Raw genomic sequence first — 121,896 nt, forward strand, 5'->3', positions numbered from 1 at the left:
ATAACAACATGAGAGTTGTTATTTTCTGCACTGGAATGTCATCTGGTTAGCTTTTAGTGGATGTTAAAACCTGTCAGTTATCTGAACACACACCACCCTTCAAGTCATTAAGAGAGTGAAAATGTCAAGACTATGCTGGCCATTTATAGTTTAAAGTCATTCCAAACAAATATTATGTTTTTATAGTTTTAGTTTATAATAATCCAGAACACACAAACATATGAACTCAATCACATATTGACCTTTAGCTAGCTAAAATAACAGTGAGCAATTAGTACTAATATTAAAATAGTTTGAATTAATTGATAAATAGAATAAAATAAAATAAATCTGTAATAAATAAGTAAATTCCTGTTGTTTGCATTCAGACTAAATATTAGCAACATTAAATTCCTGTTGTTTGCATTCAGAATATACCAGACTAGACAAATATCAGATACAAAACTATGTCGATACATGCACAGAGCATAGGAAAGAGCCTCTGCTCACCTGTTGGTGATTTTTTTTCGTTTCTCTTATAAGTTTTAAACATCACAACATGATGTTTTCTATTCAAAGCCTTCAAGCTCCCTCCTCTATCAGGCCTAAATTAGCAGATGTGACCGAGTCAGATATTGAAAATCTAAATCCACAGGGCATGTTAAGCTGATCAGCAAAGCATTGATCCTAGACCCTGACAGACGTTTGCATTATTCATTCCACCAGTGACAAACAGACAGTAAAGCTTTCGTTCTTTCGTCTGGGCAAAACCATCCACAGTATTCTAAAACTCCAAAGCTCTGACCACATCACTGCAAGCTAAAAGCTGATTATGCACTCTGATCTGAAAGGTTTTCTTTTTTGGGGGATATTGATTGTCCATCCATCACCCTGACACAGGCTTTCTCCTTTATTCCTTCACTCATAGGTCACATTCAGCATCAGTGTGACATCTAAGGGCTGCCCGAAAAAAGGCAAGCCTGAGACCATCAAAATAAAACCCCTGGGATTCACAGAGGAGGTGGAGATTACCCTCCACTTCATCTGTGAGTGTGAATGCCACAAAGATGGTATCAAGAACAGTCAACTCTGCCACTTTGGTAACGGGACCTACGAGTGTGGAGCCTGCAAGTAAGTCTGTCAACATTTCCACCACTCCATGTCCCATATTTAGTCTTACTTTGATTTGTGTTAACAATCACAACCTTTCCCCGGTCTCAGGTGTAATGATGGACGTGTGGGCAGACGGTGTGAATGCAGCAGCAATGACGTGGCCACAGAGGACATGGACCGGACTTGTCGTAAAGACAACGGTACTGACATCTGCAGCAACAACGGAGACTGCGTGTGCGGCACATGTGAGTGCAAGAAGAGAGACAACCCGGAGGAGAGGTACAGCGGCCAGTACTGCGAGTGCGACAACTTCAACTGTGACCGCTCTGGAAACAAACTGTGCGGAGGTGAGTGCGACAGCTCTGCAGAGGATAAAAACAGGATTTACTCAGTGCGGTAGAGACTGTTTAATGCACCTGGGATGATGTTTAGGAAGAGAAAAGCCTCATTAAAGCTATTATTTTTTGTCTCAGGGCATGGACGCTGTGAGTGCAGAGTGTGTATCTGTGACCCCATGTGGACCGGAAGCGCCTGTGATTGTTCTTTGGACAACAGCACGTGTTTGGCCAGCAACAAGCAGATCTGTAACGGAAGAGGAACGTGTGAATGTGGCACCTGCAAGTGTACTGACCCCAAGTTCCAGGGTCCCACCTGTGAGACTTGCCCGACCTGTCCAGGAGTCTGTACTGAGCACAAGTAAGTCGATATGAAGACATGTCAATGAATTTGGCCATATATTGTGGTGTAATTTTAAATTTAAAGGATAAGCTCAGGTTTTATTAAGTCTGTCTTAATAAATATGCATTAGTGTTGAACAAGTAATGGGTTACTGTAATCCTTCATCCTCTACATAGTGGCAATAATCTATCCGAGCAACTATGCTGTAACAAGGTCTATGCTCCAGCACTCTGAATCTTCCAAAGTCAAGGTCTTTTCAGCACCAAAATCCCCTCTTTGTGTTTCCCCGGATGCTGTTTCCTTCCTTAGGCGGAGGGATATTTACTGGTAATGGCATGTAGGTTTGTTGCTGCTGTGACTGCCACTGCTAAAATGTGTATTGAGGAGAACTTTAGCCTGACTATTTATACAGTATATATAGGCAGGCTAAAGAGAGAGAACAGTTTAGACAGAAGAGGAAACGTTAAAATGTTCAATACTGGTGAAGACCAGTTCAAAAAGTTCAAGGACTAAGACAGTCCAGGATTTCACAAAAGTATTTTAAGAGTCGGTTCACTGTTTTCTCTCGTTTAGAACGGTTCCCATAAGTGCTGCTTCGGCATTCTCGACAACTGTTTGTCATCAACTGATCATCCAGTCCGCTTCACACACAACACTGCACTGCTTTGGGTTCTCAGCAATACTTACACATGAAATTGATGGAGATAACGGAAGGGTAGTAATACTCTCACTGAGTCATACTGTGGGTTGTCTGTGGCAACGCTCAAACTGTAACTACAGTCGTCTCAGTTTTATCTCAGATCAGGGCGGGGGGCACAGTGTCAGAATTTGTTCCGAGTAGCAAGGACAACAGAAAGAGATGTTGCTGTTAAAGTTGTCATTGTCTCCATTATTATGGGTGGAGGCAAATATTTTAGAGACAGATGTCTGAAAATCTGGGTAAAGAAAGCTAAAACATCAGTTTTTTACGTCACTGCTCATGACTAACAACAACACCCTGTTCTCTCCAGAGAGTGCGTCCAGTGTCGGGCGTTCGGCACTGGTGAGAAGAAGGACACGTGCGAGAGAGACTGCAGCTACTTCAACCTGATTAAAGTGAAGGACAGGGACAAGCTGCCCCAGCCCAATGACGCCACTTACCCCGTGATGCACTGCAAGGAGAGGGACGCCAACGACTGCTGGTTCTACTACACCTATGCTGTCAACAACAACACGGAGAAAGAGGTCCATGTGGTGGACACGCTGGGTAAGCAGGAAGCCGGGCGAACATGAACCGGGGTGTGGAAGGTTTCTGTTACAGGGCCAGCTAATTACAGGGGCTGTGGTGGTTAGGCTGCAAAAATAGGTCATTTGTTTATTCACATACAGCCACGTGATGCTGTGTTTTTCCCATAGTCTTGTTATTTTTTGCGCTGTTATTTCAAGCTGCCTAAACTCTCCGCTGCACCCTGCCTCGTTTCAGACTGCCCCGCCGGTCCTGACATCATCCCCATCGTGGCGGGCGTGGTTGCCGGCATCGTCCTGATTGGCTTAGCCCTGCTGCTCATCTGGAAGCTGCTGATGATCATCCACGACAGACGAGAGTTCGCCAAGTTTGAGAAGGAGAAGATGAACGCCAAATGGGATACGGTGAGTGTTTGGAGCTTTGACTGGCTCCAGTGAAAGACGAGCAGGATAAATATTTTCTGATTTTTGGCATTGGGTTGTTTGAGCAGTTAAAATGTGGAAAACAGGTGTCGTTTGGCCGCCCGCTCTCTGTGAATGTGAAGATCATTTGTTGTTCTTAGCAGCAGATGAGATTCACAGACTTACTGATACCATTACAAAGTGTCTCGCTCTCATTGTGTTCAGTCTCACAGCTGCAGAAACAGATCGAATGTGTTGCTTTTGAGTGGCACTCAAAATAAAGAGGAAAAACGTCCGGGCCTGAGTGGACTTTTTTGGGAATGTTATGCACACTGAGCATAGCTGGACTTTTTCCGGGGAGTGGCCACAGCTCCTCCCCTCCCTGCTTCTTCCCCTCTAGCATTATCAGCCAACATCAATATGACAGAGGACTGGATTTCAGCAACGCCATGTGCAGTAACATGCCTCCACCTGGTGGTGGAATTGTGTCACATCCACAGTGTGCGTGGGTTTGACGCTGCAGATGTTCCTGATCAGTGCTGCACCCACTCTGTGAGCTTTCAGAGGGTCTTATTACCATGGGCAGGGCAGCCTGTGTTTCACAATCCCTGTAATTTAAAGAAATGAGACTCTGTCAGTGAATCTCTCACTAACCTGGGTTTCCTGACAAGATAACAAAGCCACCACAAGGAATTTGAAGGAAAACTGCATGAGCTCCTTCCTGTGCTCTTCTAGGGTTGCAACCACACCATCCTGACCCCTCAAGAGGGTGTCTGCTTTTAGTAAATTCAAATGTATCCCAATTGAATCAAGGTGACACACAATCTGGAGTTGGCTCTTGTTGTCTCTTGCCGAAGGTCAGCAAACAGCACCACCATGACTGGATTACTAAGAAGGACCAAGGCTCTCCAAGAGGCACAATGGACTCCAGAGCCAGAGCCTCTGTCCCCAGTCAGAATAGAATTTCTGTAACCAGGTCTGATCTAATCTAAGAGTGATCTAAGAGTGTAAAGGCTTCAGTAAAGCTACATGAAATTGAATATAGCAAGAAAGAAAGACTGTTTTCATGGTTTTCTTTGTACATATGCAGTGTATGTTTTAAAGTGTTTATATATGGCAGCACAGTGGTGCAGATCTGTTGCAGCCGGAACAACCTACTGAAGTTCAGGATCTGTTTTCAAAGACCAGCATTATTGCTTATACACTATTATTATCTTAGCATTATTTATACATAGATGAATGACAAGGAGGGAGGGAGAAAGAGGAGAATGACATGCAAAAAAGGTTCCCAGGTTGTCCTGAATAAATAGAAAGTGCACAAGATCTACTTTTTGATCAGGAACACATTGTTTTCATCCTTATCTCTCGCATTCTGTTTCTCACAGTATTCCTTTCATCTCTCAGTGGACCTTATTCATACTTCACTCTCGTTATTCTGCCTTTATTATTTATGAGTATGATGATTATTATTATTATTATCATTATTATTCTTTTTATCTGTGTTGTTCTGTTTTTCCTGCTGAACTCTACTCTGTCCTCATTCTCCGCTTGTAGCAAGAAAACCCCATATACAAGAGTCCTATCAATAAGTTCCAGAATCCAAACTATGGACGTAAAGCTGCTGTCCTTTAAGTTTGTATTTCTTTTTCCTTTCCACTTGGTTTTCCTGCATGGGCTGATTTACGTGTGTCCTGATCGCTACTTCTTTCTTTATTTCACCTGCCTTTTAAACCTATCAAGTTAAAGACAAGCGTAATATTGCCTCCATAGTTAATAAAAGGCATGCATGAGTGTGCTGTGACAATCAATACAGCTGAAAAATCAGATGACAAGTGTCTTCTTGACACAAAGCCTCTCTGGTAGGTGTGTTATGTGTTTAAATATGACGCCTAATTTGTACCTCCTGATATTTGGTATGTTGTCACAAAAGCATGACTGTGTGCTCAGTGTGATATAAAAAAATAACAGGTACAGTAAACGATGATACAAGTATTCTGTGTGATTTGGTGAAAATCTAACTATCTTTGCAGATTGCTTGACTGAGAAATAATAACATGATCATAACTTCATTTTTTTTGCTTTGCAGGGTGAAAATCCCATCTACAAAAGTGCTGTCACGACTGTGGTCAATCCCAAATATGAAGGAAAATGACGGCATCACAGTTTTCAGTGAACTCTGCTATCAAGTATCCGACAACTGCAGTATTTGCCGAGGGGTTTGGGGTCTGAGGGGAGCTTAATGTGGAATTTATGTTGTTTCTTCCTGTCGCTTTTACAATTATAATGTACCACACGGCCACTGCATCTGTATTTTTACTAACACTTATGATTTATATGCATTTGTTGTATTTTAGATGTACAGTATACAGTATGTGTATATACTTTTAAGTTGCATATTTGCAGAAATGATGACATGAAGGTGCTTTGTTTTTCCTGCCACAGGACTGGTATGGGTGGAGGATTTAGCTTTGTTTTTTTTTTAACAACACAATGTGGACTCTATGGATACACAGTATATGTACAAGAACTCCTCAGCTTCTCGTTCTCGGACACTTCTCTTGTCGTTCACTCCCTCTTCTCGTCTCAATGTGCACTGACTTCCTTTTGTGTTTCTGTGACAGGACCTGAGTTTTAATATGTAAATTGTCAGCCATAGCAGCACATTAATGTCGATGTGTGTGTATATATTGAAGAACAACTGCAATAGGAATAATATTTTAGCATTCAACTGAGATTGGACAGTTGTGTTGAATGGCAGTGTGTGTAAATGTGGTTTTGAACTGCAGCTTTGAAACATCCAGTGTTTGAGATTTGTATGCACTCTTCTTATTATTAGGAGTAAACACACAAGATGAAGATCAATGTCAACTATCATTATTTGAATTGTTGACATGCTATCACAAAGGGACTGTAAACCACTTGTTAAAATTATGAAATCGTGGCAATGTCGAACAGTCGAAGGATTTGTATAGTTATGATACAAGTTGCTATTAACTAATGAACTATTGTTGTATTTGCTAACTGCAGTAACTTTATTACTCATTCTCAGGTCCTCTCCTGTGTTTGTCAAGTACACCAAAAATATGTTGTTCTGTTCAGTGAACTGGTGAGCTCATCTCTGTGAGTCGGTCTTGTTAGTTCCCGTTTGTCTTGGGTTTTTTTTAGACTGAATGAGAGTATTTGTTCAAACGTCTCTGAAATGCTTTCACACCCAGATGCCTCTGAAGTACCACACACAAGCCTTTACAGTATTGTTTTCAAAGTGCCTTTTATTTCAATACCATGTTCTCTCCCAATGCTGTTTATGAGTTATTTATTAAATAAAGTACAAGTAAGTGTCTTTGTGTCTCTCTGTGTGGTGAACTATGATTGTAAGATAAACCCCTAGTGTTCTAAAAAAGCAACATTAATCCCTCAATTTTTTAAAATAGTGAGCCTGAACAAGAGTAATGACGCATCAAAGCTGAAGACTAGAGGCACGCTAAGATACTTTACACTGAAAGCTGTAACAGTTGCATCAAATCAGGCTATATTCACAGCACAATGCTTACTTTTACTCAAACATCTGGAACATCACACAACATGCATTCCTGCCATATCCCGCCATGGTTTGTATTATGGTTGGTCACGAGTGTTTTTACTACTGAAAGGTTTATTTATAGGGCTCATTCAGAGGAGGACAGGGTGTTTGAACTGAAGACAAATGTGTGTTTTGTTGAAGATACAATGTACTGACAGTTTTACTGTATCGAGCACCACCCTCTTAAATAACTATTTAGTATGTGTTATTTCTAGCATGATAAACAGGATGATACTGAGGACATATAATAATAGTCATATTTCTGTTGTAACAGTAACCAAAAGACAATAAGTTAATGCACAGTATGTTATGACGGTAATAACAAAAATGTGTTGGAATGTAATGAAAACAATAATAAAACATATATTAAAATAAGAACCAATGAGAATCAACAGACTTACAGTGATGTTATGTAATGCTTGTAGAAACACGATGGGTTCAAGTTTTTGTCCCACTATGAAATAAAGCAGTTTCAGTTTTCAGGTTTATTTGTCATATGCAGGTTAACACATGGTCAACAATACAATGAAATGTGTTGGACGAGAAGAACAGGTTATTAACTGTGTGTAAGATCAAAATAAAGTTAAGAAGTAAAACAATACAATTCATATTTTAGGTCAAAAATAATCATATGAAATACAAAATAGAATATGAAAAATATAAGTTCAAGTACGTGTCAGTGTTCTATACACTGTACAGGTGTGACAGTGTTGTATCAAGTATATACAACAGGTATGTCCAAAGTATGGCCCGGGGGCCAATCACAGCACAGTCAGATTTCATTCAGCTGAACCTTCATTTTTTATAATATATTATTTATGGCTGGAAGATTTGTCTTTTTTGGTTGACATAACAAAGCATCTGAACCTCTGAGGACATTATTAACTGCTGGTGTTATATATCTGTAGATGTGACACAAAATATTACTTTGTGTATGTTAAAGACGAGCAAGAGTGAAATGTTTAAACTTAAATGTTAACAGACTTTGCATTACTCATAATAAGTCATGATTACAGTAAACATGAGGTGAAGATTTGTATCAACTTCATGCAAGTTTAATACAATTTATTCTGTTATCTGACTCCAGATGTGAAAGAAAGGAAGAACTGATTTTTAGATTTGTTCACGCCTGACTGGTTTAGATTTGGTTACATTGTCATTTTTTAAAATAAAATAAAAAGATAATTGTGACAGTGAGAACAAAATTGTTACAGAACATTTTTCTGTAACTTTTATTGTTCATTTCTCCATTTTTAAAACATCAGTATTGGCCCCCAGACAAAATCTAAAAATAATAATAAACACGTTTATTAAACACACGTCACACAGTGCCTGCTCAGTTGCGTAATCACGAAACGGAAGTGCCAGAGAGTCACACCGGAAATGGTTGGAGTGAGCTCTCTCACTGTCACAGTATCTGTGGTCTGAGCTGTAAACACAGCGCAGCTTCACTCGGGAGCGTTTTTAAAACATCCACCGACACTAACACCGCTCGCTGTGAGGGGAACATGGAAGAAGACATACTGACGACGCTGAAGATCCTGATCATCGGAGAGAGCGGCGTGGGGAAGTCCAGGTGAGAGGACGAACAAAACGATGTCGTGGCTTCGCTGCTAACGTTAGCTGGCTGGCGTTAGCTGGAGCAGACAAACAAACAACGCGAGGCTCAGTTACGCACTTTGAAACCACACACAACACCAAACTGCCTTTTTCCTCTCGGCTTTATTAAAAAAACAACACAAACAGAGCACGCTGCTCGGCTGTCGGGAGCTAAAACGAGGCTTGTGGCGTGCTAGCTGCCCAGCTAACACCAGCTAGCCGTGCGTGACATCATCTTTGCTCATCGCTGCTGGGAGATGATGTTGTAATCCAGACCACGTCTCTGCCCGTGTGCTGACACGCTGATCGTTACGTAAGCCGTACCTGTGAGGCCACGCTGAGTGGTAGCAGTCACGGTGCTGTTGCTGTGGATAATTGTGAGTCCTGTTTTTAATTCAGATCAAGTGGTTCACACGTCGTTGTGAACACAGCAGCACACATCTACATGGAAGGAGTTCATCTGAGAGGTCATGCCTGAGTAATGCTGGCCTCTCTGGATGTACCACACACTTGATTTTTCCATTATGTGGTAATCAGAGTTTCCTCGTTAGCGACCACAAATCAGCCTAATATTCCAAACAGAGTCTAATGTTTTCACCAACATGAGTCTGGCAACGCACACCCGAGCAAGCACGCCAGCAGAGAGCTGGGTCAGGTTCGCCATGACTGTGGCGGAGACTGCATGAAAGAATCCTGATAGCCGTCCTGAGCCATCAACCATCACATTGCACGCTGTGGTATCGAATACAGCGCTGCCTTCCATGAGCAGAACACAGCACATAGGTAATGAGCTGCCCAAAGCTTTTGGGTTTTTTTTCACTCACTGGACTGTCTGGCCAACACACACAAAAAAAAAATCTCACAGCGCAGACTGATGACCAAAGCCTCGGGTTCTGAAAGCAACAAACTGCCTGTAACACGAACCACAAGAAAAGATCCGAGCCAGGGCGCTCTGCGTCGTGATCAGCGAGGATCGAATGCAGTTTGGGAATACCTTTCATTCTGGATCGCCTACGTTTAGGTCCAGAAGGTTGTAAGTAATCTCAAGTGTACTGATCCACACTGTTTGCATCCGAGAATGTGAGCAGACAGTTTCCCCGGCATTAGTCATTTGTTACTCTGCCCTCAGTTCTTTCGATCCTATTTGGATAATTTATTGTTTACAACACAACTATTATTTTAATCCCCGCGTCTGTTTTTATTCTTTTACGGTAGAAATCCATTTATTTTTCTTGTTCACATATTCTGCTGGTAGTCGGCTGCGTGTTGACTGAGCACAGATGAGGCACAGAGTTTATGCCAACACCATAACATAAACCAAGTTGTGCTTATGTTTCCAGAAAACAGCGAGAGTTTCGGTGGCCAGCTGTGCACTGCCTGTGAGTGCATCGCTCCGGCCAAGGGCGTTGTTTCCAGAGAGCAATTTTGTATTATTATTAAATAGGCTTTTTGCTTAATACAATAAACTAATTCAGACTATGATTAGTTTCAAATGTCCTCATTTGAATAATCCCGAGCCAGTTGTGCTATTGTCAAGTAGCTCCACTGACTGGGCTCATTTTTTGAGTAGCATACAGATATGTAATTTGTTTCCCTGCAATCTGTAGAAGCCCTTAAATCATCAGGGAGATGTCTGCCTGGCAAAGAATACACTAGTTTCATTTTACCTGAACAAATGACCTACACAGAACACATTTCTGACTTGGCGCTCTCCGTGCATAGCTCATCAGCTCATTGCTCCAGCATCCCTCCTGATGGCCCATGAGGAAAAATAAGAGAATTATACTTGGTCAGGGGAAAGGAGTGAGCTTATCCACATCATCAGCGCCGTGATTAAGGCCTATGCACTTGATTAGTCATAGTTAAGAAATGAACCTTGTCCTCCCGGCCCCGCAATCTAGCGGTGATATCATCCGGAGCTTGTATGCGAAATGCAAGTGAAGGACAAAGTGATCAATAGAGATAGCGAATTCGATAAGTCTGGTGCCGTAGGACACGTTAGAGCAGACAGAAACATGATCCCAAACCTACGTGGAAGAGAACAAGTAAAAAAAAAACTCAAAAAGCTGCTGTGTTCGTTAGTGATTCATAATGAGTCTTAATCCGCTTATTTTCTCTTTCCTGTCAACAGCCTCCTCCTGAGATTCACAGATGACACATTTGACCCAGAGCAAGCAGCAACAATAGGTGAGTAACATGTCTGAGCTGAGGTACAGCAGCACACTCTAACCCGAGGGATTGAGTACAAACAAGGATCTTAACTGATTATGAGCAGCACGTTTTGGTTACTCATGGAAAGAGCTGGAAATTAGAATCATATCCGCTCATATGAAACATTGATTAATAATCATACCTGCATGTGTAAGAATGCATATAAACATACACCACTGTTGTTACACCTCCAATACAGCAGCTCAGCCATCGACTGTACCTTTTTTAAAAGTTGACACTGTTAGAGATATTCATTTTACTGTAAGTTTATTATTTTGAGGTTATAGTTTGTGTTTAACTGGACTCCTTACTGCTGTGGCCCACGATGCGAATCTGACCTGTGGGTCTTTGCTCCGTGTCATTCCCCGTCTCTCTCTCTCTCTCCGGTCACTCTTCAGCTGACTCAATCCAACAAATCTAGAAAAGCCCCAAAATATCTTAAACATATTAAATATATTCTATTAATTTATACATGATACGTGTTGATGATGTCACCTTATTTACAGAATATTAGAGACGCATTTTAATACACTAGAGTCCGGTACAACACAACCACTAATAAGGACCACAGTAATAAACTAGGGATGCACCGAAATGAAAATTTTCGTCCAAAACCGAATAAAAATTAAATAGTTGGCCGAATACCGAAACCAAATATGAAATGCGGTTGTTAAATTTTCCACAATTTTTTACTATTGCATAAATAGCCTAGAATAAATTTGTAGACATGTTTTTTCAAAGAAAGTAAAAGTTTATTTAATATCCTTCAAATATTCCAGTAGAATTTCCAGTTAGTATAATTATTATTTCATTTATACTGTTAGAAAGCCCATGTTGTTTTAATCACTGTTAATTTGTTCTTGAAAGAAATACTATTTAGTTTTATTATATTTCCGGTGAATTTCCATTTTTCCCACGTTCATGAACGCGTTCATAGTCATTCCGACGGTCTTTGAATGCACCTCGCATGTGTGAGACGCTGTAGTTTAGAGAGAAGTATATAACTCTGCTAAAGAGCAGTGTATGATGTATTTCTTGCCTGTGTTTTTCCAATATATATTTAGTAGCATCTAGCAGTGCATTGCACATTGCTGCCCCCCCTCTATTCAACCTCCTGTTTCAAGTGTGAAGGAGAAAGAGCGGCTGCAAACTATCTAGAGCCAGTGTTTAGTTTGTCCATTCTGGGCTCCTGTAGAAATATGATGGTTCAACATGGTGGCCTCTGTGGCGCCTGTAGATATATTTAAAAAAAAAAAAAAAAAAGCTCATTCTAAGGTAACAAAAACGTGATGAACATGAATTCTTTTCAAGTGATTTATACACTGATGAAAACCAAATTCTGAATATTATATTCCATTTCTGCCTTACTCTGTGAGCAGAGTCCAATAAATCTGACACCCTGGATGTTTAACATAATTATGTCTATTATAATGACATAAACAATAATCAGCCAGATTGTCCCTGGAGCTCTGTTAATATTACAGTGAGTTGTCACTGAGGTTGCGGACGCCAGTGATCAGTCTGCACACCAAATGCTCGCGGCGTTAATTGGCACAGAGCGTTCATTATGTCTGTCAGAATATTTGTGCTGTCCAGTACATTGTCTGCAGTCGGAGAACTTTACACCGCTCCTGCAGACAACAATGACTGCAGCATTCACTGAAGTGTTCTTCATTCCTCTTGCTCGTCCACAGGTCCTGCTGAGGCTGCTGGCTGTACCGTACACTTTACTGACCAAAAAAACGACAAGCCTTGTCCTCTGCTCCAGAACTAGATCTGTTGCAATCAACACGCTCGCCTCTCGTGCCGATTACACACCCAGTATTTATTGCAAATCATTTAAAACATACTGGATACAACATGGAGCTGAGGTCACCGTGCACTATTTGGTCCTGTTATATAGGAGGCCTGTTAACGGAAGGTATGAGCACTTGGCGAGCTGGAAGTAAAAGTTACCGCGCTACCACACGCCCTCGCAAGCCGCGGACCTATTTGATTTATTTCAAACTTAATGAGCAGTTTGAAAGCAAACTCTACAGCAGACCAGACCATCCATCTTATCTGGTGGGATGGTGAACTTAGCGCTACATTATTTTTTACAAGTGGACGTTTTTCCAAATTCTGCGACATCTGCAAATCATATCATCTTCTTTGAACCATATAAATCATTTCAGACACCAGGGACACACCTGTTCTATTTTCAGGTGGTCTTGAGGCTGTAACAACCCTAACAGGTTTATGTTCATTTAATTAATTATTCAGCAAGATTCATAATTTTATTGACGAGTTTGAATGTTAGTTTTCTTTTCTACCCCGACTCGTTTGATTTGCATAGAGCTCGTAGTTCACAATGCTTTCTTTGTTAAAACAACCAGAAGCACGGATTCCAAGGCAGGTTGAAACTGTTTTGGGTATTTTTTTTTTTCAAGGTCAAGGCTTGGATCAGAACTGCTTTACTTGGCCAGCTGGGAATCTTTGCCAAACAGATGTCTTTATTGGAGTTAAGCCTCCCTCATTGACTCAGGTTCCCTCAGATTCAGACAGAAATCACTTTTAATCCGGTATCTGAACTCGTGTTCATCCTTAGCACCCAGAGCGCTTCAACCACGGTCGTATTCCTTCGTGTGACAATAGCTTTCCTCGTATGCTGTCACATTGGCACACAGCGCGGTGGCCTAAAGTTGTTGATAGTAAACTGAATATGTTTGGGTTGTGGATAGACAAGACAAAGATGTCACCTCAGGGAAATATTTCAACATTTCCTGACGCTTTATGGCCCAAACAACAACTCGATTCATCAAGGAAGTCCCCGACAGATTAACAGCTAATGGAAATAATCGGCCCTAGTCATTACAAAAGCGTTCTACCTTTTGTAGCAGGGTGTGTTGTGCTGCTCTCTGTGTATTTATTTCACATGATTAAGGGTTTGCAAAGCGAGGTTTGGCCCGCAGAGATCAGCCCAGCCTTGACTTCCAGCGGTAGCGGCGTGTTGTTGTGTCGTGATATAACAAACAGATGCTTTACTGCACGTTCTCTGGGACGAGGCCCGTCTGACTCCGCACTGACTTAAAGCAGGACAGACCGCTCCCGGTTCAGGGAAATGTTTAAGTGTAAACTTCTCTCCGCATGCGTCTGGCAGCGGTATCTGAGCAACCCTGCTGGACCGGAGGAAGTGCTAGTTGTTGTGATTGACTGTGTGAACCGACTGTATATTTGTGTGGGAGTGTGTGTGGTACACACATACTGCGCGTCGTATATCCTCAGCCTGTCTTCATGTGCATTTTTTTTCTCCTCCTCTGTTTTGGCTCTGAAAAAACCTCCCCAGCCCAGATGTAAAAACAAGCCCATCACAAGTGGACATTTTCCTGGTAAATCTGTCAGTGGATGCTTAAACTCAGGCAGATATGTCATCCAGACACTGCACGCTCTGCACACCGAGGCAATAGAGGAGATTTACTTGTGGAGGGGAAGGGGGACAACATTGTTATTTTCATGTAAATGTGTGTTCCTTCGGGACCTGGCAGGAGCATTTAGGGGTGAATCATGGTCCTCTGAGCCGATCCACAGGTGCTGGATTTTTATTATTTATCTTGTTGAAAACAGACCTGTATTGGTTTCAGCTCAGGACGTTAAACCACAGCGTCCCTTTGTGGCGCACATGAGCGCACCGTCACACCATCATTTAAGTGCAGGACATGGGATGGGCAGGATGCCAGTCTGAAACGCCGGGGTTAGCAGGAGTTTAGAGCCGCTGTGTGGTGTGTGTGTGTTTTTACAATTCATCACGGTAATTATAGCAAAGATATATATTAGAAGATAAAGATAAAGATAATATTCTTGTCCAAAGAATATAAGAGTCGCCATATTGGGACTAAAATCATGACAGCATGAGTGATGGACTGTTTTTTTTTTATCATTATTGTCTAGGTGTTGACTTCAAGGTGAAGACCATTTCCGTGGACGGTAACAAGGCAAAGCTGGCAATATGGGTAAGTGACAAACGCTCCACAGTAACACTCATGAAACAAAGACGTGGCTCTCGTCTGTCAGTCAGCGCAGAGGGATGAACCACCAGACTCGGATCTGGCTATTCCCCCGTGTGGCCAGAAGATGGCGCTTACGCAACACCGTCTCTGCCCTCGTGCTCCCTGAGGGACACAGAGGAGTCGCTCTTGTTGTTTGTCAGTCTGCTCCGCTTTTCCTGCTGTTTGAGCCACAGTGTTTTTCCCCCCCCTGTGAGTGTGTCCAGCAGCGCTGAGCTGAGCTGAGCTGCTCTTGTTTTGCAGGACACTGCAGGACAGGAGCGCTTCCGAACCCTGACGCCCAGCTACTACCGCGGTGCCCAGGGAGTCATCCTGGGTAAGCCAAGCTGCTGATGCCATCATTGTGTGTGTGTGTGTGTGTGTGTGTGTGTGTGTGTGTGTGTGTGTGTGCCCTTTTCACTTCAGAGTCAGGCCCCTGGTTGTAAAGAAAGTGATGGCTTTTCATCCTGTGACCCACACGCACACACTCTTACCTCTCTCTGGAAGTTAGTTTATACCCTTAAGTCCGACTCCTCATATGGACACGCGTGTACAGTATGTATATGAACACACACACACGCACACACGCAGGAACTAAGTTAAACCTCTTAAACAGACTTCCTCTGCAGCCTATGGTTTTTGACCACTCTAATGATGTATAGAAACACAAGGCGCCGTGCTGTAGCACTGGGATTATGACAGATCCCCATGTGATATTACCGGAGGATGTGTTTTTAGTTGATGTCATATTAGTTTAGTTGTTTGTTTAATCTCAGTTTGTTGTATTATTTCCTCAAAAGTTGAAACAAATCATGATTATGGGAGCTTTTCATTAAAAACACAAATTTTTTCCACAGTCAGTCTTCCTTTAAACCTAAAGTGTGACATGTGCAGTGTGTGTGTGTGTGTGTTTGTGTTCACCTTCAATCTAAGCAGCTCTTGTCCGTCTGCTTTGGCGCAGTGTATGACGTCACGAGACGGGAAACCTTTACCAAGCTCGACAACTGGCTCAACGAGCTCGAGACGTACTGTACGAGGAACGACCTCGTCAAAATGCTTGTGGGCAATAAAATCGATAGGGTGAGTGTGTTTCTTACGTGTTGCGTGTTAAATGTTTGCATTCCCGCTCAGATTAGCAAGGCTGTTTGATTAGAGAGCAGCAGCACAGTGTGAGTTTTGAATCCACATTGTCACACACAGTACTTTATGTATCATTACTAAATATATTCCTACTTTTTTTTAATGTGTTAAATATTCACTGTTTTTGCAGAGATTTAAATTATTTTACCATATCGAGAGAAGCAGATATATAAAGTGACTTTGTATAAACATATTCTGCACAAATATGTATCTCTAGCTTAGTTTGCAGCCTTTTGACAAATTACAGAACTAAATGACGGTGGCAGACCCACTTTCATATTTTTGGCAGCTGCTACTTCACCAGGATACCAGAATCAGTCAGCGGGGATAAAAAAAAAATGCCCACTAAGTAGAGCATTATGAATTTATTGTGTCCTGTTCTTTGTCTGTGAAAATCACTTTTCCTCTCTGCCCCGTGACGACCACAGTAGCTGACAGCTCCGCCCGGCAGACCTCAAATAAGCCATTACCTCTCTTTTGTTTTAGGAAAACCACGAGCTAGACAGGGCAGAAGGGCTGAAGTTTGCGAGAAAACATTCCATGCTTTTTATAGGTAAGTCAGGAGGATTCCCCGCTCTACACAGACCTGCTGGGCATGAGTTACAGCAGACTATTACACAGGGGGGAAACCGATTTTGAAATAACTATCATACTTGCTGAGGAACGCTTGCATAGTTCTATATATAAAACAGGAGTCATGTATCATCTTCCATGCGCTCTCGTCTTTCCCTGTGCTTATTTTTCAGATTTGTCAGTAAAGGAGCTGAAATGACTTCAACTTAATCACCCCGTCTTTATCTTCATCAAGCACTGAACACCATTTGTTGAAATGGAAAGATTTCATTCGGATGTTTCCAAGTTTTCGGAGGCATATCCGAACATATTCGCTCTGATTTGCTTTTTGAATAAGATTTATGTCTTTTATCAGACGGTTATTACTACTCTAATGTTTCTGGATGTCATCATGTTGGGGAGCGGGTGTTGACTGTATCCCCCTAACAACCTTCTACAGTTCAGTATTATTATCTGGGGCTGACGGTTATTGTTGAGACACTTTCCACCACTGGCCCGTCCACACGATGACATCTGGATGCAGACATTAACAGTTGTTGTATCTGTGTCTCATCTTTTCTCCCCCGTTTCCATCCTCCTTCTCTTTTAATCCACCTCTCATTTTTCTCTTTCTCCCTTTTGCCATGTTCTCCTCTCCCCCCTTCACTCCTCTTCCTCCTCCCTCTGTTATTTCACCCCCCTCTCTACACTTTGTTCCTCCAGAGGCGAGCGCTAAGACCAGGGACGGTGTTCAGTGTGCGTTCGAGGAGCTGGTGGAGAAGATCATCCAGACTCCCGGCTTATGGCAGAGCGAGAACCACGGCCGAGGAGTCCAGCTCACCGACGAAGACGCGGGAGGCGGCGGCTGCGGAGGCTACTGCTCCCTGGTCTAGACAAACGCACACATGCACAACACATTCTCTCTCACACACACACACACACACACACACACACACACACACAGACACATATACACATACACACTCCCTCCTCAGACAGTGGAGGTCTGACTGTCTCCCCCTCTGCTGAGCTGTAAGGGTTGACCATCCACACACTCTGTGTTCACACAGACACTACTTTTTGCACACTTTCTAATAACGACGCTGCGCTACAGTGCGAAACGCAGCTCAGCCTTCCTCTTCATGGAATTAGTGTGAGGTTTTTCTCTCCTGTTTTTGTGCAGTTTTTAGGGACCTTGATCAAAATATTAACCATTCTCAAGTCATACAGTGATAGCAGTGAAAGGAGTGTGAGTGTAAACCAAAGTTAGTCAGGCATATGGCTTAATCTCTGAAGTATGATAATGAGAATGGAAAAACAGTTTTGACCAGAGGTCCTCTCTCGTCTCCAGCATGCTTATTGTCCTCTGAGCAACATGCCTTAGCGAGCACATCTGTATCAATGCAGGGCCGACTTCTCTCCAGTGTTTGTCCTCCCTCTGCTCTGTATGCGCTTGATCCTGATCTGCCCCCCAGACTCTATGAACTTTATGCTGCTTTTGGAGAAGCTTATCAAGCCAAGCCATCCCACTAATCTCAGACAAAGGTTTGGATCACGTCTCTTGTTGTCCACACAGCTGCCTCATTTCTTCAGAATATAATAGAGTTACCAAGTGTCTCGAATGACGTTTTACTACTTTTATTGATTTGGACTTCAAACCTTTGGTGGGTTTTTTTTGTTTTTTTTCTCCTGATGAGTGTATAAATCAAAGAGATTGGCACCAGCGAGCTTTCCACTGGGTGCAGAAGAAGAGGGAGCCTCTTAAAATTGCACGCCTTTGTTGTAACGAGTTGCTTTAATGGAGTGCGACTTACTGGCAGTCCCTCACTCAGACAGATAATATCAGTAATATCACTAGCACTGCTATGCTCTTTCATATTGCATCCCTTTGACTAGACAGCAACAAAGGAAAAGTGTTCAATATTAGACAGGGCAGTGAGTCATAAGGGTGTTTCCACTGTATTTGGAAAATCAAAGAAAAAGCTGCGTGCTCCACTTCACTAATGTATTTCACAGTACTCCTATCTGTGTTTGTATCTGAGAAGAGGTTTTAAGTGTACTCAAGCCCTGAACGCTGGACATGTTTGTAGTATACGGACGCTTCTGTATGTTCTGGGAAATGTAGTTCTGATGGTGTAAACGACATGGATTCAAGCATGTCTCGTCACATATTGATTTATTTTATTTTATTTTTTATCTCTTTTTAATTGCATGGGAAACTCTGCGTGCCATTCTTGTTTGTTTGTCAGTGAATGGCCTCTGGACTGTTCACTATAAACATTTTAACTTATACTTAGCTGAGATAAAACGTTGCATACAGGTTTACCATTTGAATTTAATGGTATAATAAAATAAAAAGGAAGTAGGCGCTTATCCATTAAACTGGTATAGCTGTCTTTTTTTGTGTTCAGAAATATGTTGAAACGTGTATACCTTGTAAATTGTGTGTATTTTAGGAATTTGGTGGGATAATTCCTGTATGAATTGTAAAGCTGAATGTATGCATATTTCAATACAAACCGCCCTATGTATTAAACTAAATAAAATTCTTTTTTTAAGTGAATACGTCAGTGTTGAAGCTTTGTTGACTCAAAGAGCCAAATGAAAAATACGATGCTTTTTCTGCAGCCACTCTAAAATCCAAGCCTTCAGCAGAGATGCCCAATAACTCTGCTGTCATCATTGCCGTGTTGGAAATGTCACTGTTAGGTGATGGGTTTTTCACTCAGCACCCCTCGCATTCCTCTGTCCTCAGAATAAAGAGTTGTGTTTAAACAGTGTCCGAGGAACCCTCAGACCCCAGACGTGTGATCTATCTAAATCATCTTTTTGGCAGACTCCTCAGGAAACACCACCGCAGCCATAACTCACTCCACCAGTGCTTTAACTGGGATGTGCATAATTCCTGGGTGATTATGAAAGGGCAAGGGCTGGCAGCGAGAGCGAAGACTCTTCCCCTTGTAGCATATCCCTCATCTCCTGCCGCAGTCCAGGCAGCCGTCTGGAAATATGTCTCAGTCAAACAACAACGGACGCATACGGCGTAATAATGCCTTCATGTGGTTCAAGCATGTGCTGAGCTGCAGTGCTGCTGTTTCCTCGTGCCTACTCTGGAAAAACATCAGCTACTCAAGGGGCTGAGCTGACAGATTCTATATTTTTTGAGAATAATTTGTAAAGCTGGTCAATTCACATTCCTTTTATTGCCACATCATGAGAAGTAGAGCGGCCTTCCTAAAACCCCCTTCACTGTGCTTTGAAAACTGAACAATGATTCTTATTTGGTACACTGGAAAAGTCATTTTAAGCAGAACTGAGTGGAAAACAGTAAAAAATAATCACAAGTCATAAAACAGAAGGAAATCATTCTATCAGAGATTAAGGAACCTGCAAAAGGTTGGCTCTCTTTGTTTGATAAATGATTAAAATAATCGGTTTACAACATTGTTGTGAATTGTTTTTAAAAAATCATTATTCATTTATTATTATTATTCAAGCAGCTGTGAATGTAGCTGGAAAGCGGAAGAGGCAGAACTGCCAAGATGGCGGAGGTCAGTGCCACATATCTGAGTTTCAGAGCGGCACTACAGAAGCCTTCGCGACATCAGCATACACTGTCCTTTTATTTATACTGGTCCCATCCCTGTGGTAAATCAGTCTGAGATGTCAAGAATATTACCAAGGTAAGCAAGCATTAAATGAGAGTGCATGCACCACGTAATTGTATTTATTTCTTCAGATGTTCCTTTAATGTTTTAAAAATGTTTCTCCTTGTAAGTTTGACCTTATCAGACAGCTACAAACTTATCAAGTCTACAGCCTAACATGTCCACAATGACAATACTAACGTGTTGATTTTTAGTAGGAATGTTTGCTGTGCCACCTTAAGAGTGCCATATTAGAATGCTTATATTTACTAATTAGTACTAAAGTCATTGGAACACTAAAGTGAGTTGACTTCATCCTCTGAGGAACAGAACAAAAACAGACATTGCCATCCATCAAACACAACAAGATGAAATATTGTTTGGCTGACCTGGTAACCCACAGATACATGCAACTAGTGTCAAATGTGTTTTTTGGGCCATACCCCTGGCTGCACAGCAACAACAACAAAAAGGAAGTTGTTGTGGAGATGGAAGGGAGGATTAAACCCTCTTCTGCAGACTTAGCAACATGCCAAACTCCCCGAACACTCGTGTCCTGCCCCACCTTGTTGCCTCAGAAGCCTGGGAGCAGCTCTGCAGGGGCAGCTTGATGGACTGTTTTCTGTCTGAGCATCCAGCCAGGCAATAAGCTAACAAGGGCCGATCTGGCTCTCATTAGCACAGTCTTGTCTCCCTGCTCCTCTGCCTGCCGCAGTGGGCCGGGGCCGTATGGATTAGTGCTCAGACGAGCCCCTCAGTAGAGCAGTCATGCTGTCATGTGTAAAAATATTACGAGACGTCGGGCATCGTTTCATAAGGTGTCGGGTTCCCAGACGTCACTCACTTTGTCATGCTCATTGCCGCTCTGCTATCAGGTAATTGTTTTGCCATGCTGACTTATAAGAGCAAAGAAGAGAGTGAGAGGGTGATTGGAAAGATCATCCTCTGCCACAAGCACCTGAATAGTATATTGTGGTGAGGAACTAATATGTTCACCATAAGGTCAGCCGTGTGATAATGAGAATGTGATAGTGCCGGGTGCAGCAGGCCTTTCCCAGTGTCCTCTTTAACAGAGTTCTTGGATAAGAGAGCAAGGCCCTCAGGTCTTGTGGTTCAACCTTTTGGAACACAATCAAACTTCTCTTCATCTCCAGATGACCTTCCTTATTCTGGGCAAAAAGGCTCTAAAGGTCTGCAGACTTTTGCACTGTTTACGTTCTGAGGTGAGGTAGAGGAAAATGCCCCTTTGCTCCCGTTCTTTCCTTCCTCTAAAGTCGGCTAAAGCCGAGCTCTGGCCTCTCTTAGGTTACCCTCCAAGCACCAGAAGACTGTGAGGTAATGAGCGGCATGCCCAGAACTGATGGCTCTGTCACTGCAGGTGGAAACACTTTGATTATGTGGAACCTTGTGTTTACATATTTGCACCCGTTTACATTTAGACCCTTTGACATTTCATCAGGCAATGGAAGCGTCCTGTTTCAGGACTGGGTGTCCTTTGGGTTACAGAGAAGTCAGTCAACCCCCCTTTCTCTTGACTCACTATGACAATCCTTGAAACTTCTTGTGTGGGCCTGACTGAGTATTTTCATATTAAACAATATTTCAGCTAAGAAGACTACCTGAATGGTCATAGTGTTAAATGTGCAGAGTAAAAACATCTTTGGCAAGAAGTCCTATCAGGAATTACCCTGGATTCTGTCAACATAGAGGCTTACCCACATCCTCAGAAGCAGCAGGCCTGTATGTGTACCCATCAATCACACCAGGCCCCTATAACTTAATAAGAACAGGCCTCGGGTAAGCAGGAAACCTCTATCCCTGTTTGGTGTGAACCTCTGGCCTCGGGTCCATGTAAGTCAATTCAGCTAGTAATAGAGCTGTAATTGAGTTTCCTCATATTTGATACTCTGTCAATCTAATTTAAACCTAAATGATAGTATTGTAACCCACTCTTGTTATTTTCAAAAACATGGCGCCCTGTGTACATGCCCTAAAGAAAGCAGGAGACAGGGACTCCTCACCCTCCAAGAACAAACTCCTCTCGCCGTAGGGGTTGCTTTCATCCCGGCCTCGAGTTACTGTGGCAATAAGCACAAGGGCCAAAGACAGAGCAGCAGTGGGGGACTGCAGAATGTAGAAACAAAATGGAAGGATGAGTAACTTCATTCATCATCCCACCAACCATAATTCCTCTCGTTCACGGTACTCATGCCCTGTGTGGCATACCTCTGGCCACACGCCGCTTCTCTTTCTCGGATTCTGCGGTTCTGTCGTCATTCAGTGTGACAGGACACCCAGCCGGGTCTCACTCATGCTACCGCTAGAACATGGAAGCAAATAGCCATGTACTCAGACCATTGACTTCTATAATAAACTAATCACTTTGTATCAACATGGCTGGGTGTAAGCTTTCCACATGCCTCAAACGTTTTCATGGACCGGCCGCATTCTTCGAAAGCTGTGCTTTGCCCCTAGTGAAAAAAAAATCCACATTAATAAACTGCCTTTTGGGTGAGATGATTGGCATGTATAGAAACAAATTCATTATTTTGTATAAATAATCTGTCCCCTGTGTTGTAATTGCACTGCTTATTTTTCTTTGCCAAGCTGATCACGATTTTGGGGTTGGACCAGAGAATTTGTTGTAAACCACCAAGACTAAAGACCCCAATTTCACTGACTTTGAAGAGACAAGGAGGTCTGGAAGATCCACTGTTTCTTCATAGAAGCTGTTTTTCCACCAGGCCAGACCTCAGCCTGGCAGAGTTTAAGGACAGAGTTCAGAGTCTTGAACTCTTGGCACTTTCTTTAGGTCTCGCAGCGTCTTGTAGCTTGAGACCTTAACCTTATTACACATCCACATAACTGTGTTTTTTTCCTGTACATTTGCAGTCCTTTGTGCTTTGGATGTAACCCGAGTTTAGGTTTATTACTGGAAACCACAGGAAGCTCAGGCCCTTTGACTGTATAGTGGACAATTGAATTTGAAAACACAAAGCCAACTTCTACATCTCCCACCCTCCCACCAGCAAGCTAAAGTCAAATAAAGGAAATTATACCCAGGTCACACAAACACAAAATACTTCACATGTACGTGGGTTTCATTTGATTCAGACTGCGTGTATCCACTATCCACTTTGTCGCAGGATTTCCTTTCAATCAGATTATGTAGAATAACAGAGGCGTGACAAGTGTTTTGTAATCACATAGCTTGCGAGAGTCATTTAGTTGGGTTCAAGTGCAGGTATTTCTGTCTGTCTAATGGCCTGAAAGAGGACATTGTTTGATCTCTGGTTACTCAAAGCTGCTTAGAGATCAAGTAATGAGGAAGCCGATCTTTTTTCAAGGTCACTCTAAGTCAGCATGGCCCAAAATACACGCAGCTCAGCTTTGTTGTCATGTGCTAAAGGAGATTTTAAAAATGGCATTAACACAAAGGAACTCCAAATCTGATCAAAATGGAAATAGATTTCTGGAAGTTTTATATTCCAAATAACCATTCCAAAAAAAATCTTCTATCTGCTTTGTATAATAATTTGAATTTATGTGCGAGTTTGAAAAAAATAAATCCAGCTTAACTCGCTGTGTTGATCATTTCTGCAACTCTGCTAAGCTTGGCTAGTACCATGTACCATAGTGTCATGTCTCTTATACATTTGAACCAGCAGTTAATGAACAAGTCATATTCATTAACTCACAAACTCATTTAATGTTTACATTTAAGATGTTTTAATCACTATTTATTGGTAATTGGTGAACAGGCTTTAACCTAGTGGCAACCTCTGTGGCTGTGAAGTGAAGCCAATGCGGAAGGGCCAAAAACTGCAGTTTCTCAAGCGGCCACTTCAGGCTGGCTACAGAACAAGTCAATCTCCATAAGATCCCGTATTACAATGCCCAAAGCAGAAATAAACAAGAGCTTCAAAACAGCTCTTTGGCAGCCTCTCACATACACTGTCTATTCTTTATATTGTCAATGTTTGTAATCTTACTTAAAATAGTAATCTTACTAGTTGTCTTTAACGTTAGCTGTAGCTGCTGTTAGTTCTTCCTCCATCATAATGGAGTTAGCTACTGCCTGATTTATCTGAACTGAGAAAACTAAACTGATATATTAATCGAATGAATTATCAGTTTTCAATACCTAGAAAGAGATAGACTTGTTTTTGGCAGTGGTTATCTCAGCAGGATTTCATGGACAGTCCCTCAGGTCATTGGGTTGAACCTTTCCTCAACAAGAATGTGTTAACAGGATTAGCACATTAGATATATAATATTTTTGTTGGTGTTTTGGGGAAGCATAACTTATGATAAGAAATTGCCAGAAACAGGGTAACATACCAACAGTTGTTGGTATGTTACCCTGTATGGAGATGGTGTTCTTGGAATTTGGGGCAGAACAGTTTTTGATTGTTTGTTTCAGACGTCAGAGGAAATTGACACCTTCAGATGCCTCACACCTGCTAACCAGATGTGCATGCATGTGGACATTCTTTTATGCTCACCTGCATGCAATGTCTCTGTGACTGGTTGTGTGTGAAAGTAGCGGGGCGTACCGGTAGCTACCGCACTGGGGCAGCTATTTTGTCTACACCTCACCACCTCCAGTTGCAATATGGCTCACGTTATTACCCTGCTGAGTTCCAGCTTATCTTAACGCTGTGCAGCGCAGGCTGGAGCGCTCTCTTCTTTCCCTGTCTTGCTTTACATCAGCTTTCACAACACTGTGCCCAGAGTGGGCTTGTAATAAAAGACCAACCTCACACCGCCCCACTTCCAACCTACCACTGCTTTGTGCCCTCCTGAGGGTGTGGACAGATAGTGTAACAGCGGTGTGTTGGTGTAGCATGACTCTGCTTCCCCACAGTTCCAACCTTGGCTTCTAACTCGCAGGGCCCGGAGCAGCTCCAGAATTCACTTACAGTGCTGGATGCCTGGGCTCGGCTTCCCAGCAGGCAGCAGTGCTGCTCTCAAATATTTACATTCATCCAATCAAGCGGCAGACAGTAGCACATATATATTGCAGTGAGGTCATGAGCTGCCATTCATTACCACCTCCACTGTGTGCAGATCAAGGACTAGCTCCTGTCTCCAGAATAGACCAGATTTAAAGGCAAAAGGTATTGCAGATATTCCTCTGTGTTTCAGTTAGAAGTCCTGCTGAGCTCTGAAATGGACTTGTGGATCTGAATTTCCCCTCTGGGGATCAATAAAGGCATGTCTTAGCTTATGTTATAGGCTTATTCACTTTCTTGTCAGGAGTTAGATTGATATCTATCTCATGCCTGTAGAATAAATATCAAGCTACAGCAGAATGTAAGCGTAGTTTAGCATAAAGACTTTAAAAAGGGGAAAACAGCTTAGCAGGCTTTGTCTAAAAGTAATACACTTTTTTAATCCATGCAAAAACTGAAGAGTATAAACAACCCATGGTTTCAGGGGAGATTGGCAGCTTAAGAACCTGCCAAACACAATGATGGTGTACTTCTACACCTCCATCATTGAGTCCGTCTTCACCTCCTCCATCTCCAGCTGGTACGCTGCTGCCACTGCCAAGGACAAAGGCAGCGTGTCATTGGCTCTGCTGAGAAGGTGACTGGCTGCAATCTTCCGTCTCTTCAGGACCTGAACTCCTCCAAGTACCCTGAGGCGTGCAGGAAAGTTTCTGGCTGATCCCTCCCATTCTAGACACAAACTCTTTGAGGCACTCACCTCCAGCAGGACGCTGCGGTCCATCAGAACCAGAACCTCAGACCTTAAAAGAACAGTTCCTCACCATCCACCCACCTAGAACTACACATTAACATTAACATAGGATCTACAGTTTATCTTTCTTTGTAGTTTTTATATTTTACTTAATGTTTGTTCTGCACCAAAAGCACCATGACAAATCTCTATGTGAAAACCTACTTGGCAATAATTTCAATGATTGTGATTTTGACTGTTGGTGGCTGTTTCTTCATTCAAGCTAACAAGCTGTTGGCTGTAGCAATGGAAAGATGTGTGAGTGACATCAATCTTCTTTTCTAACTCTCAGCAGTTAAACTTATTTCACGTCTTGTCTGCACTATTCCTTTAATAAAGATATTCGTGTCGAAGGATGCATCATCTCATACCAATGTGTGAGTGGTAACAACAGAAATCAGCACATGTAGCATTGTTCCTGCACTCGATGTGCTCTGTCTAGTCTCAGACACATTTTTGTTTCAGTACATAAGTTTTGACTGAACTGATTTGTCTTTCTAAATACAAACCAAATGGGCCATTAGGCTTTCTTTCAGTTGCTATATCTCACCGCTCTCCATACTAACTGTGGCTCAGCCAAGCTGCAGCAGGTCACGGGTGCAAAAATTATGACAGTTGTCTCAGGTGAATGGTGTAATATTTACTTTCTGTCATGGCAACACTGACAAGTTCTAAGTTGCATATAGTGTTGGTTGGATGCTTCAAGATGTGATCTGCCGCCACTGGAACAAAATGCAACTCCATGCAGTTTATTTTGTACTTATTCAACAGTTTGGTATGCATCACATATGAGAGAATAATCTTTTTTTTTTGCTGTTGTGTGAATAAAACTTGCCATCTCTGCGTGCCACTCCTTAGTCATGCTGATTCACAGAATGGGCTCCTCTCCGTCCTTCCAACAGCTCTGAAATGAAGCCTGCAATGGTCACAGCCAGGCGACTCTGAATGAAAAGGATACTGTATGTGACCATATATGTCCTCATGAGGTGGTCCCATAGCCATCTGCACCCAAAAATGGTATAAAGTGTTACGATTGAACTTAGAGGAAGAATTCAGAGTGTTGCACAGTGTGTGCTCTGTAGGCAGTGAAAGGACCATATTTTCCAAAGGCCTCGGGAGGTCTTGTGCGGTCCTTGCCAAATGGTGCTTAAGTCACGCAGTGGGCTATAAAGCGCTACTGTACACATGGCTGAGGTCTCCTCCGAGGCAGATGAAGCACGGCTGAAGATGAGGTCTCTGTGTCTCCAACAAGAGGAAACCATGCAGAGGTCCACTCTGGGCTTAGTTTTTGGAAATGAAGTGTCTGGTTTGGCCAGTGTTTGCGCCCATCAATGAGTATCAAATACATCCAGGGTTAGACGAACAATATTTTTGATGAAATTTTCCGACCAAACATCCAATAAAGAAAGCAAGTCCAGAAATCTCAACAGGCTGAAGTCAGCTGTAATGACGCTAGTTCCTTCTGTCTGTCTCTTTGTGCAATTAAAATCTAATCCAATCTATCTGTTCTAACAAAACAACATAGAGTTTAGAAATCTAGCTATTATAGGCCCATAAATTTTCCTTTTCTTTTCTTTCTTTGCAGATGTTAGTGCTGTTGAAGTAGGAATGTGGTATTCCTCACCAAGTTTTTAACATGATGAAATTGCATCATTTTAACAATTGGACTTCCCCTCGCTGTCACCACAGAAAAAAAAACAGTGTAACTTTTCAAACCCAGATATTGTTGTCAGGAGAGACAGATTTGCTTTGGAAACAACAATATGTTTCGGTGAAACCCAACAGTCTTTAGTTAGAATTTTTTGTTAAAATGTCACCATTGTACTTCACAGAACTCGTTACCAATTTGTCATAGAAACAGGAAAATATTCCCCCTTTTCAACAGCCTTTTTCAGTCAAAGAATAGCCTATATGAATAAGTAGCAATGCAGTGACAGTGCTCCATTAAAAGACCTCAACATTTAGGTTTAAGTAAAAATAGATAAGATCAGCAAAATGTTCCAAAAATATCAAACATAAAAGTTCTTAATATGTAAAATGGCCACTTTGGAGTTTTGTATCATATCATGGCATTACTGTTAACACAATGCAACAACACAAAGGACAAGCTGCATTTTCAAGTTATAGCTGCTCCAAGTGGAGTTCATTTCACTGACCTAATGTGCTGTTGAGCAGTTTCATATAGCAATACATTATGTCTTGGAAACTGATCATACAGTATGTTTGGTGGGTAAAATCCTAATTTGCAAAGTAACGTAGTAACTGCAGCTGTTAGATAAATGTGGTCAAGTCAAAATGTCCCTTTCAAATGTAGTGGATTACATGCACAAAGTTGCATAATATGGAAATACTTTCTAGGGTAAAGTACAAGTACTGTACATCAAAATTATGCTAAACATCACATAAAAAATAATAAAATAAAAGGTCAGTTGCAATCAATTTACAACTTATTACTGCACTGTAACTGAACAATAAGTGTATTTCTGGTCTATTATTATTTTCTCTATTTGTATTCTGCTCATTATTATGTATTAGATGTGAACTTTATGCTACAAATACAATATGCCTTCCTGACCACATCTTTTAGGTGAATGCCAATGCCGTAGAGAGACAAGGTTTGAGTGACTGATAAAATCCAACATTCATCTCAAACTGCAAATGTCTCATTGACTAGTTTCTGAACCTCCACCTTGTATATTCATCATTACAACAGAAATATCACATAAAGGGTTTGACAGTAAACACACCACCGGTATTAAGCTCTAACATCTGACTCTGGAACAGTTGCTTTCCATTACGATTTACACACAGTGAAAACACAACACTATTCTGATTGCGTATGGCTTAAAAATGTGACTAATAGTTCACTTGTTCACTGCGTGACATTTGGTAATTTCTCAAATTGCAGCCAGTGGATGAAGATAAATTGGTTATGCGGAGGCAGCGTAAATAAATGAGACAAAGTCAGATAATATTTTTAATGTGTGATGTTTCAGTCGAGGTAAAATAATCGCTCCAACATTAATAGGCTGTGTGTGATTAAACAGATAGTCCTGACTGATCTTTACCCAGCAGTGTTGCACACACACACTTTCTGCTGTGGTCTAGCTGTCTGATAAATGTCAATCCACTGAAGCAGAATGGTTGCAGTGAGTAAAGTCGTAACCTGACTTCATCAAACTGCGAATCACCCATGACGAGATCGTGAATCCAGACAGCTCCACTCTACGATTTTACGCCTAACATGTGTGTATTTTTTCAGACGTTGGGGGGGTGGGGGGGATAAAAATAAGAGTTTCATAACTAACATCTGGAGGAATAGGCTCCTGCGTTGGCCGAGAGTGCCCATTCGATTCCAGATTTATGGTAACATTACAGTTTTGGCTCCGGCTGTACTCTTGAGCAATATGAGGCCTATTTATTTGCTGGCCTTCGGAACTGGCTGCCATACTGATGCCATGCTGCCTGCCAGGTCCACTGCCTCTCACTCTGTCTCTATGTCACTCTCCATCCACCTAAATATCACAATATGTTCTTATAAAAGGGTAAACTGTGTGTGTCTATGTGTGTGTGTGTGTGTGTGTTTAATACCACTCTGTTCCGTAATGCCATCCTTTTAAAATACGTCCTGGGAGTTTCACTTGGAGGCTCGCTTTGTGTGGGATTTTTCCATATGACCATGAAGGAGACTGGACCCACCACCCTGTCCCTTTCACACACACACACAGACACACACACACACACACACACACACACACACACACGGCTCAGGCAGAAATGCGATTGAATCCCGCTCAGTCCGTCAACAATGTATCTTTGTGTTCCCAAACACAAAGTGTTAACGTGAGAGGACCTTCCAGTCTCTCTCCAGGCCCCGCTCGCTGCCAAACCGCATTCCTCCGGCAGCTGCCATTTCTTACATCTGCTGCATTGACGTGGTTTCACTTGACTGTAGTGAGGAATTTATTTAGCTTTTCTGTGATGAAATATTACACAGAGACACCAGGCCCTGCTCTCCTCTATGTCTTATTTGTGATCCCCCGGCTGTCATTATGTTATGAGTGGTTGTGGCTTCTGTTTTACTCTGCAGTGCTGCTGCTACAACTTACGACGGCTGGTGGAAATACTCTCTGCCCTCGTAAGACTTCCAACAGCTTCCTGATGTGGACATTGGCTCTAAAATACTGTGTGAAAGCAGATTGATCAGAGAGACCCCCAAAGTGAAACGGCCCCCTATAATGCCCAACACAAGAATTTATAGGTGGTTAAGTTTGCCAGTCAGTAAAAATTATTGAAACAGACGTTTTGTACAAAAAATAAAATAAGCAATGTTAAAAATGTCTACATGTAATGTAAAAAAGCTCATTTGATGAGTCCAAAGATATTTATTTCTTAACACTGCAGCTCCACAGAGACTAGTTTAGTTACTTTTAGCTCACTGTCATTGGTGCAATGCTCTCACCAGCATAATTTTCACGCACCAGGCAGCTGTTTTCTGTCAAAAAGCTCTGATAAAGCCACAGTTCACTACCTGCCCAGCACCAAATAGAGAACAAAGTTAGCAAATTGTTAGTGAGCATTCAATAATGGAGCATTTAGAAGACAAAAAGCAACATTATATTCTCATTGAGATTTTTGGAAACCAAAACAAAGAGGAGTGAACATTGGACTTACAGACTTTCATCATGTGGCCAGACACATGACTCATGAAATGAATGTTAATGTTGCTCCATGCCTGGTGGGTGTTTGAATAGAGAGCCATTTGCTAACACGTTAGCCATGTTTAAGAGACATTATGTAACTCTTCTACCATAAAATAACAATGAATATACCAATTTCTACTAACGCTGCTGTGACTGATATGATGATATTCAATTGTCTATGTTGTTACAGTTTCTTGCACTGCCCCCAACTGGCCAATAAGATTGAAGTCAGGCAAACAAGATATAAGATTTTTTTCTGAATTAAAGTAACTATTACAGTATTAAAAACATAAACTGTTTGAATAAAAATTGACAGTGTGGGTTACATTGTGAAGTTGAGTGTGATCAGCTCTGGTCATTGGCACTCACCTGACATGCAGGAAAGACCACAGGTCAGATTTGAACCCTGGGCTGCTGCAGCAAGGACTGAGCCTTTGCACATGGGGCGGCTGCTCTACCAACTGAGCTAGACCACACCCCAATCAAAGCTGCATTTTTAAATGGCATAAATTTAAGTCTTCACCCTCAGTACAGTTGTCATGAATGGGGAAATTATCTATAGAGACCAAAACAGTTTTTTGTACCAGGCTGTAAACATGTTTATTTCTGCTGGGAACTTGTACATTTTAACATGGAGTACTTGTTTTTTAGCCAGTCTCAAGTGGCTGTTTGAGGAACTGCAGTTTTTAGAACTCCCATGCTGGCTTCACTTCAGTCACTGAGGTTTCCTCTTGGTTATAAGCATGCATTAATAGTTAACACCACTTACATGTGCTTAAGGCATTTGAATTGTTTATATGTGTGAATAAATAATCCATAATAAATAAGAAGATCATGCATATATATGTGCATACAAGTGTGTAATCATGATATTTGAGATCCAGTTGAAAGCTGAAAAAAAAAACTGGCAAGTTGAGTTTATTTTGTCCCAAAGTCTAGAAAGAACGTCCATGTGTAAATAAACGCTCTAAAGCAATTCTCCATTTAGACACCACGTATGAATGCCTCGTGGCAAAGTTGAGGTGCTGCTCCTTTTGAAAATCCAAGAGTTTCTTTTTAAATGGCCGTCTGAATGTGAAGGGATGATACAGCTACCTCAGTGAGACAGTGTCTGTTGCAAACTTTCCAAGATTCCACTTTCCTGAACAACCCAATCCATCAGGCTAAAACCAACATTTCAGTGTCTGGTTCAGGACAAACCTCATGTGCAATAGACAGTCCTATCAGATCTTAGGATGAAGCAAAGTGGCTCTGCTGGTGACACCACAGAATGCGAAAACAGCAATCATGCAATCGTGACATAAAGTGCTGCCATGAGTGTTATTTTTGAATTAAGCTGCCTCAGCAACTGGCAACACCCAAAGTTCATTCGCAGGAGCTAAAATAAAGCTGCAATGAGAGGCTTCCTCTAATGCAAAAATAATACCTTGTACGAAAATATTTGAAACATCAAAACCATGACCTTTGTCTTCGCACGAAGTCTTTGGGAAGAGTTTCTGTCTGTAGCTTTTTCATATCATACAAGATCTGGTCAGGAAATACGAAGAGGGAAGGAAGCAGGATGACATTTAACGAAAGTCATGTGTCTTAACCACTTGGCGACCAGGACATCCCAAATAAACATCATTATGACTAAGCATTCTAAAATCAAGATCCACTTACTTTGCATTTTCCAGAGCGTTCTACCTAATTTGTTTTGTTTTTGTCTTGTCTTTCAACCATCTCACCTGTTGTCACATAACCAGAGTTCTTTACTTGGAGTAGGATATACAATGCCAGCTGAAGAACAGTTATGAAGATGGAAACCACGGAAAAAAGCTAGTAATTGCAGGCTATTTAGGTTGTTATTCTTTATTCAAGCCAGGGATATACTTTCACACTCAGAAAAAAAACAAGAAAAAACTTTTCATGGAAATATTTGATTTTGTTTTCATTTTATTTCATCCTTTAGATCATCTTGTGTCTCCTCAGATTTTGCCCTCGATCTTACTCCTTGGCTTAGACCAACAGCAAAATGTCAGGGAGTTGCTAAGTTAAAACTAACCATAGCGTGATAGAGTCAAAAAAACATTGTTTACTAGTAAAAGGAGAATGTGAATGAAAAAATGGGGTGAAAAGGAGCCAAGTACGCCCAAATCTGAGGTAGCATTCCAAATCTGACTTTGCATGCAAATCTTGCATCCCTTGAAGATAGCAGCATGTTTTGTGAGTTCCAAACAATGACTGTGAATGAGCTTATGTCTGACTGAAATAAAAGGAGAGGGAAAAAACGTTCTCAGAGTAATTTCAAGCACCGTAATACTGAGACGCTAACTATCATTGGGGGATTTCATGTGTATATGAAACTGGATATGTCATCTTACCCTTTGTTTGCACCAACAGAAGTGAAAGTACCAGTTCTCACCCCCACGGCTTACATATCATTCTACTCACCACAGGTTCTTTGTCTTGATCCCATGTTGGCAGCCCTGCACTGTTTTGGACCTACAGCACCTTTGGAAGGGGTCTCTTTGTTTGTAGCAGCTGTTTAGTCGGCCTGTCTCAGGAGCTCAGAGAACGGCCAATTATCAGGATTTAGACTGTTAGGAAACAGCTGAGGTGCAGGCAGCTAAACCGCCTACTCATTCAGTCCCGTTGCTGTTACCATGTGCACGGGTGACTCTTGGATGGACTCAGACATGGGATCCAGGGAGGAAATTCACAAGAATTATGCTCCAATAAACAAACAGGGGGATCCACCGCATGTGGCTGTGCATGGTGGGCCCATTTGGATGTTGGAGGCAAATGGAAACGGATCAGAATAACCTCCAAACAAGAGTGGCGAACATGAGACCTGTTGTGTTGCAGGGCTTTGTGGTGAGACTGTGACTGGGATTATGTCAGTTTAGAGCAAAGAGGAAGAAATGTTTTGCGCGGTTGGAGTTTGTGTAAGCGTTGTCTTGCCGACAACACGACGCAGCCCATGTACGAAAAACCGCGGCCGATGAAATCATGTGAATGAAAAGTTGACACCAGGTATCAAAGCAGAGATTTCCTGCATTCCCTTGCCCCTGAAGACCCATTCCTGTTCCATTTCATGAATAGTGTCTCCCTTTCTGTGAGAGCGGTTTACTCTGGCAGCAGAGCAGAGTATTTCTAAACCATCTACGTTTATCCATTTCCCAATGCTCTCAGGTCAGAACAATGTGCATGCCTCCACAGTCTGCTCTTACAAGCGCGATTGACCTTTTTTGTTTTAAACTGGCATGTGTCACATTTTTCCTCCCTGTTTCAGACTCAGACCCTCTCACAAAACAAAATAGAGAAGATGTCCACCTGGAATAACACCCGGCATGTCCTCATTTGGCCAAACACAGCATTTACTTGCGGTTCCGTGAAAACATAGCTCTCTCCTTCTTGTTTCTGGTGGTTTCTTAAAGAAGTTTATTATGAGAAATGAAGACAGGAAATATTTTTCAACTGCCTTCGGTTAGCTCAACACGGAGAAGAATCAGAGACCGCCTCGAATAGAGCGGGATACAGAAGAAGAGCTGAAAAATGTGGCTTTAATAGAAGGATGGAATTAAGAAGACAAACATGGGATGTATTGCTCACTTTAAAATGAATGATTTGAGGAAATGAAAAATCAAGGGATAGAATATAAGACAACCAAAATGTCTTAAGTCTGACACAAAGATTGTAATATAGATGAAAATGTCACAGGCAGATGAAAGTAGGGATCTAATTCTACTTGGGTGAGAAGAGTGTAGATCAAAAGGTTTTCTTCATCGTATATGTATTTCAAAGAATATAAAATGACTGCAGGAAATCCAAAAATCAGACCTAATAGTGAAATAACACATTGTTTCCTGTGCACGACTCTGTCATTAAAGTAATTCAGTTAGTCAGTAATCTGTGTAAGCGCTGCGTGGTGTAATTCTTCTTCAGTGTTAGCTAATGTTTCCCAGTATCATCCTGTGGACGTTCCCAGTATCACGCAAACTCAAACTACGTTCACCTACAGATGTGCCCTTTAGGAAAATATGCTAATTTGAGCAGTGTAATTTGTCTGCAAAGTAATAATGCTTCTCTGACCCCTTGTCACCCGTGTGATTAGCTCTGGTTCACACTGTGTCCATGATCTGAGCAGTGGTCCGCATGCATCACCTCCTCAAACATCCATGAAGTTACAGCTGATCCAAAACAGCCCCAGTCCCAAAATGATTGCAAGGCTGGACCAAGTTTTTAATCAGTCAATTCTTTCAGGAATCTAACAATTAGGCCCCGCAATCTTTCTCATATATGTGTCCAAGGGCAGCAGTTAGTAAAAGACAAAGCCCTGGATATAATGAACGGGGGCTCGTCGGAGCATCCTTCACAGCAAGGTAACTAATTACTTCAGCATGCCACGGGAGTCATATTTCCTCATCAAATGGGAAATGATTTTCAGAACGTCTGCGTTCTTGGATTTCATTCCGTGTGGTTTTGCCCGTTGTCGGTGAAGCTGAGTTTCTGGCGGACTAAATGTCCAAGGTGAAGTCTGGAGTCTGTCAAGTCGCGGGCCGCGCCAAGTGAGAATCTCCACTTGTCCGTCTCCTGCACCGAGATAACCGTGCAGTTCCCCCGACTCCTTTCAAATCTGTCAGCAGCACAGAGAAGAGGCATGGATGAAGGGAGAAGCTATAGGCAGCATGGAATATCACTTAGTTTTCTCAATGGAAAATGTGGCTCAGCGAAGGTGGAGTTTGGCAAGCTGAGTGCATTGAGGGATAAGAGGTCAACTAACCTGATAGGATTATTTCAGGAAGTGTCGGAGTGAGCCAACTCACAAAGCCATGCTGAGGTCTTGTGGCAACTGATCCACAGGGAAACCAGTGGGGCATCTTGTTGGGTGTTTGGCTGCTCCACAGGCTTCGTCTTGATTGGTTCTGACTGACAGTGGAACCGCAGGACGCAGAACTTTCCAACACTGGGCAGCATTTACAGTTTGTGGCGTTCACTGCTACCAGCTTAGGGACAACTGCTGTCAACATCTTTATTCCTAGCTCTCAAATCACTTATTTCAGTCTTGTGTTCTCCCTCAGTATCTTCCTCGTTCTGACATGAGAGGGGTCTGTGGCAGAGCTCAGGTTCAGCGGTGGCATGGTAGAGCCATTAATACACAGGAAAGAGAAAGGAGACTGAGCCCTGAGGAAAAGGACACACCTAGGAAGCATGAGATATAAATTTAGTCTTCCCCTTGCCTCCCTGAGATGCCTCCAGACTCAGACACTGCACAAAGACTTGGTTGTCTATTGACGCTATCATACAGGATCCGCAATACCACAAGTGTTCAAATTATATGCACAGACTTTCCTAGGTATCCACATCATGACGGCGGCTATAGAAAACCCAGACTTAATGAAATCTTTATTTAAAGCCATTCATCTCTTGCTGCTGCTGCTGCAGCTGCCCTCTTGAACCCCTGAGAGACAGATTTCGATCTTCTCAAACAAATAAAGTGAAACGCCCAACATCCCTCCAAAGGTAGCAAAAATACACAGGAGATAGCAAACACTGGAGCCCAAACCACTAATGTGTGGTGTGTGGTAGACGCAGAACACTGCTGTATACATTCAGCTCTTCCAATGTTCGTCATGATTAGTTTGTTTAGCTCTTAAAAACCACCCCGCCTTGTGTGTCATAAACAAACATCTCCTACATTGTGATCAGTGTTGAGTAGTGGCCTTGGATTTACAGTAAGACTTCAGTCTGGTGACATCAACAAAGGGAAACTAAAATTGCCTAAACAAACCAGATTTTGTATTTGTGCTCACGATTTGTTCTTTTCCTGCATTTTCAAACGATAAACACACTGACAGCATTCCGTATAATCTGAGGCTATTCAGAGAAGACAAATGATTAAGTGAAATGTCAAAGACTAAGCTTCAGTAGTCTTTAGGGCTGCACTACTTGATATTTTTTCTTTATCAACCATAAATCAAATAAAATGTGAGATGGGTTGCTTGTAGTGATAAATCCTCAGAGAAAAGTTCCCAATAAAGAATTTTTAAAAGTCCCTATTCAACCGTTTTTAGTGTCTTTTAGTGAATTGTTTTGATGCCCAACTTGCATATTTACTGTTTTTGTTCAGTCTGAAAACTTTCATCAGCTTTCCAGTTACTACTGTTTTTAGTGAAAACCAAACTGACTGTACCCACATCCCCTAAACCAAACGACAAACAGGCAAAGTTGGCAACTAACTAGTGAACACAGTGATGCATTTAGCAGCTATACCATGGATATTTTTTAAGATGACAGACAAAAACAAAGCTAAAAGGGGTGAGTGTTACTTTCATCAGGTCAACACAAATATGACTCTTAGGTTTATGAGGTGAAAATATGTGTTTACGTCTTCTTTCACCGCTTCCATGTGGCTAAAATAAATTGTTTAAATAAGTGAGTGAATCAGCAAAAAGCTCCTGAAAATGAACATAAACAAATGAATAAAACACATGACACGTTTCATTTCATTCAGAGGTTTATTCATTGCTTTGACCAAGAAACAACTGTTTTTATAAAAGAAATTTTACATGAGAGCAACAAGGAGATATGCATTTGGTCATTGGATTGAAAATCCAGTCTCTATCAAAACAAACAAAAAAAAATTCTCAATTTATATAACTTAACAATAAAAAAACAAACTATGGTCACCACTTTCTTTGTTTTTACAAAGTCCGTAATAATAATTTATAGGCTTTAATACATACCATTGCTTTCCATTTGTCATCATGGATTTGATAGCAGGGCTTGTGCTGGAAAAATGCATGCACAGCACCAAAGTCTTGGCCGTAGAAACCCCTTTGTTAGTACTAGTAGTGTCGTTGTTGGGGAGTGACTGCAGGTAGGAACAACAAAGGCTGCTCTGTTATCTCTGAAGCCTCCTTCCCTCGTTCTTTCTCTTCCCAGCGAGCGGGTATCATGTGAAGTGTGAGGGTCGCGAGTGGTCCAGAGGTTCAGAGGTGCGATTAGAAACACAAGGAGCGGGCCCGGCACTACCCTGCAGCTACCCTGCCTGGATCAGGTGTATAAAAAACACATGTGGGAGACCACAACCCCCACTGCATAAGCAAATAGTGCCTGGGGATTGGCTAGTGCGATTGATTTCATTATACTTCCATAGGCACGCTAACAGGAATAATATAGGGTTGTCCTTCATTTCTTTTCCTTCTCTTCACCTTCATGTAAAAACACATTCATCCAAAAGTTCTCAATGGAGGCTGTGTGTTTTCTGATTGAAAACCAAGAAATGTAAGTGCAGCTTCTTTTTTTTAACAGTTTGCACATTCAAGACATATAAAAAAAAGGTCAAAAAGTCACTTTGTGCAGCTTCACTCCCTCTCAAAGTTCTTGACCAGAAGTACAGTCTGGGTTGTCCAAAAAATAAAAACTGCACCATTTATGAAGTTTATGAAGGAGTGTACATCGACACACATAAACAGTACCTTGAAGATATACATACAATTAAAAAGTCAGCATGGAGAGCCAACTGCAGTTTCTTCCATAAGCCCAACTTGATTTCCCCCCCAGTTTGTGAACTTGGCATCGTTCACCGCAAACGTTTATAACATATGCACCGTACATACTTTCTATAACGGAGATTCTTTCCATTGGATGACAAAAGAAGCTCTTAATGCGGTACGGTTAAGTGAAACCAAGTACAAAGTTTTGATCAAAAACAAAAAAACAACCACACATATACAGACTGACAATAACAGATACTCTGAACACTTGCTTGGCTGACAAATAGATAATACTGGAATGTATTTTTGAAGACAAACAGGAAAAAAAAAGAAAAGCGAGGGGGAGAAAGTCAAACTTTTAAGTCTATCCTCTGGCTTCTTGTAAACAGCAATTTGAATGTAATGCTAAACAGCTGAGAGGGCTGAGGATCAAACGGCTGGGGGAGCTGGTGGTGGCTTTTCTCTTTCGTTCACTCCAGACTATCTTGTTCTGAGCACAAACATGTGAAAAGGCAACACTGTCCACATAAAACACTGATAATGCAAAGCAAAAACATCCCTTTTAGGTCATGGCATTCTTCTTCTGTTAGATACTGTACTGAACCTTAAAGCGTGTCTGTTAGATCTGCGTACATGTGTGTCGCTGAGTGGGTGAACGTGACTTCATTAGGGTCCAGCTGAGCGTTCGTGCACGTTTCAGCAACTCAAAAGCTCAGATAAGAAAGGAATCCTTCGCTGGTTAATGAAATCCAAGGCCAAGATGTGGACACGGTGGAGAACGCCGGCTGCTTATCAATCTGCTGCTCACGTTAGGGCAACTTATCTACGTATGCAACAGTTGTTGTTGGCCTGCCAGCTACGGGAAACAGTGTTCAGTTTACAGTCAAAATGAAGACTCCAGTCAAAACAAGAACAATGTCACTGGGGAAATACTGCTGGGTATTTTCTACGAGACTGTGTATCCGCTTGTGAGTGTGCTATTTGAGTTCATCGATGCCTCCGATGGTGAGCTCATTCAGTCCTTAAGGCACGGGCTGTTGTGGGGAGTTTTCATTCACAAAAAACAAATCCTGAATCATGACTGCCGCTCTAAACTTAGTCAAATATTCCTTCACAAATTTCAGAGGCACCTCAGTATCTGTACTTTGCATTGACCACAGTCGGTGAGTTATTCGTCTAAATAACAAAGGCACTTTGGCAAAATACAAATTTTCTTAGCGTAAAAAAAAGAAGAAGAAGAAGAAGAAGAAAAAAAAAAGTCAGACTCATCAAAAATAAGTTAACATTACAAAAGTATCTTGTTTTAGGAAATACTGCAGTGAAACTATCATCAACACTTGCACATCAACCCAGCAAAGAAAATGATGGTCAAGGCCTCTTTTGCACTTTTTTTTTTTAAGACACCAATAACAACCAAAAAGAATGAGTTCTCTTTTTGTTCCACACTTCCTCGCCTCAAACACCCCCCCTTTCCTCAAACAACAGTTCTCTTTTCATTCTCTCAAAGGGGGAGTTTATTTGGACTCCGGCAAGTTTGCTGAAACAGGAATGTTTGCTGGTTTGCATAGAGAGTTGGGAGGATGACGTCAGGGCTAATATTTCTGCATCAGCGGCACTTTAACAGTCTTGATCTCTGCTATATGGGAGGATTTCTGGATGATGCAGCTGGTGGTCCCGGAGGCGCTGTCCTTCCCCTGCGCCAAGTTGGTCAGGGCCATGGCGGCGTTGATCTCCCTCCAGTACGTCTCGTCTTTGCCCTTCACCTTCTCCTTCTGCACAGCTCCGACGCCACCACCGCCACTGATGATGGCAAACACGGCAAACATGCGTAGCAAAGAACAAAACAGAGAGCGGGGGAGTTAGAGGTCAAGTTCAGCTTGTAATGAATGAAAATAGGATAGAGGATTTGATCTGGGCTGCAAGGTAAGAGAAAGTCCACTCACTTGTCACATTTACTTGATCCATGGTCTGTAGTTTCTGAAAACACAAGAGGGAGGAGAAAAAGTTAATTTTGCAGAGTTCTCTGGGGTCAATGAGGATTTATTGAAATCTAGCTGAATGTACAGACTCAGGAGGTGTGTGTGTGTGTGTGTGTGTGTGTGTGTGTGTGTGTGAGGTCTGTATGTGTACACCCTGTCCAGTGCAAACATGTGTTGCTCTGTTTTCTCTCTTTACTCAGATGCTGGACAAAAAGGACGTTTTGCAAGAAGCCATCAAGAAACAAGGTGACTAATAGGATCGAGTTGAAAGATGTTTCTTATGACTCATAAACTCCATTCTCTAATATTTTGTTCGAAAACAAATGGGCCCCAGCCAACATAATTGAGTTGTCTGAGGAAATCAGATTGAAAATGACTGAGCGTAAAAGATTTGAGTGGGAATGAAAAGGCAGTAAGTGAGTCAGTGAGAGAAAGATGGATGGGAGCAATCTCTGTCTCATATGTAAAACATTAGTGGGGAATAGCAAAGTCATTAAACAATGAAACCAAACTTCTCTTCAGGGCAACCAGTGCGTTTACTTCAGCATGCTGCTCACTCGGAGAGAAAGACCATGTGCACGTTGTGTGTGTGGGTTAATTTGTGTGTGTGTTTGCGTTGAACCTGTCTTCTGTCTTGGGTCCAGCTTTAGGTAAGTTTTGCCCAGCAGTGAATATGATGACAAAGGCTTGGCGTTTCATGAGGCATTAAAAGAGAGCAGAGCATCTGGATTTCCTAGCTGAGCAGCCTCCAGGCCATTTTCTTTAAGTTAACTAAACAAACAGCTAAGGCCTCGTGAGCTTTTAAGAAGTTCAATCTCAACCAGGTATAGATGACTGGCCACCTTAAGAATGTTCAAAAGAGGGAAAATTCTCCTGAAATTTACATTTTGTCCAAAGGTATCAAAGAGTTTGTCTTACCTAGGCCCTCAACAATGACTTCTGACTGACTTTTCTCTTCAACTCCCAGATGTCCCGCCACAAACACATCACACCAGTCTCCTGCACCCCTCACACTACATTTCCCAGTAAAGCAAATGTCTAAACCTGAGCTACCGTTTTAACGAGCCCTTCCTTTGCGCCGCCGTCACCGCAACATAGCAGTCGGCGGGGCGTTCCTGAGTGTTCCTTACTGCTAATGAAAAACCTGGACCCTTCTTTTTTCGCTGGAATTTCATTCCTATGATTGTTAGAAGGGACTGGAAAAGGTTGCGCGAGGACACTGTGTTTGGGGTTTAGCATCGTCACAGACAGCCACAGAGATGGTGAGCCAAACTCCTCCAACCTCCGGCGTCGGAGAAAGCACACACAGGATCTTACCGTTCTGCTTTGTCACCTCTAACCTCGCCAAAGCCCCTCCATAGACTTTCCAACGATCTGGCTCTAGTGCTTAGACTTTTGCAAGCTGCCATAAGTGCCTAATTATTCCCAACGCCTCACTCTGTTCTTTCCTTGTTTTCCAAAAATGTTCCCATGTAGCATGACCCATGCTGACAGTACCGGGTTTGCAAGGCCCCAGGCTAATATGGCCCTGATTATGAAATTTCCTGTAGTTTTCCCATTCGTTCTCTAATAGGTGTATTCCACAGAGGGAGATAGACTTCACTCTCCACAGTTTTGCTCTGTTGATGGTTGTTAGACAGAAGAGAGGAATGTGTGCGCACGTGCGAGAGGGAGATGAGGACATGATAACCCAGAAGTACAAACCACAGAATGAGATTTTAGGTTTTAGTCAAAGCGTTCCAACAAAATCCTCACATTCTCGCCCGGTCCCTGCTGTCCTATCTTTCCCTCGGCCTTTATCTTGCTTTATCGGCAAAGTCCCTTTTTCTTTATTGATATTGCGGTCCCTCATCCTGTCCTCTACTCGTCACCCCTTCACTGTCAATACCTCCTGATCCAGGTACTTGAGGCTGACCATTCTTTTGCAGTGCAGCCAAAACAAATGCAATATTTCATGTCTATGTTTTAATAAAGGCTGAGTCTGTGCTATGTCTTCCACATTCTCAAAAGCTGTTTTTGAAAGCCCTTGTTATTATCCATCTCTTCTTCTTAATCTTTTTGTTATTCCCTGGTTTTCAAACTTGCGAAAGCATCCTCTGCCTGTGCTCCATCTCCATCCACTCTCTTGATTGTTGCCAGTGCTCGAAAAGCAGATTGGTCTTGATTAAGAAATATGCCCCGTTCGCCATGATCACGGCAGTGTAATTACAGCCCAAATTGCGCTATTTTCATGTGTTGTTTATGTTCTCCCAAAATGTATTAGCTCAGTGTTTACTGCTGTGGTGCCCGGTGTATATTGGTTGGTGACAACAGCGAAGAAGTGTCAAGAACAACGACATCAAAGACACATGACATGGAGATAAAAGTGTCTCTGTGTGTGCTGTGAAATCACTGTGGGCTGTGAAGTGCAGTGTGTGAGTTTCCATCCACAGCTTTAAGTGTTTCCAGTGTGTGTGAGGCAGCCACTGTCCAGATAATCCGTTCAGAACATACAACAACAGTATTCTCCACAGGTATATCACAGGTGGAGAAAGTCCCGGATGCAAATCTGAAGAGGGCCACCAGGAACCTCCTCCCCTTCCCTTGAGAAGCCTGGACCCCAGGATCTGGAAGTACACCACTGAATACAACTCTATTTCCAAAGCTCTGTGCCTAAAACATCTAAAACTAAGATTTTTTAAAACAAGAGCAGTGCCAAAGACTCAATAAATCGCCAATAAATCACGGAGGAGCTTCTATTATTTTCATATTCTTTTTTTTTTCTTGTTTTTTCTGGATTTTTTTTTTTTTTGCTCTACTACTTTGCTACTGAACGCTCAGTCCACTTTGCTGTTGCCTTTGGGCTTCACTGACAGTGGGGTTTCACGGACCGCCAAAGGGGAAAGCTAAGAAGTCTGATGGTTTCTGGCGGCATGCTGAAAGTCCAAAAATACTAGCTCACTTAACATCACCGCGGGGTAATGGAGGGAGAGCAAAAAGAGGGCAAAAAAAAAAAAAAGAAAGAAAGAAAGCTTGAGTAGCTTTAACAAAACTTGGTGAAAATGAGGGAAAACAAGCGGGGGCTGACAAATTAGAGAGGGAATGAGGTTACACCTGTTAAGACGACTGCGGAGGAGAGCGGTTGACTATCATCATTACCATCTGGTGCTGTTGTTAGCAACATACAACAATAAACAAGGCAGGCCCTGTTGCACAAACCAAGGGCTGGGCTGAATTAGACAGACAAATAAACACAAACACACACATGTACACACATTTTATATGACATTTACGTTTCAGGCTTTTAGTTGGTGGTCCCATCCAAAGAGGCTTTGAGTAAGTGTCAATTCTTATGTCACCAGGAACATCCAATATCCCAAAATAAGTGGCCTTACGATGTTTCCACAAGCATAAAAGAACAGGATTACGTGTTTGAGACAACAGAACAGGTAAGACGAGCAGCAGTGTTTAAAGGAATAGTTTGACTTTTTTGTTTTGAGGGTTAGAGGTTCATACCACTGTGTCTGTGGATTGAATAGTTTGAGCCAAGAGTCAATTAGTTTAGCTTAGCATAAAGATCGGAAGACCTTCCAAAGTTAAAAAAAAAAGTCTGCTGACGATGTAATACATCTGAACAAGCAGAAATGTAAAAATAATGTGGTGTGACATGGAGCGATCCAAACAGTGAAGCCTGCAGGAAGTCAGTGCACCTGGTTGCTAGCAGTCCGTAGCTCCATAGATAACACAGAGTGCTATCGATCCTCAGCCAGAAAGAAAATAAGCTTATTTTACAAAATGTGTATGTAAAGGTTGGATCTTGATCTTGGGAATAGTAATTCGACAAAATTACCTCAACTCAGGTTTCATTACAATTTGTTCTAGGACTTACAAGCTACTATGGCCTGTTATCACAAAGGTCTATACTTAGATCACACAATCTAAGTTAAGATGAGGCTCTGAGGTAAGATTATTTTATCAAATCTCAAGTTATAAAACTATTTTCTCATACGGTACATTTTGTAAAGGGTTTGTTTCTTATATTATAGCTTATAAAATTATTGAATTCAATTCAATTTTATTTACATAGCGCCAAACCATTGCGCTTTTCAGAGTTTTTAGAGTAAGTCTAAACCATAATAGTATTTCAGAAGCAACAATTCCCACCACGAACAAGCATGAAAAACTCTTTTATAAAAGCTTAAAACCTATTTATTAATGGTTACGGACTAATTTACTTATACCTTATAGATCAGTTATAATTTGTTAATAATACCTCTGGGTTGCCAGGTTGTGAAAATTCACTTTTGCTTAATAGTGAAGTTATTATTTCTAATAAATAATCAAATATACAGTTATATACAGTCAATAAATGGTAATAAACCACCAAATCTGCGATTACTTATGTTAAATGTCAATAATAAAGAGTTTTTTACTTTCTAAAAAGTCATCTGAAAAAATTAGTGTGTCTACAGTTATAAATGTTACAACATCATTAATAAAATCCAACAAGTCTCCAGATCTAAATATTATTACATTCTTAATAAATAGTGGCTAAAAGATTAAACACGTGTCCAGCTGGAGGGGTCAAGTTGTTTTCAATATTAGCTGAAACAATTAATCTATAAAATATTATGGATTAACATTATATAAACTCTTTATAAACAGACTTATTTGAAAGTGATATCAAAGAGTTGTCACTTGGCAGACGCTGAAAAGTGTTTACTTTGACGGAAATGAGCAGATTAATCCTTCCAGGAGAAACAGTCGGTAACACACAGATCCAAACTTAATTGTTGACGTAAGGAAATGAGCTAAGCTGATTTCCTCTTAAGCACCTGATGAGAACCAGAGTAGCGTTGCAGACTCGACAATGCCGCTGCCCTGTGCAACCACAAGCACAAAGTCAGAAAGAGAACAAATCATGGTGTCATCAAGTGGCTCCTTTGATTTGTCAGGAAGCCGGTCAAGGTCCGAGAATGAGTCAGGACTTACTGTCACCACAGGTGAGTCATCACTCTGCACTGGGCAGAAAACAAATCATCAAACTCTTTACCTCCCGTGAAGCTTGTGTCACCGAAGCTCACCGGCTGTGAAGTCACATTCAGATCACTGCACACATGTGACTGCATGGAGCGGTTACTTTCAGCCAAGTCTTTTTGGTTCCAACCAAAAAAAGAGATGAATAACGCTTCAGCCGACTCATGGCGACGTCTATTGATGCTGTCTTTCATTGGACACCAAACCAAAGCCACAGTCTTGAGCATGAGGTGCGATCAGTCTTCTTCTGAGCTTCCAGATCTATCTTTTTTTTATATTTCTCTAATGATCTGTGCTTTTTATAATGTCAAGAAGAGTCTGTAAATGAAGTTAAGAGATCCCTTGGCACTCCACTGCCTCCTGTTCTGCCAACGCTACTTTTATATCACCCCTCCCAACCATTCCTCTCTCTTTCTGTCTCTACGGGTGGTGAATAAGTCTGCATCTGAGGCTCCAAAGAACCAAACTGTCAATTCCACTCAGTCAGCCAAAGACATCATACACAGTGTTAATTTAATGTCTTCTCCGTTTGTCTTGACAACACTTTCATCACTATAAAAAAAATATTGGATAATTAGCTCTTTCACTATTAAATAGAACATACACACAGTGACAGAGCCAGACAGATACTGAGACGCTTCCCAAAAATGACTCTCCCATCAGCTACATTTCTTTTTCTGTGCTGCTTTTTTTTTCCATGTCTGCCCGGCAGATGACACACTGGTGTGGCTGTGGTCGGGGCAGATAACCAAGATCCAGAAATGAGGATTACGCTTTGTGTCTTCTTGCTAGATGGAGAAATAATAACAGTGTTTCAGATGTTTAAGCACTGCCAGGTTGTCATTGTGTTTACGAGTGCCAGTAAACAGAGTGTAATCAGGGCCCCCGTAAATCAGCCAAAATGAGAAGAGCGTCTCGACGAAGAAGTAAATACGTTGTCATGGCGAGCGTGTGAGTGTCTTCTGTGTGTGTGTGTGTGTGTGTGTCAGTGGTTGGATGTGATTGCCAGGGTGTCATAGACAAACAGTAAAAAAAGCAACCCCGTCATGAGGAGGGATCATGAATTTGGGGATTTGGCGTGACAAACGGATGATCGTATGAAAATGATCATCACTGGAGATTGAGATGGAGACAGCGATAGCATCAGAGGATCAGGCAGCTCACGCTTCAAATGCTGACTTCATGACAACAGTGGCGCAGGAGTGACGACACCCCCCTGATGACGAACAGACGAGCCTGTCATCGACGCTCTGAGACAACAGGTACAAAAGAGACAGAACAGGGCTGACCCCCCACCAACTCCCTCCTCCATCAGCTCATTTCATCACAGGTTTCTCAGCTAACATCCTCGGGGATGAACGGCTGTTGTTTTGTGGTAAGCAAAACACACACATTAGGGGAAAAAAAGCAGAAACCACGAGTAAACATTATTCGGATTTTTAAGTGTTTTCATGTGCCCAAAAATATCCTTTTTTTCGGGAGCTAGAGGCCAAATGATATGTTTGCGCTGCACTCACTGCATCATTATGTTGCAATTCTTCACAGTGGTAGGTTGAACTGCCCTCTCACACTCTTAGGGGATTTCTGTGTGTGTGTGTGTTCTGTGTCCTCGCTAGGTCACACCTCTGCTCTCTCATTAAAATCCCTCTGTGCTCTCCTTCATCCTGTGGGAACACACAATGGTAGCCTATTGTTCTAGACGCAGCTCGGTTTTTAAAATGGAAACAATTTGTATTTTATACAGAGCAGGGCAGTGCGGCTCGGTTTCCCTGACTAGGCAGGCAGCTGTGTTTTCTGAATCTGATGACCTGATTGTGTGTGTGTGTGTGTGTGTGTCCCAAAAAGCCTTGGCGTGCTGATGATTTAAAAACGATCAGGTTGAGAGGGCTCATTATTCCACACTCTTCTAGTTCTATGTTAGGGAGTCACATATAAACAGTGTCTGTGCTGATGTTTGTGTGTTAACACTTGTCCGCAGGATGAAGGCTTAGAATGAACACTGTCTCAGTCTGTTGCTGTCTTCTCTGTTTGCCTCGCACTTAGCCTCTGTTTAGTGGTCGGAAGCCAATATCCCAGCCTCCCAGTGACAGAGGTTCACCATCAGGGTTTTTTTTTTCTCTTCCTCTCTCTCTCTCTTTCTCTGTCTCTGTCTTTTTATCCACCTTTCCATTCGCATGAAGCTGCACCACAGCTCGGTGCCAGGATTATACCTCACCTCTGCCAACTCGCAGTCGTTCCCACCGTTGGACCAGCCACACCCTGAAGGACACTTCACAGCCTTTCACATACATCACTGCAGAGTGCAAAATGACTTTATGTGTGTTGGATGAGTTAAGGCTTTTATTCTGACACGTAAGCATGCATTGACCAGGGTGGTGGTAGCATCTGTGCACATATATATATATATATATATGTGTGTGTGTGTAGGTGTATAAGAAAAAACAAAAACCGTAATATATTATACTGAAAAGTTATTATTGCACTTTATCTAACAGTAATTTGCCTTTAGAAAAAATGACTCCATTACTCAGGATAAACCACAGACCTCACTGTCTCGAGAAGTGCTTCCTAAAAAAAAGTCCTGCAGCAGCCTGGGATACCTCAAAGAAGCAGTGTGTAGGATTTAGCAGCATCTACATGTAGCTATTGATTGCAACCTTCACCTTCTCCTTTCCAGCAAAAACATGAAAGACCCTTTCTGGAGTCTGTGATTACAAACTAATGAAAATAATATTATATTCAATTTTTGCCATATTCTAAAAATAGCAAATAGAGCCCCCTAAATCTTACACACTGGACCTTTAACGACAGTGTGCCACAAGATTTGTTCATTTCCTTTTTCTTTTGTTTCACTTTCACTTTCATTTACAGTAAGTACACTTTTATATTACATCATATATATTGCACAAAGCAGAAGCAACAAACCCATAAAAAACTAAATATAAATAAATATGCCAGAGTGACGTGTAAAGACAGATTATCAGATGCAATACGCATCATTAGGCATGTGCATTTGTTTGTCCAGGAAACCTACATTCAAGCCAGTTCACTTTGAACAAAACAGATAAAAATCATTTCAGCATTTAGCATACTTCATTTTGATTCACTGTTTATATAAAGGTCCAAATCTGTCTGCAAATCGACAAAGCAGATCCACTGACCTTATTTCCTTTCCAAATACTTATTAAATAAATTTTATTTCACTTAATCTTGATGTTCAGATACTTCACATCAATCTTAGTTAACATTAGTTTCTTAAAATAAATCCTTGAAAAGTTTGAGAACTGCTAGTTCTCTGGTTCAGGCAGTGAGGTCTCTAGGCAATCCTGCATAACAGGGACGCTGTTTTTGGAAAGACACTTCGCTGATGAATTTTTAAAATGAACATCTGAAATCCTCCGAGGAGCACAAATAACATTTGAATCATCTCTGTTGCACTGGCAGAAGTTTCACAGTCAGATAGGAAAACTATCGACATGGCCAGACAGCACTAGCAGCACTTTACCTTCACCTCTTTTTAATTGTTTTTTAAACCAAGTCCCAAGAACAAGTCCTCTTCCTCAAACAGCACCTTAATAAAATGAGGCATAGTCAACTGTCCTCACTCCCTCTCTCTCCCTATCTTTGTGTGGAGAAACACAAGAACACACACACACACATGTCAGTTCTTCCAACCACAGTCTCTGTGTCTCTTAGTCACTGCCACCACACTGTCTTTCTTCTCCCAACAGGCCACTTCTGGAGAAACTCAACTCTAGATTTGGATGGAACAAGTGCCTCCCTCTCCTCCTCTCATCCCGTCCACACTGATTCCTAAAGGCTAACCTGAACCTAGTGAGTTTTGGCAAAAGCCGCTGCCTTGGAACAACATCCCCAACTCCCTCCCTTCTCCCTCTGTCTTCCCTTTCTCCTTTCTTATGAAACTGTGGAAAGAGCAAATCGTAGCCAGTCTATCCACATCTCTGGATTCCTAAGATGAGGAGTCCTCATCCATCACTGTCCGGGAGTGGCTCATTGTCACTGAGCGGCCCCGTGTTGGGCATTGTCTCTACTGTTGCTCTGTGGCCTACAGTGAATTACAGTACACTGCCGCTCATCAGTCAGCGAACGTGCATTGGTGTCTTAAATCAGAAACGACAGCCACCATCCCTCAACAACGCTGCTGTATAAATCATCACAGTTGGGTCTCTCTTTGGAGAGGAAACAAGAGAGACATAAATGGTAAAGGAAATCCAGTTAAGTACATCTTGTTAGTGAAAAATACAAAAACAGCCATGATAGAATCCTTTTTTTTTTTTTATCATGAACAACCATCGGATATTTCTACAGTTCTACCCGAAGAAGTCAAGAAATCCAAACATTCTTTTTTTTTTCCACATTAAGATTACTTTTCTTCCATTCACCTGGACGGCTCCGGAGCTCCTTAAGTGCCACTGAACTCTCCAGGATTCAATAACTGTCTGGCACTGGCTGTGACCTCATTTGAAAGGCCTCAGCGGCTGCCGTCATACACTGCTGTTTTCACTGAACACATTTATAAGGAAACTGTGTGTTGAACAGCACCAGACTTAGAAATCAGTCATTTTCTATTTATATTGGTTGATACACCATGTAATAAACAGTAGTAATGGACAAAAATAAATAATTAAGCCCCTTTGGCAGCTTAAACAAATTCTATTTTTACTGTAGCCATGGAAGACATTCATGTTTCCTTCATTTGAATTTATTTCAGCTCACATATTTCATTTGTCCAGTGCTAGCAAACTCATGAAAACCAGAACTACAATGTCATCAGCATCGGCTGTACTTTGTATTTAGTGCTAATTAGCACAAATTAAAATGCTAAATTAAGATGGTGAACATCATCAGTATCTTAGCATTGACATTAAGAGCACATTAGCAATCATTAGCATTTAGCTAGTCCTGCTGTAGCCTCACAGAGCCGCTAGCATGGCTGTAGATAAGTATCGCTGCACATGTGAGCTACTTCCATCAGTAGCTCAATAAAAATTATTATTTCTTTTTTTTAAAGATTATTTTGGCCTTTTTAAGCTTTTATTTGAAAGAGACAGTTGAAGAGTGACAGGAAATGTGGGGAGAGAGAGATGGGGAATGACACGTGGGAAAGAGCCACAGGTCGGATCTGAACCCTGGGCCCCCGCGGCCAGGACTGAGCCTTTGCACATGGGGCGGCTGCTGAGCTAAACAACACCCCGTTATTGTTTTTTTTTTCTTCACTTCTCAGTATTACCAAGATAGCATAAATAAAACTTTGGCACCACTTTTGCTAACATTAGCTAAGTTATCTGAAAACATTACTTGCTGCTACATATAGTGTATGTGTATGTCTCACTCATACTGTATGTGCATATACAGTAGACGTGATATACATGCAGAAAATGTTAAAATCCAGAATGCCTAAATGTAGACAACATTTTTAGCTTCACTGGCAGAAACGTTCTTGGTTAGGTGAACAACTTTGGTCCAAATTAAAATACAGTCGTCCCTCGCTATATCGTGGTTCACTTTTCGCGGACTTGCTGTTTCGCAGATTTTTTTTGTGTAATTTTGCATGCTTTTTTTTTTTCAGCGTACTGTACAGTATGAACGCGCATTGTGTTCTGCATCCTAAATTGGCTAACACATGTGTTCTGTGTCCTGATTAACTAAGGGAGTACTGTACAAAATGCGTGTAAAAAGGTGTATAAAAGTGTGTGGTTAGGGGTTTTACGGCCTTAAAACATGTATAATAATTGTAAAACTTACTTTGCGGATTTCGTTTATTGCGGGTTATTTTTAGAACGCATACCCCGCGATAAACAAGGGACCACTGTATCTCAACACAGTTCCTATGAAAGTTTATGTGAATATTAACCATGCCCAGAGGATATGAATCCTAAAGACTTTTCGTCTAGCGCCACCATGAGGCTGACATTTGAGGTCAAGTAAAATGTCTCGTCAACTGTCAACTCATGTCTTTAGTGCTAATTAGCAAACATTCCCATGCTAATGTAAACTAAGAACATTATTTGCTAAACATCAACATATCAGCAGTTTCATTTTATTTTATTTATTTATTTATTTTTTTCATTTTTGCCAACAAATAGCAAGTGGACGCACTTTCAAGAAAAAAAATGTTCATTATCTTAATTTAATAAGACTTTCAAAAACAGACACATACAAATCTAAATATTGGAAACTTGCTGGTGGCCATTAACTTTCTTTGAGCTATCAGTACTTTTCCACATCAATAGAAAAATTGGCAAGCGTTCTGCATTTACCATTAGGCTACTGCACTCAGCTGTAACCAGAGTCCATAAAGGAGAGAACCTGAGAAAACGTACCACTGTCAACCTCGTGTAATATGTCTGCCCGTGATTTCTAAGTCTCCGTCCGCAGAAACGTTTGGAGTTATTTGGCGTATAATGATCTATATGATATCGGACGGGGCGAAATCTGGTACAGAGCAAGAAGAAAAACATTGAGCCAGATTCCTGCCATTTAATATCCCATTAAAGGGTAATTTGGCATGAAACCCCTGGCATGTGTGATGGAATTCTACTGCTCCTTGTGTTCAATGAAATTCCCCACAGGCTTTGGACTGTAGGTGTGTGTGCATGTGGGTGTTTGTACTGGATGTGTGTGCGCATGTGCTTGTATGAGGACTGTGAATAGTACGTGAGTGTGTGTGTGTGTGTGTGTGTGTGTGTGAGTCCTTTCAAGCCAGAAGAAGTGTAGTTTTCCACTGGGGTAAATCTACACTCTCCATCTCCTGCCACGTCTGACTGCCCTCTGTAGTCACAGATAACACTGTGGGCTCAAAAACAGCCAACTGGCCCATTAATGGTCTTTTAGCCAATGGGATGATGGTTGCCAGGCACGCCACTTTTGCTTTGACCAATCACAATTGTCTTACAGGCTGGAATTCGGCAAAAGAATGTGCCAAAAGACACCATTTGTGCGCTTTCTTTCAAGTTCAAATTCTTTTCCTCCCTACTGACTGAAAATGTCAGACATTTTGATCAAATGTAGGGGGAACATTCGCAGAGCTTAAATCTGATTTATCCTGTCTTTTTCTTCTCTATATAACTGATATAAGTACAGATTTATGTAAAATCTGCTACTCAGGGAACATTTTTCTCTTATAAAAACACAATAAAACTATTTGTAAAAGAGGAATGCGTTCACTACAAAAATATCTGGAATGTGTAGCCACAGGAGAAAAAACGACAGAGGAAATGATGCAAACCCGAGCTTAAAATTATTTCTCTCTGCCTCCCTCTTTCATTTGCTGTCTGCGTCGGCGAGATCAGATGTGGAATTAAAATTTCATTTTCTCGACTTTTCTTTGTTTCGTTTGTTCAACTGGCCGATTGGATCGGAGGGCCCCAGCAGGTGTTCGATCCCATGAGTCAACACCGCCTCGGAGAACTTTCCATGTGTGGATTCAAAAGCTTCTCTTGCATGTAACAGAGTAACACTTCTGTAAAGGTGCCAGAGCGCAGAGAAATCCAAGAGGGAGACGTCGACGCCAAGAAATTATATTAACCATAGAGATAAAATAGTTACTCTCTATTAAAAACAGCAGGCCAGCCAGGTGAATTAATCCTTTTTTTGGGATTTCTCTTATTAAAGTCTGGTAGAGAGGGAGTTATAAGTCTCACTTGGTCTATCCATCTCTTTTTCTTTCTCCATCTGTGAGTCCCAGCAGGTGCTTCGTTGTGAAAAAGCCCGATGTTCGTTCAGGTCACAGGGTTTCAAGTTTTTCGATCAGGAGGATTGTAACTGTCGCAGCCGTTGATGCATTTCATAAAAACCCCACACACACACCCCCACCCTCCTTCGCGCTCGGATAATCTGAAACACATTTTGTCCCTGAGCGGAGCTTTGAGTGAAACCCAGTAAAATCTGCTCTTCCCTGTGTACGAAGATCCCCATCCTCCGTCCTACTCCATCACCTACACCTTCAAATCCGCCCCCTCCTCAACAGAAAGTGAAAATATTATTGGTCGTGAAGTCCGACTGAACAAAGGCTCAGTGTTCTCAGCTAAAGAAGAACTTGGACAGATCTGAACCTTGATTGCTCGCAGCTCTGACGAGTTGCGAGCTGAAGCGTTGTGAAAGTCTTTGTAGCCTGCAAAGCTCTGTGATTTGCGAGTTCCTGACACTAAATTCACAGTTAGAAGAACACGAGTGTCAATTACATCACTGTAAAACATTTTAAGCTGGTACAACTTAAAAACACAAGTTCCCCCCGCTGCCTCGAAAATGTGAATCAACTTGAATAATTGGTTCCAAGTCGGCTCGTGAGTTTTTATAACGTACAACAAAGACTGAAGCTGATCAAGGTAATGTGTTAACAAACAGGACACATAAGTTTCCAACATGTATCTTTTTCTTCAAATTGCAAAAAAAAAAAAAAAATCAAACAATGCATGCTGGGAAGTCTAAAAATATTCTAATGATATTCTAACTTATTTTTCTGTGTTAAGCCAACACTTAAAAATACTTCATTCTTCCTATTTAACTCATGTTTATACAATCTGAAATTGTCTGAAAACTAAACTAGGTAAATTAATGTGATATTAATCCAACATATTTACATCAAAGTAATGATAAACAGATGCCAGTAAATTCTAGAATGTCTTATAGATTACATCCCATTTATTTCGGTCTACATCTGCTCATCATTTTGTAATTTCTGCCCTTCTTTTTCTAATTTTTTTTTTGGTGACAACAAAGATGCCCTAAATAAAAAACATGTGCCCGTAACTAAGTGCGTAAGGCAACATCTTTTAAAAGATCATTTCCTTCCAGTAGGTGTCAAAACCCAGAAACAGAACATAGTGTTCAAAAAGAGACAATAAAACAGTAGCTTCATCTGGAACTCACTGTGAAATGTGTTTTTCCTTCCATAGAAAAATTAATGACAGAAAACGACTTCGTCTGACGAGAGCAACATGAGGCCGAATACTTCGAAGAACATCAACACCAAAATATAAACAACAAGTGACCTACATCGAGAGGTTCAACAGTGTTTGGCATGAAGCTCGCTGCGTGATTTTTTTTTTTTTCACAGCTACTTTTCTTTAACGGTGGCGTTCGCTTCCTCTAAAAATAGAAATGTGAACGTTTTACGGATCACACAACACAGTCTGCAGACACACAAAAACACAGCCTGTTTGCCTTGCCCCTGCTCTCTCAGCAGGACCTCATGGCAGGATCAAAGGCGTGCCAAACAGTAGTTTGAAAGTGAGCATGTTCCACATGGTCTTGTTGTGTCTGGCCTGCTAAAGCCTGGTCAGAGGAGCTGGCTGGGGGGAATTCCTTCTCCGCTCTGGCTGGAGACAGCCACTGTGAGAGTGTGTGAAGTGACAGTACATGGGTTTCTCTGCTGTGGATGTGTTAGTGTGTTTTGGACACAGTGGACTAACAGAACATTTTCAGGCTCCTCTTGGCAACAACACTGAATATATTAAATATAATGTTAAATGAAAGTGAAGAGGTGAAGGAAGAGGAGCAGTGAGAGAGTGAGCAAGGCAGGAGGACGGGCAGAGAGGCAGACAGTTGGAAATAATGGACCAGCTGCAGGAATTAAAACAAAATGTGCAGATGGAGGGGACAAAAAAAGAACAAAAGTGAAGGATGTCGTGTGTGTGAGGGAGACTCTTGAAGGGAAAGAATGTAAGAAATGTGGCTCCTTACCAGTCCGATAAACAAAGTTTGCCTCAGCCTCGGAGGAAGACGGCGAGAGCAGCTCGTCGTCGTACTCGTTGGAGCTGAAGGAGCCGGAGTGGTTCCTCTTGCGAGCGTCCATGACGGCGTTGGCCACCATGACGTGACGCAGCGAGTCGTTCAGGTAGCGGTGGAGCAGGCTGCTCTTGTACTTGGGTGGAGACACGTAGTCCTCAGCAAGTGAGGCGGCCTCGGCGGCCGAGCGCAGCCCCGCGCCCATACCCATACCCATACCCATCCCCATGGCCATGCCCACCATGGAGGAGCCTTCCTTCTTGATCACGCTCTGGTACATGGGCTTGTTGAGCTCCTCTGGGCCGCTCTGTGTCCTCTGAGGGTTGTCTCCATCTATACCAAGGAAATCAGAAAAAATAATACTTTAGATTTTCCTTATTCTCATGTGCCTTTTTTTCTCACTTGTAACTCAAAAACTGTGTAATTTGCTGTGTTTTCATGAGATCTGAATACATTTGCATATATAATGAGCCATTCCTGGAACAAAGGATTTTTAAAGATTTTTGTTGTTTTTTTAAACTGTTATAATAATGCTTTTTCTTTTTATAATTAAATGCATATTTACATCTCAGCACATGTGTACAGCACAGACTCCATTTGAAGTTAAAGAAGTAAAATTTTGCACACTGATCAACTGTGAAAAGGTTCTTTACAACAACATATACAGTTTATAGCTGAAATAATAACGTCTTCTTCAGAAAGTGCTTCTCCTGTGCATTGCATGTTCATCCCCGCTGACTCAGAGTCTGTTTTTTTCAGAGCTAATCTCAAATCTAAATACCAGCGCAGGGAGATTTCAACCTGGCGCTCCTGCCCTCCTGTTGGCATCGCCTCAAGAGCAGAAAGCCTAGCCGAGACTTAAGACGCATTACCAAACCATAACGGATGGTAGTCTATTTCCTCTCCATCAAGAGCACATTGCCCCTCTATTCCCCTGCAGAAATAAATAATTTCCAGGGCGCTCTGCAGCTGAAGAGATTGAATTAAAGTACAGGTCCCTACCTGATGAAAGAAACGGAGAGGAAAGATAAAACACCACACTGAAAAACCAGATATCCTCTGGCAGGAGGGAAATCAGGGAGAAGTTCACTCTAGTTACTGTCCCTGCCAAGACTGTAATTTTGTAATTTGGGAGGTTGGACATTTGATTCAGTCTGGGCCAAATTAAAATTATAGCTCCCACTTATCAGAAACACATGGAAGGTAGCGTACTTGCTCTCCTTCGCCTGTGCTGTCTGAGGTAGACTTCAGCATCTCCCGTGAAACCACACAAGCAATAATAAATCTGTGCTGTCATTGTAATCCAAAGATAGCGTCTTTTTACATCAAGGTCTGCCACCTTTTTAAATAAAACTTCCTTCTTCACAGCCTCCTGACAGCGTGTCCTTCTCCAAATAGCATGCACAAAACAGCATTTTCTCTTTGGACTTGGTACTGTAGCTACAAAACAAGCTGGACCATTTCAGGACAGTAGAAAGAATGTACGCCGAGTTAGTGGGGTCAGGTCTGGCCCCATAAATAGCCTCTGGAACAAAAGCATAGGCTTAAAAACATAATGGAGGCCCTTTTGGTGCATGGGTCAGAAGTGGGAGCAGGCTGCGGATAGCTTCATAACCATAATGTGACAGGGAGAAGAGTCAGAGAGATATACAGAGCCTCCGGTGGTACAGTGGCCTGTGGCGGACACAATGCAAACACCATGCACACATTCCTCCTCCAGCCACACGCTCAGCCTCTCCTCCTCAGAAATTTAATTAGAGATCACTGACACCACAGCGCCTCTTCCTTTCTGTTCCTTCTTCCACTGCGTGAGTATGTATGTTTTATATTTATTTCTTTTTTGTTTCTTCACCATGTTTTCGGTGCTGTCAGTGAGTAGAAAAGGCCAGTTGCTGTAAATATACGGCTGACAGGGAGCCACTCATTTTCAATTGTAGGCTGGGAGACATCGGTTGGCTCAGCGGGGTGTCTTAATGACAGCGTGTCACAGCCCGCCGGGCCTCGGCGTCTCCCGGCTGGGTCACACACTCACCATTTATATACATTCAGAACATGTCTCTGCATAGCATCGGGCCTCTTTACGATGGGACTTTGGCCTCATTTCATGTCATAATGCTAGATTCGAATTTTCAGGGGCACGAGATGTATGATGTAAGGTGAGGTCACTGTGGACAAAGTGCACTGGGTTTGTGCCAGGACAACTTCTGGCTGAAGACTGAGCCATTTTGATGGACAGAGCAGTTACACACAGTAACCTATGTTGCATCCTCAGATTCAACAATATTCATGTAGCATTTGTTTTAATTTAGACCACCTACATCTACATTACAAGTAGGGTCACCGACAAATATCAGATAACTAAAACTTCTGTGGTGCCTAAAATGAGGGAGAGGTGCTGAATAAATAACTACTGACAATGTTTTGACAGTATTTTTAGTTATGAAGTTGCTGGATTAGCCCACTATTAGGCCCCAGAGGGGCAGAAAGAACTCTGGGCCTTCACTAAATCCTCATCTCTTTGCACTGTGTACTAACACTGCAACTGAAATAATAAAGGTATTAGATTTATGGTTTGATACAGGGCTAAGGTTATTTGTGTAACCAATAAAAAAATGTAAAAAAAAACATCTCCATAAGAACGATGAGTGCTATTTAAAACAGGAGTACAGAGGTACTCCAGAACTTTCTTAGATTTGAGAGACTGTGCAGCAGGAGCTAAGCTGTCCTGACTCTAACTCTCTGGTACGGGTCAAGCTCCAAAAAATGATGGATCCTACAATTCCCATAATGCACCAGGTCTTTTACTAAATCCTTCTTGGCTATATGCTCCCCTTCGTTCAAACCCCATATTTCCAGAGTGTAATGCAGCCGTTTTAAGTAAATAGCCTGTGAAGGTCTGGGCCCACAGGGCAGTTGCCCATTTTAGTAGTCGAGCTGTGATCCGGGCAGCTTTGCGAATTCTCCGCTGGACACAAACCTCTCCTAACTTTGAAATGGAACTTTGGAAGAGAGAAGAAGTCGAGGCTGGAGCCGTACCTTCTGAGCAGCTGTCGTCGCTGCTGACGCTCAGCCTCTCCGCGTTGCCCTGAACATATTTGTTGTAGAGCTTGATCCTGAGCGCCCAGCTCAGATCTGGCTGCCTCACCGTGTTCTTCAGTCGCCTCCTGGCATTCGCAAACCAATTGGAGACCTGAGAGAGAGAGAGAGATGAAGAAATAAGAAAGGAAGTGGGAAGGACATAACAAATAGAAACATATGTAATTGTTTTGACTCCAAACACCTCCACATCCATAGCAAAACAGAGACTATCCTTAATGAAAATGTCTGCTGCTCTGCCTGCCATCAGCGCCTCATTCAGAAAAACTGAGAGAGACTCGAGGCAAAAGACAGAAACAGAGTCAGGTTGCAGAGCAGCTCTCTGAGAGTAAGCTTCAAGAAACATCCCAGACAGTCCAGAGAGACACCCCAGCATGCATCTTTTCTGTATCAACACCATGTAGAAACATTTAACACCCACTGAACGCAGAGCGGCCAGCGAGCGCAACATTTCATTACCTAATGTTCCGACCGAGATGTACGTCCCCCGTGCTTATTCTGGACTCGTGCAGCCTCCCTCCAATAATACATTTTTTCCAACACTGTCTTCAAGATGCAATAAAAAAAGACACTTGAGCCGGCGCTCTTCCTTTCACTGGGAAGGGAGACCATTAGATGTTATACTAGAATAACTTTTCATGCTCAATAGACTTCAAGCGGCTTATGAAGGGGCTGGAACAGGGGCCTTATGCTAGAGTACTTATTTTTCTGATCCCCTCTTTAAGTATCGTGTTTCTCGTTAACTAAGACCATCCCACATCCCCTTTGTCTCCAGACTAGCGCTGTGGCACACCGGGGGGAGGAAGGCGGCATCTCGTACATGTGGCTTGGCCAGCAGGGTAGGCGAGGCGAGGTGAGACGAGGCGAGGCGTGGGACGGCTCGCTAATGAGGGCTGGAGGAGGGACGGCTGTCGATGGGGTGAGAGGAAAGAGAAAAAGGATGACACACTGCGCTCAGATGACACCCAGAGAGATTAAAAAAAGAGGGGGGGACTACGCAGCCAAACCAGCTCTTTCACCCGTGGCTTGTCTGTACTGTATGTACCGTAGAGGAGACGGCATGCAGGCACGGCGAGGGATTTCAGCGGTGATGGAGAGATGGCACCGACGTATTAGCACAAACTTTAAAGAAATAATTTACACGGAAAAAACGGACTGTTTTTGCTAAAACATGACAGATTTAGTTGTTTTAAACACCTGGTGCCAGGTGGGTGTTTCCAGGGGAAAATGCACAGGAAGTGATGCGTCCTACATTACTGGCACAGGCGGCGGTGGTTTGTTTGGACTAAACAGTGGAAGAAATGGGTAGTTCACAGCCCTCATGAGAGGACAGGCACAGAAAAGAATGCCATCAAGGGCTGCAAACTAACAATTTTCATATTAAATAATTGATGTTTTACATTTTTGAAAATTGATTTTATGTTTTTGGAAAAATCCGTTCATTGTTTAGTCTGGAAAATATAGCAAAACACTTATTATATGTTCCCAGCAGTGAACTTGATGCCTTAAATGAATTAATTTGAGCATTAGTCCAAAAACAAAATCCATATTTACGGCATAAAAAAAGCAGAGAAAAGCAGCATGTTCTCATATTTTAGGAAACAAGCAGCCAATGTTAGACATTTTACTTGATTAATGACTGAAACGATCAATCGATTCGAACAATTTTCTGTCAGTCAACACACACATTCGACAATAAAAAAGAACTGAAGTGAAACACTCACAGATTCACCCAGAGGACCTCCCTCACGCTGGAAAATGTGATGAAAATAATTTACCTGCCTGTCATCGCCCTCGCTCAGTTTCAAGAAATCATCCGCTGTCCTTTGACACGGCTGCCGGTGTTTGGGTGTCAGCTTAAATGCGTGCGTGCGTGTGTGTGTGGGTGTAGGTGTGTGTGTGTGTGTGAGTGTGTGTGTTCGTCTGTGTCCAACACAAAGCATTCCTCTGCACTCTGCTCGCCCTCACCAAAACAAACAGCTACATCAGGCTCCCAAAATGAGAACCAGATTAAGCACCGTGGCTGGCGGCCCAAAGAAAGCCGCCGCAGACTTTGTGAGGCCGTATCAGTGACCTTGTCAGCCAGATGATACTGTACATACACAGCTGCAAGCGCCAGACACAAAACATATTCACTGCTGGGTTTTCCTCTTAGTGGTCAGTTTGTCAGACGCAGTCAGGGTGTCCACTGTGCTCGTGTATTATCAGCAGAGGGTGCAAGAGAACTTAAAGCTACAGCATAAGTACACTTAGAATAGAGGTTCCCAACCTGTGGGACGGGACCGTCGAAGGGTCTGCACATAAATATGAGAATTTAAAAGACATTTCAGCTGCACAAAATTAGGTTTAATTATCTAGATTTTCATGCATCTCTTTGAGAAGAAGAAGAAGAAAAATTCTAAGCAAATAAAATCACTTTTTTAAGAGGTGGTAAGTCAAGAACAAAATTTCCAATTGCCGAGTTTGGAAGAAAGTAGAAATAACATTAAGCACGACTGCACGAGAGCTGTAAAATAAACAGCTCAAGATGTAAAAACACTTTCTGCTCACAACCTTCTAATTGCAAATGCAAGTTAAGATCCAGCTTTTCAGACCTGATTAGACACAAACTCAACCACAGAATTCAAATTTCAACCAATTTTCCTGCAAGAAATACCTCGCTTTTTTTTTTCACTTTTTCTATCATCAGCTTTACAGAATTGAAGAGGAAAGCGGACTCACCTGAACCAGGGTCATTTGTGAGCCAAGGGCCAGCAGGATTTTCTCTGTCTTGGTCGGGTACGGGTTGTCTCTGTGTTTGTACAGCCACTGCTTGAGCGGCCTCGCCATGTCCTGCAGGGCCTGGCGCTTGTGTCGCACTTTACCACCGCTGGGACGACCCCTGTGGAGGAACGCGTAGACTAATGTGAGCCAGAAACCAAAGTACAGAGACGAGTGATGTACAAGTGAATTATGGGATACATTTTGTGCTTTGTTTTTTCTCATCTAAACTTGGACTGTTCTTTTCTGTCTTGTACTTTTATTCCATTTAAAGATGACTCTTTTTAACAACAGACAAACAAACATGCAGGCCTCTTTACACGAGTTAAGAGGGCTGATTTGACATGAACCCGGTCTGCATTTGTAAGTATCATCATGCTCATTATGTCAGAACAACATGTTGGTAAACAGTCTGGATTTAAGTTTCTCCTTTTTCAAATGAAAGTAAAATCTGGTTTTAGAGCCATAAAAGAGAACCAGGATTATGTTGTTTATTGAAGTCAAGCAAACAATGTTGTGCAGCTGCAAGCGGAGTCCTGAGTGGCCCGGCATGTTGTCTGAATTCGTTAGTCATGACACATAAAGTGAACACTCCATACAGTGTGCAATTTTCTCACCCGGAGCACTGCAATTAAGCTGAGAACCGTTGGATTAAGAGAGAGAGAGGGAGCGAGAGACTGAAGCAGAGAGGAACAGCAACTCGCAGTTTATTTTTCATTGCGTGTCCCACAAACCGCCAACACGTTGCAATGAAACAAAGAAAAACATTTTGCTCAGGCGCACATTTTTGCCAGATTAACATTTCACACCCAGCAGAAGTGGATCAAGAACAATGTAGCTGGGTCACCGTCCCAGCCAAGCCATCACACAAGGGACTGACAAAAAACTCAAATTATACTTCTGGTTTTCCTTTACAGAAAAGGACTATGACACATGTCCAGAGGATGCTATAAAACAAAAAATAACACGACAGCAGGAATATACCGTGGTGTGGAGATTAAAAATATACTCTAAAGTTCAGAATCAGAAAGTGAGAGGTGAATCCAGCTCTTATAAGAATAAAAAAAAAACACAATAAAATCACTAGAAATTCATAATCTATGAGCACAGACACCCTGTGAGCTTTCCGTCTGAGGCAGCCTGATCCTGGTCTGTGCAGGACTGAGTCTCACCTTAGCTCCAGGTTTTCTGAACCTGTAGATGTCAGTATGGTGCTGTGCTCCGCGTCTCCCTTTATCTCACCAAAAAGCTCCACCGTCTGCAGATGTAACATATTTTAGTCTAACCTCAAGTCTGCCTGAGGTTCATGTTCTACAAATATTTTCCTTGTAATCTAAATCAGTCCGAACATCCGAAAGGACATTTTACTCTGTGTTCTACACACACACACACACACACACACACACACACACACACCTCTACGTATGTTTAATAATTGAACGTTCTCCATTAGTACTGATGCTTCCCTTGAGGTGACACCTTACAGTCACATAAGTTCACTAACTCATAATATTCTCTCTTATTACTGAAGGTTACTCCCGAGGGAGGGAGGCTGCTCTCTGTTCTCTCTCTCATATAAACATGAAAATAAGTAAAAACAAATCATGAAGTGACATGATCTCTTCCTGACACCTGCTCCCTGTCACACAGGAGGAAAACAAAACAAAATCAAAACGCACATATTTCATGAACACACGTGTGTGATTGACTAGACCACACAGAGAGTTGAAGGGCACATTTATTTATTGGAAGCAGATGGAGACCTCTATAAGACACGCTACCGAACACGCTGACCTACTTATTAATTTAGGAGATTAGCTGTGAACATCAGCGCCTCAATGGAGACCAGACTGAGAAACGGTAAATATTCATTCCTTCACGCATCAGATCCTGTTGCACTAAAGCCACATGAATAAAAGAAGATAATTAAATTGATGTTACAGTCTCGAGATGTAGGTTGTTCTGGACTTTATTTTATCTGCGCGTAAAATTCTGATTTTTGTGCGTAAATTTACGCACAGCTCCAGAAACTATTCCAATTCTAAATTTAATGAACTTATATTTATCACAACCCAATAAGGCTTTCCACATATACAAATCATCAATGTAATTTTATAAGAATCTGACCCAGAAGCCAGATCAGAGATATTTCTTAACCACCCCGCACTGATAACAAAACCATCACTGTCTCTCTCTCTCTCTGCGCGTTAACTTATGCTGAGTGAAATAACCGTCAAATAGAGATGTATTCCTCATCACCTGACCCACATGTTAATACAAGCCACACATGCGACCAGCAGCAGTTAAAGACAGCAGAATGTATCCACATACCCGCTCCGCCTGTGTCTGATGGCCTGGTTGTCTCTGATGGTCTGGTTGCTGGAGAGGAGGTCTGGATGTTGCCCGTCGATGACTTCTAGATAATTTCTGCTGCTCATTTCCACCTCTTTCGCCTTCTCCTCGAACAGGACCTGGCTGCTCAGCTTATTAAACACGATGGTGTTCATCTTTGGGGCCTGATTATTCCTCCAAATTTCTCTTAAATGGATGAGCAACAAAAAAAAAAAAAAAAAAAAAAAAAAAAAAAAAAAAAAAAAATTAAAAAAGAAAGTCTCCTTGGATGTGTCACAGTGTCCCCGTGTCTTTCCTGTGGAACAAGGAAGAAGTGTGAATATTTTTCAAACAGCATACGCGTCAAACTGAAAAATAAAATGATGATTAAATATTATAAAAGAAAAAATAACGCGCTGTGTGTGGTTAGGTTCTCCGCACTGTCTGTCTGCTCAGATCCGCTGCATTAAACAGCATGTGGGCTGTCTGGAGCTAAAGAGGACCATGCGTAACTGCGCTGTTGTGATGCGTCATTATAAGGTCGCTCTTTGTAAACATTTGCAAACTCATAACAAATGATTTGTGTGAACGCATTAAGCCCTTAAAAATCCAAACAGCTCCTGTTAGTCATGTGTGCATCTCATGGTACACACAAAATCTGGAAAATAAAGTGAGTGCAGACAGCAGCTGCATTGTGAAGAATTCAGATAAATACGTTTGAATTTATTCGTGCGCATTAGCTGCAGTAAACTTTACGCACGAGTTTAGTCACATTTTTTAGAAACTATTAAACACAGATTCACTTTCTACAGGCAGAGCAGAGAACTACAGCACAATGTACAGCCTCAGAGAAATCTGATTTGATTTTTTTTTTTTTTAATGTTTAAACTTCAGTTGAAGCATCTTGAATATTTGCGCCCTGCCTCCTCTGCACTGCGGTCAAATGTCTCCAAAAAAAAAAAAAAAGTCTGAATGGTTTATTTTGATTCGTGCTCTCTCCATCTTAACGCAAAACAAACAAACCCTGCAGCCTCTCACAAATGTCACATTTGTTTTTTTTCTCTTCAGCTTCAATTTAGAATTTCTCTGCAGGTTCAATATTGAGTCTGTCACGGGGGGGAAAAGACGCACCGTGATGTGGAGCCACCACCAGCTGCAGCCTGCTGCCAGCTCTGTACATGATGTCCACTGGACTTAACACATAATAATATAATAAAACATAAAGCTGGCTGTCCTGTTAGAATTCATATCTATGTCATATCCAGGCTTCACAGTCGTGATACAGTGTGAGAATACAGAGCAGCGTAAACTCTGTCCTGCCCATTCAAAGTTGGATAAACTCTTTTATCCTTCACTTCATCCAAACTGTCGCTTTATTCCTAAATCAGTGTGTGTGTCTGTCACAGGATCTCGGTCAGTTACCTGTCCCGGGCCCCTCCTGCGTCTCTCTGCTGTGTAGAACAATAATCCTGTTTCCAGTCGCCCATTCCCTGCTCACATGTTCCCGTCCTGAGATCCTGAGCTCAAACCGCACGGACCGCCGTCTCCTCCTCCGCTTTATCCAGCGGCCTGCGCCGCGCCGCCCGGGACTCTGAATATCTCACCCTGCTCATGTTTCCTAGCACACGGCCCGAGCCTGCGAACATACTGTCCATGGTTTACGCCGGTTCTGGGGCCGAGGCCAGCAGGAGGGAAGAGAGGGAGGGAGGCATCACACTGCAAAAAGTAGGCAGTCTGAAATCAGTGAATCCAGGGGAGAGTCTGAAAATGACTTCTCTTCAAACTAATGCGAACATCTCCTCCTACAGCCTGATGCTCCGAGCCTGCTCTGAAAAGACCGACGAGTTAAAGTGACTTATAATGTTTCATAAAACATGAACCAATGCTCCATAATTCATTTACCAGATAAATATAAAATATAAATATTTCTATTTAGTCTGGCTTAGTTTAGCACGGAAACAAAACAGAGCTCACTCCACAGCTCACTGAAGAACACATGATGTTTTCTTTGAGTTTGATATGTATAAAAAATTTAAATTAAAAATGTCAAACTTCAAGTTTTATTTTTATTGTTTATATTATTTATTATTAATTTTACAGGTGCTAGTAGGTGCTAGGTGCTAAGCTATGCAATGTGCCTGTACCTTATATTTTTATTTATCTATGTTGGTCAAAGGACTCATTAACTTTTAAAATAATATTGATTTACAGTGATTTTTACAATATTTTACAGTTTAGCAGTGTGTTTCTCTAACCCTGTATCCTCATCAGGGTCCCTGGGAGCTGAACCCTATCCCAGCTGACTTAAGGCAAGAGGCAGGTACACCCTGGACAAGTCGCCTGTTCATCAAAGGGCACATAGAGACAAATAACCATTCACACTCACATTCATTTATCAATTTAGAGTCACTAATTAACCTATTATGTAAATGTCTTTGGACTGTGGGAGGAAGACCGAGTACCTGGAGAGAACCCACACAGACATGGGGAGAACATGCAAAGGCCCCAGCCGAGGTTCAAACCGGCAACCTTCTTGATGTGAGTCGACACTGCACCCAATGTGCAACGTCCCTGAAAATAAAAAAAATATGATAAAAGAATCAGAGCTATGGGTCTGTTATTATGCAGAAAGTTGATATATATAAGATGCAGGCAATCCAATTACAAAAGCTGTTTAACACGCAGTGAACTTAACTCCAAACAGCGCTGATGTTCTCATCACATTTGTAGAGTTTGTGTTTCTGTGTTCTTTGCAGCCACTACACTGAGCGTGGAGTCTATTAACAATTGTGCTGCAGAAATACTTTACAGTGTGGTGAACCTGTTGAAAGCTTGTAAAGACTGTTTCATGTTCCTTCACTGCAGGATCACACCTCGGTCCTGAATGGTCTTGAGTCTTATTTGTTTTCAGAAAATCTCTGAAGGAGTAACTTTCCCATCCTATTCTTTTTTCATCTCCATCTTCAAACTGCCTGAGGCTGAAGTCGGTACACATCAGTGCTTTCGCCGCAACAATAATTATTCCATCACATCAGACCGAACACAATCCGAGCTGGTTTTGAGAAAAAAAGGGAGATTCTTACTGTATATAGCCATGCCACTGCTGATTACTCCTGATGCACCCTCTCATTGACTTCCATTATAAAAGCTGTCACATTATGGGCTCGTGAGTCATAGGTTTCTGAGGTCCTCAGCTGTGTGTTCCTCTGGGGTTTATCCAAGGTAGTGATTCGAGGGACATGACTAAGCAGCAACAGCCATATGAAGGGTTAGGGACCCGTGTAATTATTGTTTATTTGTGCTTATTTTCATTTAACGGGGGAAGTTAACTTTTACTAACAGCTTGTGCAAACATGCTATGAATGGCCCAGTCATGTAATCACTTTAATTAAAGTTGGGGAGGGTTTATTTGCTCAGGTTATACACAATACGTAAGTTTTGCTTCTCGCCTGAAGTGAACTTCTGTTACCTCCCATGACCTTGTCACTCTTATCTAAACCAGCGGGTCAGAACAACCTTCTCTGGATAAGTATGGAGGCTTGTGGCCACAGTAGCATCTCTTTAATGATAATTCACCTTCTCCACGGCCTGCTTTGGCTCACCGTATCTCAGCCTCAGACTGCTGTCTGTTGTGGGCGTACAAAACGATTCAACAGGTAGGAGCATGAAATAAATCATGATGTCCGGCTTCGTAGGGGTTGGTGGCAGGGACTCTGCAGGCTGTCCCTGTACACAGCTCTGTTTCATCTCAGGCTGAAGTACATGAATTACAATGTCATCTGCTTTCTTTGTCGACTGGTCACTTGGGTTTGACCAATAATGTTTTTTGAAGCCTGGCACCGATACCAATAGACCAGTATTTTTAGTCTGAAGCTGCTGACAGCTGAGACATTGTGCAGAAATTGAAAATGTCATTCTCAAATGACACAGAAGCTCAGAAAGTCTATTTTAATGTTTGAAAAACAGACATTTATATGACAGCTCACACTTTTTTATATTTGTTACATGGTGTAGGGAACTCTGGGATACGTTACTGCTCTAAAAGAAAAGATAAATCCATAAATATGAAAATGAATAACCATTATATCAATTCAGCCTGTGAAAACAGTTGCATTATGAGGAGCCCTGAAGAATCTCAGGGTTATCAGGGTTAAGACTACAAATGTATAACTTTAAAGGAAGTGGAGAAAGATGTGGTGTTCAGCAGGGCAGGGTCTAATGAAAGATACTATCCAATGGCATCATGGGAAGCCTAACGGGACTAAACAGGTGGTCACCAAGCGGCAACCTCCGCATTGGCTGTGAACTGAAGCCAATGCTGAAGTGCCAAAAACTGCAGTTCCAGAATGTCCATTTGAGGCTGGCTACAGAACCAGTCACTCTCCATAAACGTCCAACTTCACAGCAGAAATAAACATGTTTACAGCCTGGTACAAAAAACAGTTTTGGTCTCTGTAGCTAATTTCCCCGTTCATGACAACTGTACTGAGGGTGAATTTATATACAACTCACCTGATCAAATTATATTAAGGCTTAAAGTTCTGCATAATAATTTAGTCCGCCTCAGGTCCACCAATGATCCACATCCAATATGATATTTCGATCATCAGTGCATGGCTGTATTTCGACACTATAGTGCTGAAATTAGTGCACTACACCAGGAAGTACATAGTGTACACAGTGTACTGCATAGTGTGCTAACGGAAGTATCCAAATTAAGACACAGCACTACTGTCAGTCAGCAAGCTTGGCCTGTTTGCTAACAGAACAATGAGTTCATAAAAAAAAGTTTATCCACGATCAGCTGGTGTCTCATGGCCTAAAAATACTTCTTTTGTGGAGCAGCATACCCTCTGGCACAAGTGTTGATTGCTTTGTCCATTTTGGACTCAAAGGTCAGCATCGACAAGATTGGATGCCATCAGTGGTGCAAATTGTTACCATAGCATTCAAACAATACACACAATTTGTGCATATTCACAAATACTGGTCTGACAGAGGCCATAAAGTCAGAATATCTTGGACTCTGCCACTTCCATTTGGAACATTCTTTTTTTTTAATCTGTCATTTGCCATTTCAAAATCTTCATGTTAGTGTAATACTTAGATTCAGGAGTGCCCTTTTAATAATGGCCCATTTTCCAATCTATCCATATACTGATTTATATCAGTATATCAGGTGTCTTACACTCTGTGTCCTAACATCTGGAGCTTCGTTTTCATGCAGTGCCGGGAAGGAAACATTTACCTCTTCCATCCAAGACAATTTAATTCAAATGTTATACGTCAGTGTAATTTGAGGAAAATGTAGCTTGCATCTAATCTTAGTACATGTTTTATATACATATGTTACCCACTCTTGTATTGTTTTATATAAAATCTGCTGGAGTTCATTTGTATGTGGGTTTGGTCTTGGTCTTGCCAGAGGGGTGGTTATAGTGAAACTTTTATGTCCTTGCACATAACATTTGTTTTCTTCTTAAACTTGCAATTCAGCTCAAAACAAAAGACAGCACGTACAGAGGCAATAAAACATCTTGATTTTTAATACATAAACTATTGCAGTAAAGATCAGTGTTGGGTATAGTTACTTTGCAAAGTAGTTAATTAGGTTACAACGTTACCATCAATTAAAAGTAATCCGTACAGCGTTACCTATGAATAAAAGTAACGCGTTAGAGTACTCATGCGTTACCAAAAATGAAAAGCTGTTTGCAGCGCCTCGCACATGCTGCAGCTTAACTGACACAGACACACAGCCTGCTTTAAATCCACCGAGACGTCCTGACAGTGAAGAACGTCAGTCATCCAACCAGACTAACTCTGCAGGATAACAATAACAGGAAAGACAGCCAGCAATATGCCACACTTTTTATTAATTCATTATTTTTGGATCAGTCAGAAGATAGGTAACTCCTGAATGTTTTTTTTTTTTTAACCCTAATGCAGTTATGAAAGTGCATTGAAGTGCGCTTAAGTAAACACAGTCTGAGGTAAAGAGGTAGCAGGTTCAGATCCATTTAGAAATTCACGAGCAGTCAACGATCTAACAGAAATTTGAACAGCTGCCTCTATGTCAAACAAAAATGATTACAGGCCGAATAACACAAACAATACAATCTCTCACTGGCGCGCAGGCAAATGACAAATAGCCGAACTATGAAAATACTATTCAAGTGTCTCAGGCCTAAATTCACTTTACCTTCGTCCACTTCTATTTCCTCTTCAAAGTATTTATTAAAACATAGCAGAAGAAGATTTTGGAAACATCTGTCCGACTGTCGATTTCTCTTAGAAATAAGAACGAGACTCCCAGGGCGCAGACGCATCATCACAGCGCTGCGCCTCCGTGGACACATCCGCAGATGGCACAGTACTGTCTGACAAACAGCAGGCTGCAGTCGGAATTTATTTATTAAAATATTTTAAAAAACAACAACGAAGAGTTACTAATTGCTTAACGCACGAAACTAACGCGTTACGTTACACGAAAAAAGTAGAGTACTCACAGAATAGAGTTACCCACAACACTGGTAAAGATGCAGCAGGCCTGGCCTGAGATGATGATCAACATTGAAAAGCTACAAATAAAAGACTGGTGTGTTTTGTTTGAGAGCACAGAATTGAAAAGCAGACATTCATTAAACATCATGGATCCAGCAGGAAACACCCTGTTTTTTTGCCTTGGGGTACTTCATCATTCAACGTGTATTAAAGGATCTGGCTATGAAAGGTGGCCATTACTCGAAATCAGTGTTAGCTCAATGTCAACACCTTACGCCATTACAATCCAAATTATTTTTTAAAACCCTCCAGTCTCTCCCATAATCTGCCCTTCATTTAAAATGATGTTTTCTCTCCAGACGGGGACTTAATTTCCCAGTGTAAACCAAGTTGGAATTACATACTGTAACACATGGACTACTTGTAAAGCCACAGACATATTTGTTCGATAGTTTGCCAGCTTTGGCGGAAAATGTGACTGAGGAGAAAATTTGCAGGTTGTTTAAAATGACCCAATTACTATTTTCAGGAGGGTTTTAAACATTTGGGACACTAATCAGCGACTTGAAACGCGTGCTGTCTGTCCGTGTCTACTGAAAGCAATCAAGAGTCAAAAGCAAATGCCATTGGTAGTCACTGGGATTGCCCCTTAAAATTACAGAGGGGAATAATTGCAACTTGGAACACCCAATACTCCTTAAACCTTCCCATTCACTGTTGTCTCCTAAATATGGCTTTCCAAGAAAACACAAATGGCTACTAAATAGGCACATGCTGCTTCACAGGAAGGAGATGCCAGTTCAGTATCCAGTGTTCATGTAGGTGATGGATACATCTGTCAAAGAACATGCTTTCTTTGTGAACTGGACCCTCTGATTTTTCGTGCATTGTCGATCCAAGTTGAATTAAGTCAGACAAAATGTGCTTTTTGTGCAGTTAAGCTTGCAGCCAGAACTGCTCAATCATGTTAGAATAACAAAGAGGCATATTTGATTCTGTATTGTAAAATTCCAGTGTGAAAACTTCATTGAAATGTTTCAGTTATTCCAGTGTCATCGCCTCTATAATTCTGGTCGTACTATCTTTGGTTGTGGAGACTCCAGGTATTTTTCTTTCTGAGCAGACAGTTGCAAAGCTCTGAAGTATTTGGGAGTGCTTGGGCAAACTGACAGCAGTGAGCTAGACTGGAACAGGGGGTTATTTATGCGTCGCACGCAGGAAAAGGACATTTATTAACGTCAGAACTAAAGCAGAACCCCCCAAAGAAAGAACAGTGAAGTTGAGGGGTCAACTAGACGAGAATAATAGCTACATAAAACTAACCACACCAAAACAGCAAACTGCACTTTATCCTTTTGCGTAATTGACCACTTTTACAAATATTACTTTTAATTCTGTGAAGAAACTCAAGCCGGGAGCGTCTACTACAGTTTTGTACTTTGTGCTCATGTCTCAAAGTGTGCAATCAGTTACAGATTTAAATAGGATGTTCTATAATGCCCTGCTGATGATTTGTTGATTTGGTGCTATTCCCCCCAGTTGCATGTCTTCCCCTCAGGTCCAGAGTTGTGATAGCTTGATGAAAAGATTGTGATGAAAACACTGGGATAATATAATTTTTGGTGGGTTGCCATACAGAGCTCTCAGGTTGGTTCATGATCCAGCGAGGGGAAACCTGGCCGAGCTTATGGTTCACAGCTGTGCAGCTGGGAGCGTGTGCCAACTCATCACTGTCTGCTGTGTGAGGAACTTGGCATTTTTTAGCATCTTTACTTGACATTATCCTTTGTCTGCAAATGAATATAACTGCCTGTTGGCTATCAGCATCCTCTCCTTTCCAGTTTGGTGTTTCTGAACAAAGGAAAGGTCCAGAAATGCTTTAGGGGATGCAAAAACAATGAACACAATGCTGAAAACTTCACTGAACATCATCACATGTCACATTACAAACGAAGTCGCAGAGTGAGAGAGACAGTAAATCAGCATAGAAAAAATAACTGCAAACATGTTCCTTAAAAAAGATGCTGTTTGAAGCCAATCAGTGTGATTTTAATAAAGCTCGAGTCATACCTTCCAAGTTTCATCAAATCAGAGCGATGGTGTCTAAGATTTCACAATTTCCTCAATTTCAAGGTCAGGTACAGAAAAAAATCTATGATCTGTTAATGTGGTTGACAGGCATATCATAAACCCCATGCACCCCTCCTTCTACCTTACATTGACTGCAACAGACAGACATCAGATCCGGTAAGTAAAGACTGTTCATCAGAAATGCTTAGATGTTGAGTGCCGTAACAGTTCAGGATGAGTCAGGATGACTAATCTAACAGAAGTCCTGCACTCCTCCAATCTGCTCTGCCTCTTGTATTCATGGGACAAAAATGTCAGTGTAGATAATAAAAAAGGACTCTTAAATAAATCAAATAATAAATCAATCACGTCGCGACCACTAGTAAGGCTACTTGGTAAACTACTGCAGCTGGTGAGCTAATCACCAGTGAGCCAGCATCATCAGTCACAATAGTTCTCCAAGCTTTTTTTCCCTGGATTGAACACCATTTCATTTGATTATGAATTACAAAAAGTATAATAATATAATGTCAAGCAGGTTTACATCATCCTAACAAAGTAATTAACATTTCATTTCCATCATTTCCACAGTGTCACAGTGACTTCAGAGTGCTTCAAAGACGTGTAAGACATCCCCTTTTTGACTGCAGAATCATCCAATGATTTTCCAGAACAGACAATCCGATAATGACCAGGGACAGGTGCAGCGCCGGTCCTGGCCACATTTGCGCCCTGGGCAAATTGATTGATTGTGATCATGCTATGAAACATTTCGAGCACATGTATTAGTATATACTCAGTAGCGAAATGACCATGCAAAGAAAAAATCTATGTGCATGTTTTGCTTTTACTCATAAAAGTACACAATAACGAAGTCCTTGTCTTAGTGTTGCTCAATTGCTCTCTTTAATTCCCTACATGGAGCACTATCAGAACGTTGGACACTCACTCAGAGTGCCTCGCTTGCTCTCTCAAACAAAGTAACTGACTGCAAGAGGATATTATGTGCTTACGTGGATATCAACAAACATGCGTATACAGAAGGCACAGGAGGGACTTTAGTTCAAATTAAATGATGTTCCTTTAAAAAATGTCTTTGTGCTTGGATCATATCGTGCTCAGAATTTAAACACATAAATCCTTTGCTTTGTAATTGATGTACGGGGCTAAAAGCCACAGCTGCCAGGACCAATGACACTGTTACTAATATTTTTGAGACCTTTATGGAGACATTACTCTGCAGCCTGGAAATCTGACCCAGACGGTGTGGTATTTGCCCACTCATTTCTCTGTTTATTTATTGTCATACCAGCTTGTTATTTATACATTATGGAAGGAAATGTCAAGATTCATTAGTGCTGTGAAAACCCTTTTAAAAAAAGTCCTCAGAAACCACTGAGAAATGCGCGGGGGTCACAGCATAGCACTTCAACCTTCTGAGGAGCACTGAATTGGGAGATCCCCTGAAGGAAGGCGACGCTGTGCAAACATCAGGTGGGCCTGACACGCGAGGCTGACTCCAACAGACTCGGTGGTGTGAGCATGGCGTAGTGATATAAAAGCTAATTTACAGATCCAGAAGAGAAGTCGTGTTCACCTCCCGGTCCTGGACTAGCAGAGAGCGCTGCTCTCTGTTTGGATGGAGCTCTGAGAGGCCGTTGTGTACACGCATGTTTTTAATGGCAACATTGCAAGCAAACCACTCTGCTGCTGCTGCTGTGCAACAGTTTGTGATTTTATATTAAAATAGTCCTCAGACACTGAAGGGAACAGAAAGCCACTTCTAATATTTGGAAAGAACTTTTACTGTTCACTAGTTTCTTTTATGAAATATTGCTGCAGAACGCCTAGGGAGATGTGGGATCTTTAAAAAACTTCAAAAGAGCAGTCCCATTTTAAAACAATTGAGCTAGTATCACAATACACAACACTGCCTGCCTATAAAAATAAGTGATATATATTTATTATTCTGTCCACCCAAAATGTGGACAGACAAATTTCACGACTGTAGAAAGGATATTTCCAAACACAAGTCTTGTGTAATGTGTAATAAAGTCCTCGAGTGTGGTTGCATCCATCACCATGACCTATGGGAAACCTCTTCTAGAGTCTGGACAGGGTGAAGGTCGGGCCAATGGTGAGACATACCAGATGAGATATAGGGGTGTGGCAGATGCCAAGGGCCCACATCTTCCTTCAAAACAGGAGCAACAACATCAGGGATCTCCCTCCACTATTTCCATCCCTTCCGTAAAAACCCTGAGAAGTATGAGATCTTGAATGGTGACCAGAAACGGCCAGAGTCGGACGTAATTGCTGCCTCTGCCGAGGCGTGGAGGCATAACCTCTAATTTCCGTGAATAATGTCCCTGCGTTGGACGGCGAGCCAAAGAAAGTGGCAGTTTCTTTTCTCAGAGGGTTTGCGGCGCGACTAATACACTCAACTGTGGCTTTATGACCAATGGGCCTGAGGGCCAGGCTCCTGAATCCAACTTACTACTTCCTCTCAACCTCTCCCCTGTGCTCTGCAAGGTTTAACGTCAGGTTCAGAACGGAAAGTAAAGGTCTGCTTCTTTACAACAAGTTTTTAAATATTAAAAATCAAGGCCCATAAAGTTCTAAAGATGTGCAGCCAATGTGCAAAGAAAGAATCTCTTTTTATTCCAAAACATCTTGAGCTGCCCTTTACGCCTAGATCTAGTTCCATACAAAGAAAACCATGCCAAACAAATCAGCTGAAATCTCAGTGGTAACTACATTTTCTCTAAACCCTTACCCCGTTCTCAGAAACTGGGTTTCTCGTTTACATTACGTTTACAAAATCAGATTGCTGCAAAAAGCCAACAGGACCCCTGAATGACTAAAACTTGTGGAGGTGGAAATGCACATTTTATATATTCAACATCATCTATAGTTTTTTTAAATGAATAAATGAACATTTGAGGAAATAAATTTATTAGATTTTTTTTCCAAGTGTGAGATCAGAAAAACAAATACAATCTCATGTTGGTGCATTCAGTACGTAGCTGGAGTCAGGGTGCGTTTAGCCTAGCTTAGCATAAAGACTGGAAGCAGGGGGAAACAGCTAGCCTGGTTGTGTAGAAACTGAGAAAATAAGCCTACTGGCGTCTCAAGTTGTTTAATTAGCACGTTGTTGTTTGTGTGGGGCAAATTTTCTAAAATAGTCTTGGCAACCAGCCAGATGCACATATGCATTTTGTCAAGAAATAGCTGCAACACATAACTTCTCCCTAAAAGCACAAAATGTGCTTTTTGGCATTTCCATTTGTATGCGGATAAACAAACAAGATCAATGTGCTAATCTGTTAGCTTTAGAGCTGTTCTACAGATGCTCTGTACATAATGCACAGATGTGAGACTGATGTCAATTTCTCATCTCACTTTTGGAAATAGAAGCGAATGAATTATTGCCCAAACTGGTGAACTATTTCTCTACATGTAAAAGGAGAGCTAAAATGACAAGTTGCCAAAATAAAGAGTAATTAGAGAGTAAAAAATAAAAACATGAAAAGAAAGCATCAGGAGAAAAGGAAAGCCGGAGCAGCCACAGAAAAGAAAGTCATTTCCCTCTTTGTTTAAGTGACTAAATGCTTTTCCTTTAAAAAAAATTCTTTCTTGAGAATCAGTTCTGACTTTGGGCCTGTTGCAGAGCCCATAAAACTTGCTGCGTGGAATTAAATAGCCATTAATCATTGTGAATTTATTTGCTCTGAATGGTTTGGAGACAGTGGCTTCTTTCAGCTTCTAGTTTTGTGTTTTTGGAGGAAGTTGCTTCTTCAGAGTAATAAGCACTCATCTACTCTCTTCCATGCGCGCTCTTCCAGTGACCCCCGCTAACAGCTGGTAGTGTTTAGACATCAAAGAGTGATGAAGTTTTTCGACCACATATTTTCAATGTTTCGCTAATTTTCTATTTTAGCACGTGTCTGATATTAATGATGAAAGTCCCATGAGATTTTGCGGCAGCCTCTGTGGTTGAGTGCTGATCATCTAAGCTAACTGGGACCAGGACAGTGGGATCAGAGAGGCTGACAGACATGTGAGAGGGCAGCAGTGGTGGAGGCCAAAAGACTTTTTACTGAAATCTGCTGTGCGAGAGGCTGTCAAGCCTGATGTGGCCTGTTTATAATAAACAAGAACAGAAGACAAAAGAATCAGTCCTGATCGAGCCCTGATCAACTGCAATGAGGAGCACACACACACAAACCACTGCTATTGCACTGCAAATATATATATACATAGAAAACATATTAACCAACAAAATATAATAACTGCTTTTGGGAAAAAGCTGCGTAATGTTCCCCTAAATTCCTTCATTAGATTGTTTTATAGTTAGTGCTGACTAAATGCCATACAAGTGCTTTGGTACAGAGATGACCCCAACTGGCAAATTACATACAACATTTTTGTTTTTACTGACAAAAATAATGAGCTTGTTTGTAAAATATATTTTATTATTTACAATAAATACCCCTACAAAATCTGAAATTAAAAATTGTGAATAATGTGGAAAATCCTCATTTGAATTCACTCTTGTACATAATGTCTGTGTAGACAGGACGCACTATTGTATTCCTAATTGTTACAGACATTTCGTATCCACTTATGATAACAGAGCTTGAATTTATGTGTTCATATTATTGTGGTATTTATACAGAACATTTGTGCAGACTCCACACTGCTGCCACAGTATACAAGCTATTCTGTTTGTCTAAATGTCTCATCACAGGCTGTGTGTTTTCTGAGTTTGGATGTGTTACAAATATTCATATAAGTACTGGGGTACACAGACTGTATAAAAGGAGATTGAGCAAACCAAGCAGATGTGGATCTTGTTTAGATATTGTGGTCTCGTGTGGATTACTTAAGGAATGTTACTGCGGAGAACACAGCTTCGTGTTTCACGCCGAACAACGTATGTGGTATTTGGCGCACGATCAAACGCAAAGAAGAAGCATTTATTTTTATCATCACAGTCAGAGAGAGCTTCCTAAAATGTTTGTATGAACTCCTGATGAGGTAATTGATGTAAACACGGAGCTCGGGATAAAAGATCGCCGCTAGGACGGAAGCAGGAGCCCAAATAAATACACACTCATCAATCAAAGTCAAATCTTTTATTTGAAATCTTTCATAAATTAATTGTGTCGTGCTATTTTAAAAAGTCAAACACAAAGTTCAAGTCCCTACGGGATTTCCAGGGCTGCTGTGATCACTGATCTTGAGCCTGTCTATTAGCCAGACACAGTGTTCGGATGTTGCGCACGCAGCCAGCAGTAGCTTCCTGGAGCATCTCATCATCAGAGCCCATGAAGTGGATGAGGGGCTGTGGGAGCACAAAGCAGAGAGAGGTTACAGAAGACATGTTTGGAAAGATCTCATGTTGCCATGTCAGCAGCAGTCACTGCGCACTACCACCGGCTGCAAAGATATACAGTGGCAGTGCAGCGACAGTCTTAGGCTGAACTGGCACGTGTCCCTCTGTGTGTGTGTGTGTGTGTGTGTGTGTCCCACTTTACCCATCCAAACCATGCCTCAGCAAAGGGGTTACAGCTGCAAGCACACATGCTTCTGTAAGTTTTTTCAGATGAAAGTCATGCAGGGCAGGCTCAACATTAAAAACCTGAGCATGAACCACACCACTTGACAGCCTTTCCGCCGCTCCAAAGGTCAGATTATATGCGACTATTAGTGGCTTGTGTAATGGATCTCGTTAGATCTTATTGCAGAACAACGTTTTCCGCTCTCCAGAAATCTCCGGCTTTGAAAGTTTATTTTTCGGTTATATAAAACTGAACATCTAAAAGATTTTCGTACGTTCACAGAGTTGCGTATTGTGCAGAAACGAGCAAAAATGAACACACTGGATATATGCAATACCACCAGTGGCGTGTGTTTTGGAGGCTCGAGCTATTTTTTTCTATTTTATCTGCAGCAAAATCACTACATTATGTTTGTGGGGAGCTGTGGGGCTGAATCAAAGTCAAAGTGAATGTAAGCATAAATACTCTGGTGCAATGGATGAATCTAAATTTGTTCAATGTGTGCGCCTTGGTAAAATCACAATGGTGTGCCACTGAGGTTTCCCAAGCCACACTTGCAATTATTTCGGATCGTCTTGTTTACATCCATAATGAACCAACGGCAACATTACATCCCTCAACTAAGCACTTAAGGACTCCCTGCTTCTAAACATAATGAAGCTTTGATAAATACAGTAAATGCTGAGACGTCTGAGGCACTTTTAAGCTCCATATATCAAGGCCTTGTTCTCCACTGAATGAAAAAGGATTTTCAAAAAGATTTCTTTCACAAAGATCGGGCTGCAGCAGGCTTATGAGTGCTGTTTGAGAACCATCGGGATTGTTTCCTTGGTTTCGGTGCAGCAATGTTACATCCCTGTTGATCCTGACCAACACAGAGGACAATATCAAGAGTGTCACTGTCAATCCAAGAGCTAAGCCTCTTTAAAACCTACATCCAGGCACTGATTTAGACTTAGTTTAAGGCAGCAGAATGATTATAAGAGCGTCTGGCTAATCTCCATTTTCTCAAAGTCTTTCCCCTCGTCTCCCTCTTATTCAAAACTCTCCCATCCTGTCCAGCACTGGCTCCACGTATCAACATAGGAAGTTATGGGATTCCTTTGTCGGTTTCACACAAATCTCAACCCGAATAATCATTTTCAGCAATACTTTGTTTAGACTTTGCCTAATCTCTATCCAACTGGTCAGCGCTTAAACAAAACTTGAGACTGTTTTCCTCTCGGGTCATCATTGTGTTCATAACGCATGTCAGAGCAGAGTTGAGGTTGACCCCGACCCCTCTCCGTGTTACACGCAAACTTAAAACGCTGCTCCTCACATTTGTGTGGTTAGCAAACAGCCGGAGAAGCAAGAGAGAAGACATTCCCAGGATTTTCAGCGCAAAGATAAACAGTGAAAGGAAAACAGATGAAAGACGAGGTGAGCCAGCTTGTGTGTACGAGCACGAAAAAAGTGCTGTGAACCTCCAGTAATAAGTCCTATCAAAAACTGAGAAAATAATATCCTTCCTCTTGATTATAATCACATCGTTTTTTTTGGGGGGTGGGGAGGTGGCAAACAGCAGTCCAAGATGTCAGGTCCTCTCAATGCACCAGTGTCGAGGAGTGTATGTGAAACATTTGGTTTAATATGATTTTTAAATAGCATCCAAAACACCTCCAAAAGCAAACTTACATCCACGGGCTCCAGAAAACATGCAGCTCACTAAACAAGTCTCTTTTGTGTAAAGAGGATGCCTGAGAAGTGCCAGAGGCAGCGTTTTTGCCAACCTCATAGCATGTTATTCAGACGTCGCCAAATAAGGTCTCCCGAAGCGCTCAGCTAGGCTAAGATAAGCGCGTCTCTCTTTGCTGCCTTTTTTCCTAGCTTGCTCTTTCCCTCCCAGCTGGGATCTCGAGGAATATAATACGCCACTTGTTAGATATTCCCTGACTGTGGTAACATGAACACTTGCCCCATGTTTGAAAACTAAATCGTGAGTTTTTGAGGTTTTTGCACTTCAGAGAGCTCCAGTGAGTCCTGACCTCCAAGAAGGGAACGGGGAACACGCCGACGGGGGAGAAGGGGGGGAAGGGGGGCTGTGCGACTGTGCAGGCACACAGTCTGGGAGGGCTCGCACATATTGTTGCAAGTGTACACACACACACATCCTATCGCACATTTAGGTGTCATGATCTTAAATGCGCTCTGTTGGGCCGTGTCTGCCTGCAGGAGTTGAGGTTTAAATTCCCCCGTGCCAGGTCTGACAGCCATTATGGCTCCATCAACCCCCACCCCCCTTCACCCACCAACCTAACACACACACCGTGCCTCCATCCCAGCATTCCCATGTTCTAGACTTCACTCAGAGGCAAACAGCACAAACAGACAGCAGTGTTTAGCTGGGGTTGAGGGGAAGTTGGTGAGGGAAGTCAAGGTAAACAACATTCCCTGCTGCCTCCAGTGAGCCAGAGACTGTTGAGCTGCTTTTTCTGTGTCTCTAAAGAGGAAGAGGAAAAGACGAGGGGGCGCAGGCGGCTTTCAAATCAATGACTTTAAGGGAAGAGTTTCACTCTGAACTATGAAGCCGCTGGACCTGAAGAAGATGGCTTGGCATTTCTGGTCCAGTCGTGAGCGAGAGGGGCTCTGAAACATTATGCTGCATGGATGTGCAAAAACATGGTAGTCATAACAGAGCAGGCAGCACACAGCGTCTGTATCATCTGCTCACCACACCCACAACCTGAAGTCATGTTACCCACAAACCAACAGGAAACTGTAGAAGTAAACCTGAGATGCTCTGCTTGCTTTTTATTCCTTCCCTCACATTTGGTGTAATTTCTGCCCCCCACAGCCTCGCTGCACACTTTCACTCCTGAAGTCTGAACATGTGAGAGAGAAGGAAAAAAATTAAAACAAACACTAACCGTGCCGGGGCAGAACTGTGCTCATGGCAACAAAAGTGCAAACGATTTTCTCATTTAGATTAGTAAAAGCCTAAAATACATGGCAGGACCTGGCAAAAGCCACGCTCTGGAATACCTTCAGTTGAAAATTACAGATAATTACCATCCGCATTTTGTAATTTTCATCAATTTACTTCACAAAGCTTTTCTTATGAAAGAGCCTCTTTAATACAAAAAGCTGGCTAAAGCTGTCTACAAGGATTTATGGTTTCAGCAAACAATCCCCAGTGCTTTTGGACGCGGTGTAAAGTGCAGAGGGGGGGGTGCCATGTTGATTTTGTACATGACACAAAATAAAGTATAAAACTGCGAGATACCAAGAGTGGATGTCAAATCAAACGGGCAGGGCGACTCATCTCTCCGACTGAAATGTTCTTTTCCCTGGTATGTGTTTCCTGTGAGAGCGAGCACCTGAATCCCTTTTGTTGAACAAGGTCTGATCTGAGAGGACGGCACATTCCAAGGAAAATGTGTTGAGAGAAATTTTCGGCAATAAAATAACAGACTAAAAGAACTCGGATGATGGCGGGTCGTGTCCAAAACAAATCACAGTGTTTTATTTAATTTAAAGATGGTTAGTATTTAGGTTAACTTAGTATTTATTTGTACTTTTACTCAATAATTTAATTGACCTTGGACCAAATTTGATGGTTGTGGAAGGGGGTAAAATAAAAAGACTAAGACGGGTAACTAATGCGTTTTCCAGTGTGAAATACTTTCTTTTCAATGCTTGATTTCCCATGTGAATCTTAAAGGACTGGGCCATACACCATTAACGCAGAGGTAGAGAGGAAAGTTACTTTCTAAACCAACTTCAGAGTAAGAGAGACCTTCGAAATCATATACTACACGTGGGTGAACATGTTTGGAGAGTTTCTCAGCGGCACAGAAAAGTTCTTTGAAATACGGTTGCAATAATACAAGAGGCAGTCCAGAACTTTACACAGGGCCATAAATTAGCCACAGAGCCGCATATGAATCCTCGATACACCCTCTCCGATCCATTCCGAAGTATTGGAGATATTGTTTTAACACATTCTGCCTGTATATCATAAGGCAGAGCATTACAGTACACACTGAATCCAGGAGATTGACAAGCGCTCGCACTGTAATGTTTCCTCTGAGGGTCAGGCAGGTAAGTATCAGCCTCTCTCCCAGACTTGCTGAGAACTGAGGCCAGACCGAACAATGAGGCTGCCTGTGTTGCATTTCCATGTCTGAGATTAAGAACAAACGCAATGCTGGTGCAGTTACGTGGCCTTTGGTAATTAAGCTCTTTAAAAGTCCAAAAATACATTATGGAGTAGTGTTGCAACTCTTAACTGGTACATTAATAAGGGCAAACACAGAGACAGATTAAAAAGGGTGGTATGTCTTGCATTTGCACACACTCACGCCCATACACACTCAAACTCAAACTAGAAATTCAAATATAGACACACACACACACACACACACACAGAGCAAAAAAAGAGGGCTCGTCCAGTTTTTGTCGTGGCTCAAACTACAAAAAGCATTCAGCTTAACGACTTTTGCAAATTGGACATAACTCTTTCGGAACACCCAATGTTCAGTCCAGCTACCAATTATGGCTAGTGTTGAACCACATACACTGTAACAGCAGATCGAGCTAAAGTACACCATTTAATGAACATGGGAAAAAAATATCTGGCTGCAATGGCATAACCACTTCATAATTTATATCACAGTTGTTATTTAGGGGGGGAAAACGGGATTTAAACTCACTGTGGCCACAAAAAGATTTCTCATGTGAAAGTCTTTCTATGTGAAACATGATTAAATTAGAGAATAAGATAGCAATGTTTTCCCAAAAAGCTGAAATATGGGTACATGATCATCTGTGACAAGACATCACTTATAGTGTAATCTCAACATGAAATCTCTACATCACTGTCAGAGACAAACATAAACAGTCTCTGGAGCTGAGCATGGAAACAGCCCGACAGGCTCAAATGTTAGACAAAACAATGCTTGTTTCTTTTTGGAAGAGTGCTACACTGCTGCAATGATGAGGAAAGCTGGCGGATGTAGGTTTACAGAGTCAGAAAAAAAACTGGACCATAAAAAAAACATTGTTCTCTTTTAGTCTTGAACAGCTCTGACCCAACTCTTTGGCCTGAACCATATCGCTGCTGCATTCTACCCTGATGTCCAGGAACAGCCCTTAGCAACAGTTACCCCCAGCTACAGCCCTTTGACTTGTGCTGTAATGGCATCTAGGGTCTACCGGAGAAATGGCACTGCGCACACACTGAGCTGTTTGCTTTTCTGAGTTCCCATGACGGCTAGAAAGTGGAGTCATGTTTCCGCCGCCGAATAAAACTCACTTTGTTTCTGCTCCATCGGTCAAAGGCTCTGAAAATAGTCACAGCTTTTCAAAGTTTATTACTCAGTGTTTTTCACACATCGCTGAAACAAGGGTGGTGGGAGGCCAAAGCACATTTTCCTCAATGTAATTATGCCAGATTTAGTCTCGAAAGCTGCAAATAAACTAGAGAAATAACTACTTTGTAAATTATCTACAAAAAAGCAGAAGTAAGGAGTCAGAAATGGTAATACAACTGACCTTGACCACTCCTTTTTGGTGCATGGTGATGCAATTGTTGGGTTCCTTGGACAGCTGGTACAGGGCCATAGCAGTGCTCTGGTGCACTGCCTTGTCGTTTGACATGAGGTAGGTCGCCAGTGGGGCCACGGCCCCTGCGTCGCCAAAGGATGCCCTGTTGGTGCCCCACATGCAGCAGTGGCAAATGGCCTCAGCCAGGTGGCGACGGAGTCTGTCATCAGTCTGTGGAGAGGACAGAACTGCTGTTGGACCACAATGGAGACAACAAGCCCAACTACAGCTCTGCAAAAGACTCTTGGCAGAATAACAATATTCTTCTCATTAGCTGGATTTATGCTGCACTGAGTAGGAGAACGCCAACTAAAATCTATCGTAAACACAGTATATTGACAGTGAATGCAGTGTTGTTGTATAGTAATACCTTGTTTGTCAGCTTGGCCAGCAGTGGGACAACCCCGTGATCAGTAAGGATTGCCAGGTTCTCCTTGTCTTTGGCTATTTTGGCGATGGCAGCGCAAATGCTTGCCAGCACCTCGTTGTTTGTTGACTTGAGCAAATTGACAATCAGTTCAAATCCACCGACGAGGGAGCGGACCATTTCCCCTGCATCCTACAGTCAAAGAATTTCTTATTAGCTGGTGCTGTGTCAGAATGTGCAAAGAGGATGATGAAGAGGGAGGTAGTATAATGTCTGAGAAAAGAGGAGAGGCAGGCGGGGGGATTTGAGCAAGGAAGACAAAACAAAGGACATTTAATAAGTACAAACAAAGTATTTTCCTCAGTCCAGACAACAATCATCAGTCCCATCTATGCAAACCAACCAGTAGAAGTATCTTTGTGGTGCAAAACAAAACACTCACTCCTACATTTGAATTGTGTTGTGGATCTGGGTGAACAACCAATAGGTTGACATCTTTGACGTCTTTGTCCACCTCTCCTCTCTCACCTTAAGATGTCATAATGAAGAAGACACATAGAATTTAGAGCTTAGAGGTGGCATTTAAAACTTCTTGTCCCAGACGCACAGCGTAGACTCAGCGCCTCATGGTTTCATGGCACCAGCTGGTACCACAGGACTCTCAGCCACTTATGGGGCAATGCCTACCAAACCAACGTGCTGGTATGGAGTGCTGAGAGAACCACAGTGGAAGAGCTGGCAGAGACACTGGCTTCAGTAGGGCTTGGCACATCAGGCCGCTGTTTAAAATCACAACTCACCGTATCGCCAGCCACTGAAGAATACATGAAGGTGGCCGAGTCTGTAATGTTCAGTGCTTTGAAAATAGAACAGAAACTTCCCCAAAAGCATACAATTATGGGTGACTAGATGAAAATGACAAAGCACGCTTAATTTGAGCCCATTTCAACATCAATCTACATGTCTAAAGCTGATGTATGGCACAGCACTGTTGAATACAGCAATCATAAAATGTATTATGTGCACTCTTCATTTCATAAATTAAGGTATTTAATTCCAAAGCTGATTTACAGTTTCAGTGTACAGCTGGGAGAGCTGGATGTACTGCTGTGTTCTCCTCTCTAACAGAGAGCTCACAGCTGAGATCAGGCCAGGGTGCTGTGTATGGGCCCTGTGATGCCGTGCCAAAGGATGAGCCATGTGTGCAGTGCAGGGTAGGGGGGGGTGGTGGGGCCAGGAGCTGACCCCCCGACACACAGGAAGCCCTTCCTCAGGAATACTGATGACGGCTGGCCGGGAGTCCCTGCGACAGAGGAAGCTCTCTCAAGCCACCAGCTGCGATAGACTAGCCAGAATCTCTTTCATGGCCTGGACAGGCCTACAGATCTGAAAACCGCAACATTATGAGGCTGCACACGGAAAGACCTTTCTCGCTCTCCTCTCACCCACCCATCCTCTTACCCGGGATGAAATGAAATAGAAAACACATTATCTGCTGTGCGTGATCTCAAGCTGAGCGGAGCAAACCGAGCTCAGAACGTTAGAAGCGCCCTGACCTTTTCTCTGGAGCAATCAGTGCTCTGCAACACACATGGCTACTATGTAAAGGAAAAATAAATTAAGCATCTAAATGTGCCTCTGAGTCCAGACAAATTAATAATACACCCCATTACGTGCGACTGAGAGGCTTCTATTTCCTTGATTGAAGAACAGAGATAATTGAATGATTCACTAAGTCTTTGCGCTATGGGTACGGCACTAAGTGATTTTAAGTTGTGGACCTGTGGGCATAGAGCACAGTGTCTGTGGAGGGACAGCAGTACTGTATGGAGCATCCAGCAGATTCATTTATACCACGGCTCTCTCGTAAATCCACTATGGAACTGCTAACTCAAACCACATGGGTTTTTTTATCTAAATAACGACTGCACCGAAGCAGCTGTATCAGGTTCCCTAACTCGGTGGGCAAAGAGCACTATTTAGCTCTTGTCATTGCCCCCATCCCAGAAAAATTACCCCAAAAGCATGTTCATGAATTTCCTGCAAAATTGGCACACTGACGTCCAGACGAACATCGTCAAACTTTGTTAGTGCTCAGTAGTGGGTCCGTAGTCCCCCTCTTTCTCCATATGGTTGCCATGCATCATTTTCGCTATACTTCTGGGCCAGAGAAATTCCAGCCAAAAAAAAAAAAAAAAGGGAAAAAAAAGGGCCTCACCCCCAAGACACCTGCCTGGGCCCAATATATCTGTTTAAACTTAACCAGATTGTCCCACTGACAAGCTGTTTACCTTAATCACGGTGATAATCTAATAGAACAACATTACGTTTGTAGCTGGAAATGATACAACTGCTCAGGAGATCAAAGACCTGCTGATGTGTAACTGAAATTAGAGTTGACTGACAACACTGCTGTGTAACACTAGGCTAAAGGCCTGTGATGATGGCATGAAGGAACTTTTAAAAGGTACTCCACCAATTTAGCGTTAGACTTCTATAACATCGTCTGACTCATGATGGACAGTTTTTTAAACAAAATCTATTTTATTCCAAGCGTTCTTCTTCTTTCTTGTCAAAACCTGGTGCCTACATTACCCACAATGCAACTCAACCACAGTTTAGTGGGAAATTTGGGTGTGTTATGCTGGCAGCAGCTAATGTCTAGACTCTAACCTCAAGCAGAGATGAGGGGCGTGCTGCAGAGGTCTGGTGAGCTCACAGCAAGTCAAGTGACATCACTTGAGGCGATTTTTGAAATACTCAATTCTGATTGGTTGATTATGGTATTAAACAGTGTGTTATTTCTGTTTCTTTTGTAAATAGCCGTGTAATAAGATATTGTACAACAGGATTTTGTACAGGGAGTTAGTCATTGTTGGGAAATAAACTCTTTCAGGATAATTCAAGATCCCACAGCTTCATGTTGGAGCCCTACATCACAGAACAATGACTGGCTCGCTGTGTATTATTCCTTATTTATCAGACTTAACACAGATCCCACTTGCGGCACAAAATAATTTATTTTTTTCACATATGCAGTAGTACTCTCCAAGGCCTATAAACAGACTGTAATATTTAAAATCAGTGATTTTCTTTAAATTAAACTCATTTTACTCTATGCATACTTATATCTAAAATTAAAAATAGTATTCATAGCTGAATAATTGTTGTGGGTTCTTCTAAAGTCTATTTTTGCTGTTTTTTTCATTGGGGTCACAGAAAATGTCTGGTAGCCCACGCTCTATGCATGGATTGTGTGACTGTGTAACTATTTGCATGTTGAGGGAAGATTTTCAGCTGGGAAATCAGAAGCCATGCCACAGGATATTACTCAGTCTTTCTCCCTGCCTGCTTCCCAATTCACCAATCCCAGTGTGCCAAAGAGGCTCCTCTGCTTTATATTAGCCCGAGGTTCATGTAAGCCTCCTCTAACACAGTTCTGCCCCTGCTAACCTCACAGCAGCAGTAGGTTGGAGGGAAGAGCTTAGGAGACAAGCATGGTGATATAAGCAGGCTTCTGTTTTTGTGAGCGGGATAACCCTTTTTTCTGAAACAACACGAACTCTGCAGACGTCTTTGATTTAGAGCTTCTCTATGTGCCTTCAGTGTGCTTCACTCACAGGAACTCACAGGATAGAAGACGGATGTACTTTACTGTGCTGTACCTTTGCATTCTCAATACATGGACAAAGGGCCCATGCAGCACTGGATTGAACATCTGCATTGGGGTTTTTCAGTAAGGACCACACCAGGCGGACTCCATCAAGCTGGTCAATGATTCTGTAGGGAGAGACAGAAAAGTGGTGAGTAGAGGAGAAGGAAAAACAGAAACAAACGAACAAGGGGAAAAAGTGTTTTAATCTCAATCAGATCTTTCATTAAGTGTCATTTTCTGCTTGAAAGATTTAACAGTGTAACTGATCATGTTTGTGTCTCAGAGCTCTGGCTGTACCGGGTTGGCCAGCAGCAGGCTCAACAAAACTATGGCCAAGGAGGATCAAAGCATTGATCGATTTCACCATTGGCTTTCCATCATGACTTGCCTTCAGTGCTGCTCAGTTCCTCTCAAGACCTGAAACCCACCCACTGTCTGCTCACTCAAATCACTCTCCACGGAAAAGCTTGGCGATGCTAGGGCCAGGGGTTAACTTGCATACATCTGTGTATAGTGCTTCATACATGGATTTATAAATAGAAACTGAGACAAACTTACACTTTATGTTGGTGGCTTGTTTTTCAACCAGAGCCAAAAAGAGGACCTGTTTCCAAATCAAACAGAGCCAGAGACAGGTCGCTCTATATTTCATACGGTCTGAGTGAAGTTTACTTAGGCATGCGCTGTATTTCATGTCGTATACATGACTGTAGTCAAAACTGCAGTCAGGGTCTGGGAACCCAAAGAATTACGCCACAGTGCACCCGTTGTCTGGTATAAATAACATGTAACGTGTTCCCCATGTGTGCTTTCACCAACAAGGCCGACATTGAATGCTGTCATAATTACTTAAACACTCCCTAATCACAGTATCTCCGTGACTGGCAACGAGCGAACACTCATCAGGGACGTCCCCTGCGCCATCTGTCTTCCGTTTGCACATAAATCAGTCTAGAGGGATCATAACATCAGATTCCAGTCTGCAGGGCCTCTTAAATCCGGACCAAAAACAAAAGTGAAGCGTCATATCATCCGCCAAAACAGCTCCGTCTTCCCATGAAGCAGGTATGAAACAGATTAGCAATGAAGTTGCAGCTGACAGTGATGGATTAGACGAGGAGACCACAAACCCTGGAGGCATTAAACAACGTGTGTTCACTCTTGTAGCTACACAGGATTCATTGGAGGAAGTGCTATGTCATTAACCACACACTGCCTACTGGTTGAGAATAAAAACAAACATATGAGTATTTCATGGAAAACTTGAAAGTGATAGCTGTTTGTTTTGGGCTTTCAGTAGTTATGGATGACCTAAATCAGAATGATGATGTGAGAATTATGGTGCTGATCAACAGAAGGTGGGATTTGAAAAAAAAAAGACATTTCTGTTAACTGACAAGAATATTGCAGCTAACTGTGCGGTATTGTGCATAAATCATCATCATCATGTTTGTTAGCTTACCAGTTATCAAATGTGAGTTATGTTAATTGCTTAGCAAACTACTGTACACATACATGTTCTAAAATAAGCCACCGCCACAAAACATACAAAAAGCGACCGTTGAGAACTTTCTGTTTACGGAGGGCTGAAAAATGACAACGGCTGGCCTAAATATACACCCCGTGAGAAAACATGGAGAACATGATGAACCAATGCAAAACACTCCTCTTGTGAGAAGTTAACTACAGTTAGTGGCTTTATTTTGACACGCTTCACTTTTTATGGAGCCACTTGGTTTTTTCCTCCAAACAAATGTAATAGGCTCATATGATAGCATTAACAGCTAACTAACAATGTAAACTCAGTCATTAAGTTGTATTTGTGTCCAGCGCTAATTAAGAAAGGTCTTGTAGTCCATAACAGCCTTGTAAAAGCAATGAGGCACAGATGGAAGCTTCACAATGTTCTGCAGTATTGAGGGTGAGGTAAAATGAACGCAGAACAAAGACAGCTCTGGACTGTGGTTCAATGTGTTTTTCCAGCCATGTAGTCTTGGACAGGGTAGGGCTTTAGGTATGTTCGTCTGACCAGCTCAAGTCTTGACAGTGACCACAAAGTTATAGTAAAACACTGGGAATTAAACCACAACCATATTTAACACAGCAGGTACAATAAACAAAGCTTTTAAAATCTGTCATTAAGCTGGGGATGAAAGAGAAAAACTACCTGCATAATTACAAATTAAAAGAACATAGATTTCTTTAAGCATCAGCCCATGACAGGTTAATGATACTGTGTTTGGATCCTAGAATTGGTGTCATTCCCTTCTCAAAACATATGACATCAATAGCCGGCCAAGAATATGTGCTTTGAGCTAATTCAGTAATGACAGTGAGTAAGCCACTGATCACATTTTAAAAGACACCTCCACGAGTTTGTTTGTCTTGTGTAAACTGTACTCTAAACTGTCAAACGCCATCTTAGCTGGTTGGACGCCCTGGAAAAGAGGGAGACTTACACCATGTTTTCCATATCTGTGGCACAGGCACCCACTGCCCTGGTTACATTCACAAGCAGCGCCTGGTTCAATGAAAAAGAAAAAGTACAACATATGAATCAATGTAGGAGCATGTTTAAATGGTGAGATGATCCTTTATGCAGCAAGAGAAAAGTCAACATGCCTGGTTTGTTCCAGTGAGCAGGTTAACTAGAGACTTGATGCCTCCACACTTGCGGATGATGGCCTTGTTAGCAGGTATCTGGGCAAATTCTCCCAGGGCTCCCACTACATTCACCAGCACGTCTTCAGGCTCATCAGTCAGCAGGTGAACCAGGGTCTCCAGGGCTTTATACTTCTGTAACCTTTCAAGGGTGGAGAAGAGGAAGAAAGGCATATAAAGAGGTTTGTTTGTATTACATCAACTGATCAATGAACAAGAAACAAGACAAAAAGCCAAAGTAACCTTGTTTACATACTTAATTTAGGGATAGTGGTGTTAAATGGTGCTAAATCCATACACATCTTAAGTGTTAGCACGCTATCTGCTAATGCTCTGAGTAATGGGAATGTCATTAGTTTTGCAGGTGTTTAAAAGCCTAACCAAAAACCTGATTATGGCGCAAGAGAAAACTTTAAGAGTTATTAGAATTCAGGACATGAATGCAAACATACCACACTGCAGGGCAATCTAATATAATAATAGCTGTGGAGAGATTTCACTTAAAACCACAAATGTCTGTACCAAATTTAGCACCAAATTTAGTGAATCTAAAATGAAAACTAAAGTCATGAACGTCATTGTGATGATAATTATATATAATAACGATTTACCGTCTGGGGACCATGAATATCTATAAAAACCTTTATGGCAATAAAGAATATTTCAGGCTGGACCAATGTGGTGGACCGACTGGTTGGCAGACCAACAAGCCGATAACATTGCCATCCCTTGAGTCACACCACTAGCGCTGCTAAAAATGCTATTAGTTATCTTAGTGACAGATAGCAGCTACAGTGGACACAGCTACATGGGCTTAGATCTCTTACTGTAACCCAGCAGTACAGGCAGTTTTCCCACGACTGCTCCAACTTGTCCCTTGTACGTATTTTGCATAACCAAAGCTTTGCTGCGGCTTGGAAACTCTCCCTCCCTCTTTTGCTGTGATTTTGCCTTGTTTGCCAGTGCTATAGAGTGGTAAACTATAGTAAACATTTAAAAGGGATATAATGCGGTTGCAAAAAACCTCAACAAACCTCTGATGTACAGTTAAGTTCTACGACTGTTTTTATTCACAGTTACGGTTGCTGGCATCATGGTCCGTAAGCTATTGTAGATGGCCAAGGTCATTTGGTTTTGGTCAGGGTCCACCGACACACAGCCTATTCTTGCAAGTGAAAACACTGCTAATGAACAGAGGAGCTGCCAAAGTTAAGTTCAGTGAAATTCAGCATAAAGAAAAACAATGGTGTTTCCCATGCCATCGCTGAAGTGTCATCTGCAATTGACTACAGTAAAATTATCTTGTAATCACAGACATAACTTTTGATAAATGAATGGTAAGTCATGCCTATTTTTGTTAAGCCAATCCCAGCTGAAGTAATTACGTGATGGCAAGAGTAACATTACACAAGACTGCCTGGAGCAGCTTCCACTGTAAACACTGGGCTCCACACAACGGGAAGCTTATTAAAGCCTGTCAGAAGACACGGAACCACAGTGGGGCTTCTGTGCAGCAGAATTTTATGATTGATTGCCTGCCTTTTACTTTTCTCATTCTTCCACTTAAGTCACACATTCAATTAAGTGCAGAAAGCTTAAATGCTGCCTCACTAGAGTTTTTAGCGATGTCCAGGTGAAAGCAGGGCATTTCACGGACCCAGAGATGCTTAGCAGTGACCATGAAGAGAGAGAGAGAGAGACAGCTGCCCATTCAACCTGAAATTGACAGATTGATCTATTTCATTTGAGAGGAAGCAGCAGAGCAGTGAGTCACTTGGGTGAGGACAGAACTTTTGTGAGGTAAGGAGAAGTATCATTTGAAGGAGCAATTATGGTGTGCTCATCGTAGGGCTGGAACAGAGGTAAGATGGAGGGGTAGTCAGTAATTGGAAGCGAACCCCACAATCTTGACCCCAAACATTACTGCACTGGCAAATACAGTCTGAGACTTGGCAGTCGTGACTTTCCATTGCAAAGTTATTCCCTCACTCTTTTGTTAGGGCTTTTTACAGCATTTTTGTGTGTCTATAACACCTCAGTATACAGGCTCAAGGGGCCACATATCGATGCATACATAAATCTGAAAAAAAAAAAAAAAGTTTCCGAGCAGGACTTTTACAAAGTCATTTTCCCAGCTCAGACCTGGTAAAGCCCTGCCTATAACATTGGAAGTCCTATAAAAAAAACATATGCTTATGCGGTCTTTAAACAAACACACTTAAGTTATGAATGCAATTATATTTTTGGGCATCAATCATCTCTCATTTTGATGCATCATTAATCAAGAAAATGGCTTACACATGCTGCTACTTGTCTTGAGTGGAGGTCCTCCGACCTCTATACTGTCCAGACCACACAAATCATCAGTCACTTAAAAGAAAAAAATCATGTTGTTTGCAAAGGGCCACATTTGACCATGTACTTAATGAAAGAAAAGTGAAAAAACTCCACACTCTGCCTCTCATTATAGCAAAATATATTCCAAAATGATTTTCATTTCAGTGCACCACTTAGCTGGTGATTGATTCTGAAATGAGCGCATGGCCCTAAAACCTTGTTACCATTAGCAGTCTTTCCTTTTTGACAGTAATGGCTCGGTCACTTCATTCCAAGCTTTTTGCCTGACCCAGACATTTTAAGTGATTCAAATAAGCCTGAGAGAGGATGAAAAAACAGATCCACTTACATATTCAAGTGCGCATTGAAAACATTTGCTGTGCATCCTGCTGGTTTGCTCCTGAAGAGGTAGCCACATTTCACCTTCATTAACACCAAACTGCCCACATCGGCCCAAAAAACAAAATAAAACATAACACACGCAGGAAAGGAAGCATGAAATGAGAACTCTATTCATATTTTGGCCCACCTTTGGAAAATGTTAAATTTAGAGTGAGGGCAACTTGTGTGTTTTTCTGTGTTTGTAAATGAAGTGTCACTAAATGTGGTTGACATGTGATTAATGGCACCATTATAAGTATTTCTATTATTGTTATTATCAGTAGTAATATAAGTATTTTACATAGCAACAGTGTGACAAGGCATTACATATGGCAGAGGGCCTGTACTGGCAGTGAGTGTATTAAGCTGCCACATTACTCATGGCCAGTGCAGTTAACCTGTTTTATCATCAAGCCAAGTTGCAGTGAAAAAAGTTCCCCGTCTGAGCCAAGACAGTTTTTCTTTTAATTAAAAAAGTATCATGAAGCCAGTTTAAAAGTGTGATTTTATCCCATGGAAATAGAGCTGCCTGGAGAGTTACAACCATGCCATGATCTTTCATAATTTAATGATGATAATCATAAACATAATCGTAAACAAATTTAATTCCCCAAAATGATTTTCTTTTGTGACGTAAGTATCAGAAACGCGATCCGTCCACCTCGCTTTAAAAGAATGATATTGTCGATGCTTCTGCTCCTGTAAAGGAATCCTCGCTTTAACACGATGTGGCAGCAGACACTCAGTTCCAGTTGGGAGGACTTAACTTAGACTTTAAATGCAGGATATCATTGTGTCAGTTATGATATACGAAGTGAAGAAAGATCCATGTGAGTGCTACCGCTCCTTTTTCTTGTTATTTTTAGAATTCCACTGCAATTTGAACTATACAGCTGTTCTGAGTCAGAAGAAAAGCATTTTCACATAATCTCACCTCAGCGAAAAGCCAAAAATACGCTTTATCATAAAATAATTCAAAGACAATGTCTTATCGGTTTTGCAGCTAGACTTGAGAGAATACATTTTGAATTGATGAATATGTTACGAAGGTATTAGATGACTGCATGTGGGTCATATATTATGTTCCAGGCCTCACACTGATTAAGAAAATAAATACAACCTAATCATTCTTTCAAGAGTGCACAAGTGTGAATGTATGGGACTGCCAGGGCACGGTCTCTGGGCATTATTTATTTTAGAGGGAAAATTACTGACTTAAAAATCATCTGACACTAAAGTACAAGTCAAAAAGCAGTCCAGAAATGTCACAGCTGAAATGACACTTAAATAAACCTCTGCCTTACATGACAAATGATTAAAGGCTCTGTCAGCCCGCGTCTTCTGACATGAGAAAATCACCATCTCGAGGCTGATTCTTTCAGCATGCCACCGTTTGGTACAATACTAACAGGCCTTGACTAACACATCACTAAAGTCTATAAAGTCAGCACGTTTACTTGAGCCTTTGTTAACGGTGGAAAAGATTGAACTCTAGCAGCAAACACTCACATAAAAGATCAGAGCTGATAGAATCTGTGCAAAAACTTTACATTTTACGCAAATAATCACTTCCACCGGGAACAATGGTAAAAGAGGAGATACGACAACAGCATGTGTGTGGAAAAAGTGACACAGCTGGTCATGAGTGAATAAGAGCCCCAATAAAAGTAACATATGTGATGATGGCATGACGACCATAATGCACGCAAGTCAGTTGAACCCCTGACTGGTGTTCTGTATTCACATACTGCTGCTAACCACATCATCTGAGCAAACATATTTTCCAAATGTTATAGGCACATGTGGGTGAAAAGCCTAATTGCTATTAACCCACTTTTACACAGAGGCTCATTAGACTGCTGTCCCGATGTATAATGAGTGATTTATCAAAGTCATAATAATCTGTTGCCACTAATTACAAACACATAGTCATATAACCTAAAAAATATGGCTACAATGGGTTTCTATACGTCTGGTATGTTACGTTTATGTATGTGTTAATGAAAGGGATTAAGGTGAGACTCCCGGCCATACTCATCCACATTCTCCATACTGATGGAACACTTCCAGATGGCCCCGGTGGCAGCAGCTAGGAGCTCCTTGTTGTCCTCTTTGCTCAGCAGTGAAACCAGCGGCTTCAGACCTTTGTACTTTCGCACCAGGTCACGTGTTTGTTTGTCCTCTGCGCACTGCAAAGCAAAAATAGGGCCGAGATTTACATTAATGCCTCTAAAACCCAGGGGCTAATTAGGACACAAAGAAAAAAAACTGTTTTCCTCTGTCGCTTTTTTCATTTCTGTTCATTTGTTTCATAGACTATGTGTACGACAAGGGCGGAAGTGTGGAAAATACCTTGAAGATTGCACTGGCACAATGCATCTGTAGCTCATCATTCTCACTGTTTAGGTTTTTGACTAAATCCTTGATCATCCCTTCAGTCTGAATAACAATCCTGAAGCTTTTCTGTAAAGACACAAAAAAAAAACAGACAAATGAACAACACAAAGTGATCTATAATTATGTCCTTCCTAGTCTTTGACAATATATAATTACTGGAGCTGCCCAGTCTCTGAAGTGAAGCTAACAGTAAACCTTTTTTTTTTTTTTGTGAGGGGGGGGGGGCTTTATTTGATAGACACAGCTGAAGAGTGACAGGAATGCGGGGAGAGAGAGACAGGGAATGACATGTGGGAAAGAGCCACAGATCTGATTCGAACCCTGGGCTTTCGCAGCAAAGACTGAGCCTTTGCACATGGGACGGCTGCTCTACCAACTGACGGTAAAACATTTTAAACCTGCATTCTTTCTAATGTCCAATAAGGGGCAGCTCCATTGGCAGCAACAATAAGATCCAATTGTATTAAGTCTTATGTAAAAATGAGCCAACTCTTCACTTGATTTCTGACCTCAGTAAACAGTTTCCTCATCTGTTTATGGTTTCAGTTGCTAGTTTAAGGTCTTCTTACATAAAACATCATGTTCATTTTGAAAATTATGGTCACATACAGAGTAAAGTGCTGATCAAATATGATTCAATATTCTGTTACTGCACTTACAATTTCTCTCTGTTTTCTGTTTAGCTGTAACACAAGAACATTTGTGATCAGGCAGGCTGCCATTTTCTCCTGTCCAAAAACCCAACTCACAGTACGTCAGCCATCAGAAAAACTCTGTTTTTTTTGTTCCTAGCATAAAGTAGAAACTACAATGGCTGCCACTACATGGCTGAAATGTGTGCCACAATAAGTACAATATACAGTATGTCCCCCCTCACCTCTGAGGCGCACTCCTGCAGTGTGCCCACCACAGGAATAAGCATGTTCTCATGTGGAGACTTGAGCAGGTGTCCCAGCAGAGGGATCCCCCCGGCCTTACGGATGGCCTCCTTGTTCTTGGTACTCTTGCTGCAGCTCCACAATGCCAGAGCCCCACAGCGAGCCACCTCTACGTCCCCCTCCAGCAGCTTTACCTGAGCAGATAGAACAAGAGACTCAACACAAACATGAAAATGAATGCAAACCACCGAATGCAGACCGCACGTGTTAAAGCAAAAATTCTCCATGCACACATCAATTCATAAAAATGGAAAGTTTGCTTGCAGAATTGGGGCGATAATGGATGGTTCCAGATGGGAATAGCAAGTTGTTGGCTGTGATTAAGGGTATAATTAAAATTCTATTACCACTGGGTCTGTGAGGATGAAAAAGCCAGAGATGCTAGGAGTGGAAAACTGTCAGGATAGATGTTGATGTTAGGCCTGAAAAGCCCAGTGTGACGGTTTATGGCCATCATTCAGTGTTCTAATACATAGTTCCTGGCCAGTGAGACAGAGCAGGCAAAGCTATTACACACAGCACAGTTCAAAGGTGGTCTTGTAGCATAGCGTGAAATTAATCTGCCTCCGTGAGCAACTTGCACATGAGAACATCCGACTTAGGGCTGAGGAAAATATACAAGGCATGGAGGCTTTAATCACAGGTCCCTCTGTCAACAAACATGAATGCAGGTCAGAGGATGTAGGGGACATTCTATCTGTTTTACCCCAGCACCCACTCTGCTGTTTAAAAACGGGGTGATAAAGGATGGATGGGCCACTATCTGGCATCTGTGTACATTGTGAAAAGGGCATGAACGGATGACTGATCGACTGTGCATCAAAATGTAGTTTGACAAAATCTGGATATGTGTTTTACACGTTAAACAGAGTAGTTATGGTAGTATGTGGGTCACATCGGAATAACGCACCATCCTGTTTTTCCAAAGGTTCCAAGGTGTCTGTGGTTTTTATACGAAAACGTTTGTACTAAATCACAAACTAGCAGACGTAGACATTAAAGTGTTTTAAAGGAAAATCTGTCACTGTGGCACATAACATCAACACCAGGGGAGAGAGATCAGGTTCTTGCGTGCAGTTTTCTCTCCTGTTGCACTTCACGTTGGCATTACAGAGACTTTTTAATCCATTTTTATGCTTACATTTTACTTTAATTGTACCCACCAGTTTTTTGATACCACCATACTGCCTGACGGTTCTCCTAGCTCTGTGGAACCTGGCCACATTAGCGATGTTCTCAGCAGCTAAGGCCTTGAGGTCCTTGACAGACGAGTCCAGAATCTTCACGATGCTCTGCAGGCCTCCCATGTCAACAATGACCCGACGGATTTGCACATTGTGACTAATCTTTCTCAGGATTTTCAGAGATCCAATCTGAAATCACACACACATGCACTATAAACTTTCACACATTCTCAGTAGGCTCATTAGATATTAAAAAAAATTAAAGATTTGTTTTATGGAAAACAAAAGTGTTATGTCTTATGCCAACATAAGGCTTCCATCTGCACTAAGCATACATGTAGTGATACCTAGTAGACAAACATTCACCCACATTTCCACTAAAAATAGACAAGACAGAACACTGTAATGAAATCGGGTTATAAAGCACCCACACGTCATTAGGCACACTGGAGAATAATTGCTACCCTGTGTCTTTAAAGGCACGCTCTCTACCCTGCGCTAGTGTTTCTGTAACTAAAACACAGGCTGGCACACATGGCCGGCTCTGTTTATGCCTGCAGGCCATCCAGGTCCAGCTTTGGCACAGCTACTCACTTTGCATTTGACTTCATCTGTATCCAGCAAGTTAATGAGGACTTCAAGGCCACCTAAATCCCGGATGGCCAGTTGGCACGTCTCCTGCATCAAATTAAAGTCCATCATTGCGCACAGAGCGAGCACAGTGGCCGTCTGGTCGCCTCCCTGTAATAATAATACCAAACATGAATGAATGAAAAAGGAAGACAACGAGGAAGAGTGGGAGAGAAAGGGGGTGAACGTTTAAACATTAAGCAGACATTTGGAAAAGGGAGGAGGATACAAACCTCCTTCCACACACCCTCACCCTCCCTCTGTTGTTTCCCCCCATAATATCACTCCTGCTGGGGTTATTTTGTTTATACCACAGCCTGCTAAGTGTTTAGCTTTGTGGTGGTAAACACTGATGGAGATAAATTATTTGCTAACAGAGCACTGAGTTCTGACAACAGGGCCAAGCGCAGAAACCATTACAGATTGCCCCTAAGATGAAAAAGAGTACTATTAGCACTGCAGCCCTGACACTAATGATGAGTTAGCATTTTAAGGGGAGATATGTTTTGACAGTTGCTACAGACACATATATCATTTCAGTCGTGCACCCCGGCGATTAGCATCTTAGTAACTACAACACCACTGAGTCAACAAGTGCTTTTAGGGGGGAAAATCTGTTCTTTGATTTACATACGTGGGGCAGAAAACTGATTAGGTTTTATTGCCACTTAACTACAGTGTGTTCACTGAAAAATAAACAATACAGAGATTTAAAAATGGGCGCGTGTGGTCAAATCATGACATGTGTGGCAGTGGTAAAAACCTGACTTCTCCTAAATGTAGTGCCCAAATACTTGTTGTCTTCTTTTCCGATTCTCCTCACCCTGCATAAATTTGCTTAATTTCATATCTGCGGATGGATGTTGACAGCGTTATGGCAGCAAAATACCAGTCTTATGGTTGGTGCTCAGAGATAGTTAAAATACCAACCAGACAGGCAGCAGTGCTGTTTTTTGTATTACCATATTTAGTCTGTATCGCATGCAATTGCATAACAAACCTTGTTGACGTGCAATGGTTTTGATCATGAGGAGGGGAAAAAATCAGTAGTCAGATACAACAGAGGCTCACAGTACCAAAAATGCAACAGTTAGCTGTTGTAATACTAGACCTGCTACATGGCTTTGATATGTGACACTGAGACGTCCAGTCCAAAATCTCCTGGCAAGTGAACAATCAAATATTATTCCCTTTTTTCAGTGGTTTAAATGTGCTACAGATACAATTCTCATCTAGTGGATTCAAGGTCGTCTCTATCCTTCCAACATTCATGAGCCTTTATTAGTTGCACACTTCGCAAACAATCTGATACTTCAGGACCATCCTAAACAGATTATTTCAACTAAACATAAGAATGTTGCATGTCCTGCTATCAGCTACCCATATAAGTAGAAAATAGCCTATCACTCTATAGAAAGTTGGGGCAGTAATCTGTTTCATGCAGCTGTTGGAGGGGCTGGCTCATCAGTGTAGCTCTATACCACAGTCTAAAGCGGTGTTTGATCATATCTCCCTCACAAAGCAGTGCTCTGACAAAGCAGAGCGGCCACATGTGTTCTCCATATCATGATGCTAGCCTAAATGTGAACCATTTGCCCATTAACAGCAGTGGATCTACTGCTTCCTTTGTCTCCTCCGTTCTCACTCTTCAAAGGATTCAGCAGGCGAGGTTGGTACCTTGTAAAAACAACGAAAAAAAGCTATGTTTAGGAGTGATAGCCTGGAGAACAGAAAACAGATCATGTGCTTTCATTTTTGTTAGCTCTGGTCTTGAAGTATTGTCGACATTCTTTAAAACATTGACAACATCTGACAATCTTTTATGGTGAAGGATCTTTGACTTTCTGAGCATGATAGGGGCAGATGCTAAAAGTGGAACCAATTCAACCACTATTCGACCTTGGAACAAGAAATTCAAAACGCAGCTTCATATCTATGTGCTGTCTTGGTGGCGATACATTGACTGCATGCCATGACCTACTGGCTTGGTGTTTCAAAAATCAGTATGAATATGAATTTTATTTTCATATATGTACAGTAAATATAAGATAATTGCTACTGCTAACAGCAGTGATCAATGTCTTGGTAAATTTCACCCAAAGGAGTCTACAGCCGCACTAACAGCTCTTTGAGGCTGATTTGAGATAAATGTTATGATCAGCGTGCAAACATGTTCTCAATAACAATGCTAATGTGCTAGTAATATTTACAAGGTTTACCATCTTTACCAAATTTAGCCTGTTAGCATACAAACAAGGCATGAGGCTGATGGAGTGTCACTAGTTTTTGCAAAATTAATGAATAAATAAAATACAGGGCTAATTGACGTAAGTCAGGGGATCGCCAAAGTCAGTAAGATTCATCCTGCGGAGAACGTGAACGTCTACATTTATATCAGATTTGACAGCAACTGGTCTGACATGTTGTCAAGAGATTTCACTCTGGACCAAAAATGCCAACCTAATGGTGGCACCAGAGGAAAAATCAGGGGATCGGTAATTAGGAATCTTCCTACGGAAACGATGAATGACTGTACAAAACTTTGTGCTAATCCATACAGCAGATGTCAAGCTATTTCAGAGAAAAAGCGAAACCACCGAACTGTCAGTGGTGCTAGAGCAAAAGTTGAAGAATCACCGGAATCATTAGAATTTTTCCTCTTGTGATGTTAAATATCTGTAGCAAATATTTCAGCAATCCACCCAATAGTTGTCAATATCTTTCACTCTGAACCACAAATGTCAATGTGATAGTGGTGCGAGAGGAAAAGTCAGGGGCAGGGGTCAATCAGCTGGATTCCTACTCTGGGATCAATAGAATGTCTACACCAAATTGTATATATCCAAGTTATTGAGATACAGTTTGTAAGTCCGGACCAGACATACCAGCATATTGGTAAAGCCATGCAGCTGGTGTGGATAAAATAAAAATATAAATCATAATGCAAAACACTGAGGAAAAAAGAAGTGAGCCAGTCACCTCTCCAATAACACATCCCATTAAAGGAATTTTTTGGAGCAGCACTCTGGAATTTGCAACACGCTATTTAGGTAGATAATACTCTTATCTTTACTTTTATGCTTTATACCCTTGTCTGATGAAATTACATAATCAAAAAGGGATTCAGAAGAGATTAAGCAGCATGAAGGATCAAGTTCCATTCATAAGATGAACTCGATATCAGTCCTGTTTACGCATTTGCTCTCTTCCTTTACTGCAGGTGTCTCAGCCCGAGCTACTAAATAGCTGATTCCTTCACACTACTGAATGGAGGTCTTATTCGAGTCTGGTTCCTCTGGAGCAGCAGACTGGATTCTGCAGACACAGACTGCCCTGCCTGAGCCACTCCATGCCTATAAATCACAGCACTCAGCATGTGGGAGCGGGGACGGGGTTAACAGGGCTGTCAATGATACCCTGTTGACCTCAGGTCCTTTTCTTATTTTGTTGTGAATATTTTGTGCATGAGTGTGTGTTTGTGTTTTAGGCTTTATGCCAGCAGGGGTAAACTTGCATATTGACTAAAAGTGCTGAGATACATAAGAATGTATGTCTGTAATGCTGGACCGGTGACAGGTGGACACGGGCCACTGCCAGCGCTTCATAGAGCTTAGTGTAAGAGAGAAGTAGCAGGTCTTGGCAGAGGTCGAGCCATAGAGGATGCATGAGGTTTCATACTTCTCTGCAGTCTACAGCAGACTGAGGAAAGGCTACTAATGACAAGAACAAACCCAATCTCCTGCTCTATTATGGGAAAGGTACTGCAGGGACAGAATGAATGATCACTGGTTGTTTCTTGCTTCATATTTGACACAGGATCTCCTATAACATAAAACTTGATCACTTAATAGGCCATGCTGTCATAAAATGAGTGCAGCGTTCGCTGAGCAAACGTCTAGTCAGGCCTTTGAATTGAAAAGTTGCTCAACTCATGAGTCTGAAATGATGCAATTATTCTTGAAAGTAAATTCTCCAGATTAGACATGTTGTAAATGTATTACAGCTACTTAAAATTAAACGTTTTAATTGTGTGCTGTAGTTATTAAAAAAACATCAAAAATGCTTAACTGCTTAGAACAGAATTGGCTTCAAATTCACTTCTGTTGAGAAAATGAGCTGATGCTGGCTCTTGCGCACTGAAGACAGGATTAGTTTTAGCGTGGCAATTAGCAGAATGGTTCTCATGAGAGAGGAGCAGAGTGGTAGTACTGGGACTGCCCAGCAGAGGGGGAGCAACCTTAATGAGGGCTGAACATAATACCATGTGTGTCAAGGACCCAGCTCAGCTTGTTAATCTACACAACTTTTACACTCAGGGGAAACTTATAGTAAATGTTAAAGCTGTGCAGAGAGGCGGTGACACCCGTCTGCTGAATTATCCTTTCAGTGTGACTGCTAAGGACAGATGAGGAAAGGCCATCTGCTCGGTAAAGAAAAAGAAATGATGAATATTGTAAAAACGTAAATTATGAAAATGTTTACAACAAAAATATTGAGATGTTTATCTGTTAACCGGTAACATATTGTATGTCAGACACAATATTTAGATCTGTGAGAATATGAAAATTGTTCATGTTTATAAAGCCACAGGCCAACCTAACAGATAGCAGCTGGTGAACTTTGTCTTCATTTAAACAGACACAAACTACTCTGATGGCATTCTATGGCTTAGCTGCTAAACTCACCATGTGAGCTTGTTCAGCCTTGTCTGGTAAAACAGCTCTGTAGTCTTTTTAGGAAAGTTGTTACTCAGCTTGTCTTGTTTCCAATCTGGTTTCCATAATTTACTGAAGGCCTTTATGTTGTGCATAAAACTATATATGCACAGCCTACAAGTATATCTGCATAAAATACGATGAAATGTCTGCTTATACTGTGGCAATGATGCATTACAGGCTGGACTAAGGAAGGTGAATTATGTTAAAACTTGTTTTCCATGTCACAAACACACACATACTGTATAAACCCAGGCTTTCTAAACACAGAATTAAATCTGCATGCTGGATTTTGTGAGAGACCATGTAAGCATTTAACAGGCACAGATCTCCAGTCATACAAGTCTAAAAACAAACACGTCGGGATCCTAGGCAAATATTCCTACATAAATATCATTAAAACACAAAACAGAACATCCATGTGTCACTTTATGAAAGTGTTAAACTTTGTAGAGTACAAACGTCTGTCTATAGAGCGAGGGAAAGGGGGGAAAAAAAAGATCTCCTCCTAAAATAAAACAGATATTTAACTTGGCTCATGGTAAGTTTCAGCGTCTGATGGTAATGATATTATAAAATGACTACTGGACAAACCCCATAAATAACTGTGCTGTGTGGTTTCCAGACAGATAGAAAGCCGGGACATGTTGGTTACTGCAGTGCTGCATCTTGTTGAAGCGGGAACACACACACAACCCTAAAGCTCATGCCACAAGCCCGCTGAAAAGTATAAAATACAAACCAGTGAGGTTTTTTTTTTAAATCTGAATTTGCCTCCTTCATATCATTTACATCTTATTTTTTCCTTTCTGGAAAGGAATAAGAGCCTGCGTTTAGAGTGGGAATTTCCTTCTATTATATTCTATTTTTCTAAGCTAAAAATATCTACAGAGAGTTGAACTCTACAGAAATAAAGATATACTCTGTTGCAATGTGAATCTTATTTAGCACCAAACCACAGCTTGCAAATCTGTTGTTAATATCAAGAAATCCCGTTCTGTGAAAACTTTGTCACGTAGACTGTTATTACACATTGAAATAACATTAACTCGTAACATTCGAGGTATTTCAGATGTGGACAGGTTTGCAACAAAACAGATTCCTGTCAAAAATAGCAAACACAATCTGTTCTAATATGATCTGTCTGAGTGATACTGTCCAGATAAACAGATAATAGAGACCACTCAGTGAGGTAGGGTAATCTCCGAAGTCAAGTGGTCAGAGGTATTCTCAGCCAGTCTGGGTCATTGGTGTTTCTATCCTCTTTTTCTTTTCCTTCCATGTTTTGACACATTAATATTCACCATATGCCCTGTCAGACCTATCACAGGCGCGCTTCATTTTTATGCTTCTGCGGTGTGGGCAAACAGTGCGTACAGCTGCTGCCGTCAGACAGCTCTTTCCCCTTGTGCCTTGGCTCACATGTGCAACCAAACAGGCCCGTGTCAGAAACCAGGAATCCACGAGCTGAGCCAACCACTTCAATAAGCATCTTCCTACAAAGCGCCGCTTAAAATGGGAGCAACATACAGTTTATTTCATCTGACATGCCCCCCTTTTTTTACTGAGTGGCACCTTGATATGACTGAGGCAAAACAGGCATGTTGGATTATGTGACTGGAAAATTACCTTTTTGATATGAAGCAGCTATCCTGAGTTTCTCTGCGCCTTCATGACTAGATATTATTTTCCATGCATTGCAATTCTGAACTCAGGACAGCATCAAAATTCTTGTACAGATGGAGGACGAAAAGAGCAGGAACTTGTTGTTTCCTGTCACTCAATCAATCGGTCATTCAAGTTTATTTGTCACATGTAATCATATAAGAACAAATCATTTTGGGTTCCATCAGAGGAAGGAAAAAATAGTGTGCAGAGTAACATTCCCGTACCTTGAGGAACTTGACCACTTTCTGGATCTCCCAGTACTCAGAAGGCAGATCTGTGTTACTCTCTGCACGGCGCTCTGGCTGCTCTTCCTCTTCCTCGCTCTCAGATGAACTCTCACTGAAAGCGTCCACTGGCACGGCTCCTGCTGAAGTCTTACTGAACAAACACAGAGCAGATAAGAGCGCACGTTAGACCTCGAGATAATCTACAAAAAGGTGTGGGATAGTGACACGACGAGACAATACATAGCCAGACAAAAACGGAATGTAATACAATATCATGAAATCTCTTTTCCTGTGTTTCAAATGGAGAAAACAGCCTGGTCATCCCACACAAGGAGACCCATTAAGGATTCTGAAATTCAAGTGTCAAGTTTGAACTTCCTCGGAATCCGAGCAGCAGGAAAATGAAGATTGGAGTAATGTCATGGGAGGACTGGAGTCTTCATCATATACAGAGCAAAGACCCTTGCGAGGCTATTGATGCAAACAGGAACGCAGATGGCTTTTTAAAGATGCTCTGGCCACTTGGATAACTGTATCATGAAAATTGGGCACTGTGGAGCAATGAAATTTGGTACGCATTCAAATGGGACCTCTGAGAGACAGTTCCCATGTACATACAAAATAGCATTGCCAGGGGAGTGCATTATCAAACGGAACTAGCTGATATGAGTGAGTGTTTACCAGGAAGCAACGCGATAAACACTGAACAAAACCTTCACGAAGCTGCCAGGCCTACACACTGTCCTGGGTGGTGTGCAGCCGACTGACTGTGATTGAGTGAATGCACCCTGTAGTCTTTATTGCCTGCACACTAACTGATGAGCAGCAAAGAATGCTATCAGTGAACAGTGGCTAGCGTCAATTTATGGCTCTTGCAGTCTGTGTACATTGGCAGATGTAAGTACAGAGACAGCTGAGGAGAGATAGCTGCCAAGAGCCGGAGGAAGAAACAATTTTTACATAGGTTCTTGTTGAGTACAATACTTTCAGGTTATATTTTCCACAACACATTTCACCACTGGCAAAACAGCATTTAGCTCTTCTATTCAATTCTTTAGTAATGTACTCCACCTAGAGAGATTGTACAACACCAGTTCCTTAAAAGTCTGGATAGTGTGTAAAACATAAATAAAAAGAGAATGCAATGATTTGCAAATTATTTTCAACCCATTTGTTCTACTGAAACAGGAAAACATGAATATATTTAATGATGCAAGTATGAAAGTCCATTGCCTTGGTCTAACAGTTCAAAAACAACATTTCTCATGTCACAATTGAGAAAGATTTTGATCTACAATCCATACTATTATGAAAAGATACAGGTAATTCAGAGAAATCTCTCCAAGTGAGGGGTAAGGCTGAAAACCAACACTGAATCCCTGTGACCTTCAACTCACCAGGCCGCACTGCATTAAAAACCAACATGATTATAAAGGATGTTACTCCATGAGCCTTGGAACACTTCAGAAAACACAGCTCATCACTGCACCTACAAATGTAGCTTAAGACTGTATCATGCAAAGAGAAAGACATTTATGAACGACATCCAGAAACCCTGCAGACTTCTCTGGACTTCTGAACTCATCTGAGATTGACTGATGGAAATGTGGAAAAGTGAGCTGTGGTTGGACGAGTCCACACTTCAAATTGTTATTGGAAATCATGGATGTTGTGTCCTGCGGGCTAAATTTACATTTTACACAGTTTCCCAACCTTTTTGGAATCAGGGTTGCAGACTCTGACAAAGGAGAACTAATTTGGGAGACTAACTTTTTCTGGGAGGACAGGCGTCCTGGTAAAGAGGACACAGAGAATTCTGCTTTTATCTTGCTCTTGGCTGCTGGTCCCAGCTTTTTCTTCTGTATTTCACCAGACGTCTCCTCTCCAGAGCTCTTACTGAGCTCCATTTCCTCTGCTTTTCAATAACGATGTGAAATAAGAGTCATTATGCCTGTTTCTATTTTTAAAATGGTTATTTGTCTGACATAATTATTATTTAACAATTCAAGACATGGTTTTAGTGGGCACTTTTTTTTCTTTTTTCTTTTTTTTGCAATTGAGAAACTTTTATCTCGAGCCAGTTTTTGCTCAAATGGGTATAGTTATCACAAGATACAGCTGCAACAGCTCAGCCCTTGCTAGATGTCGTGACTGTGATTGAGTGAATGCACCCTGTAGTCTTTATTGCCTGCACACTAACTGATGAGCAGCAAAGAATGCTATCAGTGAACAGTGGCTAGCATCAATTTATGGCTCTAGCAGTCTGTGTACATTGGCAGATGTAAGTACAGAGACAGCTGAGGAGAAATAGCTGCCAAGAGCCGGAGGAAGAAACAATTTTTATGTAGGTTCTTGTTGAGTACAATGGCTGATATATTTTCAGGTTATATTTTCCACAACACATTTCACCACTGGCAAAACAGCATTTAGCTCTTCTAATCAGTTCCTAAATCTTTTGTAATTTACTCCACCTGGAGAGATTGTACAACACCAGTTCCTTAAAAGTTTGGAGAGTGTGTAAAAAATAAATAAAAAGAGAATGCAATGATTTGCAAATTATTTTCAACCTTTGTTCTACTGAAACGCACAGGAAAACATGAATATAACATGAAGTACCTTATCAACTTCATTGATTTTGTAAATATACACTTATTCCGTATTTTATGCCTGCAACATGTTTCAAAAGTTGGGACAAGGTCAACAGAAGACTGTAAAAGTTGTGGAAAGCTCAGAAACATCATGATTGGGTATAAAAGGGGAATCCTTCACAAGCATGGGTGGGGCGAAATTCACCACTTTGGTAAAACTGTGGTGGCCAGTGGTCCATCAGTTGAAAAATAACACTTCCCAAGGTGCAATTGCAAAAAAATGTCTTCACCATCTACAATCCATAATATCATGGTAGAAAACCAACACTGAATACCTGTGACAAAAACAACTTGATCATAAAGGATGTTACTACTGTACATGAGCCCTGGAACACTTCAGAAAACACAGCTCATTACTACACATACAAATGCAGCTTAAATCTGTACCATGCAAGGTGAAAGACATTTACCAACGACATCCAGAAACCCTGCAGACTTCTGAACTCATCTGAGATGGAGTGATGGAAAGTGGAAAAGTGAGCTGTGGTCTGATCAGTTCACACTTCAAATTGTTCTAGGAGATCATGGATGTTGTGTCCCTGAGCTAAATTTACTTTTTACACAGCTTCTCTTTTTTTTTTTGGAATCGGGGTTGCAGACTCTGACAAAGGAGAACTAATTTGGGACACTTACATTTTCTGGGAGGACAGGCGTCCTGGTAAAGAGGACACAGAGAATTCTGCTTTCATCTTGCTCTTGGCTGCTGGTCCCAGCTTTTTCTTCTGTATTTCACCAGACGTCTCCTCTCCAGAGCTCTTACTGGGTTTCTTTTCCTCTGCTTTCCTATAATGATGTGAAATAAGAGTCATTATGCCTGCTTTTATTTTGAAAATGGTTATTTTTCTAACATAATCATTATTTAACAATTCGAGACAAGGGTTCAGTGGGCATTTTTTTTTTTTAGCAAGTGGGATACTTTTATCTTGAGCCAGTTTCTGCTGAAATGGGTATAGTTATCACAAGGTACAGCTGCAACAGCTCAGCCCTTGCTAGATCTATTTATCAATCAAAGACCATATGTGATAGATCTTTTTGGGATTTTTTCTAAGACTTTTTCCCAACATTTCTGTCTGTAATTGGGCAGAAAGGGTTTCCACACTGTGAACGTATATTAACTCAGATCATGTGTGTAATCAGTAATATTTGCACTTGCCCTAAAATTTATAAACCATATAACCATCTCTTTATAATGTGTTACTGCTGGCAGACACACTGAGCACACGAGACCAAGGCTTGGCATCACTGTCATCTAAAGCTCATCTCGTCAACAGCGGATCCCTGCTGTGCACATTACGTGGTAGCCTGAAGATATTTCAGGACACCACAACGAGAGGAGTTATCACATACCCACATGGAGGCATGAGACCGAGATTCTTCCATCTCGGACATGGTTCATATTTCTTCTCGCCGTCTGCCTTGTTCGGTGCATGCTGTTGTCTCGCCTTCTCATGCACATTCTTTTCCTGTTGCTCGTAAGACCTCTGGGGTTGGCCTTGTTCCTCCGCATCAACCGATTCCACATGCTGGATCTTTTGTGTTGATGGAAGTTCTTGAACTGCAAAATCCTGTTGGTAAGTGGAAAAAGACAAAAACTTGAAAGCGAGGAAAAAGACCTCTTTCAATTCGCACCAAAATTCTAGTGGTGAGATATACAGTAAATATGGTTTTGTAAGCGTGTATACACTCTGGTTGTAAATTTTCCCTGAATGATGCTTATTAAAACAAAATAGTCATTCTGATGTTCACTTGTGCTGATGTGGAGCTGTGCGCCATAATTTCCACCCACCACATGACATGATGCTGCGCTCATCATCGTTTGAGACACATTACATTTTTATGTCTGACAAAGTGTTGGCCATTTCTCTCCCAAAAGAGCCATATAAAAGCTACAGAACAGCATCAGTGACACATGAAAAACATAAAACTCACATAACATTCTCAACAATATGCAGACCTGCATAACAATTCAGTCTTTCTTGAGGCATTGGAATAAAATAACACTTTGCCAATGCTTTACACAGAAGAGGTCCTGCTCTGTTAATTGGCTGAACAATATCAAAAAGTTTATTGTTTCTGTACATTTCTCCACCTAAGACCTTGCAGCTTGGCACAGACAAAGTAACGCCTTTGTGTCACTGTTATTCGGTTTATTTTTTGAAGTTTTGAAGGTCTTTATACCAAACTTTACAACCTATACATGAATGCCAATAAGACATATGAATGGTTTGCAGGCAGGAGAGTTTTTAATCACAGACACCTGCTCTGCAGAAATAGCTCAGACTGTCATTGTTTGTTAGGGGCTCAACATTTTTAAGGGCAGGGAAAAAGAATTAAGATGTATTTCTATGGCTTGTGTTCACGCACAAACCGGAGCCAAGCATGCCCAATCACTTTTCCAAAGACTTGTTTTTCATAAAACACAAAGTGACCTGCTATTGGAAACATACAAGTCAATTCACTCAACCACAGACCCACAGTCTGACTTTATTAGGCTAACCAACCTTCTTTAATTCTATTATATGTGAAATGGACAAAGTCCATGTGCTTACACAGAAGGGAACACTCCAAATTCCTTGACATGCCACAGTAAAAAGTAATATTACAGGTGCCTTTCTGCATCTAAAAACAGACAGATACTGTGGTAAGCAGTGCTGACGCCTGCAGTTTTTTTTAATAGTAGGTGATTTTCAATCATTAGCACTTTTCCTATTTCTTCATTTGTCCTGTTTTTGCAAGAATTTCACTGCTAAAACCTAAAGTCCAACTATTTACATGTGTTGGGGGGTAAACTTGTATCTAATTACTTGATCCATATTGATGGAAAATCAGCAGGGCAGCAAATCTGAAGGCACTGGCCATAAAACATCTGTCAGTGGCAAGATTGGAGCAGACTCTACTGACTGATTATGACAGTGACGCAGTCTATATTAATTTCAGGATGTGAATAACGAAAACAACCCGGGGAGTTTGCTTTTCATTGAGCGTCTTGTGCATGCAAATACACAGCATGTCCAATTTCCAATCATGCTGTGATGTCAAAACGAATCCACAACACTGAACGGAGAAGGCGAGTCTGCTTCCTCCCTGCGTTGCAGCCCTCGTCTCCTTTGGCTGCCTCTGCTCAATTGATTGAGGCTGTCTAATCTAATAGAACTGTTAAAAAAGACCTGCTTCCTCACATTGGAAACGAGCAGATATGTTTGGAGATTAGGTGTTGTTATCTTTGGCTATCGCCTTCCAAGATTGGGCTCTCGGCGTTGCAATCAGGGAACTGAGCCGGAGCTACGTGAGATTGTATTTCTGAAAGACGCCGCTGCTATTCTCAAATTAAAACTGGAATGGATCATGTCCACAAGAATGACTGCAATTACTTAATATCTCAGACATAGGATGCATATTGCACCATTTGATTGCTGTCGTCAGCAATCAATCAGATTAATTTCAAAGCAATTTTTTAAATTGACCCCATCATATGAAGGTTATTAGCTCGAGTAGGGGCAGAGAGAAAATATGAGAGAGTTAAACTAAAGTTACAGGACACTGCGAGGCACATATCAAAGGAGTTAAAGAATCCGGCAGAAAAAGACCTTGACAATGATTTGTGCCTCCACACACTCTTTCACAGCAATTTTTACTGCGGCTGTCCATCATTTTTAGGTTGCTCAGATTCAAGGCATCACACTTCACACAGGAGTCATAAAACATAAAAGCCTGCATGTCTTTTTTTATATGGTTCAGCCTGGCACTACTTATTGGTTTATTAAAGTCTTTCATTAACCCAATAACAGCGTTCTATTGCACCTTTAGATCTATCATCTACCGTAAAGATGTGACATAGTCAGCTGTGACAGCTGTATAATTTCATTTTAATTTCAAAGATGGGTCCAAAAATCACGTCCTCATAAACTCTTTTACTACTTCTGATATACAGGATTACACACTCAATAGTTTACTCTGCTATGAGACACTTTACAGTTACACACAGAGGAGCATTGCATTGTGGGCTAATGTCACTCACAATGCTAACATGCTGATGTTTAGCCAAGCGACAACTTTCATGGCTGTGAAGTGGAGCCAATGCAGAAGTGCCAAAAACTGCAGCCCTTCTTTATTCATCCTGCCTCAGCTCCACCCGCGATCCACATCTCTGCCCGTTTTTAGATTAGCCAGAAGGCTGCAGAGGCAAGACTGCCAACGTGGCGGTGGCCAGAGCCATCACAATTTGATCTTCACAATGGCTCTTCTGAAAGCTATGGGTGATGTCATACTATGTCAGTGATTTATAGTGTCTCTGTGTTTTGCAGATATAACATTCTACCATACTGACTGACTTTGTTTACCTTGCTAGCATGCAAGCATTTGCTAAATAGCACTTCACACAAAGCACAACTGAGTTTGATGGGAATGTTCAGTTAATTTGTTTATTAACTAAAGTCTTAGACAAATGAACATTTTGACCTGATGATGGTGCTAAATGAAAGTCAGGATATCACCAAAGTCCTAAAGATTCAGCCTCTGGGGACTATGAATTGGGGTTAGGTAACTGGACGGCTATATTGTTATCAATTGGTTGAGTCTATTGGTGGTTGATTGATTGATTGATATTTTTAGGCAAGTAAGAGCCATTGTTTAGTGACAAATTCGTTAAGTGTGCTAACCCAGTAGCACAAAGAGGTCAACAACAGCAGAGAGAGACAGCAGAGAATAACAGGGTGTAAAGATATATGTATGTATATTTTCAGTGAATAAGGGTTTATTTTGATTAAACCAGAGTTGGTGATTGTGAGAACATGTTGCTCAAGCCTACCACAAATGTCTGTGAAGAATGTATGGCAATCCAGCCAATAGTTGTTGAGAAATTTGGATGTCTGGATCAGTGGTGGACCAACCGACCTACATTGCGCTCCATAGAGCCATGCTATAAAAATGCATGAAAACATTGAGCATTAATGGACACAGCAATGGACAATGCTGACTGACTCAATAAGAATAATGTTTTGTACGATTTTTTTCTGTCTTTTGTCCCAAAGGTGCTTCACATGCAGAATAGATTTGTGAAATCATTTGGCCCTTCAGAAGTCAAATAGTTTTGAAAATGTCAGACCCTTTTGAAAATGTCTGCAAGTGCTAATACTCTGATAGATGTACTTCTAATTCTTCTTTTGACAGCAAGATATGCACTATGGGTAAACAATATGGTTCTGAATTAAATTTACACTTTATTTAGCTTAAAAACTGTACACCTTTTTTAAGAAACAGAACCACACAAAGCAGAAGGTGAGTAGTCCAAGGCTTTGATGAACCTGTGATGATGCCACATTTTCCAACAAACATCAGTGTAAGTCAGAAAAAAAAAACCTCATATTTTTAAATGTTTAACAGATTTTTGGTTGCAGCTGGAATCTATTATTGAGGCGATTTGTTATGTCGTCAAATTACAAAAGCAGGAAATAGCACTACTGAATAAATCACGCATTTTTCAGTGTCTGGAATGAGTATGTGTGTGTGTGTGTGTCTGGAAATTAGTGTGTATGTGTGTATGTGTGTCTGGAAATGAACATGTGTGTGTTTGTGTGTGTGTGTGTGTTGAAGATGTGGAGGGTGGGTAGGATGGGGCTGTGCTGTTTTGATGTTGGAACATGGAGGAGGTCGCTTCAAAAATTCTTCAACACAGTGACAACCAGACACTAGCTCACTAGCGTGGAACAGCACAGACACTGATTACACAATTCTGACTGTGTTTACAAATGTGAGTCACACGGCATCAGGGATCAAATACAAGATTTAGAGAGAAGGACCCTGTTCATGGGACAAAGAGGTAATTCAACGCCCACACATCTCTGCTCCGAGAGCTCAAATTCAAGGCTAGGAAAAGGAGGTCCTAATGTGTTGATGATAATTGCATCTGCCTGTGTTCCACTGTACCTGCTTGTTTATGTTCTCAGCAAAATGTGGAGATCTGCTCGTCAGAAGTGTTACCAGGTCTTTGTATGTATCACTTGTTCGCTCGTAGCCACTCTCCTCCTGTTCCTGTTTTATACCCTGTGAAAACAAAGTGAATAACAGCTTCATTAATTCTAAAAACCACAATTATAATGTGACCCACATGTCAGCTGGAATAGCTGAGGTTAGAAAGCTCAGAGTATCTCCAGGCAGCCTCAAAGAGGAAGTGTAAAACCATGTAAACCGCTAAATTAGGTTTAAGACACTACTGCTCTTTGAGGTTTCATTTGCATCAATGTCACCCGTTCGGTTTAAGGTTGTAGTTTTTTCACCTTGGACCGAACCATTGCCAGGTGAAGAAACAGAGGCAGGAAACCTATGGCTTGTCAGCAGGAGTGAAAGGTGCTGCAGCGTGCAAAATCCTATCTTAGAAATGATTGCAAACACATTCAGAGAGATCCCTGGTATTTGGCATGTATTTAGAAGTTCTAGAACAGTACACTTAATCTTTACGATTGAAAGACCAGTGTGTAGGATTCAGTAGCATGTAGAGGTGCAATTGTGTGGTTGCAACCACCTATATACCGCTCACCTCACCCTTCCCTTCAACGTAGTTTGCAAAAAACGCAAAAAGGCCCTATATAGCCAGGAATCAGTTTGTCTGTAGAATAAATCTTTTAATGTCACATGTGCAACTTTTAAAAGCTCTATTTGGATTTTTTCTTTTTTTTATCATGCAGATTTCAGGTACAATCATGAACGCATAAACTTTATGACCTGATCACAATTTAAACACAGACCTGTCTTACTCATGCTACAAACATTTATTACGTTAAGAGACTTCAGTGTGTCAGAAAAAAATATAGTAACAAGATTTTGTTGTTGTCAGTATGTTGTAAACAAACCTAACCATAACCCTTTATTGGATTATGGTGCACTGCACATGCCCAGTGTCTAAAGATGTTGGATGCAGGATACACTGTGCTCTACGTTTTATTAATGGGTGTGGTTATCTTGTAGACCACTGTACTACTAAAGGCTCTGCCCCTTCCAGCTGGAACAACCTACAGAGGGATTTAAAAATGTCAGAAGCGATTACTCTTGGTGAACTCAAGTCAGTTTTAAATCATCTGGAAAATAGCACTCTCAGCCGATGCCTTTCCTACTAAGTATATTGTTTTTAACTTTTTTTTAATAGTTTTGGAAACTCAGAACTGTTATACTTTTTAACTGCATACTATTTTGTACAATAAGACAGTTGTCAGACAGTTTGATTTATGGCTGTAATTGTGTTTTTTTTGCCCTCTTTGCCAGCTCTCTCGAGGGAAGAGATTTGAATCTCAACAAAACTTTTACCTGGTTCAACAAAGGAAACAAAGAAACACTGGAAAATGGAAAAAATGCCTGTCGATCAATGAGACTGACTGCCGCTTCGATTCTTGTGTTTTGAATTTCAGTGGTCTGGATTTTGTTTAGATTTGAATCACAGATTGTACTTTAAATTTATTTTTTGAAACTTAATATTGACGGGAGATTAATACACTTTGAGAGGTTCAAACTGTTCGATGAGTACTAAATGTTATGCTGTTTTGTGGCTTCTTCAGTCATTTATCTGGATAAATCAATACCCTGAGAGACGGCTGTAGCACTGACACTTTCACATTTCCCTGCTTTTCTGAGAATACATGTCAGGATGTTTTATGAGTCACTGAAAATAGATACTCTGGTCAGATAAACAGATAGATGAATTCTGTTGATGGATAATTGAGATAATTTAACTGAATGTTGATATCAGATCGGTATTGTGACAGTTGTTGGGGAGATGGAGCAATAATCATAGCAACACAGCAATATAACAATGATGTTATAGTTGTTGGGGAGATGGAGACACACAGTGACTACATTTGGTAAAGTCTACATCTTACACTCAGGATTTATGACTAAAGAAAAGTCCTGAAGCCACTTGAAAATAAATCTTGTCAAAATCACTGGAGCATTGCATATCCAACATACAGAGGTGAATTTGCTTATCACTTAACTGATAAATTGTTCTATCAGAAATGATTTGCCAGAAAATAACCTCCTAGAACATTTTCTCACACAGAGAAAGAATATCATGCTGACTGTTGCAGCTAATGTAGTCCACAGTGCTTCATCCTCCTTGTCTTACCCCGTTGAGGAAAGCTCCGGCGGTGCTGCGGGTGATGTAGAGGGTCTCAGTGTCACAAGGCTCAATCACAAGGTAACAAATTTCACCATGCACCTGTCTCCACGGAGGGGCGCGGCAGCCATTTGAGAATTCATAATCTGAAAAGAAGAGCATAAAGAATCTGCTGAGGGAGAAGGAAATAGTGGAGCAGAAAGAGAAATTATCACATGAGCCTGAGATATGATAAAGAGGATGACATAGTACTTCAAGCAGCTCAGGTCGAAGACAGGATAGGATAAAGCCATAGATTCACTTGTAATATAAATCACCCTACACAGTGACACAATCATATTTTAATGCTAGTTGGAAGAATATTTTCATGGAAGGTGTCAATTCAACCTGAGAAAAGGGAACAAATCAAATCAAATCAGGCGTATGATAAATACACTGCAGTGAAGCAAAAAACACATACTGACAGATATAATGACTTCCATGTCTTTTGTGGCGGCGGAACGCAGACTTTTTATACTTTGCAATATCCAGCATTAGTGTTAATAGCGGTTGCTTTCCTTGCAATCCACTGAAATGTGGAGATAATTCAAACCTGATGTGTATCGAACCGACTTCAACACCCTCTTTTCTCCTTCACTACAGAGCTGTTTCAACAGCTCCACCTCGTTCTTCACCGCAGCGGGGTCAAGGCTGACTTGTCTGTAATGAAAATATAAAATGAGAAAACAAAGTGTTACAACAAAATCTAATTTATTCAAAGCTCCTCTTAAACCCTTTGCCTTTTCCAATCAAAAACGACCACATGTCGCAGTAAAACAGGTATGTCTGAGTGAAAGAAGATAGCCAGATAATAAACTCAATGCCGAGGGAGCTGGAGATAAAAGAAACACCTACTCTGATATCTCTTGGAGGCACTTATTGAGGAGTTGGTTATCCATATTTTGGAGCAACAGGAACAGCTTGACCTTCGAGTCCTCGCCTTGATCTTCCTCTTTCACTTCAGTATGGGCACCTCCTTTCTGCAGGACGCTGGTTAAGCTGGGACCAAGAATCTTAACCATAGGGTCTCTATTTCCTGAACAACAGGGAGGTTAGGTTTAGTGAATCTTCAGATTCAGAGGTTTCCAAAAACGTTGATGTGAGTCGGGTTCATTTCGACCTAACAATACAGAGGGCCTCTTTTTTTTTTTTTTAACAAACTAAGCCAACTAAATCATGTATTCTTCTGTCAGACAAATACATACCTTATCTATTTTTGGCAGGGGCCCTAAAGTAAACACATATCTGTAAAGAATTACCATTGGCAGCATAATTGGATGGTGGTAGAGAGTAACTAGGAGGACCAACAAATTAAGTATGTGGGTTATGGAGGTATGCTGGTGGCTGGACTACTTGGGATGCAAATTCAATTCAAATCTCATCCTGTGGTCATCATGCTTACCTTCTAGACACGCTCGAACCTCCTCCAGCTTCTTATCATCGGCCAGATGAATTAGTTTAGAGAGCTGGCTGAAGCTGCGTGCATAAACATTAGGAGGGGAGAGCTGCAACAATGGGTGCCCTTCACTGTCTTTCTCATGGGACTGTACATCTGAGTCACTAAGGAGAAAAGAAAACAGAGAACAACTTTAAAATTTGAGTTTTATCCCTGTTATGACTTGTATTAGATTATAAATGTCAATACACTTCAGAAAGATCAGTCTGTATTTTTGTTTTTGTTCTTTTTTGCTTCCCAGCTACAAGATACAAAGCTAACCGCACACTGAAAGTAGACCAGAACTTCTGATGAAATAAAAAGGAATGTACTCAGTCTAACTGAAGCTGAAAAACAAATTAATTATAGCCTACTGCTTTGAGTATAGCCAAGGTAAAATACATTTGGACACCATGGTGACAGCATATCCTGCACAGACACGTAATACTGAAAGCACTGGCCAGCCAGCTGCCTTGCTCATGATTAGTCCAACCTGATGTCATAGTCTGTTTTGAAATCAGATGCCACTAAAGTGGTACTCCACTGCAGCGGCTCCTCAAACACATGCTTTGCCTCCTGTGGGTGTTGGGAGTTGAACTGCTCCACAAAGCGCAGGATTTCTTTCAACAAGGACTCATTCATTGGTGTGAACTCCAGTTTGCCAGTACCAGAGCTGGCTGAGGTCCACTGGACTGCCTTGGTCAGTGATACCCCCATAGCATCTGAGGCTAAAGATTAAAACAAACACAGTGTTAAACAGTAGAAGGCTTTATTCAAACTGACATGTTATCAAGTTCAACGTGTGGAAATACAAAGAAAAGGTGCATTTCAGAGCTGAAATAATTCATTAATTTGAAAGAAAATGAACTACTCTGATGAGATATTGTCATTTTGAAATATTTAATACCAAATATGACCTAATCACAGCTTCTCAGCTGTGAGACAATTCGTCTTGGTCTTATGTGATGACAGCCAATATTTGGGTTTGGACTGCTGCTCAGACAGAAGCGCTCTATTTTCTGATATATTACAACTAAAATGATTAATTCAGAACATAATTATCAGATTAACTGACCATGAAAAGAGTTACTAGTTTGCAGCCCTAAAATATTTTCAATCATAATTAAACCAACTATGCTTTATATGTGTGGAATGTATGCTTAATCCATTAGGAGCTCACTCCAAGCCTTAAAAATATAATATTTGACAACTCTGGAAACATTGTTAAGGTCCTCTCCTCAGACGTTTGGGATCTTCAGAATAGGTGTATCCGCCCTGAAACAGTTTACAAACCATAAAACATCTTTGCCCTAAGTCTTCCAGACCTTAACCTGACTAGCTATAAACTCCCTCATTTCAAGCTGAGAGTAAGTTTTGTCAGACAGCAGACTCACTGGAGGTCTAACTTTATCAGACTATTCCAGCACACCGGTTTGTGAGGAGCTGGACATATGTTACCTCTCATTTAAAGCGTGAATATTAAATTAAAAAACCCGTCCGCACATGTTGTGTTTATGCTCAATACTGTATAGAGGTTTACGGTAGCTTTTTAAAAGCCATTCAAACGATATAGTTTGCATATTTTTCGTTATTTGCCAGGTTAATGTCGACGTTTAGACGGAACACTGCGTTAAATGTGCTCACGGACGCTGTAGCCTGACTATAACCATGTTCAGCTCTTCTTCATCAATAAAACAGACGTTCAAATCAATATGTGTTACGTCTACGTGTGTATTTAAGAGCAAACTCACCGTGTGGTTCAAGTTTCTCTACGGTTTTAAAACTTTTACCGACGGTTTGCAGCCAACGGTTTCCATGGAAACCACACGCTACCTCTTCTGCCATATCCCTCCGCCCGCCCTCGGTTGCTATGATACAGTCAAACACAACGGAACGCGACTTGGGTCAAAAATCACCAAACCCAAACTGAAAATGACAAAATAAAACTAGGCTAAACCACAAAGTGGAAGGAGCTCTGTGACTCAAAGGGGTGTAATGACTACACAGAAGCTCTGCCATTAATATGTTATTTCTTAAAGCTTCATTATTTTAAATATTGTATTTGTCTTGTGCTTATATAATATAGGCAGTGGAATGCAGGGTGGCATAATTTTGAGGCAAAAAAAAGGCAAGTGGGCAAAAAATGTACATAATGAACAAAAATATAGATAAATGTGCACTCAGCAATTGCAGTCTACTGTTGTAAAGTCTATCTTTGGATATTCCGGTGACTTGTGACTTGCATGGTCAGGGACTTTAAAATGACAAGTCAAATGTTGTCACAATAATAAAATCCCTGTATGCTTTCCTTTTAGCGTATCCACATAACCGCATATTTGAGAGCCTATTTCCTCTCTCACTACTGGTTTGGCACTGCCCTGCAGACAAACATTGGCTGGTGAAAACAGTCTATTTGGGTGGATACTCTCTGTTTAGACACCGCAAGTTCACTCAGTTCAGAGTTAATAAACCAATCAACACAGGTATCCTTATTCATGACATGGAGGTGCAAAGGTAATAAACTCTATTCAAGTGGAAAAGACACTAATAAATACAACATTGTACTTTCCAGTGTGCATACTGGCCTCTACTCTCTCTTTCTTTGTATATAATTTTTCTTAATATCAACTTGTGGTTCACGACAACCACTTTACATGGTGGCATATAATTACAATAATTTTTCTAATTATATGCCACCATGTAAAGTGGTGGCATATAATTACTTTTGTAATTTGTAATTAGCACTACAAAAAAATCCTACTTTTGACATTTTATTGTACACACTGAAACCACAGTCGCTCAAAAGTGTTCGGAGAGAGAAAGAGAATGTTACCTTCAGGCCCCACAGTGTGTTAGGCAGCTTGTATGGGTTTAAGCATGCTCCCAGACACATGATTCATAAATGGGGTGCAGACGTGTTTTCATTCAATGTGATTAAACCCCTTCCCTCTTAAAAAGCAAATTTGTGTCCTTATTGTTTGGCAGCTGCCCACCCATGATGTCCTAAGGCTGACTTAGAGAAGGGGTATCTCATGGCCAATGAAACCACTGATTTCCTCTAGTACTTGCCTTGTTTGGCTCACTTGTCTGCCAGGAGCGCCAGTGGCGCAGAGACCTATCCCTTTCAGCCTGGCGTGCATGGTGGCACAGCAGGTGGAACTACTTTGTCTCCTAAACTATTTGGATAAGTTGGACTGAGCCTGTGTGTAAATCAATCACCAGGGAACCCCAGGGGGGAGGAGAAGTAGTAGCTCATCTCTAGTATCAAGAGAGATCATTCTGGATGTTGTTGTTGTTAGAAGAGGGGATTTATGAGTTTGCCTCCCCCTCCAGGTATTTTATTTGGAACAAGGGGAAAGCTGTCTAAATTAAGAAGCATTGAGAGTCTGCAACAGGGTGCTGGAGCTGTGGAGGACTGAAGGCAATGGAGCTCAGACACACCGGTGAGTGAACTCAGACAGAGCTGACGTAAGGTGTGTGTGTGTGTGTGTGTGTGTGTGTGTGTGTGTGTGTGTGTGTGTGTGTGTCTGAGTTTGCCTGACTGTGAGGCAGTATGTAAGGAAAAACAAAGTAAAGAAGGATGGAAGACAGAAAGAACGGAAAGGGAAAAAAAGCAGGATAAACGAGGGTCTTAATACATCTGACCCAGGGTCTCATTAGCGAGCCTAATTGCCGTTCGTTAAAAGGGATTAAATGAAACGCTCTCCCCAGCCTGGGTCTTTTACAAAGTAAAACAAATATGCTCAGAGCTCAAAAGCACCTGCTCCCTCTTAGATGTTCTTTGACTAAAACTTAATACAGCATAATAAACACAACTACTCTGCATGCTATTTCTCCAATGCTTGACTTCAGTCACTGATTGAACTGCATGGAAACACGCTGATGACACACAGAAAGGTAGTGCTGCCTGGGTCTCTGTACACATGGACATCATGATTGCATCCGTTCACAGTGTGTCCAACCTCCACAACACTCCATTAACACTCAGATTAAACATACACAAAAGCAGCGCGTGAGTAACAAGAGTGATGGTGAGGATGTGCGCAGACCACCGCTCCTGGTTTGAAGGGAGCTGGAGAGCGTATCTCCTGCATTTCCCCCACCCTGGCTTCCAAAGAGCCCTGATGTTTTTACAGGCTTTGTGTCAAATCCAGTTGAGCACGGCTCATGGCCACGCGGTTAAAGCAGGAAGGGAAAGGGGCGACACCGGTCATTGTAATGAGCACCTGTGAGATGTCGCACTAGTCCATGTGAGGTTCTGAAATAGAAAACAGTAAAACGGACTCTAACAGGAGGCTGTGACCACATCCCTCGCTTGTAAAAAATCTCCCGAATAGCGCCTGTCATTTCCCAAAATCCTCTGTGTTTTTAGGCACAAAGAGTAAGGGACAAGTGTCTTTAAATGGGATTCGGCATGGGTGACTTGTGATGGACAAGAGCTCTGGAGAAATGTTGTACAACTTTTTCCAAGGAGCACTTTGTGGCACATATTTGGTACTTCTCAATGTAGCCGGGATCACTGCTAACAAAGTTATCGATCCTTTTTCTTTAATCCTACAGACAACGATGAGATCATTCATTGAAATAGGCACTAGTACAAGAGGCCATTGGAAAAAAGCATTAGGTTCTGCTCAAACTGTAAAGAGCATTAATGGAAGCAAAGACAGCGGTGCCAAAGGTAACTGATCATAATTATTCCTAATAGAATAGCCTGAAGAATATCTCCATTTGAACTGAACATGATAGTCTTACCTATCAAAATAAGAGCATTCTCACACTGCATGGTAGCAAAGTTGGATCACTACATGAAAATTAATCAAAATCTGTTCTAAATGAGTCTCAGCAAACCGAACCTGTTGAGAATGGATATTTTTTGCAACAATATCATTGCTTGAGCTTCTCATGGACACAAACCTGCAATTGTGGCTTTCAAATACTGTGTACAGTATGTATTTCAAGTGGCGATCGCTTAGTGCCAGTGCTTTCTTTGGAGTGGATGGGCGCTTGTCAAATATAGAAGTAACTCAAGATTTATAGCCATAGGGCTTCTGGGGAAAACCAATGACACAGTCTTCATGTATATGACTTAAAACACATTGCTTATTTTGGTTGAAATTCTGCAAGGCGACACTTGGCTCCTCTTGCGAAAATCACCGAGGCACTTTACAACAGCTTTTAAGTATTTCCAGAGATGCTGAATGAGCACATGTAACCACAAAACACATCTTAGAGAAAATCATATCACCATAAACTTGAGTATTCCCAGGCTGATACCGAGGGGCTCACACAGTGTTTTCTTTAAATCTGCAGGTTATCATTTAATGTAAAAATAGTAACACAAACATGGCTACATGTTAACAACAGAACCTGGAATTGCTATGTGTTTCAGTACAGGAGAGATCACATTTTAGTGGCAGGATTTATATAATGCCTTTATTTTGAGAGAGACAAGAAATGGGTTAAGAGAGAGAGAGAGAGAGAGAGAGAGAGAGAGAGAGAGAGAGAGAGAGAGAGACATGCAGCAAAAGACTGGAATCAAACCCAGTCTACTCCGCAAAGGACCCAGCTTTAGTAGGTGGGTTGCACAGACCAGGGGCCTCATGTACGAATACTTGCGTGGATTTTCACGTGAAACTTGGCGTACGCCAAAACCCAGAAACTGTCGTACGCACAAAAAAATTCAGATGTATCAAAGTGTGCGTACGCATGGATCCAGGCACGTTTCTTTTGTACTTCCCAATCAACATGGAATTGAGCGCACATGCAACTCCTCCCTGT

General features: G+C 41.5%; 4 protein-coding genes across 7 annotated transcripts in view; 2 read left to right on the top strand and 2 right to left on the bottom strand.

Moving 5' to 3' along the window:
• The window catches only part of itgb1a (integrin, beta 1a), a 36,135-nt gene extending 29,399 nt beyond the window's left edge, over positions 1-6,736 (top strand). Inside the window, exons 11-17 of one of the 2 annotated variants that reach the window (XM_027274186.1) lie at positions 908-1,110; positions 1,201-1,439; positions 1,566-1,788; positions 2,781-3,016; positions 3,233-3,399; positions 4,951-5,028; positions 5,483-6,736. In XM_027274186.1, the coding sequence (XP_027129987.1) occupies positions 908-1,110; positions 1,201-1,439; positions 1,566-1,788; positions 2,781-3,016; positions 3,233-3,399; positions 4,951-5,028 (1,146 nt within the window). In that variant the 3' untranslated portion in view covers positions 5,483-6,736. The remainder of the gene's footprint in view (positions 1-907; positions 1,111-1,200; positions 1,440-1,565; positions 1,789-2,780; positions 3,017-3,232; positions 3,400-4,950; positions 5,029-5,482) is intronic. The other variant, XM_027274187.1, reaches the window with a different exon arrangement.
• Positions 6,737-8,321: 1,585 nt separating this feature from the next.
• rab18a (RAB18A, member RAS oncogene family) lies at positions 8,322-19,055 on the top strand. The gene is made up of 7 exons (XM_010737326.3): positions 8,322-8,552; positions 10,707-10,762; positions 14,714-14,775; positions 15,073-15,145; positions 15,770-15,888; positions 16,435-16,501; positions 17,224-19,055. The coding sequence occupies exons 1-7, from the start codon at positions 8,485-8,487 to the stop codon at positions 17,391-17,393; spliced, it is 615 nt and encodes a 204-aa protein (XP_010735628.3). The 5' UTR covers positions 8,322-8,484; the 3' UTR covers positions 17,394-19,055.
• An 18,593-nt stretch (positions 19,056-37,648) lies between these two features.
• Positions 37,649-64,620, bottom strand: mkxa (mohawk homeobox a). 2 transcript variants are annotated; one of them, XM_010737325.3, is made up of 7 exons: positions 64,431-64,620; positions 63,009-63,215; positions 60,639-60,798; positions 57,858-58,011; positions 54,777-55,154; positions 40,020-40,053; positions 37,649-39,876 (listed from the first exon to the last, which is right to left on the bottom strand). In XM_010737325.3, exons 1-7 carry the CDS (start codon positions 64,493-64,495, stop codon positions 39,669-39,671), a joined length of 1,206 nt encoding a protein of 401 aa, XP_010735627.2. In that variant the 5' UTR covers positions 64,496-64,620; the 3' UTR covers positions 37,649-39,668. The 2 variants fall into 2 exon arrangements, with proteins under 2 accessions (XP_010735627.2, XP_027129771.1); XM_027273970.1 differs by having other exon boundaries at positions 63,009-63,324; positions 64,431-64,618.
• Positions 64,621-76,724: 12,104 nt separating this feature from the next.
• Positions 76,725-117,969, bottom strand: odad2 (outer dynein arm docking complex subunit 2). 2 transcript variants are annotated; one of them, XM_010737323.3, is made up of 21 exons: positions 117,870-117,969; positions 116,612-116,846; positions 116,086-116,243; positions 115,539-115,719; positions 115,237-115,343; positions 114,654-114,790; positions 112,466-112,582; positions 107,888-108,105; positions 107,174-107,323; positions 103,890-104,043; positions 97,247-97,393; positions 96,632-96,841; positions 95,408-95,602; positions 94,486-94,596; positions 94,168-94,322; positions 89,377-89,557; positions 89,214-89,275; positions 86,765-86,879; positions 83,103-83,291; positions 82,682-82,903; positions 76,725-76,929 (listed from the first exon to the last, which is right to left on the bottom strand). In XM_010737323.3, exons 1-21 carry the CDS (start codon positions 117,961-117,963, stop codon positions 76,816-76,818), a joined length of 3,252 nt encoding a protein of 1,083 aa, XP_010735625.3. In that variant the 5' UTR covers positions 117,964-117,969; the 3' UTR covers positions 76,725-76,815. The 2 variants fall into 2 exon arrangements, with proteins under 2 accessions (XP_010735625.3, XP_010735626.2); XM_010737324.3 differs by lacking the exons at positions 107,174-107,323; positions 107,888-108,105; positions 112,466-112,582; ... (4 more) ...; positions 116,612-116,846; positions 117,870-117,969 and adding an exon at positions 105,663-105,811 and having other exon boundaries at positions 76,727-76,929.
• Between the last annotated feature and the right edge of the window lie 3,927 nt (positions 117,970-121,896).

The sequence above is a fragment of the Larimichthys crocea genome, chromosome XXIII (assembly GCF_000972845.2).
Source record: "Larimichthys crocea isolate SSNF chromosome XXIII, L_crocea_2.0, whole genome shotgun sequence".
Taxonomy (NCBI): domain Eukaryota; kingdom Metazoa; phylum Chordata; class Actinopteri; family Sciaenidae; genus Larimichthys; species Larimichthys crocea.

Excerpts from the sequence above, each read along its gene's own strand:
- odad2 (XM_010737323.3), bottom strand. The coding sequence starts at position 117,963 with ATGGCAGAAGAGGTAGCGTGTGGTTTCCATGGAAACCGTTGGCTGCAA. Across the intron at positions 95,603-96,631 it reads ATGGTGGTATCAAAAAACTG|GTAAAGCTGCTGGAGGGGGA; the intron begins GTGGGTACAATT and ends CTATCTGCTCAG. Across the intron at positions 94,597-95,407 it reads TGCAGGAGTGCGCCTCAGAG|AAAAGCTTCAGGATTGTTAT; the intron begins GTGAGGGGGGAC and ends GTGTCTTTACAG.
- rab18a (XM_010737326.3), top strand. The coding sequence starts at position 8,485 with ATGGAAGAAGACATACTGACGACGCTGAAGATCCTGATCATCGGAGAG. Across the intron at positions 10,763-14,713 it reads AGAGCAAGCAGCAACAATAG|GTGTTGACTTCAAGGTGAAG; the intron begins GTGAGTAACATG and ends ATTATTGTCTAG. Across the intron at positions 15,146-15,769 it reads TGCCCAGGGAGTCATCCTGG|TGTATGACGTCACGAGACGG; the intron begins GTAAGCCAAGCT and ends GCTTTGGCGCAG.
- mkxa (XM_010737325.3), bottom strand. The coding sequence starts at position 64,495 with ATGGGCGACTGGAAACAGGATTATTGTTCTACACAGCAGAGAGACGCA. Across the intron at positions 60,799-63,008 it reads ATCAGACACAGGCGGAGCGG|GGGTCGTCCCAGCGGTGGTA; the intron begins GTATGTGGATAC and ends GTTCCTCCACAG. Across the intron at positions 39,877-40,019 it reads GGATCAAGTAAATGTGACAA|TGGCGGTGGTGGCGTCGGAG; the intron begins GTGAGTGGACTT and ends TGCCATCATCAG.